This window comes from Chiloscyllium plagiosum, unplaced genomic scaffold (genome assembly GCF_037043375.1).
Source record: "Chiloscyllium plagiosum isolate Xiang-an unplaced genomic scaffold, Cpla_swu_hap1 HiC_scaffold_4, whole genome shotgun sequence".
Taxonomy (NCBI): Eukaryota; Metazoa; Chordata; class Chondrichthyes; order Orectolobiformes; family Hemiscylliidae; genus Chiloscyllium; species Chiloscyllium plagiosum.
Window position 1 is genome coordinate 38696302 of NW_028270142.1, and position 144179 is coordinate 38840480.

Here is a 144179-nt window from a genome sequence, read left to right on the forward strand (position 1 = left end):
TTACAGCTGTGCTGAGGGAGGATATTCCCGAAAGTACATCCAGGGAAGTTATTTGGGTGGAATTGAGAAATAAGAAAGGGATGATCACCTTATTGGGATTGTATTATAGACCCCCTAATAGTCAGAGGGAAATTGAGAAACAAATTTACAAGGAGATCTCAGCTATTTGTAAGAATAATAAGGTGGTTATGGTAGGGGATTTTAATTTTGTAAACGTAGACTGGGACTGCCATAGTGTTAAGGGTTTAGATGGAGAGTAATGTACCGACTAGAGAAAGTGCAAAACATGACCTACTCTTGGGAAATAAGGCAGGGCAGGTGACAGTGGGGGAGCACTTTGGAGCCAGTGACCATAATTCTATTAGATTTAAAATAATGATAGAAAGGGATAGACCAGATGTGAAAGTTGAAGTTCTAAATTGGAGGAAGGCCAATTTTGATGGTATTAGGCAAGAACTTTCGAAAGCTGATTGGGAGCAGATGTTCGCAGGTAAAGGGACGGCTGGAAAATTCGAAGCCTTCAGAAATGATATAACGAGAATCCAGAGGCAGTATATTTCTGTTAAGGTGAAAAGAAAAGCGGGTAGGTATAGGGAATGCTGGATGACTAAATAAATTGAGGGTTTGATTAAGAAAAAGAAGGAAGCACATGTAAGGTATAGACAGGATAGATCGAGTGAATCCTTAGAAGAATATAAACGAAGTAGAAGTATACTTAAGAGGGAAATCAGGAGGGCAAAAAGGGGGCATGAGATAGATTTGGCAAATAGAGTTAAGGAGAATCCAAAGGATTTTTACAAATAGGTTAGTGACAAAAGGGTAACTAGGGAGAGAATAGGACCCCTCAAAGATCAGCAAGACGGCTTTGTGTGGAGCCGCGGAAGATGGGGGAAGATACTAAATTAGTATTTTGCATCCGTATTTACTGTGGAAAAGGACATGGAAGATAGACTGTAGGGAAATAGATGGTGACACCTTGCAAAATGTCCATATTACAGAGAAGGAAGTGCTGGATGTCTTGAAACGGGTAAAGATGGATAAAACCCCAGGACCTGATCAGGTGTACCCTAGAACTCTGTGGGAAGCTAGAGAAGTGATTGTTGGGCCTCTTGCTGAGATATTTGTATCATTGATAGTCACAGGTGAGATGCCAGCAGACTAGAGGTTGACTAACATGGTGCCACTGTTTAAGAGGAGTGGTAAGGACAAGCCAGGGAACTATAGACCAGTGAGCCTGACGTTGGTGGTGGGCAGGTTGTTGAAGGGAATCCTGAGGGACAGGATGTACGTGTATTTGGAAAGGCAAGGACTGATTAGGGATAGTCAACATGGCTTTGTGCGTGGGAAATCATGTCTCACAAACTTGATTGAGTTTTTTGAGGAAGTAACAAAGAGGATTGATGAGGGCAGAGCGACTTAAGTAAGGCGTTCGACAAGGTTTCCCATGGGAGACTGATTAGCAAGGTTAGATCTCACGGAATACAAGGAGGACTCGCCATTTGGATACAGAACTGGCTCAAAGGTAGAAGACAGAGGGTGGTGATGGAGGGTTATTTTTCAGACTGGAGGCCTGTGACCAGTGGAGTGCCACACGTATTGGTGTTGCGTCCTCTACTTTTTGTCATTTACATAAATGATTTGGATGTGAGCATAAGAGGTCCGGTTGGTAAGCTTGCAGATGACACTAAAATTGGAGGTGTAGTGGACAGCGAAGAGGGTTACCTCAGATTACAACAGCTTCTTGACCAGATGGGCCAATGGGCTGACAAGTGGCAGATGGAGTTTAATTCAGAGAAACGTGAGGTGCTGCATTTTAGGAAAACAAATCGTAGCAGGACTTATACATTTAATGGTAAGGTCCTAGGGAGTGTTGCTGAACAAAGAGACCTTGGAGTGCAGGTTCATAGCTCCTTGAAAGTGGAGTCGCAGGCAGGTAGGATAGTGAAGAAGGCGTTTGGTATGCTTTCCTTTATTGGTCAGAGTATTGAGTACAGGAGTTGGGAGGTCACGTTGCAGCTGTACAGGACATTGGCTAGGCCACTGTTGGAATATTGTGTGCAATTCTGGTCTCCTTCCTATTGGAAAGATGTTGTGAAACTTGAAAGGGTCCAGACAAGATTTACAAGGATGTTGCCAGGGTTGGAGGATTTGAGCTATAGGGAGAGGCTGAATGTGCTGGGGCTGTTTTCCCTGGAGTGTCGGAGGCTGAGGCGTGACCTTATAGAGGTTTACAAAATTGAGGAGCATGGATAGGGTAAATAGGCAAAGTCTTTTCCCTAGGATCGGCGAGTCCAGAACCAGACGGCATTGGTTCAGGGTGAGAGGGGAAAGATATAAAAGAGTCCTAAGATGCAACGTTTTCACACAGAGGGTGGTACGTGTATGGAATGAGCTGCCAGAGGAAGTGGTGGAAACTGGTACAATTGCAACATTTAAGCGGCATTTGGATGTGTATACGAATAAGAAGGGTTTGGAGGGATATGGGCCGGGTGCTGGCAGATGGGATTAGATTGGGTTGGGATATCTGGGCGGCATGGATGGGTTGGACTGAAGGGTCTGTTTCCATGCTGTACATCTCTATGACTCTATAAGTTAACAATTTGAATTTGTTAAAAAATGTTCATACTACTTTTATTTGGAAACTTCATTTCTAAAGTGGATGTATAATTTTAAGTTTAATCTGTATTTTTATATTATGTGGGTGAATAAGAGAAGGTTTTGGCTTCATTTTTGAGTTCTTTGAGTGATATTGAGATATCTGGAGACTTGTTTACATGCATTTAGATGAGCAATTTTTAAAAAAAGGAAAGTTCCGTGAGGTGATTAGTTCAGTGCATTAGAAAAATAAGAGTAGAAAATAGGGGGGATAAAACTGGACTGTTGCCTAGCAATAAATTCCTAGGACATGAGGTGATGGAAATAGTTTTGCTTTTGGAAATGCAGAACTATCCAGAAGTACAGTAAGGGTGCAAGTTTCTGTTAGAGCAATCAGATGTTTGAAAGCAAGGGGGCTATTATAATTTTTAAAGTAATTTCATAGAAAAAATGTCCTGATTAATGTTGGTAAGGGAAAGCTCAAGAAACAGAAGGCTGTAAAAGAGGAATTTTAAAAACTTGTGTTAAGAAATATGTGTGATGCATTAGTTTGTTGAAGGGTCTCCTGAAGAGACATTTGCCAGACAGAAACCAACTACAGACATGTTCTCTGAATAATAATCTTTAAAATGCAAGCAGTGACACTTCAATGCAGTTTCAGTACCTGTAATGTTGAGGGCAAAAGAATTGAGCCTTTATTCTTGATATTTGTAACAAAACTTTTTTTCAATTAAATTCTTGTGTAGTGAAAAAAATAAGTGTTTTGTTCTTTGGTTAAATGTATATTAACAACCCCATTGTGAATATGTTCAGTGACTGACCATCACAGTAAGTAAATTGAAAACATAAATATATACAGCAGTATCTTCCCAGCCTTTGAAGGACATGGCAATGTCAAGTCAGTTCAGAAAATATGGTAAGATTCACAACGTCAAAGGAAAAATAATCTAATCTGTGACTGGGGGAGGCATCGTGGCTCAGTGGTTAGCACTGTTGCCTCACAGCGCCAGGGACCCAGGTTCAATTCTGGCCTTGGGCAACTGTCTGTGTGGAGTTTGCACATTCTCCCCGTGTCTGTGTGAGTTTCCTCGGGGTGCTCTGGTTTCCTCCCACAGTCCAAAGATGTGCAGGTCAGGTGTATTGGTCGTTCAAAATTGTCCAGAGTATTAGGTACATTAGTCAGAGGAAAATTGGCCTGGATGGATTACTCTTTGAAGGGTTGGTGTGGATGTTTTGGGCCAAAAGGCCTGTTTCCACACTGTAGGGAATCTAAGTTTTGATTGACATGATGAAAATTTGCTCATAAGCAGTAAGAGGCCTATTTGCATGCCATTAGTAATCTTGCCTCATTGATTACACTTTCCTATTCTTCCACTTGTCAGAAGCTAGACAGCAAGAATTCCTGGCATGAAAGAGCAGGTTCTTAGAGGATCCAATTCACTGCTTACCCTTCTGAGCCTCCATCTTGCTAGAAGGTACCTACAACACAGGTTAAAATCCATGGGCATTAAGTGCCCATACTTGCCCCCTTGCCATGAAGATTGGCATTAGAACAGACCAACCTCATTATATTATCGTGGCAAGCCTCTGATCCACCTATAATGCAATTCTCCACTTCAGTGTAGTGCTTTGGAGTGCACTGACACCTTTCATTTTATTGGTGCTAAGGCCAGGTTTTGCAGCTACCAGGACAATGGCAATCCTCTGATTTCCAGTAATATGGAGTGTTTCTTTCTTGATCAGCTGCAGAGATAATGCAATGATGTTTGTTCACCAGCATGTGCTCCTGTTTCCAATATAGCTTTAATCACCACCAAGGTATCAGTCTGAACTGCTGAAGGATGCAGAGGGCTATGCCAATGCATCCTCTGGGGCATCTGTGACTTCTTCCTCAAAGGCAGAGAAGGAGATAATGCTTTGTGGAGCTGTTTTCTTGAGGGCAGAGATTGTACAGATGACACTGGAACCTGCAGGAGATAAAAGAGGAAATCAGTTGCAGATAAGGATTGGGATTCAGGCACATTAAGAGTATATGGGATGAATACAATAGGAGAACAGCATAGCAGTTGACAGCGAATCTCATTTATTTGCTGGAACATGGAGATTTCAGCATCACCACAAGAGTCGTCTCTTGCAAAGGCTGGGATTCTCTCCTCTTGGGGTGAAGAGATGGAAGTCAGGCATCCCATCACCTGTAAAAAGAAAACAACTGCAGATGCTGGAAAAACATTGAACAGGCCAGAGAATGAAGTGGAACTGAAGAAGGGTCACTGGACCTGAAACATTGACTCTGCTTGCTCTCCGCAGATGCTATCTGATCTGCTGAGTTTCTCTAATAATTTTGTTTTGTACTCCATCACTTCTCTTGGCTCTTTCTGTCTGTTTCTGAGTCATTTTTGCCGAGAATGAGGCAAAAGGAGGGATTGTGTGAGTTGAAAGTAGCTTGCACTGGTTTGCGGGGGAAAGTAGTGAGGTATCCTGAGTGAATTAGTAGGCAGTATGGAGGTCATCTAAAATCGAGAGTGCATGTATGTGTATAGCAGGTGAGGGGGACGGAGGATGTGGGGGGACACGGGAAGATGATGGAGGTAGTTAAGAGTGAATGAAGGAAGATATTGAATGCAATATGAGAGGACCAGGAGTGGATGCAGTAGCAGGGTTAGATTGAATGGAAGGTAGCAGAGAGAAGATGGAGCCCAGAATGTCATAGAGTTATTGAGATGTTCAGCACAGAAACAGACCCTTCAGTCCAACTCGTCAATGCCAACCAGATGTCCTAACCTAGTCTCGTGCAATTTGCCAGCACTTGACCCATATCTCTCTAAACCCATCCTATTCATATACCCAACTACAGAGGAACCTCGATTATTCGAATACTAATTATCCGAATATGGGATTATCCGAAGGGGATCTCAAGGTCATGATAGAATCATGTCAAAGAGCTGTGGGTGTGGGTAGACGGGGGAAGCGCGGTGTTGGGGGCAGGCAGGGGGTGGGTGTGGGCACGGAGAGGGTTTGGGGGCAGGTTGGGGATGGGGGCGGATGAGGTTGTGGGCGGGCAGGGGCAGGGTTGGGGGGGCGGGCAGGGGGCAGGGGCTCACGCGCGATGTGCTGCTGCCCAGTCTCCCAAATGGAGAACAGACTTCACAGAAAACTCCAGGCCCCAGAGGAAATCAATTAACTGAATAATCAACTATCCAAACGCAATAGTGCCCATCCATCTGTTTGGAATAATCGCGCTTTCTCTGTAAATGCCTTTTAAATGCTGTAATTGTACCAGCCTCTACCACTTCCTCTGGCAACTCATGACATACATGCACCACCATCTCAGTGAAAAGGTTGCCCCTTTGGATTTAACATATATGAGATGGACCATAAAGTCTGGTTCCATGCTGTACATATCTATGATTCTGTGAATCTAAGTGATGAAGAAGACTAATGAAGGCAGAGTGGTGGATGTTGTCGATATGGACTTCAGTAATACGTTCAACATAGTTCTGCATAGTAGACTGATTAGTAAAGTTAGAACATATGGAACACAGGGAGAACTAGCCATGTTATTACAAACTTGGTTCGATGGTAGGGGACAGAGCATGTTTGTTTAGGGTTGTTTTTCAGACTGTAGGCCTGTGACTAGCAGGCTGCCAAGGATTGGTGCTGGGTCCAACACTTTTTATCATTTATAAAAATGATTTTAATGTGAATATAACATGTATGGTTAGGAAGTTTGCACATGACACCAAAATTGGAGATGTAGTGAACAGCAAAGAAGGTTACCTCAGAGTACAATGGGACCTTGATCAGATTGGCAAATGGATCAAGGAGTGGCAGATGGAGTTGAATTTAGATAAATGTGAGACACTGCATTTTGGTAAGGCAAATCAGGGCTGGACTTATATATTTAATGGTAATGTCCTGAGGAATGTTGCTGAGCAAAGAAACTTTGGAGTGCAGGTTTGCAGTACCTTGAAAGTGGATTTGCACATAGACAGGGTGGAGAAGAAGACATTTGAATACTTGTCTTATTGGTCAGTGCATTGAGTATAGGAGTTGGGCAGTCATGCTGCAGCTTTGCAGATTGTTGGTTAGGCCACTTTTGAAATACTGCATTCAGTTCTGGTCTTCCTGCTACTGGAAAGATGTTATGAAACTTAGAAGGGTACAGAAAATATTACAAGAAATTTGACAGGGTTGGAGATTTTGAGCTATAGGGAGAGGATGAAGGCTATCTGGTCGACATGGAGTAGTTGGACCGAAGGGTCTGATTCTGTTCTGTACATCTCTATGACTATATGACTCTGCGATGGAAAAGGAAGCGATCATTTTGTAGAATCTGATGATATTGAGTATGTCACTCCAAAACCACAGCAAGCAATGAATCGCTCCCTCTGGTGATGAACCATTGACAGTACATATTGAGTTTCTCACCAACAAAATGGGTGGTACATTAAATCTGATAAACACTGCCACACAATTCCATGCAACAATAAAATCATCTCAAAAACATTTGGAAACTTTAACGAAATAGGAGTTCCAAGGCAGTCACAGGAGTTTATAAAAAAATGAAAACATAGCCTTTGTGTGGAGCCACAGAAAATGGGGGAGATACTAAATGAATATTTTGCATCAGTATTTACTGTGGAAAAGGAAATGGAAGATGTAGGGAAATAGATGGTGACATCTTGCAAAATGTCCAGATTACAGAGGAGGAAGTGCTGGATGTCTTGAAATGGTTATGGGTGGATAAATCCCCAGGACCTGATCAGGTATACCCGAGAACTCTGTGGGAAGCTAGAGAAGTGATTGCTGGGCCTCTTGCTAAGATATTTGTATCATCGATAGTCACAGGTGAGGTGCCGGAAGACTGGAGGTTGGCAAACGTGGTGCCATTGTTTAATAAGGGCAGTAAAGACAAGCCAGGGAACTATAGACCGGTGAGCCTGACCTCGGTGGTGGGCAAGTTGTTGGAGGGAATCCTGAGGAACAGGATGTACATGTATTTGGAAAGGCAAGGACTGATTGGGATAGTCAACATGGCTTTGTGCATGGGAAATCATGTCTCACAAACTTGATTGAGTTTCTTGAAGAAGTAACAAAGAAGATTGATGAGGGCAGAGCAGTAGATGTGATCTATATGGCCTTCAGTACGGCGTTCGACAAGGTTCCCCATGGGAGACTGATTAGCAAGGTTAGATCTCATGGAATACAGGGAGAACTAGCCATTTGGATACAGAACTGGAAGACAGAGGGTGATGGTGGAGGGTTGTTTTTCAGACTGGAGGCCTGTGACCAGTGGAGTGCCACAAGGATCAGTGCTGGGCCCTCTACTTTTTGTCATTTACATAAATGATTTGGATGCGAGCATAAGAGGTATAGTTAGTAAGTTTGCAGATGACACCAAAATTGGAGGTGTAGTGGACAGCGAAGAGGGTTACCTCAGATTACAACAGGATCTGGACCAGATGGGCCAATGAGCTGAGAAGTGGAAGATGGAGTTTAATTCAGATAAATGCGAGGCGCAGCATTTTGAGAAAGCAAATCGTAGCAGGACTTAAACACTTAATGGAAAGGTCCTAGGGAGTGTTGCTGAACGAAGAGACCTTGGAGTGCAGGTTCATAGCTCCTTAAAAGTGGAGTCACAGGTAGCTAGGATAGTGAAGAAGGCATTTGGTATGCTTTCCTTTATTGGTCAGAGTATTGAGTACAGGAGTTAGGAGGTCACGTTGCAGCTGTAAAGGACATTGGCTAGGCCACTGTTGGAATATTGCGTGCAATTCTGGTCTCCTTCCTATCGGAAAGATGTTGTGAAACTTGAAAGGGTTCAGACAAGATTTACAAGGATGTTGCCAGGGTTGGAGGATTTAAGCTACAGGGAGAGGCTGAACAGGCTGGGGCTGAGGGGTGTCCTTATAGAGGTTTACAAAATTATGAGGGGCATGGATAGGATAAATAGACAAAGTATTTTCCCTGGAGTCGGGGATTCCAGAACTAGAGGGCATAGTTTTAGGGTGAGAGGGGAAAGATATAAAAGAGACCTTCGGGGCAACGTTTTCACACAGAGGGTGGTACGTGTATGGAATGAGCTGCCAGAGGATGTGGTGGAGGCTTGTACAATTGCAACATTTAAAAGACATTTGGATGGGTACATGAATAGGAAGGGTTTGGTGGGATATGGGCTGGGTGCTGGTAGGTGGGAACAGATTGGGTTGGGATATCTGGTTGGCATGGATGGGTTGGACATGCTGTACATCTCTATGATTCTATGACATAACATTAAAAGATATTCAACACAAATTATCAAAAGCTTTAAAGGTTTTTGATAACAAGACTTAAAGTAATGTGGCATCTTTCAGAACAAGTCAAAATGTCAAAGTACTTTAGAGCAACCACAGAGCAATATAGCAGAGAAGAATCACATTCAGCTCATCATATATCAAAGTCAACAAAATACTTTCTGAAACATAGTAATTCAGCATATGTGACAGCTAACTTGATAAATCAAACAAATTGCTCAAATAGCAATATCTGAATGACCAGATAATCCTATAGTTTTGGGTAAGGAATAAATATTGTCCAGGAAAAGACTTCTGTTAAAATTATGCCATGGATCCCATACATCCATTGGAATAGGCAGACAGATCTTCATCTTCACAAGACCGCACCTCCAACAGTGCAGGATTTCCTTAGTACTACATTGGAAATATCAATCTAGTCTTTTGTGCTCAACTCCTGAATCTCACAATCTACAAAGGCAAGATTGCTACCAACTGAACCACAACTGAGCCACATCTGACATTAGATTTATGGAGAATCTTGAAATGTCTGGGGACACTTAGAAAAATTAAGATTCAAGAAGCTAAAGGCACAACTGCTGATAATGAAGCAAGGAGAATAAACTTGAGAAAATAGACGCCAAAATTAAAAGAGTGCAAATAATTTTGGAGGGTTATAGGACATTCCACAGTCACAGATGGATATGCGAATAGAGGAATTTTGAAACAGGGTGAGAATTTGAATTGAAGTATTGCCTAATCAAGAATTAATGCAAGCCAGTAAGCACTGGGCGAATGGGAGAATGGAAGTGGCTGCTGGTTAGGACATGGGCTGCAGACATTGATTGATTGATTGACTGAATGATTGTCATGTGTAACAAAGTACAGTGAAAAACTTTGTTTATGAGCAGTACAGGCAGGTTATAGTAAGCAAGAATGTACAGAGGGCACACCACCTTCTGTAGTTTCTTAAAGTCCTGAGCAGAGCAGTTGCCATACCGGGCCATTATGCACCTGGACAGAATGCTTTCAATAGTGCATCTGTAGATGTTGTTGAGGGTCCTTATGGACATGCCAAAATTTCCTGATATAGCTGAAGAAGAAGAGATGTTATTGTGCCTTCTTGACCATCACATCTACTTCAAGCTTACAGAGAGTAAACCACTGAAGTGGCTATGAATGCAATAAAAAATCGTATCTGGAGGTAACAAAAGAATGGTGAAGGTTTCAGTAACAAATGAGCTAATGCAGGGGCAGAGTTGGACAACTCAACAGTGGAGGTTTCGATTTGCGTGATGCTGTGAATATGAAGAGCTCAGGTCAGGATAAAGGTGTGAGACATGTGCAGCCTCAGATATTTGCCAAGGGGAGGCATGGAAATGAAAGAGCAGAGATAGTTTGTTATAGGGACTAATGACAATGGGCTCAGTCTGTTCAAAACTAAATTGGAGGAAGTTTTACTTAATCCAATATTGCATGTTGGAGAAGCAGTGTGGCAATTTAGTGACAGTGGAGGGATCACAAGATGTGATGATGTACTAGAGTACGGAGTTGTAGCTGAAACAAACTGATATTATAACCAGGGAAATAGTGAGGAAAGAGATCAATCTGAGATTGGGAAAAGGAGCAAGTCAACTGGTACAGTTGGAAAAAGGAGCAAGTCAAACACTCAGGGCAGGCAGGAGCAAAGCAGAAAGCAAGGTAGGACTGATAAATTAAACTGTATTTATTTCCGTGCAAGAGGTGTAACAGAGGTGGCAGATAAACTCAGGGCATGATTAGGAACATGGGATTGGGATATCATAACAATTACAGAAATATGGCTCATGGATGGACAGGACTGGCAGCTCAATTTTCCAGTATACAAATACTACAGGAAGGATAGAAAGGGAGACAAGAGAGGAGGAGGTGTGGCGTTTTTGATAAGGGATAACATTACTGCTGTACTGAGGGAGGATATTCCCAGAAATACATCCAAGGAAGTTATTTAGGTGGAACTGAGAAATAAGAAAGGGATGATCACCTTACTGGGATTGTATTATAGACCTCCTAATAGTCAGCAGGAAATTGAGAAACATAGTTGTAAGGAGATTCAGCTATCTGGAAGAATAATGCGGTGGTTATAATAGGGGATTTTCATTTTCTAAACATAGACTGGGACTGCCATAGTATTAAGGGTTTAGATGGAGAGGAATTTGTTAAGTTTGTACAAGAAAATTTTCTGACTCAGGATGTAGATGTACCTACTAGAGAACCAGTAGGTACTACTTCTTGACCTACTTTTGGGAAATAAGGCAGAGCCGGTGACTGGGGTGTCTTTTGGGGAGTATTTTGTGGCGAATGATCGTAATTCTAATTGTTTTAAAGTAGTCATGGAAAAGGATCAAAACGTTAAAGGAAGGCTAATCTTGACAGTATTGAGCAAGGACTTTCAAAAGCTGATTGGCGGCAGATGTTCGCAGGTAAAGGGATGGTTGGAAAATGGGAAGCCTTCAAAAATGAGATAACAAGAGTTCTAAGACACAATATTACTTGTGAAAGAAAAGGTTGGTAGGTGTAGGGAATGCTGGATGACTAGAGAAATTGAGGTTTTAGTTAAGAAAAAGAAGGAAGCATATGTCAGGTATAGCCAGGATAGATCGAATGAATCCTTAGAAGAGTATAAAGGCAGTAGGAGTATACTTAAGTGGGAAATCTGGAGGCCAAAAAAGGGGGCAGAGATAGCTTTGGCAATTAGAGTTAAGGAGAATCCAAAGGGATCCAAACACATACAGTCATGTTGACCATCCCTAATCAGTCCTTGCCTTTCCAAACGCATGTAAATTCTGTCCATCAGAATCCCCTCCAACAACTTACTCACCATTGATATCAGATTCACCAATCTACAGTTCGTTGACTTTTCCTTATCAACTTTCTTAAGTAATGGCACCACATTAACGAATCTACAGTCTTCTGGTGCCTTGCCCATGGCTATCGATGATACAAATATCTCAGCAAGGAGCCCAACAATCTTTACCTAGCTTCCCACAAAGTTCTGGTGTATACCGGATCAGGTCCCAGGAATGTACCCACCATTATGTGTTTTAAGATGTGCTGCACCTCCTGCTCTGCAAAATAAACATTTTTCAAGATATCACTATTTATTTCCCCAAGTTCTCTAGCTTCCATATCCTTCTCCATGTAAACATGGATGCGAAATACTCATTTAGTATCTCACCTAACTCCTGCACTTCCACACATAGGCGGCCTTATTGATCTTTAAGGGACTCTATTCGCTCCCTAGTTACTCCTTAATGTATTTGTAGAATATATTAAGAATCTTTTTCAATTCTTCATGACTATCGCACGTCACCTTTTTGCCCTCTTGATTTCCATCTTGAATATGCTCCATTTACCTTATACTTGTCAGGGATTCACTCAATCACTGTTATCTATACTTGACATATACCTCCTTCTTTTCCTTGACGATAGCCTCAATTTCTTTCATCGTCCAATATTCCCTACATCCACTAGCCTTGCCTTTTGCACTAACAGGAACATACTGTCTCTAGATTGTCATTATCACTTTTTTAAGGCCTCCCACTTTCTACTGGTCCCATTACCTGCGAAACAATAATAGTTCATCAATTTGGGAGATATTCTTATCTGAAGATAATCTTGAAAGCAACCCCTCTGTAGCATCTCTCTTAACAAAATTGCACAATAATCACTACAAAGAAAGTTATTTGGTGCATTTTAATGTAACCATTTTAAATCCTCTTTATTGTAGTATCAAACAGCAGGTTTAGAGAATGCCAGTAATGATAATTAGAATTAGATAGATTGGGTTGAAAAGCAGCCAGAAAGACGGTATGATGCCACATGGAGAAGCAATAATTAGTTCTGCTCAATAGCAATGTAATTTCGCAAATTAAGTTCTGAAATTAGAAATCTATACCAAACATCTCTCTGTTACTATGTGGAAAGTACATGGAAAACCCCCTCCATCCTTAACCGAGAGTTTCAGTTCAATTACTGATTAGCTTACTTATCTTTATGCTGGTGACAGTGAAAAACATGATACAAAGAGAGAAGTTAATATTCTAGAGGAGAAAATGAAGGAGTTAGAGTTTGTGTTCATGGTAGAACCTTGGAATCATTTGTTAGATCACTTCTACAAATCTAACAATGCCCTACAGGATAGCAGGGATAACTCTCAGTGCATGTGCAAAGCTTTACATATCACTGTCTCACTCTTTGAAAGAAACTCCCAAATGTTTTGAAGAATTTTAACTCAAAACAAAAGAAGATCTTTTTTCTATGTAAACTACATGCATGACTAAAAGGGAAAGAATGTGAAAAAATAAGGTGATGGTGATGCACTTAATGTTGATGAAACGCTTTCACCAAGAGTCAAGTTTTGAATTAAATCCTTTATGTTTAGGGATGGACTTACCAGAAACTAACTTGAACAAAACAGCAATCGCATGAAAATATTGCAAACAGTTTTTCAGAAGTGCGAAATGTCTGATGAAAAATATCTTGGTGATATTAATGTTAATTTTCTTGGAGAACAAAAAAAAACACAAGCTTCCTTCAAAGAAAGCTTTTCAGGGCCTGTAGAAGTCATCTTCTGAGATAGAATTCAGTTGGTTATCCCTGATAGAGAAGCAATTCTGTGGCTCTTTTTTTCAGGAGAGATACTGAGGAGAAAGGTGATCATCTCAGCTGAGAAACATCAAGCATGAGTTGCAGCCAACAATGGTATAAGGAAAGCTGTCTGCACAAAGCATTATGTGCATAAGAAGAGATAAATGTCATAGCTTATCAGTTGAAGACATCATCAGGTAAATTTCTAAACGAAAATATGAAAGGAGAGTATTTTAACACTTTTGCAGGTTGTTTTGTTGCATCCATTTTGTAAGTGCTAATCTGTGTTATTGTTCTTGTGTTGCTGCAGGTTAATGATGTCAGACATGCTAATTAAGAAAACATAAAGTACTTTCATTTGAAAGTATTTCATAATGCCAATTGGCTTATTGCAAGATGCACATTTTAGTTAGATTTTAGTTGTTATTGCATCTTCACCTATGCATATATGCAAAAAGCTTTGATGTTTGTATTTTCATTGTCCTTTCAATGAGAATGATACACTTTTTTGGTAATGTTATAAGCCTCTTAAGTTAGGCATTGCTGAGGGCCTCAGCATGTCTTAATCCAACCCTATCAAGGACAGGCAGCTAGATTTCAACACATGTATGAACAGATTCAAGAACAGCTTCTTCCCCACTATTTTTTGAATGGAGTTCTTAAATGATAATGTTAACCTCTCACTCTCTGTATCTTCTCTGCAGTTGTAACCTTATATTCTGCGCTCTGTTCTGTTACCCTGATGCACTTTGTATAGTATGATCTACCTGTAGAGCACGCAAAACAACAGTTTTCACTGAATTTTGGTACATATGATAACAATAAAACAACAAACAACCAATAAGTTTGGAGATGACCATTGCCTGGTAAGTGTGCAGGCAGCAACCTAAATTTGTTGGGTTGGCCAAATGAGAAAAGGTCAATCAGTCAGATGGTGACTTCATGCTTTTTGTGTTCTCTGAATGAATAATATCCACTTATGAGTTTATTTACATGATTTATTGCATTTTTTATTTTAAAAATACTTATTCCATTATGATATAATTATAAATGATTAATAGCATTTAAATATTTACTGACTTTGTTAATGCCCACTTGTTATTTCCTCCTGGTAAATACTGAAGCAACATAATTACTTAATATTTCTGCCTTTGTTTCAGAAACATATTTGCTGGCAGCCATTCTATTTCCCAATGTTATTATATTAATAGATTATTTTAAAAGATATTACTGCTTCCACCTGTATTTGCATAGTTTTTGAAAGATGATGTAAGAGAGTACTGGAGGCAGCAAAGGAGACTGCATTAACTGAGGTACTGACGTAAAACATGTTACAGTTCTGGAGCCGACTCAACAGAATAAAGATGACCAGAACTTCATTGGTTGCTCGAATTACTAGACTCAATGCTAGAAACTTCACTGATTCAACAGTTAGTTAATATAATTTCCGGTTTTCTCAACTGCAGGAAGTTTGTCTGAGAACAGGAAGTTGGGAGAATGCTCTGAACAGAACACAACCGTGAAATAAAATTATTCTGTAGAATATTTAAGAGAACGGTGTAAAATGTGTTCATATTTTTGCTTACAACTCTGAACATTGTGTCAAATGTTCTATTTTATCCCATCTCTCTTTTAAAATGTTTTTATCCAATTTATTTTTTTGGAAATTTACTGTTGAATCTGTTTCTACCACCTTTTCAGACGGCGTTTACCACAGCATAACTCATTATGTAAAAATTGGTATTTTACCAATTGCTTTAAATTTGTTTTCTGGCCATCTGACACCAAGTAGTTTCTCCTGATTACTGTATCAAAACTCATCATTGTTTGCACTTTTGAAATAAATCTCCCCTTTAAACTGTACTGCTGTAAGGAGTTGCTGCCTGACCTGCTGTGCTTTTCCAGCACCACTCTAATCTAGACTCTGATTTCCAGCATCTGCAGTCCTCACTTTTGCCTGCTGTACGGAGAACAATCCCAACGCTTCCGAGCTTTCGTAAGGGCATAAATAAAAGCTGTCATCCCCCCACCTCCCCACCCCCATTGTCATCTAATACAGCAAATCTTATCTATGTCCTCTCCATAGTCTTGTCTATTTCCTAAACGTTGGTGCCCAAAATCGAACATAACACACGAGCTGAAATCAACTGATACTGTATAAATGTTCCTCTCGAATTCTATAATGTTATACTCGATGTTTATATTTATGTGGGGGACATAACCTAGAACCTTCAATGTACAGTATATACTTTGCTTCAGTGCTCTAGGGTGCTTTAAACATCAGTTTTGCACCTCATTGCCCGTGGCGCAATGAAGAAATAATCACATTTTCCGTGACAGCTGTCTCTGTGGAAACAACTGTCGCCGGTAGTCGTGGGGTAACTCGGCATTCAGTCAAGTCTATTAAAACAGTTATTTAACTTGTATTAGAAATTGCGTAAAACTCATGCACAAAACGTGTGTTATTTTGGAGCAGTGTTTTTTGGCCTTAAAACGAATAGTTTGACGGCTTTGAGCAGCATTCTAATTGGGCCTTTTATCTCAACAGTTTAGAAAATACGATCATTTTTCTTAAGATTCCGATTGTTTAAAAAGCAAACTGTATTTATAGAAGGAAAAAAAATAGACTAAATAGTAGAGAACATAAGGGAGGTGGGGAGAGGGTAATCCGCCCTGGCTTTACATAAAACTTCCAGAATTACAGCGTGGGAGCTGACGAGGTTAAAAACAAAACCCCCAAAACTCCAGATGTTGAGACTCGTTCACTCTCTTTAACAGATGTGGTTAGTGTGACCGAGACTCCGTCCGTTAGTTATGCGGAGAAGGAGCTTAGCTTCTTTCTATAGTTTGAACAAATCAGCCGTTCAAATCCGTTCCTTAACTGCCAGGGTGAGGTTTCAGGAACAACGAACCATTTCTGACATTGGTGAAGTTAGAACTGTTTTTATTTTAAAGTCTCGCAGGACGCCATTGTGGGGGGGGGGGGGGGGAGAGTGACTGTGAACTTTGAAAAGTAAAGTTTGACGTTTTTTTCACTGAGTTCGTTGAAAAGTCCCGTAACCAGTCATTCGTGAATAATACAGACAACTGGAGACAGGAGCCAGTAATATTGTCGGGGATACAATACCGATGTCACATCCGAACTGGGAGGGGGTATTCCAGTCATTAAAGTTTTTAATTCATTTGGAATTTTACTGAGCGGTGTGAACATGCAACTTGGGAGGAGTGGCCATTTGCCCTTCAAGTCTGCTCTGCCATTGTAACAGATCATGGCTGGTGTGGTTGTGGTCTCGGATCCACTCTCCCATCTGCTCCTTCCTTACCTTCGACTCCCCGGTCCAACAAAAATCTAACAGTTTTTCACTAATAGATGAGAACTCCGTGGACTCACAACTCTCTGAGAGACAAAAAGAAATTGCTCGGTATCTCTGTCTTAAAAGGAAGCTCTCTTATTAAACTGTGCTCCCTCGTTCTAGTTACTCCAACTAGAGGAATCCTACTATCCAATTTCTCTCCCGAACTTAATTCGTTTCAGTAAGATATTCATTATTCTAATTCCAAGTGGTAAGAAGCTGATTTATCTTCAGCTTTTCTTAACTAAATATGCTCTTCATCCCAGGTATAAATCGAGTGAACCTTCTCCGAACTGCTGCGAGTGTGTATATATACAAATTAAAGTAAGATCAAAACTTAGCACAGTAGGCCAGATTTTTTTTTAGATTAGATTAGATTACTTACAGTGTGGAAACAGGCCCTTCGGCCCAACAAGTCCACACCGACCCGCTGAAGCGCAACCCACCCATACCCCTACATTTACCCCTTTAACCTAACACTACGGGCAATTTAGCATGGCCAATTCACCTGACCCGCACATCTTTGGACTGTGGGAGGAAACCGGAGCACCCGGAGGAAACCCACGCAGACACGGGGAGAACGTGCAAACTCCACACAGTCAGTCGCCTGAGTCGGGAATTGAACCCGGGTCTCTGGCGCTGTGAGGCAGCAGTGCTAACCACTGTGCCACCGTGCCGCCCACAAAGATCTGTACAGCTATAGGAAACCTCTCCAGGTTATATTCCAATTTGCTTTCCAAAAAAAAATCACTTTGTTTTCCTAATCACTTATTGTACCCGCATGCTAACATTTACTGAGGCATCGGTCAGGATTCTGATCTCTCTGCACTGCAGTAATCCTGCAATCACTTTCCATGTGAACAATTTGCCACTTTTCTCCGTTTCCTGCCAAAGTGAACAAGATCACAATTTCCCACTTTTTTTTGCTTCATCTGTAAATTGTTTTAGCAAATCACGTAATGAATGTAAATGAATTTGCAGACTCTTTATCTCCTCAATAATTTAGTTTTCTATTAACATTAGTGCCATCAAATAATTTATCTTCCACATATTTGATTCATTCATCCAAGTTATTAATATAGATTGGAAATAGTTGAAGCCTCAGCTCTGATCCTGTCTATACACTAAATGCAGCTTGCCAACCCCCCAAAAAAGACCCATTTGTCCCTACTCTCCGTTTTCAATCTTTTATCCAACGCCTTGTTTCTCCCGAGATTTGACTAGATACTTGTTAAATAGTGACTTTAATCTAATCTCCATTCTACTTATATAGAATTTGAGGGCAAAAAGAACGACAAAAGTTCAGAGAAGTGAAGTCTGTTGAAACTCGAGGCTTCATGTACGAAAAGCAGTCTCTGCTTGAATCAGCTGTCAATATTTACACTGGTATGGTACAAGACATTCTAAGAGTTCTACATGTTTTATATCAGCAATTTTGTAAGTTGCAATTTAAGTGCAAATTAACGGAGTTTTATTTCTAGATCTTTTGCTACAGGTTATAGAAAAGAAAATGTTTGTTTAATCTTTAATTCAACACCTTAACTGTTTAAATATGATACATGATAAATGCGCCCTTAGTTGTACCTGAATGTGGGGAAATTAAAGTATATCGCCCTGATAGGTTGCTGGGTTAATGCGGTGTCCAAATTTGAACAATTTTGTTTTTAAAAATATAAAAACTGCAAGGTACAAAACGCGAATAACTCGCGAGCATTGCTGGCTGATATTTCTGATGAAAGTCTGCGAAGTTCAGTGAATTAAGTTCGCGTTAAAACGCAAGATGTAATTTACAGGAAAAAAAATCGGCAAGAAATTGAGCCAGGAACGATTCGACTCACCTCAGTCGGTGTCTCTTTCATTCACGTGAATTTTTGTGTATCGGTAATTTACTCCTTCTTATTTGTACGAATGAATTGCATTTGCCACAAAATAATGGTCATATTTGACAAGTGTTCATTTACAAAGAGATCTCAATTAAAAGCTGCGCCCACAGTGAACAGTGAATGGGTTTAAGTGATTAATCAATTTTGACAGTCAATGAAGACCAACTTGGCTGTTACTGAACTGGCATTAAACCCGCTAACACAAAATCGCTAAATATAAAAAAAAAGTCCAACTTGTCTGAAGTTTGTAAAATAAATGCAGTTGCATTGATCATCAACTCCAAGCGCTTGTTCTAACTTAGTGTGATTAATGCTTCTTTGCGTTTCAACATAAGGCGATTTTGGAACTGCCTCAGCATGACCAGACAAAGAGAAGTGATCGGACTGTTATTTTCCTTGACGATCACACAGTCCGAGGCCCCTGTCCACTTATCACAGAATCCCTACAGTGTTAAAAGAAGTCATTCGGCCCGTCTTGTCTGCATTTGCCATGGCTAATCCACCTAACCTGCACGCTAGGGACAATTTAGCACGGCCAATCCACTGTAACCCGCACATCTTTGGATTGCGGGAGGAAATTGGAGCACACGGCGGAAACCCACACATCAAACCTGGCGTTGTGAGCCAGCGTTGTTAACTACCGAGCCACGGTGCCTCCTAAAGTTTAGGGCAGAGGAAGGATTCTGGATAAAACCGTAGAGGGAGGCAGCCAGAGTGAACATTTCTACCGGTCGTTGAGAAATGGCTTTTGTCGAGCATGGATCTGGAATGTTACTGTCATGTTCACGATAGTTGGTAAAGGGACTGAGTTTACATGAACAGTGCAAGTTACCGACTTACAAATAGTTGGTGTTCCGACCGCTTAATCCTTTATTCCCCTTGAGGAGAGTACACCTCTCGAGCAATATACATAACATTCCCGTTAGTTTGCTGTCCTTTCCACTTGTAACGGTTCTGAGTATATGATGCGGAGGAGCTGGTGTTGGACTGGGGTGGACAAAGTTAAAAAGTTACAGTGTCATGCAACTGAAATGATACATTGAACAAACCTCGATTGCTGTTAAGTCTTTCATCTTTTAGAATGGTTTCCAAGTTTGCTTAATTAATATGTAAATCTGAGTTTGTTCAATATATCATTTCAGTTGCATGACATTGTAATCTTTTGTTTTAAATTCTGTATCTTATGGTCTGCTCCACAGCCAACTGATGAAGGAGTAGCGCTCAGAAAGCTAGTATTTCCTAATAAACCTGCTGGACTATAACCTGGTGTTGTGTGATTTTTAGCTTCGTTCTGAATATATGCAGTAGAGGGAATATTTTTGTCAACAAAATTCATTGCATTACAAGTTTCAGAAAAATGTATGAACTGACAAAATCAACAACTTTTAAGATATATATTGCATATGGATTCACAGGATTGTCTGTGAAGTAAAGTTGAACATAAGCAAGCTAAGATGTCATAGAATCATGGAGTCATTGAGATGTACAGCATGGAAACAGGTCCTTCTGTCCAGCTGGTCCATGCCGACCAGATATCCCAACCTAATCTAGTCCCACCTGCCAGCACGCAGCCCATATCCCGCCAAATCCTTCCTATTCATATAATCATACAGATGCCTTTTAAATGTTGCAATTGTACAAGCCTCTACCACTTCCTCTAGCAGCTCATTCCATACACGTACCACTCTCGGCTTGAAAAAGTTGCCCCTTAGGACTCTTTTATATCTTACCCCTCCCACCCTAAATCTATGCCCTCTAGTTTTGGACTCGCCCATCCCAGGGAAAAGACTTTTTCTATTTATCCTAGCCATATCCCTCATGATTTTATAAACCTCTGTATTTTGTAATTAGCCATAGTCATCTCTCACAAGTGAAGAGAAAAATCTATTACGTATAGCTTGAGGACATTACTCAACAAAAGTGACAGGCAGGCAGACCTCCACGTTCTGCTACAGCCAGGAAGGAGATCAACAATTCACTGTCGGGGTCATTCTGCGTCACATTCTCCAACACAACACACTGACCACCCTGCTCTGTTGTCAATAGGTTGTACTGCTGAGACCGTAAAACTGACGCCATGTTACATCTGGAATATGGTCATTACTGGCTTCAAAAAAAACTTCCCAGATTCTTTTTCCTTCACGGGCATTTATTAGCCAACCTTAATTGCCCTTGCGAATATTCTGTTTTCATTGTAGTATTAGTAGACGGCGTCAGTGCTACTGAATCTTGTCAGCAATTTCATTACCAAAATGCACCTATAATCCTTGACTATAGAGAGAGCTAAAGAGATCTTAGCCGTTCAAAATGATCGTTGATTATTGTAATTGTAGATATTTGATGCGTTTGTCTTAATTTTCGAAAACTCATTAGATTTTGGGAAGATTCCTTTAAATTGGAAAATAACAATTACAACTCTTTTATTCGAAAGGGGACAGAGAAAGGAAACAAGAAGCTAAAGGCCAATTAACTTAACATCTGTAATAGGGAAAACATTAGAAGTTATTATTAAAGATTTGGATAAGTTCAAATAATCAGACAGAACCACATGGTTTTGCCGAAGAGATCAAATTTAAATAATTTATTGGAGTTCTTTGAAGAAGTAACACGTGCTGTAGATAAAGGTGCTCTCGTGGATATATTACACTTAGTTTTTCAGAAGGCATTCAGTGCCGATTAATCATGTCGTCATACAGATGTACAGCACGAAGCAGACCCTTCAGTCCAACTCATCCATGCCGACCAGATATCCTAAATAATTCTAGTTTGTTTGCCAGCATTTGGCCCATATCCCTCTAAACTCCTCCTATTCATATACCCATCCAGATGCCTTTTAAATGCTGTAATTGCACCAGCCTCCGCCACTTCCTCTGGCAGCTCATTCTATATACACCACTTTATGAAATGTTGCCCTTGGGTCTCTTTTAGATCTTTCCCTCTCACCTTAAACTTATGCCCTTTAGTTTTTGACTCTCACACTCAGGGAAAGGACCTTGTCTATTTACCCTCATGGTTTTATAAACCTCTATAAGGTCACCTCTCAGCCTCCGACGCTCCAGGGAAAATAGCTCCAGCCCATTCAGCCTGTCCCAGTAGCTCAAACCCTCCAACCCCGGCAACAGCCTTGCGAATCTTTTCTGAGCCCTTTCAAGTTTCACAACTACCTTCCTATAGTAGGAGACCAAAATTGCGTGCAGTTTTCCAAAAGTGGCCTTACACTTTAAAAAGCCACTTAGCCGTGAGCTCTCCCACACCGGTTCCTCCAAGGTTAGCTGTGAATTTAGGTATTCTTGAAAATAAAAACTCATGGTGATGGGATTACGATACTGGCATGGTATAACATTCGTTAGCTAACAGGAGGCAGAAAATAGGAATGAATAGATCTTTTTCAGGCTGGCAGGTTGTCACCACAGGAGTCGGTGTTGGGGTCTCAATTCTTTTAATCTATATAAATGATTCAGATAAGGAATCAAAGGAATGGTAGCTAAATTTGCTGATGACATGGCTTAAAGTTAGGTTTGGAAGTGAGTTGTATAAAGAAGACATATGGAGCCTACAAAAAGATGTAGGTAGGTTAATGAGTGGGCAAGGATCTAGCAAATAGTATATAATGTGAGAAAGTATAAACTTGTCCATTTTGACACAAATAAGGCAAAGTTATTACATTACCTAAACAGTGAGAGTTTGAAGAGCTCTGATATGCAGAGACATCTGGGTCTTCTAGTGTATGAATTACCGAAGGTTAGTGTGCAGATGCAGCAATTAATCAGGAAAGCTAACAAATTATGATTTATTGCGAGGCAAATAGATTGCAAGAGTAGTAAGGTTAAGCTTCAATTTTACAGGGCATTAGTGAACCACGCTGTTTTTTTAACAATGAACTCAGCTTCATGATCTCTGTTTCTGATTTTATTGCCAATTATCATCTTAAATTAAACTTCCCTAAATTTTTAGTCTAGGTTTCTGCATTACTGTACGCTGAATTAATATCCATAACGAATTAAGACACTAATGTTGTTTCCTTAACATCAGATGTTAATGGTATAAGTTAAGACTTTGCATGAGTCAACTGGGTACTTTGAGTAGTATTTGGCATTTTTGCTGCATTTTCAGGTGATACTCTTTAGAACATATATTACTAAATTGGTGATTACTGCCTCGTTGAGAGCAAAACAGGGGAAATAATCAAATGAGTTTGAAATATACTTTATTGTCAAATTTGCAAAATTGTGAAGTAAAATTACAAAATGAACTTATAACTGAAGACAACAATTTTGTTGTAGCGAAAGATTCGCAAAGTGCAGCATTTGAAACATCAAGCAATACTTCTGGAAACCATCACATTAACTTGATTAACAAGAATGCGTCATCCACACAGAAGGCTTTGCTCATTATTCACACACACAAGATTGAAAATAACCACCCACCCCACACCCCCACCCCCTCCCCCGCCCCGGATATATTTACATGACAGTTGTAAGCTGTTCATACACTGACAGTTAAAAAGTACAATTTCTGCGTGTAAACAGGAAATCGGAGCATAAGCCAAATAGAGATCTGTTATCAAATTTTGAAATGGGAGGTGGTCGATACCGGATTAAAGTGGCTTCTTCACGTCACGGTACTCCACTTTGTACAAGATGAACGAGATAATCCCACAATAGACCACGCTCTTCAACAGAAGCAGTGTATATGTAAAAGACGCCAACTGCAGTGAACTCAAAGGCCATTCTGAAAAATGAAGAAACACAAAATACGGCATTTATGCACAATGCGGTTCTGTAATATCGGAGACCATGCTAAATTGAAGTGTAATCATTTGAGAAAAACGAATAATGGGCAGTGAACTCCGCTTGTAAACTACAGCGGGTGAAAAACATTTATCTGCTAGATTTGGCAAAGTACTTTAATGATTAAGTGAGATATCCGTTGCTCGTAATTCGGTTGAGTAATTATTTGTCAAAACTCCATATTTAAAATGGATTGTCAGATCCAGTCTTAAGCATTTCACTCACGAAACCATGGAAAAAGCTACTTCCGGTGGATTTAGAATTGATAAATGAATTGTCCTTTCCAGTTTTGTTAGATTGCTTTAAACCAGAGAACAATCACACTTAAACAGGGACAAAACATTACATTGTGCAGCAGAAGGTTCTCACCAGTAAAGACGAAAAGCTGTTCAATGTTGGGAGACAGCCAAATAGAACCTCAAACACTTGCAATAGGTAGAAAAATCCCGAGCTCCGCGAAGGTGGTACTGGCGTTTCTAAATCTAAACTCAGAGGCGGGCCATTTGGCCCAACTGCTCCACATCTGTCTTTATGGTCCCAAACCCTAGCTTTGACTCAGCTCAAAATATCCCTCTTTTTTCGTTCACATGGTTTATCTGTATCGATACCAGTCCCCTAGTCGGTACCCTTCACTCCCTTTACCTTTTAACTATCCTCTCGATAATCTAGTTTTTTTTAACTGACTTTAGAATCCCAACAGTGTTCGGCCCAACACGTCCACACCGACCCTCCGAAGGGAAACTCACTCAGATTCATTCGCCTACACTATATTTGCCGGGACTAATGCACCTAACCTACACATTTCTGAATACAATGGGCAATTTAGCATGGAACCTAACCTGCACATCTTTGGATTGTAGGAGGAAACAGACGCAGACACGGGAAGAATGTCGCCCAAGGCTGGAACCGAACTGTGAGGCAGCCGTGCTAACCACTGAGCCAATAGTGACTCAATATAGCACTTTCTAGTTTTGTTCCTATCTAGTTTTGTTTCATCTATCTATAAAGTAATTTTATAATCTTAATGACATATTTGTTTGTGCTCTAACTCTCCCTTACAGAAAAGTTAATCAGGCTGTTTATTTTTCTCGGTTAGGTGTAACTTCTCTGTTCTGGTAGCCTAAAAAATCAGTTTTGCTTCTTTTCTAGTGCGTCTTTATAATTTAGAGAACAGCACCGTTTATTATCAGTCCAAATGGAGTCAAATGAGGCTTCTCCACGTATACATGAAACTTTTCTCCTATCCAATCGTATTCTTCTGGAAGAAAATTTCAGTTTTTCTGTATAAACTTACTAATCCCCACCATCACGTTTAGTGACTTGTGTATCTGCATTCCAGCTCACCCTGTTTCTCTGGACTATTTACAAATGTACTTTCAGGGGTTATGTTGTCTCATTATTCTTCCTCCCAAATCGAGTATCCGAATACTTATAGAGATGAAAGCACAATTCTTAAAAGCATGCTCATTCTACGGATTCGTGAATGTCTTCCTGTAATTTATCACTACGTTCCTGTCTTTTAACTACCCTCACCATCAAGTTGACATCTTAAAATGTTGAAATTATTTTTCCAATTCGTGAGTCCAAATCATCTGTGTCAATGCTGAACAAAAATGTCCCTAGCACAAGCCCTATTCCAACATTTTCCCAGCATTTCTTTTCCAGTCTGATTAGCCACTTCTAAGGCTTCCTTTTTGGAGGCACCTAGCTCTCTGATCCCACACATTCAATATACATGAGTCAGAAATCTAAATGTACGGTATTACCCTCGTCTGCTGGTCCTGCTACTTCAAGTCGATCACAACCTCCTTTACTGAAATCTGTACCGGCTAATTGTTTTCATTATCTAGGCTTTTGAATGAAATTTTTCTGGTAAAGATATCTGGATATCTATTTGAAAGGTTGTAACCAACAGAACTATGGACCTAAACTGGAATTAAGTGGAAGTAAATGGGAGTGAGCTGATGCAAACACAATGGACTATAAACTTTCTATTTCCAGGTTTCTACATTTCCATTATTTTTATTATGAGCGACATTGATCTTATATTTCCCAAAGGCTTGTTTGATTTCCATTTTTTATATTTTCGAAAGAGCATTAATTGTCGATCTCTCTTTCATAGTAATGTCGCTATTTTCTAAAAATCTGTAAGACGCCCTCCTAGTTCTTCCCTGACTTTTTATAAAAGGCGCAGACGCAACCTATCTGGATCCGAAACCATTTGAATTTAGAGTCTTAGAGTCCTACAGCACGTAGACAGGCCATTTGGCCCAAACTGGTCCATGTCGATCAAAATGTCGATCTGCGCTGACCCCATTTCCCTGCACTTGGCCCATATCCTTCTAATCCTTTCCTATTCAAGTATTTATTCAAATGCCTTTTAAAAATTGTTAATAATTTGTATCTTTTTTATCTCAAGATGCTTCAACTAATCATTCGAAATATGACACCGTATTTCTTAGCTAATGAGCAAAATCTTGGACATATGTTTTAACGAACGAACTGTAGGAGACGGGAATGGCAGATGTGTATGTTCTCAAAGTTTGATTAGTCAATCAATTACCGCTCCTTTTCCATTTGTAAATGCTTGCACATTTTTTCGAACTCTAATCTTAATGGCATGTACAGCATGTTAATTTTCCTGGGAGAAGGACTTATTTAATATTTCTGCCATATATTTAGTGTCATTCCTGAAATATCTCTGCATCTCTTAGTGGTCCTGCAACTATCCCGATTGTTTCCCTTTTCTATTTTATCGCTATAGAATGTTAATCTATCTATCCATCTATATATATAAAATACGTACATACATATAGTTAAAAATCACACACCAGGTTATAGTCCAACGGGTTTAATTGGAAGCACACTAGCTTTCGGAGCTGTACGCATTAGCATTCCTTGATCAGTTAATCTCATATTGTCTCTTTTTGATATGCATTTGAATACAGTTTTCATTAATTTGATTTCTCTCTATCTTCGTGGTCTGTTATTATTGTCTAATCTGATTTTGAGTTTTCAATGGAATCTATTTGTCTTAGGGTCTATTCATCATTCTTTTGAATGTTTCCCATTACTGTTCTAGCTCTTCCTTAGTCAGTATTGTTTTCCCCCAGTTTATTTTCCTTAGTTCCATTCTCATCCTTCTGAGACCACCTTTACCAATGTATTACTTTGCTCACTTTGTTTGTTTCTCTAAACCCTTTTCTGGCCGAGCAATCCGACAGTGAGATTGGGCTGGATTTGGTATGGGTGAGACCCCAGTAAGGACAGCTGACTGCCTTCCTTGAAGAACAATACTGGATTAGTTGTGATTTTCTAACAAGGTAAGAGCGTTTCTGCACGTTGTGCGGGTGTCGACCCACCGACCAACTGATACACGGCCTGGCCTCCGAGTTAATTGCCTGAACACTGGAAGCCTCGCCTAGACTTGGCAAACCGGTTCGTCCTCCCACAGGAATTACCTTTAGTCTCGATTGTTGTTAGGTTCTGAACACTAGGCGAACACGTCTGGGTTGCAGCATTACTTTGTGCATTAGCTACGGGTGGGGAAAGAAAGACGACAGATTAGAAGCAATTCGAGAATTCAGCGATGCAGTGGCTGGCGAGAGGGGGTGGAAACATGAATTAGTCTGTCCATTTGGAGATAATCTGTTGTGGCACTGAGTAAGCGAAGCATACTTGCGGGAGTTCGTAATCTCTGAGCCAAAGGAGTTCGGTTTGGCAAGGAATTAAAACGTGTTAAAGTAATAATTTTCTGCCGTTAAAACAGTGGGTGTAACACATTAGCTTTTTCTTTCAATGAACGTTTCACTTCTCAGTCCCCACTGGAGGATCAGCATTTCACTGTAACCTGGACTGATACTGTGAATTCAATACTGATCATGTTGCTCTGGTTTCTTACACTTTTTTTTAGGTTTGAGGCACAGACCTTTATTCGTCTTTCGGTGTTGTATTGAAAAATGCCACTTATGCTCCACTCCCTCCGGAATTGCAGCGGATCTCCCGACGAAGTTCCGCGGGCGCTCGGGACAACCACGCTGGCTTTGAAAAGTTTACTTCCCCCCCCCCCCCCCCCCCCCATTCTAGTGACAATTTATCAAATTTACAGATTCCAGAACTGATCGTTCAGAATCCGGAGTACTTCGCAAGCGGGGAGTTGGGCAGAAATAGAATATTATATTGAAATAAAAGTTACGTTTCCAACATAAATGCTGGGAAGATTTTTCATCCCATGTCAGAAGCTGTGCTAAATCGGCCCTTGCTAGAACAACATGGTACTTACCGACCTCAAGTACAGAACCTGATCTCTAACAGATATTGAACAGAAAATCGCAAGATTCCATTTGTAATCACTACTGTTAAGTTATTTAATGAACACCAAAACTGCATTGGAGTTAATAAGCTTCTGAGAAAGCTTGTCTAAAGGGCATGGGGAATTTAATCTGATTGAACCTTCGGTAAAGCTTTTCTATGTGATTAAAAGATGGACTATGACTCTACTGAACGTTATATTTAAAATAAAATGCACTAATTTAAAATGAAAGTGTAAAATCGAACATTTCAGTCAGATGAGAGTTGATGCAAAATAATTCCTGAACCCGCTTGTACTAAGAAGTAGAAGCTAAGAGGAGACAATGGAAACAGTACCGGGAATGGAGGCCTTGTTAATCGTGGCTTTGTTTGGAGGTAGTTCATGCTCCGCACTGCAATGAACGCTGCTCGTGTCCCATTCAAACTTAGTGATTTTCAGGCGACTGATCACTGAGTAAGTGCCGTTTGCTTGTGTTTCCACTGAGTCAGTTGACACTTTGTCTTCGGATGCGCTCGTTCCCCCGATAGTCCATTGAACCCGAATGACTTCGGGAAAGAAGTCAGTCAGGAGACAGACGATGGTCGCTTTTTTATCTCTATCCAGTTCCGTGTTGTTCGGAGGGAACATTTGTATTTTTGGTGACCGAACAATTGCATCTGATTCAAACAAAAAAAAAAGACAAATGTCTGTAAACTTCTCAGTTAAGGACAAACATAAGTTTACAACACACACATGTCTGTAGGTGGAGTGAAAAGGAGAAATAGCTTCCACTATGAGGCAGCGCTGAAAATGTGTTGCTGGAAAAGCGCAGCAGGTCAGGCAGCATCCAAGGAGCAGGAGAATCGACGTTTCGGGCATGATTCCTGAAGAAGGGCTCATGCCCGAAACGACGATTCTCCTGCTCCTTGGATGCTGCCTGACCTGCTGCGCTTTTCCAGCAACACATTTTCAGCTCTGATCTCCAGCATCTGCAGTCCTCACTTTTTCCAGTATGAGGCAATCATGGGAGCATTCGTAAACCAATTGTGCAAAGAACCAGCGGCCATAAGTGTGCAACTATAAGGCCATACGATTTAAGAATAGGAGTAGACAATTCGAGCCCTCCAGCCTGCTGATCCGACATTTCTCACGTCCATTTTCCTGCCCATTACCTGTAGCCCTTGATTCCCCTACTGATGAAGAATCTGTCTATCTTATGTATCCGCAAGGAATCTGCCCAACACAGCTCTTCGCGGCAAACAGTTGGAAAAACTCACAACATTTTGAGAGAAGAAATTCCCCCTCATCCCAGCCTTAAATTGGGGCAATGCCCTCTGATCCAAAACTCTCCCATGAGGGAAAACGTCCCCTCAGCATTTATCCTGCCAAGACCCTAAAGAATCCTAAGTGCTTCAATGAGATCACCTCTCATTGTTTTAAACTCCAATGAGGAGAGTCCCAACATGTTTAGCCTTTGTTCAAAGTTAAACGGTCAGCTGTGATTTGGAATGCACTGACTGTAACATCTGTGGAAACTAATTCCATTTTTGAAAAGTAGGAATAGATAAAGTTATGACGAGTGAGCAAAGGAGAACCGCCAACTGGATAGAAGTGGTGCATGTATGATAGACCTAATACCTTCCTTCTCTAATCCATCATCCTATAATTTTACCCGCGCCCCTTCCCAATTCTCTTAACACTTATGCTTCCCTGGCCGCTTTCTTTGTTTCTTTGTTGAAAGATACGAAGTCGCCCCTTTCCTTTCTTTAAGAATTTCCTCAAACCAACGGTAATTAAGTTAAAGTGATCAATGCACGATAAGCAACTTTTAAAAGTGCGTCGACTCCCCGTAATATTGAAGCTGAACATGAATTAAATGCAGGTCTTTCCTCATTCTGACTGATCGGCAATGAACGGCCCACCTTCCCGGCCTTTTGAGGCTCGGGTCCCCCATGTCGCCTCTCCGTCCCTCTCACCTGCGCGGACAGACCTACACCGGACAGCTCGCCTCCCCTTCCCACAGTCGTCCCCCGTCCTGACCTACCAAGTTACCCTCGCTTTATTCCTGCATCAATTACTGCTACGATGTCATAGACATCCACTAGCTCCTAAAGTGCAGATTTATGTACATTCTAAACAGTTTGGGACCTTAGTCATGTTCGTAACGCTGCTCCAAAATAACGTACTTTCAATCTGAATTTTGTAAGGAGTATATATAAATTCATATATGGTGCATGTTCGAATCTCAAACAAACACAGAGAATGTCGGAGAAACTCAGCGTGCTTTGTGTATCATAAATTCACTGCTTATTCCTTTATGTTGGACTTTGCCCATAGAGGCGACACTTGTGTGAGAGCAGTGAACGATTCGAACGAGAAACTAAGTTCCTCGTTCATTTTCGGGTCCCACTGTAACTCCCCGGTTTCTAGACGTTCCATTCGCAACAAATTAAAGCAACCTATCGCCACTAAGACGATGCTAAACGTTCCTTTTCGTGCCTCCCTGAAGCAGAGTGTGAACTGTTCCCGTGTATTATTAAATTGCTAGATTTGAAAGACTCACAGGGACTCACAGCTCAGTCCCAGCACCGAAAACTGAAGATTTTTAAAAATCAGTTTGCACAAATTGCAGGTTATTATAGCTGCAAGGGAACATGATCCCGGGATGAGCAACAAAATCAAACTCACCCGTTACAATGAGCCTGGTCCCACTGCCAAACTGCAAACGTGTACCGGCCACAGCGACAGAGTACCGTACAAAATCTGCAGCGGTGAATATTACTGCCGCTTTTAAGGACTACTGTCTCAGTTCACTTACTGTAACTCTTGTGCTATTACCCATCTGCATTAGTATCATTGGATCTATGAATTGTTACTGTTTCCACGGCTTTATTTAATTGACCGTTAGATATTTCCCTCATTAAACATGACAGGGTTTTCAGAGTTACTGTAGCAATCGGAAAATTCTGCAAACACAATTTAAGTGGTAGATCCAGATTAGCGCGGAGTTCCTATAACAGACAGGCAGGGATCTTGTTGGTGTCATCTTGGCCACAATACTACATTATACATTTCGCGGTGTTACTGAATGATCAATTTTAATATTGGCAACGTTAGGTGCCCGGGGCCATGCACTCAGCACCCCCGAATCCGTTATAAAGCTGGAGTCCAGAAACCTTTGACCCAAGTGACCCAGACCTTCTCGGTATCAACCTGGAGCGAGTTTCGCGGCGCTATCACTCCTTAACCATTGTCCACTCACCTGTAACTATCAGTTTAGTCCCAGTTCCGAAGACCTTTACCCCTCACCACTGTGATATGCTACTATACAAAAACCCGGCCACCGCCTATATCCTGAGGCTGACTTATTCGGGGAAACACTGAACGGGAGATAGGGCTTTGGTGCCAATCTCCTCCAACAACCACGAGAAACTGGCACCGTGGCCAGCCACACCCCCAACAAATATTGTACAGACTGACCGCCACACCAGACGTTATTTTTGTGAATAAATCTCTCCGAACCCTATTGAACACTTCACCGCACTCACACCTCTTACCAGTTACAATGAGCCGAGTCCCAGAGCCGAATATTTTTCTCCATGCTCCAGAGGTGGCACTGTGTTATATTATATTACAATAACCAACTCAGACGCATAGACTCTCTCCCAAAGGAACTAAACCTGCAGAGATCAGAAAATATCGCCCGCTCTTCTAAAAGCCATAATCCGGTTACTCAGCACATCTCCACTGTTACTGCAATACATCGAAGTCTCACCTGTGACAAAGAGTTTCGTTCCAGCGCCGAAAATTTTCACGTAAGCACTGCTGTAGCACTATGTTACACCCCCTGACAATAACCTATCACTCGCTCTGATTATTCACCAGCAGCGTCTCCAACCCTTTAACAGTAACCACACTGGCCAAAGTGGGTACACCCAATATCAAACAGTTTGTCTACCTTAACTGGTCTAGCTTCAGTGATACAGAGACTGAATCCGACCTACAATCCCCCAGACACAGCTGTCACTGAATGCATTTTGAGGGCTTATGTCTCCCCAGTCTCACACTTGCATCAGTTCCAATGTCACTCATGGTAAACTAATGGAGAAAGTGAAGTCACATGGTGTGCAGGGTGTTCTAGCGAGGCGGATAAAGAACTGGAGACAGAGAGTACTAGTTGAAAGGAGTTTCTCGAAATGGAGAAAGTGAGCAGTGGTTTTCCACAGGGGTCAGTGCTGGCGCCACTGTTGTTTGTGATATACATAAATGATCTGGAAGAAGGCATTGCTAGTCTGATCAGTAAGTTTGCAGATGACATGAAGGTTGATGGAGAAGCAGAAAACATAGGGGACTATCAAAGAATACAGGAGAATATAGACTGGAGAGTTGGGTGGAGAAATGGCAGATGGAGTTCCATCCAGGCAAATGTGAGGTGATGCATTTTGGGAAGTCTAATTCTAGAGCAAACTATACTGTAAACGGAAGAGCCTTGGGAAAAGTTGATGACAGAGAGACCTGGGAGTTCAGGTCCATTGTATCCTGAAGGTGGCTGCACAGGTTGATAGAGTGGTCAAGAAGGCATATGGTATGCTTGCCTCATCGGATGGGGTATTGAGTATAAGAGCTGGAAGATCATGTTGAAATTGTTCAAGACATTAGTTCGGCAGCATTTAGAATACTGTGTACAGTCTTGGTCACCACGTTACCAAAAGGATGTGAAAGCTTTGGAGAGAGTGCAGAGAAGGTTTACAAGGATGTTGCCTTGTATGAAAGGTGCTAGCTATGAAGAGAGGTTCAGTAGGTTAGGACTGTTTTCATTAGAAAAAAAAAAGGAGATTGAGGGGGGACCTGACTGAGGTCTACAAAATCATGAAGGGTATAAACAGGATAGATAGAGATAAGCTTTTCTTCCAGGGTGAGGGATTCAATAATGAGAGGTCATGTTTTCAAGGTGGAGATGAAAAGTTTAAGGAGAATATATGCAGAAAGTATTTTACACAGAGGGTGGTAGGTGCCTGGAAGTGGGGAATGAAGATTTGTATTTGAATCAAGTTGAGAATCAACTTTAGAGATAGGTTTCTTTCTTCATTGCAAAAATATACTTTAATCATAAAAGAAACTTTTCCCTATCAGTACATATACATCTCAATCCTTTCCATGCAGTCTTTGAGACAGAAAACAAAACAGAGGACATATTGGAATTTGACTGCCCAAAGAGCAAGGCATTTTTAACTCATGTAGGAAAATATTTCCATGTATTTTGTTTAGATGGTTAGATTACCTAAAGTGCAGAAACAGGCCCTTTGGCCCAACAGGTCCACACTGACCCGCCGAAGAGTAACCCACCTAGTCCCATTCTCCTCTGACTAATGCAGCTAACACTATGGGCAATTTAGCCTAGCCAATTCACCTGACCTGCACATCTTTGAATTGTGGGAGGAAACCAGAGCACCCAGAAGAAACCCATGCAAACACGGGGGGGATGTGCAAACTCCACACAGACAGTTTCCCTAGGCTGGAATTGAATCTAGGAATCTGGTGTTGTGAGACAGCAGTGCTAACGACTGAGTTTGAGGCAATGGGAGTCTGAGAACTGAACAGATCCCTGTTATACTTTGGCAGAACAATCTGAAACAGAGATATATTTTCACTGTGCATTGGTGACTAAGCTTTAGCATGTAGTTGTGGACCTTGAAATATTCAGTCTACAACATATTTATCCTAGGATTCTCTGGGAAGCAAGGGAGGAGATTGCAGAGCCATTGGCCTTGATTTTTATGTCCTCTTTGTCTACAGGAGTAGTGCCAGAAGACTGGAGGATAGCAAATGTGGTTCCCTTGTTCAAAAAGGGGAGTAGGGATAACCCTAGTAACTATAGGCCGGTGAGTCTCACTTCTGTTGTGGGCAAAGTCTTAGAGAGAATTGTAAGGGATAGGATTTATGCACATCTGGATAGGAATAATGTGATCAAGGATAGTCAGCATGGTTTTGTGAAGGGCAGGTCGTGCCTCACAAACCTTATTGAATTCTTTGAAAAGGTGACGAAGGAGGTTGATGAGGGGAAAGCGGTAGATGTGGTATATATGGATTTTAGTAAGGCGTTTGATAAGGTTCCCCATGGTAGGCTACTGCAGAAAATACGGAGATATGGTATTGAGGGTGAGTTGGAGGTTTGGATTAGGAATTGGCTGGATGGAAGAAGACAGAGGGTAGTAGTTGATGGCAAAGTTTCTTCATGGAGTGCCGTCACTAGCGGTATTCTGCAAGGATCTGTTTTGGGACCATTGCTGTTTGTCATTTTTATAAATGACCTGGAAGAGGGGTTAGAAGGTTGGGTGAGCAAGTTTGCGGATGATACGAAAGTCGGAGGAGTTGTTGACAGTGAGGAAGGATGTGGCAGGTTACAGCAGGATATAGATAAGCTGCAGAGCTGGGCAGAAAGGTGGCAAATGGAATTCAATGTAGCTAAGTGTGAGGTGATTCACTTTGGGAAGAATAACAAAAAAATGGGGTACTGGGCTAATGGTTGGATACTTGGTAGTGTGGATGAGCAGAGGGATCTTGGTGTCCATGTACACAGATCTCTGAAAGTTGCCACCCAGGTAAATAGTGCGGTGAGGAAGGCATATGGCGTACTGGCTTTTATTGGTAGAGGAATTGAGTTCCGGAGTCCTGAGGTCATGATGCAGTTGTATAAGACTCTGGTGCGGCCGCATCTGGAATATTGTGTGCAGATTTGGTCGCCATACTATAGGAAGGATGTGGAGGCACTGGAACGGGTGCAGAGGAGGTTTACCAGGATGTTGCCTGGTATGGAAGGAAGATCGTATGAGGAAAGACTGAGACACTTGGGGCTGTTTTCATTAGAGAAAAGAAGGTTTAGGGGTGACTTGATTGAGGTGTACAAGATGATTAGGGGGTTAGATAGGGTTGACAGTGTGAGCCTTTTCCCGCGTATGGAGTCGGGTATTACAAGGGGGCATAGCTTTAAATTAAGGGGGGGTAGATATAGGACTGAAGTTAGGGGTAGGTTCTTCACTCAGCGAGTCGTAAGTTCATGGAATGCCCTGCCAGTAGCAGTGGTGGACTCTCCCTCTTTATGGGCATTTAAGCGGGCATTGGATAGGTATATGGAGGATAGTGGGTTAGTATAGGTTAGGTGGGCTTGGATCGGCGCAACATCGAGGGCCAAAGGGCCTGTACTGGGCTGTATTCTTCTATGTTCTATGTTCTAACACTCAGTCAAAACCAACAAGTTTCAGGTTGACCAAAGAGCGTCTTTCATGGAGTTGATGGTCCTCCAAGAGCAGTTGATGTTTGTCTCTGTGTGCATCCTGGGAAACAGCTGGTAGAGCACAGAGTTCTGCATCATGGAGCTGTTCAGGACCTATCTCAGCAAAATAAACCATTGCATGTCTCTCTCGCCCTTCTTTGCAAATGGACATTCCTGAAACAGATGTGTGACAGTCTCCAATTGCTTCCCACTTCCCCAGTTGCTTTAAGGACAGTGTGTGGTGGTGGCCAGAGTCATGAAGGTTTTGAGGGGCAATGCCCTTCTCACCACCAGCCAAACAACACTTTGGAAAGTTTACACAATGAGTCATTCTGCCAAACAATTTTGGCAGTCTGCTCAGGTAACCATCCAACAGAATCAACCTTCTCCTTTACCCTACGGGTGTCAAGGACACTACATGCTGAACACTGCCTGATAGACTTTTAGTCAAAGCTTTAGTCAAACTTTTCTATGAGGGACAGGTGATGCAGAACAGTTCAACTACCGCCATAGACGTATGTAACATGGAAACAGACCCTTCAGTCTAACTCATTCATGTCTACCAGACATCATAAATTAATCCAAACCCATCTGCTAGCATTTTGCACATATCCTTCTAAACCTCTCATATTCATACACCATTCAGACGCCTTTTAATCTTTGTGATTATACCAGCCCTCACTACTTCCTCTGGCAGCTCATTGCATGCACAAACTACTCTCTGCATGAAAAAGTTATCTCTTAGGTCCCTTTTAAATCTTCACCCTCTCACTTTAAATCTATGTCTTCCAGTTCTGGACTCCCCCACCCCAGGAAAAGTCCTTGTCTATTATCCTATCTATGCCCCTCATGATTTTATAAACCTCTATAAGTTCACCCTTCAGCCTATAACCCTGCAGGGAAAATAACCCCAGCCTATTCAGCCTCTCCCTGTAGCTCAAAACTTCCAACCCTGGCAACATCTTTGTAAATCTATTCTGGTCCCTTTCAAGCTTCATAACATCCTTCTTATAGCAGGGAGACCAGAATTGCACACAGTATTCCAAAAGTGGCCTAACCAATGTTTTGTACAGCCGCAACATGACCTTCCAAATCCTATACTCAATACACTGACCAATAAAGGCAAGCAAACCAAACACCTTCTTCACTATCCTATCTACATGAGACTCCACTTTCAAAGAACTATATTTCTGCCCTCCAAAATGCAGCACCTCACATTTATCGAAACAAAACTCCATCTCAGTCTATTGGCCCATCTGATTCAGTTGTACTCTGAGTTAACCTTCTTTGCTGTCTCCCATGCCTCCAATTTTGGTGTCGTCTGCAAACTTACCAACCATATCTCCTATGTTCACATCGAAATCATTTATACAAATGACAAAAAGCAGTGGATAGTTTGTGATTCAAACTACTTAGGGTGTTTCATGGCAACGAGGCCAGGCCCACCCTCCAGCACTGGGAATAGATAGAACCTCAGTATGTAATAACACTTGGTTATGCAGGACCAGGTCCACATGCAACTTTATGCAGCCACACACAAAGTTGGCTGTCAGGATGAAGTTTGTATTAGGTACATCCTTCCCCTCCTTACCTAGACCTTAGTGTCCAGATGAAGTGGAAGATGGCTCGGGTGACTGCAGTGGTGCAGGCTCAGGGAATAGGCTAGACCTACATATATTAACATGTATCACATGCAACAATACGAAGAGTACTTCATTCCTGATGACTAGGTTTTAATTCACAGTGATGAGGGAATAGTGCTCTCATCTGCCCAGTTTCTGCCTCATCTTGGTGGTTCACTTCTCACAAATATTTTCACATGTTACAGCCTCTCTAAACCATATTCCGAGCACATTCAGGTAATCTATCCTCACAGTGACGGGTAAAAGGATCGGTCGACCCAGCTTACAAAGAACATGGACTTGCTCTTGCCTTAATTTATCCTAGTTCCCAAGGCCAGTTGAACTCATCACAGATGCTCATGAGTCTGTGCACTAATACTGGATCTGTGCAGAAAATGGCAACATCAACCATGTACGGGGAGGCTCTGATTTACAGGCCTTCATTGCTTGGGATAGACACGCCTCTCAAGCTTGCATCTTTCCTTATGGACTCAGCAAAGCTCTATACAATATACAAACAAGGAACCAGAGAGTGGGCTGCCCAGCCTCTCTCCAGATCTGATCAGGAAGCTTTCTGATTCCCACCCATGGATTAAGACTGCACTAAAAATGGTGTGTAGAGCAGTCAGATGAATTGCAGATTCCCTCTACAAAGCCTATTTGGAGATCACATTCCTCATGTAGGTGTGTAATATCCAGTTAAAGGCCTTCTCCTGGTCCAGAGCAATGAAGCAAATGCTTGTGTCCTGTATGTAGCTGATTGTATCTCTGAGGAGCACAATGCTCTCAGAGATCTTCTTGTCTGGTATAGCACAGGTTCAGTTAGGATGAATCACTCATCCCTGAGCAGATCTGACCTGATTGGCGATGACCTTAAACAGGATTTTATCATCCACATTCAACAGAGAAATTGGTTACCAACTTCTAATTTCCTTCCTTTCCCCTTCTGCTTGTAGATGATCGTGATGATACCTTTCCTTATGGATTAGCAAAACCCATGTCCCATGAGTGCCATAATCATCTTCTCGTATACCTCCAGCAGGTCCTGATCAAAGTCCCACAGAGCTGAATCCATCTCATCTGTTAAGCTACCACTTCTGGAACATTTATTCTTTTCAAAGGATTTGAGGGCCATGGTCAGCTCTTTAGGAGATGATGGCTGGTCCAACCTCTCTCATGTGCTGTTGGTTAAAACTTCTGTGATCAAGGGCAGGAATGCCTGGGGAGCTGTGCTGTTTGTGGGCTTTGTGTCATACAGTCTGGCATAACCTTCACTACTCTTCAGAGGCCACAACATTATGTTCGTGGATTATGACTGTCAATCTAATATTCATTTAAGTTCCATGAAAGGACCTGATGGTTCAGTGGCTCCAAATTTACTGCATCATAATAAATGAGAAGGCAAGTGGTGAGGATGACATAAAGCATCTGCATAGACAAGTTAAACAAGTGGGCAAAGACTTAAGAGATGAAATATGATTTCAGAAAATGAGATTATATATGTTGGCAAGAATAGAGGAGTTGAATATTATTTAAACATAGAAAGACTGCAGAAAGCTATGGAACAGATGGATTTGGGAATCCTTGCCCATAAATCACAAAAAAAAGCAGCCAAGTTTTTTTATTTCTTCACTCATGGGACATGGGTTTTGCTGGCTGGCCAATGTTTGTTGCCCATCCTTAGTTTGCTTGAGAAGGTAGTGGTGAGCTGTCTTCTAGAACTGCTCTAGTCCAAATGCTGTAAGTTGACCCATAATGCACTTATAGGAAGGGAATTCCAGAATTTTGACCCAGTGACAGTGAAGGAGCAGTGATATACTTCCAAATCAGGCTGGTGAGTAGGCTGGATGGGAACATGCATCTGCTGCCCTTGTCCTTCTAGATGGAAGAAGTCTAGTTTAGAAGGTGCTGTCTTAGATTCTTTGGTGAATTTCTGCAGTGTATTTTGTATATAATACACTGCTAATACTGAGTGTTGGTAGTGGAGGGAGTAGATGCTTGTGGAGTGGTGCCTAACAAGTGGGCTCTTTTGATCTGGATGGTGTCAAACTTCTTGAATGCTGGCCATGTTAGATTTGTGTTCAGGACAAACCCGTGTAATTTTCCACATTGTCGGGTAGATGCCAGTGTTGTAACTGTATTGGAAGAGCTTGGCTAGGACAGCAGCAAGTTCTGGAGCACAGGTCTTTAATAATATTGCTGGAATGTTGTCAGCGGCAATAGCCTTTGCCTTATCCAATCTCTTCAATTGTTTTTTGATAGCATGTGGAGTGAGTGCTGAAAGCTGGTATCTGTGATACTGGGGACTACTAGAGGAGGCCAAGATGGATCATCCATTCAATACTTCTGGCTAAAAGTTGCTGCATATTCTTCAGCTTTATCTGTTGCACTTGAGTGTTGGGCTTTTCCATCATTGAGGCTGGGGAAATTTGTGGAGCCTCCTCCAGTGAGTTTAATTGTCCATGACCATGCATGATTGGATGTGGCAAGACTGCAGAACTTAGATCTGATCCTGTGAGAACTTAGATCTGACCCTGTGCATATGGGATCATTTAGCTCTGGCTATCACTTAATGCTTATGCTGTTTTGTATGCAAGAAATCCTGTTGGTAGCTTCACCAGACTGGCATCTCAATTTTAGGTATGCCTGATGTTGCTCCTGACATGCCCTCCTGCACTCTCCATTAAACAACGATTCATCCCCTGACTTGGTCATAATGATTGAGTGGGGAACATGCCAGGCCATTAGCTTGCAGATTATGCTGGGGTACAATTCTGCTGCTATTGATGCACCACAGCACCTCATAAATGCCCAGTCTTGAGTTGCCAGATCTGTTTGGTGTCTGTCCCATTTAGCATGGTGATAGAGCCACACAATATGATGGATGGTATTCTCAATATGAAGGCAGGACGTCATCTCCATAAGTACTGAATATTGATCACCTTTACCAAAAATGTCATGGTTGTTTTTTAACAATCTGGCAATTTGAAAATTTAAGGGATGATGAAACACTTAATTTATATTCCATTCATTTTTGACTGGGTTTTGAATTGACTGGGCTTAAAACAAAATTTTTACTTTTTTCAGTAGATTTTTTATTCTACGAGTTTGGTTAAAATTACTCATCAGCTACAAAGCCAAATCAGAACATAACACCACACCACATAAAGAGATGTAGGGATGTATTGATTATCACAGAATTTTATTTCAAATTACTCCTTCATCAGGTGAGGATGACACTTGCAAAGCAAGTACCTATTGCCATTCCTGATTTCCCTTGAGAAAAGGGAGATGGTCCACCTTTTCCTACCACTAAATATTATATGGTAATGATGGATAGTGTTGTTAGGCAGTGCCAATGAAGGAATGGTGACACATTTCCAAGTAATAGTGTTATGCGACTTGGAGGAAAACTTGCAGGTTGTGATGCTTCCATGTGCCTGCTGGCTATGTCTTTCTAGGCAATTTTCAACACTGTCAGGTAGATGCCAAGGTTAGGAGTTGGACTAGTTTTGGATAGAAGTTGAGACTCACAGCCTTTGCTGTATGTATTGAGGTCAGCCATTTTGTAATGCTGTGTGAAGTGACTAACACTTTTGATATGAAGGACATAAAAAAGGGAATAGAAATGAACAGTTGGTTCATTTTTCAGATATTCCTCAATTCCACTTTCCTGTCTTTCCCCACAACCTTTGATTCCTTCACTGATTTAAATTTTATCATCTCAGCTTTGAACATACTTAATGATCACTACATTGCTTTGATGTGACCAAGACTCTTCTGCAATGAAAATATCCATGGTTGTATTGGTCAGCACTACCAATAGACAATAGACAATAGACAATAGGTGCAGGAGTAGGCCATTCTGCCCTTCGAGCCAGCACCGCCATTCATTATGATCATGGCTGATCAGCCTGGGCCAGATGGGATTTATCCGAGGATCCTCTGGGAAGCTAGGGAGGAGATAGCAGAGCCCGTGGCTTTGATATTTGAGTTGTCATTGTCTACAGGTTTACTACTAGAGGACTGGAGGATTGGAAATGTTGCGCCCTTATTCAAGAAGGGCAGTAGAGATGACCCAGGTTATTATAGACCAGTGAGCCTTACTTATAGACAATAGACAATAGGTGCAGGAGTAGGCCATTCTGCCCTTCGAGCCAGCACCGCCATTCATTATGATCATGGCTGATCATCCTCAATCAGTATCCTGTTCCTGCCTTATCCCCATAACCCGTGATTCCACTATCCTTAAGAGCTCTATCCAACTCTTTCTTGAAAGTATCCAGAGACTTGGCCTCCACAGCCTTCTGGGGCAGAGCATTCCATAAACCCACCACTCTCTGGGTGAAAAGTTTCTCCTCTGTTCTAAGTGGCCTACCCTTTATTTTTAAACAGTGTCCTCTGGTTCGGGACTCGCCCATCAGTGGAAACATGCTTCCTGCCTCCAGAGTGTCCAATCCTTTAATAATCTTATATGTCTCAATCAGATCCCTTCTCAGCCTTCTAAACTCAAGCGTATACAAACCTAGTCACTCAAATCTTTCAGCGTAAGATAGTCCCGCCATTCCGGGAATTGACCTCGTGAACCTATGCTGCACTGCCTCAATAGCCAGAATGTCTTTCCTCAAATTTGGAGACCAAATCTGCGCACAAATTCCATGTGCGGTCTCACCAGGAACCTGTACAGCTGCAGAAGGACCTCTTTGCTTCTATACTCAATTCCTCTTGTTATGAAGACCAGCATGCTATTAGCTTTCTTCACTGCCTGCTGTACCTGCATGCTTGCTTTCATTGACTGATGTACAAGAACACCTAGATCTCATTGTACTGCCCCTTTACCTAACTTGTCTTCATTTAGCTAGTAATCTGCCTTCCTGTTCTTGCCACCAAAGTGGATAACCACACATTTATCCACATTAAACTGCATCTGCCATGCATCCGTCCACTCACCTAGCCTGTCCAGGCCACCCTGTATTCTCCTAACAGCCTCCTCAGATTTCACCCTGCCACCCAGCTTTGTGTCATCAGCAAATTTGCTAATATTACTTTTAATACCTTCATCTATATCATTAATGTACATTGTAAAAAGCTGCAGTCCCAGCGCTGATCCCTGCGGCATACCACTGGTCACCACCCGCCATTCTGAAAGGGAGCTGTTTATCACTACTCTTTGTTTCCTGTCAGCCAATCAATTTTCAATCCATGTCAGTATTTTGCCCCTAATACCATGTGCCCTAATTTTGCTCACTAACCTCCTATGTGGGACTTTATCAAAGGCTTTCTGAAAGTCCAGGTATACTACATCCACTGGATCTCCCTTGTCCATCTTCAGAATTACATCCTCAAAAAATTCCAGAAGATTAGTCAAGCATGACTTCCCCTTCATAATTCCATGCTGACTCTGACCTATCCTGTTACTGCTATCCAGATGTGTCGTAATCTCATCCTTTATAATTGACTCCAGCATTTTTCCCACCACTGAGGTCAGACTAACTGGTCTATAATTCTCTGTTTTCTCTCTCCCTCCTTTCTTAAAAAGTGGGACAACATTAGCCACCCTCCAATCTGCATGAACTGATCCTGAATCTATAGAACATTGGAAAATGATCACCAATGCATCCACGATTTCTAGAGCCACCTCCTTCAGTACCCTGGGATGCAGACCATCAGGTCCCGGGGACTTATCAGCCTTCAGACTAACAGTCTCTTCAATGCCATTTCCTGCCTAATATAAATTCTCTTCAGTTCAGGTCCTTCAGCCACATTTATGTCTAGGAGATTGCTCGTGTCTTCCCCAGTGAAGACAGATCTAAAGTACCAATTTAATTCTTCTGCAATTTCTTTGTTCCCCATAATAAATTCACCCGTTTCTGTCTTCAAGGGCCCAATTTTAGTCTTAACCATTTTTTTCTTTTCACATACCTAAAAAAGTCTTTACTATCCTCCTTTATATTTTTGTCCAGTTTCCCTTCGTACCTTATTTTTTTTCTTTGCATATTTCCTTTTTAGTTGTCCTCTGTTGTTAACCACTGTGTTAACTGATATAAATTTGGAATAGGCCAATATTTGGGCTTTCAGTAGCAGCAGAATTACATTTCACTTTAATATATAATCTGATGTTTTGGCATTTTTCTCAATCTGTAATTACCATGAAGCTGATAGATCAAAACCAGTTCAATGAGGATTGTGCTACAGCATGCAAGGAAGAGAACTAAGTGCACCTAAAAGGGCAGTACCAACCTGGTGAATCTACAAATCAAGACTCTTTTTTTCTACAAGGTACAGTCCTATCACTCCTTATATTGATAAGGTTAGATTTGATTCCCTATAGTATGGTAAAAGACCCTTTGGCCCAACAAATCCACACCAACCCTCTGAAGAGTAACCCACCCTGATGCAGGGAACTGGTGCAGGAAGCAAGGATTTAAGTTCTTGGATCACTGGGGTATATTTTGTGGTAAGCATAAATTCTACAAGAGAGACGGCTTGCACCTTAATAGGTTAGGGACCAGCATTCTGGCAGGCAGGTTTTCTACTGCAACACCGCTACATTTAAACTAAGTAGCGGGGGGGAGGGGACAAGCTGGATGTTTAAAAAGGAAATTGAAGAGAAAGTTAGAACAAGAGAAGTCAAGAAAGACAACTGTATCAATGAGGCAGAAAACTCGGAAAGGCATCATGCTGTAAGGTTGAGTGAAATAAGGGTTGATGGGAAGGGTGAGAGCAGTAACAAATTAAAAATACTATACATGAATGCACGAAGCAATAGACATAAGATGGATGAGCTTGAGGCTCTTTTGGAAATTGGCAGATACGGTATTGTGGGGATAACTGAGACGTGGCTTCAAGTGGACAGGGCCTGAGAAATGAATATTCAAGGATACACGTGCTATTGTAAGGACAGACTGATGGGCAGAGGGGGTGGGGTGGCCTTGTTGGTAAGGGACGATATTCAGTCCCTTGCGCGGGGGGACCTAGAGTCAGGGGATGTAGAGTCAGTGTGGATAGAGCTTCGAAATACTAAGAGTAAAAAGACCCTCTTGGGAGTCATCTACAGGCCCCCAAACAGTAGTCTGGATGTCGGATGTAAGTTAAGTCAGGAGCTGAAATTGGCCTGTCGCAAAGATGTCACTACAGTTGTTATGGGGGATTTTAACATGCTGGTAGACTGGGAGAATCAGGATGGTATTGGGCCTCAAGAAAGAGACTTTGTGGAGTGCCTCGGAGATGGATTCTTAGAGCAGCTGGTGCTGGAGCCGACCAGGGAGAAGGCAATTCTGGATCTGGTATTGTGTAACGAACCAGAATTGGTCAGAGACCTCGAAGTGAAGGTGCCATTGGGAAGTAGTGACCATAATACAATAAGCTTCAATCTGCAATTTGAGAGGGAGAGGGTACAGTCGGAAGTGACAGTACTTCTGTTGAATAAAGGGAACCATGGAGCTATGAGGGAGAAGCTGGCTAAAGTTCAATGGTGCAATACCTTAGCAGGGATGACCGTGGAGGAAACAATGGCGGATATTTCTGTGTATAATGCAGACGTTGCAGGATCAGTTCATTCCTAAAAGGAAGAAAGATCCCAGGAGGAGGCATGGGCGACCATGGCTGACGAGGGAAGTAAAGAAACATATAAAGTTAAAAGAGAAAAAGTATAACATAGCTAAGATAAGTGGGAAAACTGAGGACTGGGAAGCTTTTAAAGAGCAACAGAGGATTACTAAGAAGGAAATACGCAGAGGAAAAATGAGGTACGAAGGTAAATTGGCCAAGAATATTAAGGAGGATAGTAAAAGCTTTTTTAGGTATGTGCAAGGCAAAAAAATGGTTAGGACAAACATTGGGCCCTTGAAGACAGAAACAGGGGAATATATTACTAGGAACAAAGAAATGGCAAAGGAATTAAATGGGTACTTCAGATCTGTGTTCACTGGGGAAGACACAAGCAATCTCCCTGAGGTAACAGTGGCTGAAGGACCTGAACTTAAGGGAATTTATATTTGCCAGGATTTGATGTTGGAGAGACTGTTAGGTCTGAAGGTTGATAAGTCTCCGGGGCCTGATGGTCTGCATCCCAGGGTACTGAAGGAGGTGGCTCAGGAAATCGTGGATGCGTTGGTAATTATTTTCCAGAGTTCAATAGATTCAGGGTCGGTTCCTGAGGATTGGAGGGTGGCTAATGTTATACCACTTTTTAAGAAAGGTTGGCGAGAGAAAGCAGGAAATTATAGACCAGTTAGTCTGACCTCAGTGGTGGGAAAAATGCTGGAGTCTATTATAAAGGATGAAATTACTGCACATCTGGATAGTAGTAACAGGATAGAACAGAGTCAGCATGGATTTATGAAGGGGAAGTCATGCTTGACTAATCTTCTTGAATGTAACTCAGGATGTTCAGGATGTAACTCTGAAGTTGGACGAGGGAAATCCAGTAGATGTAGTGTACCTGGACTTTCAGAAAGCTTTTGATAAATTCCCACACAGGAGGTTAGTGAGTAAAATTAGGGCGCATGGTATTGGGGACAAAGTACTAGATTGGATTGAAAATTGGTTGGCTAATAGGAATCAAAGGGTAGTGATAAACGGCTCCATTTCGGAATGGCAGGCAGTGACCAGTGGGGTACCGCAGGGATCCGTGCTGGGACCGCAGCTTTTTACAATATATGTTAATGATATAGAAGATGGTATCAGCAATAACATTAGCAAATTTGCTGATGATACAAAGCTGGGTGGCAGGGTGAAATGTGATGAGGATGTTAGGAGATTACAGGGTGACCTGGACAAGTTAGGTGAGTGGGCAGATGCATGGCAGATGCAGTTTAATGTGGATAAATGTATGGTTATCCACTTTGGTGGCAAGAACAGGAAGGCAGACTACTACCTCAATGGAATCAATTTATGTAAAGGGGCAGTACAGAGAGATCTGGGTGTTCTTGTAGACCAGTCAATGAAGGCAAGCATGCAGGTACAGCAGGTAGTGAAGAAGGCTAATAGCATGCTGGCCTTCATAACAAGAGGAATTGAGTATAGAAGCAAAGAGGTGCTTCTGCAGCTGTACAGGGCCCTGGTGAGACCACACCTGGAGTACTGTGTGCAGTTCTGGTCTCCAAATTTGAGGAAAGACATTCTGGCTATTGAGAGAGTGCAGCGTAGGTTCATGAGGTCAATTTCTGGAATGGCGGGACTATCTTATGTTGAAAGATTGGAGCGACTGGGTTTATATACGCTTGAGTTTCGAAGACTGAGAGGGGATCTGATTGAGATGTATAAGATTATGCAAGGATTGGACACTCTGGCAGTAGGAAACATATTTCCACTGATGGGTGAGTGCCGAACCAGAGGACACAGCTTAAAAATAAGGGGTAGACCATTTAGGACAGAGCTCAGGAGAAACTTCTTCACCTAGAGAGTGGTGGCTGTGTGGAATGCTCTGCCCCAGAGGGCAGTGGAGGCCCACTCTCTGGATTCATTTAAGAAAGAGTTGGATAGAGCTCTCAAAGATAGTGGAATCAAGGGTTATGGAGATAAGGTAGGAACAGGATACTGATTAGGAATGATCAGCCATGATTATATTGAATGGCTGTGCAGGCTCGAAGGGCTGAATGGCCTACTCCTGCACCTATTGTCTATTGTCTATTGTCCACCCAGACACATTCCCCTACATTTAATGCTGACCAATGCACCTAACACTATGGACAATTTAGCATGGCCAATTCACCTGACCTGCACATCTTTGGATTATGAGAGGAAACTGGAGCACCCGGAGGAAACCACACAGACACAGGGAGAACACACAAACTCCACACAGACAGTTACCTGAGGTGGGAATCAAACTCAGGTCCCTGGCCCTGTGAGGTAGCAGTGCTAACCACTGAGCCACTGTGCCACCCCTAACTCTTAAAGTTAGAAATAACTAACTCTTTAATCGGGCAGCATCTGAGGAGCAGGAGAGTTGATGTTTCTGATGAAGAGCTCATGTTTGAAATGTCAACTCTCCTCCTTCTCAGATTCTGCCTGACTGGCTGTGCTTCTCCAGCATGACACTGTTTTTTCTCTGATCTCCAGCATCTGCAGTCCTACTTTCTCCTAACTCTTTAATTAGCAAGTGCAAAGTGAAAAAAGAGATTTTCTTTGTATTCATTCTTTTACTATGTGCTGCAGCCCCAGTCTGTCAACTGTCAGTAGTGGTTTTAATGAGTCAGACAGTCATCAAATCATTATGAGATTAAGACACAGAAAGAAGTCATTCAGCCTTTTAAACCATTGGCTGTCTGTGAACTGTGGTCTCCAACACATAGATTACATTTGATTGATCAATCACTGAGTCTATGACAGTCAATTTCACTACCTGCGCACTTTCCTTCAGTGAGTATGTCTCTGACAGTTGATAACATCCTCTGCCACATTTCTTACCATCTGCATGTTGATCACCATGCCACTTCATGACTTCCATTTCCAGAAACTACACAACTAGAGAAAAGTGTGTACTTTTCACAGGTTTTGTCAACTTGTTGCATTGTGTTTCTTTTTTGGTCCGGATAGATGACCATTGCAAGGTAAAGTAAGTGTTGAGATGGCAATGCAAACAAATGAATAAGAAATATATTAGGATCAATGTGTGTATAATCACATCATGTCCATGTGAATTGTCTATGAGAGATGTTCAGCTAATCCTGTCCCTCTGCTCAATCTCTATAGACCTGCAATGACCTTCTTCTGCTGCTTATCTAATTGGTCCGTGAAGGGTGAAGAAAAATTATGAGGAACACTGCTATACCTCACATCCAATATCTGCACATTGCAAGCCAATTTAGGGTCCTGAAATAAACCACAACCACAAAAGTGACCCTGCATGCTTTACACTTTAAAGTATCAAGCAAAATTCTGAATGATCCAGAAGCACAGATCGAGAGGTTGACCTGCAGTGTGACCAGTGGTAAAGTGGTATCATGAACTAGACGTGAAGATATAATGATGTGTGCTTAACATGGACCATGTAAAAAGAAATCAAAATATATTTCCAGCTGGAATGGGAAGATGAATTTTTATTCAACGGATAAAAAAAAGGAAAATTTGCTTTCTCGATCACCAAGTATATTGCTAAATAAAAAGGAAAATTTGGAATGGGAAGCAGAATTCTAGTTCACAATTACTAACATAAAAGGAAAATTTGCTTTCTATGTCACTAAAGTATATTGCTAAGTAAAAGGGAACATATGGAATGACATGCAATAATGGTACATGTGACTCAAGGATAGATTTCTATTAAGTAATATGCTTGAGACAAAGAAAGTTGATGAACTGAAAGTGCTTTTGTACGGTGAACTGTTTTTTTTTTCTAAATCAGCAGCAAAGGATAAGGCTTGCACTGAAGCATTATTTTTCACTCCCCATTTTCTGGAGAAACAGAGGAAATCATTGCAGATGGCAGAGTAATCAAAGAAGCAATGACTGTGGGCATTGACTCTTTATTTAAAGGCTTTAAGAACAAAGAAGAAATAATAATGTCTCCAGATCTTGTCACCTGATGATTTCACAGTAGCAAGAGAGAAGAATCTTTGTCTTAACACAGCTTTCAGCAACTTCAGCAGGATCTGTGAACACTTCTCACTGTAATTTGGTGAATCTATCAACATGACCGAAACAGCCCAGCTAATTCTTCTCATATGCATAGTTTTTAAGGATATGACAACAAAAGAGGATCATCTCACTCCTTTGACCCTTAAAGAGAGGTCCAGGGTTGGGTAGATTAGATTACTTACAGTGTGGAAACAGGCCCTTCTGCCCACACCTAACACTACAGGCAATTTAGCATGGCTAATTCACCTAACTTGCACATTTTAGATTGTGGGAGGAAACCAGAGCACCCGCAGGAAACCCATGCAGAGACGGGGAGAATGTGCAAACTCCACACAGTCAGTCGCCTGAGGTGGGAATTGAACCCGGGTCTCTGGTGCTGTGAGGCAGCAGTGCTAACTGCACTGTGCTACCGTGCCGCACATGGCATCTACGCTGAATTCAAAAGGCGCACTCTTGAAAAAAAAGTTCCAATCAAGAAATTGGTTTCTTTCACAACAGATGGTGCACCAGCCATACTTGACATGAATTTGAATTTTGTTGCATTTTGCAGAAATGGTCATGATTAGCCCTCTTTTGTTATTTAGATCACATTACATTACATTACATTACATTACAGTGTGGAAACAGGCCCTTTGGCCCAACAAGTCCACACTGCCCCGCCGAAGCGAAACCCACTCATACCCCTACATTTACCCCTTACCTAACACTGCGGGCAATTTAGCATGGCCAATTCACCTGACCTGCACATCTTTGGACTGTGGGAGGAAACCGGAGCACCCAGAGGAAACCCACGCAGACACGGGGAGAATGTGCAAACTCCACACAGTCAGTCGCCTGAGGCGGGACCCGGGTCTCCGGTGCTGTGAGGCAGCAGTGCTAACCACTGTGCCACCGTGCCGCCCACAAAATTTACTACAGTATAATTCATCACAAATACTAAAAAGTAAAATGTTGGACTTTTTGTGTATAACGAAAGATGCCATTAAGATTGTAAACTGGATTTGAGCAAGACCCCTGCAGCACCATTTGTTGAAATTCTTACAACAAACTCAATGCTGCCCATTGTTAATCAATATTCCTTGCTGATGAGTGCTGCTTAAGTTGAACAAAGGTCCTACAAAGATTTTTAGGTCTGAAATCATCACTTTTCTTAAAAGAAGGAATGAAAAGCACAATGAGCTGTGAGACAGTGCACAGTTGTTCAACATTGGATTCCTGACAAGCAAAAATTGGCCATGCGAAATTGCCCATAGTGTTAGGTGCATTATTTAGGGGTAAACATAGGGTAGGGGAAGGGTCTGGGTGGGTTACTGTTCAGAGGGTCAGTGTGGGCTTGTGGGGCCAAAGGGCCTGTTTCCATACTGTAAAGAATCTAATCTAATCTAATCATATCAAGCTGACCTGTGAATGGAAGGGAAAGAGTAGAAACCTAGCACATATGACCAGTGCTGCAAATTCATTCACATTTAAACTGGGTCTGTGGTCCTCCCAATTAAAAAGAAATAAAGTGCTGCAACACTTCCTGAGTCTGGGAAAAATACTAGAAAAAAAAATCAAAGATCAAGAAATTGCATCAATTGTGACAGCATAAAGGAGGTTTTGAGGCTTGAATTAAAATTAACAATGTAAAAATGTATCAACTAAATTCTAAAAGAGGGAATTGTGATTTATTACATCATGACTATGCCATTGAATCCAGTTGCTCACAAATCTGTGATTGTGGCAACACCCAACTTGAGAATAGTTGACAGTCAGAGCTGGTATAACCGTCTTTTTGATACCTATATGATATAGGAATACATAGTAACTTTGCAAAATTTGCTAATGATGCTATCTTTGAATGTATGATAGAAACAAGGTGGAATATGCTGAATGTTGTGAAATGGAATTTAGTACAGTTTATAAAGAGAAGTGTGAATTTTTGGCACAAGGGTTAGCAAGAGGTCATCGAGACATAAAGGCACCAATTTAAAGGGTTCACTGAAACAGAGGGACTTGGATTTTATCTACATAAATCTTTGAAGATTTCAGGACAGACTGAGAGAATAATTATCAAAGCAACTGTGGGCTGGTTGAGAATGGCTGGTACCATGCGTGTTGTGAACAGCCAAAGGTATATTTTGATTGATATGATCCTCTAGTCTTTGGGATATCTAGCATATATACTTTGAATCACACACTAATAGCTGTTTGCTTAGGTGATTGTAAAAAAACTTGGAGCCACAGATTTAAGGTTTTAGGCAATAAATGCAGGTTAACTATAAAGAAGAGCCTTTTTAAATAACATATAATAAAACTAAGAACACGTCATGCAACTCTAGATGATTAATAATGTCAAAAGGGAATTGTTGTGGACCAGACCAGACTGCCTCAAAATATTTTAAGTAGTTAGCCTAGACTCTAACTTTTTTTATTCTAAAGGCAAATGTAACCCTGGAATGCCCTCCCTAACTAAATTGTGAATTCTCAAAATGGAATACAATGATTCAAGAAGGCAGCTCATCTCTACCTTCTGAAGGATACTTAGATAAGGGCAAAAGAATATTGGTCCAACCAACAAAAGGCCAATGCAAAGTGTCTGTTCTACATGGGCATTCCGGCCTCTTGACCCAGTGAAAAATGAAGACAAAACAATATATTACAAAGTCAGGATGGTGAGTGTTTTGGAGAGGACTTTGCAGGTGTGGTATTCCCAATTATGTACTGCTTTTGCCCTTTTAGATGGTAGCAATCATGAGTTTGGAAGGTATTGTCTAAGGAAATTTGATGATGTCTACAGTGCATCTTGTAGATGGTTCAGAATGCTGTGATTGTGGATCAGAGGTGGAGAATGAATGTTTGTAAATGTGGTGCCAATCAAGTCAATTTTGCCTTTCGGAGGTGGTCATTGATTGGCATGGGGGCTGGGTGCAAAAGTGACTTGCCCAGGGGCTGCTTCAGTATCTGAAGATTTGCAAATGGTCCTCAGCACTTTGCAGTCATCAGCAATCATCACCACTTCAGACTTATGATGGAGGGAAGGTAATTGATGAAATACCTGAAGATGATTAGTTCAAGGACTCTACACTGAAGAGCTTCTGCAGAGATATCCAGTAGCTGAGATGACTGACCTCCAACAACCACTACCATTATCCTTTATATGACTCCAACCAGTGGAGAGTTTTCCCTCTCATTCCTTTGGATTCCAGTTTTGCGAGACTGTTTTTAGTATAGCCTTTAACCTGATCACTTCTTGATTAATGATAAGCCCCACAAAATGGCGGATTCATTGATGGCAATGCCATTGAATGTCAAGGCTCGATGGTTAAATTCTCTCTCCTGCTGGAAATGGTCATTGCCATTTGCTGTATGTGGATGCTCCTTGCTCAAGCGTTGCGAAGGAGGAGGATGGTGGGTGGAGGGAAACCAACAACTTGTCACAATGCACAAGGTATCTGTAGCGTGAACTCATGTGTCCCAGGTATTATGCTGAACAAACTATGGCTTATCCGGCCACTGGATGGAGGAATTGGCTCTGTGGTTTGGGAATGGAAAGGAGGAAATCCCTTTCAGAACTACCATTATTCCACATCTGCGTTTTGGGGATGGGGGTAGGGTGATTGCTGATAGATCAATAAACTGTAGGAACGTCTTTCTTCAGCTTGAGAAAACAAAAGGTTTTTGTACGAAGTTTTAACACAACCAAAGCACTGTGACAGCGCAGTAGTAGATAGCTGTGTCGCTCAGTACAATGTCATTGATGATAAGAAGGGTGGAACTTTCCACAACTTCGAGATTGAATCGGGAGTTGAAGTCGGTGTGAAGCCAGGTGAGTTGCTGGGACCGGAGAACGCCTATCCCGCGAATGACTGTGTTTTTCTGCTGGTACCAGTAGATGGGTTGGGATGCTATGTTATCCAACCCTTCAATCTGACAGATGAATCGTGCCGTCATCCCCGTGGCCCGGGTGAGCGATAAAACCTGCTTCAAGGTGACGAGGGCTTCACCAGCAGCTGAAAACACAAACACAGAATTATTTTCATCAGAGAGACCCATGCCGTTGGTGTTAGTGTTTACAATTCATCATACTGCAGTTCATAAGAGAACCAACATGGATAAAATGGAGTACACATTCAACGATGCCGTGTCAGAGTGAATAGTCAAAACGGTTTAATTTTCTTGTAGCAAACTTACAAGATATCAGGGTGACCGCCAGGACGAAATAAAGTGACATACTGTCCCAATCCGGAGCTTTTTGCATAGAACGTCTTGCGCCTAGTCCCACTGGAGGGCACTGACAGTCTGAAGGAAGTGACTCCGACCCGGTCGGCCAGTGTGATCTGCCTCTAGTTGGAACCTGGATCATCACAACAGTGGGAGGAGTCATGGAATTACTGACCTCACAGGAGGAGACCATATTCTTCAACAGTTTCAGGTTATGACTTCAGTCCTCCATTATATTTTTTTTCCTCTTGCCACGGCATGATCCATGAATTAAATAAAAGCGCACTTTGTCTTACTGTTTTTTAGCATATGATTTCCGTTACTAATATACACACCGGAGTATGGTGATTTAAACACTGAGGGATACGATTTACATGTATTTAGATAGGCAAAGGCTGATTAGGGATAGTCAACATGGTTTTGTGTGTGGGAAATCATGTCTCACAAACTTGATTGAGTTTTTTTGAAGAAGTAAGGAAGAGGGCAGAGCAGTGAAAATGATCTATATGGACTTCCGTAAGGCTTTCAACAAGGTTCCTCATGGTAGACTGGTTATCAAGGTTAACTCACATGCAGTGAAGGGAGAACTGGCCATTTGCATACAGAACTGGCTCAAAGGTAGAAGACAGAGGGTGGTGGTGGATGGTTGCTTTTCAGACTGAAAGCCTGTGATCAGTGGTGTGCCACTAGGATTGGTGCTGGGTCCACTGCTTTTTGTCATTTGTATAAATGATTTGGATGTGAACGTAGGAGATATAGTTAATAAGTTTCCAGATTACAGTAAAATTGGAGGTGTAGTGGACAGCAAAGAAGGTTACTTCAGAGTACAACAGGATCTTGGTCAGATGGGCCAATGGGTTGAGGAGTGGCAGATGAGTTTAGTTTAGATAAATGTGAGGTGCTGCAGTTTGGAAAGGTAAATCAGGCCTGGACTCATACATTTAATGGTAACATCCTGGGGAATGTTGCTGAACAAGGAGACCTTGGAGTGCAGGTTCAAATTTACTTGAAAGTGGAGTCACAGGTAGATAGGATAGTGAAGATGGTGTTTGATATGCTTTCCTTTATTGGTCAGAGCATTGAGTATAGGAGTTGGAAGGTCATGTTGCAGCTGTACAGGACATTGGTTAGGCCACTTTTGAAATATTATGTGCAATTCTGGTCTCCCTTTTATCAGAAGGATGCTGTGAAATTTGAAAGGATTCAGAAAAGATTTACAAGGATGTTGCCAGAGTTGCAGGATTTGAACATGTTATGATGCGGGGTAAACCCTTTTGCTAATTAAACCAAGCTCACCTCACCTCATAATCTGTTAAAATATGAGTGACAGAGAACTACCCCAAATTTCACTATTTAAGAAAAATAGCAATTTTATTCTTTAACTCCAAATGTGAACATTAAACAACAAATATTCACAACCCTAATCCTCCTTCCTCTTAAAAATTTGTTATCTGCCTCCCACTCTGTAACAATATACTGATCCGATAAAGCCCCAGTTAAATTTACAGCAAATCAATTTTCAAAGCCAGACAGCAGTGTCGATCTCCCTGGGCCATCTTTGGTCTTCTGCTGCAGAGATGTTTCATATGAAAAAGTGACCTTTTGGAGAGAGTGTTTGGAATAGCAGTCATTAGATTGCAAAAGGTACTCTTTTTCTCTGACTAATTGTCGAAAATGCCTGCTTTTTATACCTCAAAACATTGTATCATCGCATTTGTTCAATATTGTCAAAATCATGATATTCAAATTCGATTGGGTTTTAGTATCTTGAGGCATAATTTAAATTGATTAGCTAAATTCGAATTGTTGTGAAAATAACTCAATATCTGAGTTACAGCTTAAATGTTACAACTTCAAGTTGTCCAGTACGCTTTCTACCTGCAGTCACATGACAGATATTTACCAGCTTTTTCAGCTTTCACTCTCTCTTAAAGGTACAGTATAAGTAATAGGGAGAGGTTGAAAAGGCTGTTTTCCCTGGAGTGTTGGAGGGGTGACCTTATAGAAGTTTATAAAATCATGAAGGCAGAGATAGGGTAAATGAACAATGCCATTTCCCTGGGGTGGGGGATTCCAGAACAATAGGACATAGATTTAGGGTGAGAGGGGAAAAATTTAAAAGGGACCTAATGAGGCAACCTTTTCACCCAGATGGTGGTGTGTTTGTAGAATGAGCGGCCTGAGGAAATGGTGGAGGCTGGTACAGCATTTAAAGGCCTTTTGGATGGTATATGAACAGGAAGGGTTTAGAAGGATATGGGCCAAGTGATAGCAAATGGGACTAGGTTAGGTTGGGTTGTCTGATTGGCATGGATGAATTGGACAGAAGGGTCTACTTCCATGCTATGCATCTCCATGGCTCTGACTCTATTTTATTAACTTCTATCAGGTTGTTTCTCAACCTTGCAAGCTCCAGCGAAAACGTCTCAGCCCATTGAGCCTTTCCTTATAATTCAAACCTTCCATACCTGGCAACATCCTGCTAAATCTCTTCTGAACCCTCTCCAGATTGATAATATCTCTCCCATAATTACACGACCAGAATTTGGTGCAATATTCCAAAGAGGCCTCACTAATATCCTGTTCGGCCTCAGTGTGATTTCCTAACTCCTTTACTCAAAAGATTGAGCACTGAAGGCAAGTGTGCCACACACATTTTGACCATCCTGTTTATATTTGATGCAAACTTCAAAGAATTATGTACCTGCACCCTGAGGATCCTCTGTTCTATACCACTCAAGGCCCTACCATGATTTGTATATTCCTTTCATATTTTTGCTTTGAGACAGAACTATTCATTATTCTGCCATTATCACTCCCTCTCACCATTACCATTCATTTTGTAAGATAAAACTGTAAGATGTAAGAGCAGAATTAGTCTATTGGGGCCATGGACTCTGCTCCACAATTCAGTAATAGCTGATATGTTCTCAACTCCATTGTCCTGCCTTCTCCCCATTACCCTCGATCCCCTTACTAAACAAGAACCTGTCTACTTCTATCTTAAATACACTCAATGAGTTTTGTTCCATTACATCTTTGTTAGTTTATCTCTCCCACTCTTTGTCTAATCCTAGACATCCTTTTCAGTTTTCCTGAACCTCACCAGGCCAACATAAAAGTTAACATATTTCTATTTGGTTTTAGTTCCAAAGAAGAGACATATTCGACTCGAGATGTTAACTCTGATTCTCTCTCCACAGACGCTATCAAATCTGCCAAGTGTTTTTCCCCCCAATTTTATCATGTTTTAGTACTGCCGGAGACCAGTGGTGGTAATATTAGTTTAATAATATATTTAGTTTGTCGTCTTTATTTAATTCTGCTCAGTGGAAGTCAACAGGAAGACATCAGTCAGTTTGGAATTATAGGCCCATTAAACGCACATGCAGGTGAGACTATAAGTGCTAATTTGTTTTTCAATTTTCACAGTCGAGGAGAAAAAAAACACGAATAAATGAATGGGTACCAGGAAACCTAAAAGTATGTCAGGGCGAAGGGCTTAGTTTAAAAATAAGGATAATTGTGGAAATAATGGGAATTCAGAAAAATGAATCTCCACGATTTGGTATATTCCAACCTGGACTGTAAAAGAAGAGTAAGGACATTATAAATGTGTTTACCATTAATTCCTGAGAGATCTCTGTCTTCGTGAGTAAGCATTGACCGCGCACTTCAAGGAATATGAACTCAGAGAATCTGCATATCTCTGTAAAAAAAGGTCATATCTGTCCGATTTAGTTGACTTTTTTTCTGGTGATGACTAGTATAGCGGACAGAGGATTTTTTAAAATGTGATTTACATTGATTTTCTGACGGGATTTTATGAGGTTCTGCACAAGCTTATTAGTAAAATTCAAAACTCAAGGTGACAAGGGATGCTAATTATTTTGGAATTAGAAAGCAAAACATAGTGAGGAATTTGCCATGAGGGTGTGTTCTGTTTGATGGGAATTTACAGCTTTTGTTTTACTTGGGTATCTGGTGCTGGACTTTCTGAGTCATATTTTGACCATGTGTATTAGTGGAGAGCTGTGTATCCAAATTTGCAAATTAAACGCAGCCGACTGTCTAGATGAGAGCAGCAAATTACAAAGGAAAAATAATTGCTTAAGTGAATGGATAAAACTAAGGCAAATGCAGTTCGATGCGAATAATTGACTTTGAATCTGAAAAAGATAAACTGGAATATTTACACTGCTTAATGATGAGAATCTAGGCAATGTGAAAGAAAAATAGAATTTTGGTGATCGTGTGGCTACAAGATAGGCCTCAGGAACAAAGTGTAATCAAGTAGAATACTCCGATCTTGCTCGCTTGGACAACAAAACCACGAAACTCTGGTGTAATGACTGTGGTAAGGTAATAAAAACGGCGGCAAAGCATTGCCCAACAAACGGCAATGAGACCAGCGGAAGGAGATGTAGTTTTGGTTGAGGAATAAAGATTGGCCAGGGCACCCAAGGAGAATTTTCCTGCTCTGGCACGAGTCTTGTCTTCTCAAAGCGCAAGCAAGGCCTCAGTTTCATGTACCATCTGGCAGGAAGCGCCTCAATAATGTAGCACTGCCTCGGTACTACACAGGAAAGTCAGCCTAAATTATATGTGCTGTTCCATGATCTCCAACTCAGTATTGAAAGATTTGCCAATGAATCACATTGTCAAAAAATTGGAATACGAAGTGAAAAGGTTCTAGTTCAGATGTGTATAATCTTGACCAGATCCAATTTGAAAGTATTGCAATTTCTGACGCTTTAACTCCAGAAGGTAACTTTGTGCTGGAAGATTTGCAGAGTAGGTTCACCAGAACAAGAATAAATTGCAGAAATCTCGTTTTGCTCTTTTGATTACAGTAAATTGAAGTGCAGTCGAATTAGTGTATTTTAGAATATTAGAATAATGTCATTAGGTAGATACAGGGGAACAAGTTCTTCCGGGGGGAACACAGAGCAATGATGACATGTGGACTGTTGGGGACGATGTAAGGAATCACTTCTTCACATAAAGGGGAGTGGAAGCTGGAATTCCAACCCTCCACCACCTCCACACCCTCTCAAAAACAACTGTGGCTGCTAGGAGTCAATTCACATTTTCCAGGTCAATTTCGAATCTTTCAGATTGAGAAATATCGAGTAGATGATAATAAATTGAGTTGAGCTTCGAATTCACCATAATCTCATTGAATGGCATAAGTTCACATGGGTAAGTGCTTGTACGTACTTTTTTTTTAATTATCCAGAATGAAGTTATTAATAAAGGAGACGTGGCTGCGAAAAAGAGGGAGAATGAGCAGAGGAAGCTGCGATGTATTTGTAGACTCAACGTTGGGTTTGGGGTTAGCGCTCTGGAGGTCAAGAGAAAAGTTGAAAGGGAGAGAGTGTCACCAAAAGCGTTACTCGTGTAACCTTAGGAACTGAATAATGGTGGGGTAGCGAAACACAAGATAAGGATGTGAGTAAACCGTAAAATGTGGGCTAAGACAGAAAGAATGGAAGATTGCGGAAGGAAACGCGTATCAATGAGGATAAAGATTTACAGGTGGTTAAATGTTGAATGACGAAAACAAATGGCAAACAATCACGATTGGCAAACAATGGGGTGAAGGAGGGAGAACAAGACTTAGTCGGTGTTAGTGCCGTCCTGAGCACACCTTTACTCCCATCAATGGAAGAATCAACGGGATATTTCACACAATTGCTTTGCCTGTTTTTGTTCTCCTGTGATATTCCGGGATCTGTAACAGAATGGAGAATGAATGGCGAGGATGTAATCATAGCAGAAAGTGCCAGAGAAACTCAACCGGCCTAAGAGTATTGTGGCAAGCGAAACAGAGTTAACGTTTCGAGTCCATTATAATCGCAAATGCGACCAAACCAGCACTTCACGATTTTACTTCGAGTCTACAACGTCTGCAGTTTCTTACTTTCATTGGGAGATGTGGGTAGCTATTTACTTCATATTGTAATATTCTAGAGTGTACGTTTTATTTAAAGGAATGTTGTGACTGTTCTCAGTCATGAGTCGGGTCTGGTTTTGGCACGATATTTGAATTGCAAGATTGAGGGTTTTTTGTAAGCGGACTGAATTGCCGCTTCACGCTGTGACTCTCCAATAGGCACAGTAATAGGTGGCGGTATCCTCTGGCTGCACATTTGCAATACGCAGTAAGTGTTGCCTGAGTCCGGATTTCACAGCTTTAAATTTTTCATTGAGTGTATTATCCTTCCCATCGTTAAGGAGCAACCAGACAGGTTGTTGCCCTGATGCCTGTTTGTACCAGTGGATGGGGACAGAACCGATTGATTCACTCAGCTCACACGTAATTAAAATAGTATTCCCCATTTTCCTGGTGAACGAAAGTTGATTCTGCTTTAAATCTTGTGCAAAACACTTGCCTGTGGGAAAATAAATACCAAATTAGAGATAGCTTTACAGACTGAAGTAAACAAAAAACAAAATAAAATCAACTTACACAGAAAAAGTGGTATTAAAGCGACCCAACAGAGCAACATGGTTCCAGACTGTGATGCTCTTGTACTAATCTACACCAAATATAAAGGGCAATGAATATGACAAAATATTGTGTAGCTGACAACTTCCTCTCGGTATATAGCGAGGCACTGCTCCTTATGGTTGTGACCTAGTTTCTATCCGACATCTGTCACAAGCCACGCATTTCAGTCAGATTTCTACCATATTATATCTTCAATCTGTAAAACGATTGAATTACACAAGCACTTTTCAACCTGACCGTTTCAACGCTGTGATACAAGATACAAATCAACAGCACGTCCCAACGAACGGCCGCCACTCACAAAGACTGGAGCTGCAAACATGCGGCAGTGGGTTCGCCTGTCACACAATAACGACCAGGACATCTCTCGCCATTTCTTCTTTGTTAATGAGTCAAAGTCTTAGAACAACTTCCCTAAAAGATCTTCTTAGTTGTAAAGTCTCTGACAAAGTTGAGAGATTTTGCTGCTATGTGCCACGGACAAGGATGATTTCCAAGCATGGTTTAAGCCACTGCTTTATGAACCTCCACATTCTTTTGCCTTTCCCCCCACCTTTAATTATCAAAGTCCAATACAGTGAAAATATTTCCCAAGTCACGCCAGTTCTCCCTCCACACCCAGTAAGACTGTTCTGAAAACACACCTCCTTAGTCAAACGTTTGCTCCTCTCATCTAATATTTTCTTCCATTTTGCTGGATCTACTGCTACAAAGGAGCCCTGAGGTACTTTTGTACGTTAAACAGGCTGAGTAAAGGTATCCTTTCCTTTGCCACTTAACATCAATTATAGAGTCATAGATGTATAGCATGGTCCTTCGGTCCAACTCGTCCACGCCAACCAGATATCCCAACCCAATCAAGTCCCACTTGCTAGCACCTGGCCCATATCTCGCTAAACCATTCCTATACATATCAAGATGCCTTTTAAATGTTGCAATTGTACTAGCCTCCACCACTTCCTATGACAGCTCATTCCACACACGAACCACCCTCTGCATGGAACAGTTGCTCCTTAGGTCTCTTTTATATCTTTCCCCTCTCATCCTAAACGTATGCCCTCTAGTTCTGGGCTCCCCCACCCCAGGGAAAAGACTTTGTCTATTTATCTTATCCATGCCCCTCATGATTTTATAAACCTCTATAAGGTCACCCCCCAGCCTATTCAACCTCTTCCTGTAGCTCAAATCCTCCAACCCTGGCAACATCTTTGTAAATATTTTCTGAAACCTTTCAAGTTTCACAACATCCTTCCGATAGGAAAGAGTCCAGGATTGCACGCAATATTCCAACAGTGGCCTAACCAATGTCCTGTACAGCCGCAACATGACCTCCCAACTCTTGTACTCAATACACTGACCAGTAAAGGAAAACATACCAAATGCATTATTCTCTATCCTATATGCCTGCGAATCCACTTTCAAGGAGCTATGAACCTGCACTCTAAGGTCTCTTTGTTCAGCAACACACCCTAGGACCTTACTATAAAGTGTATAAGTCCTGCTAAGATTTGCTTTCCCAAAATGCAGCACCTCACATTTATCTAAATTAAACTCTACCTGCCACTTCTCAGCCAATTTGCCCATCTGATCAAAATCTAATTGTAATCTGCCACCAATCCTTGTGGCACTCCACTGGTCATAGACCTCCAGTCTGAAAACAACTCTCCACCACCACCTACTGCCTTCTATCTTTGAGCAGTTCTGCATCCAAATGGCTAGTTCTCCCTGTATTCTATGAGATCCAACCTTGCTAATAAGTCTCCCATGGGGAACCTCATCGAATGCTTTACTGAAGTTCGTATAGATCATGTCTACCACTCTGCCATCATCAATCCTCTATGTTACATCCTCAAAAAACTCAATCAGGTTTGTGAGACATGATTTCCCATGCACAAAACCATGTTGACTATCCCTCATCTGTCCTTGCCTATCCAAATACGTGTACATCCAAATACATCCAAATCCTGCCCCTCAGGATTCCCTCCAACAACTTGCCTACCACCGACATCAGGCTCGCCGGTGTAAAGTTCCCTGAATTGTCCTTACCACCTTTCTTAAACAGTAGCACCATGTTAGCTAGCCTCTAGTCTTCCGGCATCTCACCTGTGACTATCAGATTTCTACCATATTATATCTTCAATCTGTAATATTTCAGTAAGAGGCACAGCAATCACTTCCCTAGCTTCCCACATGGTTATAGTGGACACCTGATCAAGTCATCTCTTTCCTAATGCCCATTCCATGTTGGAAAAATACTTCCAGCTGCCAAGAAGCCCTGCGCATATTCTCAACCAGATGTTCAGAGGACTGAAAATGAACAAGATGCTGGTCAGGAATGTTACATTTGCTATCTGCTACGTTGTTACTTTGGGAAAGAAGGAAATCCTGAGGATGCTGGAAATCTAACACACCAAAGTGTCCAGTACTTGCAATTCTTAGGAGACAACCAACATCAATGGGAAAAGCTTCAAACTGGTGAGTTTTAATCAGAATTAGTTCAAGCAGCAATTTACAGACCGAACATGGATGATGAAAATCTGGTCGATACAGATAGGGCAAAGTAAACTGATCCATGTTCTTCTGCGACTGATACCCCAGAGTATGTTTTAGGGAGAATTTGATATTCTGGGGTACTTTGCATTGAAAATTGTTGCTTGCAGATTGGTTTAGTATTCAAGGATTAGTTAGGATCCATATGGTACTAGATGTGCAATCATATCAACAAATTGTAAATTAACAGCATCTTATGTATGATACAATATCCCTCGACAACAATGAAATTTTTACTAGACTAAGTTTGACACATAACTAGATGGTAGTACAAGTGAGCTAAAACTTGGCAAAAGAATTAAATTTGAAGGAATAGGAGGCAGAGAAGGTTAGGGAAGAAATTCCAACATTCAGTTCCAAGATATTTGAAAGACACAAAACAGATGGAGCAAATGAAATTGGAACTGCACAAGAATCCATCAAGGGAAGAATGCAGAAATTTCAGGGTTCAAAAGACTGGAGAATATTACATAAATGGAAATGTTTGTAGAGCATGATGAGGTTATAGAGGTGTAGGTAGGTAATCAGCAGAACCTTACAGAAGAAAAGTGGCAACTATTCTATTCATTTAAAATTTTAATCGATAATTCATTGGTCATTAAACATTGAGGTTAAAATTCAGGTAGAGGAAAAGTACGATCCTGAAATATCATACCTCTTGTTCCTGGGTTTGCATCATGCATTCAAATGGGAATTGGGGTGGCGCAGGGGTTGGAGGTCACCAAAGTGACCACAGCTGTGGCTCAGCTCATAACATGCTTCCCTGTGAGTCAGCAGATTGTGGGTTTCAGTCTAACTCTCGGGTTTAAACTCTAGCAATCAAGGTTGACAAGCCAGTACAGCATTGACAGATGATGCGAGCAGCCATTTTTTGGATGAGATGTTAATCCAAGGCCTTGACAGGTGTGTGTAAAAGATCCAATCACACAATTTTGAAGCAAGTCAGGAATTTATCCCCTATGTTCTGGCCAATGTTCGTCCTATAATTGAATGCGCAAAATAATCTCTTTGTTATCATATTGATATTTGTGGCATTTGCTGTACACAATTGACTGCCACGTTTTTCCTTTCAACACTGTAGGAAGTTTACAAAAGCAAGTTGAAATAGAAAATAGAAAAGTGAGAACTTCATGGCTGCAAAGTACTTTATGATAGCCTCTCATCTTTAAAGGTATTATATAGATGCAAATGTTTGCTTTGCTTTGCGGTATATGCTTTGCTCTCATGTCCTTAGGGTCTGTGTTATACCCTGAGAGGATCAGAGAATCATGCAACACAAAATGGAACCATTTGCCCCATCATGTATGTGCAAGTTCCTTGAAAGAACGATCCAACTAATTCTTATTCCTATGGGGCTGTGCTCCTTGGGTATGCAAATGTAATTACCTAAAGTTGTAATGAAGTAGTTCCATCACTGACTGACAGGTATCACCTTTGAAGGATATCGCAACACTCACTAGAATGCAAAATATTACAACCTTTTTGTATGAAAATTGAGGATTAGATACGAACATTTCATTCCTCTTCTGATTAAAGATCATGATCTGAAAATTTAACTCTGGCCAGCTTCGTCTGAGGAATGGCAATCACCACAGGATTGCTGGTCTGTTTCTGTGTTTCTGTGCCATGAGCAATCCCCACATTCTGACTTCTTAAGAAATTAGAAGCACATCTTAAATTTAAGCAAATTGAACCTATTGCTGGATCATCAGGGGAGAACTACTTGCACTCCATTTTCAGACATTAGCTGCTGTATTTTTGTAAATGTTCACTAACTCGCTGAACAGTTTTGTGTCATTTAAACAACCTCAGCATGTTAATGAATGAATGTGTGACTGAATGCATAAACAGTGATTGTGTAGATGTGTAAGTGGGTGCGATAAGTGAATAGGTAACAGGTTGGAGGATTCGAACTTTGGTTGGGTGGTAGGTGGCTTGAGTGGCAGATGGGTATCATAGCAGCTGACAAGGATAGAAACTGAGAAAATGGCTAGGGTAGGCAAAAGGTGAGGTCAGTAGTTGAGCTGAGTTGAGAGAGGTTGTCAAGTTGGGAATTACTCGGGTAAAATGAGAGTTGGTGAGACAGGTACATAATTCTTCATGCTGAGGATATCCTCCATTGTATCATAGAAACCCTATTGTGTACAAGGAGGCCACTCAACACACTGACCCTCCAAAGAGCATCCCACCTAGTATTTCCCATGGCTAACTCACCTAGCCTGCACATCCTTGGACTGTGAGAGGAAACGAGAGGAGGCCCACATAGACATAGGGAGAATGTGCAAACTCCACATAGACACAGACACAGCCTGATGCTGGATTTGAACCCAAGTTTCTGGTGCTGTGAAGCAGCAGTGCTAACCACTGAGCCACCATGATTGATTGCACATTGCTACCACTATGCTGAATGTGATAGATTTAGAAAAATCTAGCAACTCAAGACTGAGGGCCCATGAGATGCTGAGGGCATCAATAACAGCAGAATTGTACTCAAACATAGTCTGTAATTTCATAGTATAACGTATTCACCACTGACTATCAGATTAGGGGAGAAACGCTGGTTCAGTGAAGAGTACAGGAGGCTCTGCCAGAAGAAACACCAGGCATATCTCAAAATGAGATATTAACTTTATGAAGCTAGAACACAGGCTTTGTTTACAACAAATAGCATTTGCATTGAGTTATAAATAGACCTAAGTAGTTCCACAACTAATGGATCAGAGCTTATCTGTACAATCCTAACATATCTGGTTATGAATGGTGGTGGACAATTAAACAATTATCTGGATGAGAAGGTTCCACAGATATCTCCACCTTCAATGAAAGGGAGGATGAGTGCATTGGTGCAAAAGATATGGCTCAGGCATTTGTAAGAATCTGTTTTCCTTCAACCCACACAATTCACTCCCTAGAGTATCAAACAATGGCTGAAGGCACTGGTTATGCAAAGGCTATGGGCCCTGACAATCTTATGGCAATATCAATGAAGGTCTGCTGCACCTGTCATCAAACTGCTCCAGTACAGCTACAAGACTGGCATCAACCCAAAAATATGGAAAATTTCTGATTTATGTCAAGTACAAAGAAAAGGACAAATGCAATTCAGCCAATTCCCACCTAATCTGTCTGCTCTTGATTATTAGTAAAATTTTGGAAAATATGATCAATAATGCTATAAAGAAGCATATGGTTAGAAATAGTCTGATCACTGATACTCAAACACGGTTCCACCAGAGCCAGTCCTATGAATTCTTGACCTCATTATAGCCTTGGTCCAAACTCAAACACTAAATCTGAATACTGGAGGGAAGATGACATCAAGTGTGGCATGAAGGAGCCCTAATAAAATTTCAGTCAATGAAAATTGGGAAAACCACTCTTCCAATCATTGGAATTTGGATGAAAATTAAATGAGGGTGGTTGGAAATGGGTGAGTCCAGTTGGCTTGAATAGAGTGTAAAAAGGAGTTTAGCAACAAAGGCAGTTGAGAAACAATGACAGATATTTAAGAAAACAGTTCATAGCTAGCAGCTTTAAAATATCTCAGTGACCAAAAAGGATTTGAGGACAGAGATAAACCAACTATGGCTAACCAGGCAAATTAAGGATAGCATCAGATTGAAAGAGGAAACATACAATGTAGCAAGTATTAGGTGTAAGCCAGAGGATTGGGAACATTTTAGAAACCAACAAAAGATAGCCAACAACAAAAAGAAATAAAGAGGGAGAAGAGGGTAAACTTGGAAGTAATATTAAGATAGGAATTCAGAGCTTCTTTCAATATATGAAAAGGAAGCGAAAAGCTAAAGTGAACACAGGGCCTTGGAGAATAATGCTGGGAAATGACAACTGGGAACCAAGAAATGGCAGATGAGTTAATTCAATAAATTGCATCAGTCTTCATAATAGAAGACACAATAGCATTCGAAAGTAACTAAATATTAAGGAGCAGTGGGAGGAGAGGAAATAAATGCAATAACTGTCACTAGAAAAAAAAGATGCTTGGGAAACTAACAGAACTAAAGAAACTAAAAGGCCCCCTGGACCTGATGGGATGCATTCTAGGATATTAATGGAAGTAACTGATGAGATAGTAATCTCATAGCAATCTTCCACATATCTTGGATTCTGAATGGTTCTGGAGGATTGGAAAATTGCTACTGTAATGCTTTTCTTAAAAAAAGAAAACAAAAAAGCAGGTAGCTGTAGGCCAGTTAGCTTAATGACTGATATTGGGGAAATGCAAGTCTTTTGTAAAGGATGTAATCGCAGAGCATTCAGAAATACAGAATATGATCATGCAGAATCAGCATGGTATCAAGAAGGGGAAGTTATGCCTGGCAAATTTACTAGAATCTTTTGAGGATGTAACAAGCAAGATAGATAAAGGGAAGCAATGCATGTAAGATATTTGGATTTTCGGAAGGTGCTTGATAAGATACCATACATTAAGATAATTAATTAGAGACCACTGTATTGGAAGAAATAATTAGCATGGTTTATAGATTAGCTAGTGAAAAGAAGGCTTGCAAACAATTTGGCAGACATTTGGTATAAGGGGCGGGTGGGGGGGCATATTCAGAATAACAACCTATAATAAATAGTGTGCATCAAGGGTCAGTGTTGGATCACAATTATTTATGACCCGAGAACTCTGTGGGAAGCTAGAGAAATGATTGCTGGGCCTCTTGTGGAGATATTTGTATCATTGATAGTCACAGATGAGGTGCCGGAAGATTGGATGCTAGCTAACGTGGTGCCACTGTTTAAGAAGGGTGGTAAGGGAGAACTAGCCATTTGGATACAGAACTGGCTCAAAGGTAGAAGACAGAGGGTGGTGGTGAAGGGTTGTTTTTCAGACTGGAAGCCTGCGACCAGTGAAATGCCACAAAGATCGGTGCTGGGTCCTCTACTTTTTGTCATTTACATAAATGATTTGGATGCAAGCATAAGAGGTACAGTTAGTAAGTTTGCAGATGACACCAAAATTGGAGGTGTAGTGGACAGCAAAGAGGGTTACCTCAGATACAACAGGATCTTGACCAGATGGGCCAATGGGCTGAGAAATGGCAGATGAAGTTTAATTCAGATAAATGTGAGGTGCTGCATTTTGGGAAAGCAAATCTTAGCAGGACTTATACATTTAATAGTAAGGTCCAAAGGAGTGTTGCTGAATGAAGAGACCTTGGAGAGCAGGTTCGTAGCTCCTTGAAAGTGGAGTCACAGGTAGATAGGATAGTGAAGAAGGCGTTTGGTATGCTTTCCTTTATTGCTCAGAGTATTGAGTACAGGAGTTGGGAAGTCATGTTGCGGCTGTACAGGACATTTGCTAGGCCACTGTTGGAATATTGCATGCAATTCTGGTCTCCCTCTAATTGGAAAGAAGTTGTGAAACTTGAAAGGGTTCAGAAAAGATTTACAAGGATGTTGCCAGGGTTGGAGGATTTGAGCTACAGGGAGAGGCTGAACAGGCTGGGTCTGTTTTCCCTGGAGCATCGGAGGCTGAGGGGTGACCTTATAGAGGTTTACAAAATTATGAGGGGCATGGATAGGGTAAATAGGCAAAATCTTTTCCCGGGGGTGGGGGAGAACTAGAGGGCATAGATTTAAGGTGAGAGGGGAAAGATATAAAAGAGACCTAAGGGGCAATTTTTCACGCAGAGGGTGGAACATATATGGACTGAGCTGCCAGAGGAAGTGGTGGAGGCTGGTACAATTGCAACATTTAAGAGGCATTTGAATGGGTATATGAATAGGAAGGGTTTAGAGGGATATGGGCCGGGTGCTGGCAGGTGGGACTAGATGAGGTTGGGATATCTGGGTGGCATGGACGGGTTGGACCGAAGAGTCTGTTTCCATGTTGCACATCTCTATGACTCTATGATGACTTGGATAAGGAAAGTAAATGTACTATTGCCAAGTTTGTAGATAACGAATATATGTTTGGAAACACAAGTGTTGACAATGTCACAAAGATACTGCAAATGAATATACACATTAACTAAGTTGGAAACAACATAGAATATAATGTGGGTCAACACTTGTAATTTTTGGTTTTAATCTTTGTGAAAGTTTATATAGTCTAGTTTCCCTATCCAGTGCGATCATAAAAGACAATGAAAATGAAGCTTAGTTAAGCTTGAAAACAGGAAAACCCAGGCATTTTTTAAATAAGCAACACACGCTAATTCATTTGAGAAATCTAAATCTGGGCCTAAACATATTTTGTTATTAAAGGTTATTCATATTTTGTGGGATGTGCACTCCTGAACTACAGAAATCACTGCAGTGCACGTGCACTCAGCACAGTTAAGGTGGGAGTATGAACATTTTGATCTCGTGACAGAGAAAATCAGTAATATGATTCCAGGCAGTTCAGTGTGGGGTTTGCAGGAAATCTTATAGGGATAGTGGTTTCCCATGAACCTACTATCTTTTCTCTTTGAAGATGAGACTTTGCTGTGGAACATCTTGCAGAACACATTGCTGCTATTGTAAACTATTGATGGAAAGTGTGTTGAATGGAGTTCCAGTTAAGTGAGCAGCTTTTCTCTGGATGGTGTTCAGCATCTTGATTGTTGTTATAGCCACTGTCATCCAGCAAATTGGTGATAATTTCACCATTCTGCTGATGTGTAGGTGGTCGACAGGATTTAGGGAGTGAGGAATTGAGTTTTTTCACAACAAAACCAGCCTCCGACTTGGTCTTTTAACCACAGATAGTACATAGTTGACTATTTTGTTTCCTGGTCAATGATAGCCCCAGGAGCTTGGTCTTAGTGGTGGTAATGCAGTTGAAAATCACAGGGACGCATTTAAATTCCATTATGTTGCAGGTGGTCATTGCTTAGTACTTGTGAGAACTTCTGAGTTCAACCATGAATGTTGTCTAGATTCTGCTATGGATAGGCTGAGATTCAATACTTGATCAATCATGAATGATTATGACTACTGCAATCTTCAGCAGATATTATTATTTCTGATCATTCTTATTTCTGGTTTTATGATGAAGGGAGTTGAAGTAACTGAAGATATTTGAATATAGGTCACCACCCTGATGTCACAGAACTGGAATGATTGGCTTTCAATGACCTTAGGTATCTCCCTTTTGCTATGTATGATTCCAACTATCGGACAGACCTCTGGTCAATCATGCTCATTGATATCAATCTTACTGAGTCTCCTTAATGCCATTCTTGTTCAAAAGCTTCCTTGCTGTTAAGGTCAGTAATACTGAGCTCTGGTTTTATACATTTCTTAGAGTAGAGTAGAGAGTACAGTAGCTTTTATTTGTCATTTCTACCATATACAACTGATACAGTAAAAACGAGACAACATTTCTCCAGTACCAAGGGTGCTACATGGACAGCACAAACTATACAATCAGACGCAGCATAAAATGCATAAGAAGTGCAAAACACACAAATTACAGTGTAATAAAAGAATGGTGAATACTAGACATTTTGCTAGCTGCAATACAAAAGAATTTCAGATGGGAAATAGCCTGATTATACTGTGTTAAGGAGCCTGATGGCTTGGGGGATGAAACTGTTGCATAGTCTGGCCATGAGAGACAGTATGCTCCAGTATCTTCTGCCAGATGGCAGGAGGGAGAAGTGTTTGAGTGAGAACTGTGTGGGGTCTTCCACAATCCTCTTTAGCCTTTTGGATGCAGAGTGTGGAGCAAATGCCTGTAATGGAGGGAAGAGAGACCCTGATGATCTTCTCAGCTGCCCTCACTATCCATTGTAATGTCTTATGATCCAAGACAGTGCAATTCCTGAACCAGGCAGTGATGCAATAGCCAGGGTACTATCAATGGATACTCTGTAGAATATGGTGAGGATAGGGGATGGGAGGTTGGCTTTCCTCAGCCTACGCAGAAAGTAGAGACACTATTGGGTTTTCTTGACTATGGAGCTGGTGTTGATGGTCCAAGTGAAATTCCCCACCATGTGTATGCCAAGAATTTTAGTGCTCTTCACGACCTCCACGGGGGAGCCATTGATCCCCAGTGGAGAGTGGTTGCTCAGTGCCCTTCTAAAGTCAACAACCATTTCTTTTGTCTTGTCCACATTCAGAGACAGGTTCTTGGCTCTGCACCAGTCCATTAGCCACTGCACCTCCTCTCTGTATGCTAACTATTTGTTCCTGCCTATGAGACCCACTACAGTCATATCATCAGCGAACTTGATGATGTGATTCGACCTGTGCACCACTGCACAGCCATGTGTCAGCAGGGTGAGCAGCAGTGGACTGTGCACACAGCCCTGGGGGGCATGTTCATTGTGATAGTGTTAGAGATGCTCTTCCCAATCCAGACTGACTGAAGTCTCCCAGTCAGGAAGTTCAGGATCCAGTTACAAAGGGAGGTACTTAGGCCTTGCCAACTCAGGTTTCCAATCAGATGCTGTGGAATGATGGTGCTAAGTGCAGAACTGAAATCCATGAACAGTAGTCCTTCTTCTCCAGGTGGGTGAGGGCCAGATGGAGGGTGGTGGAAGTGGCACCATATGTTGAGCAGTTGGGTCCATACGCTAACTTCAGAGCGTCCAGTCGGTGGGGGGGGGGGGGGGGGGTAGCAGGACACTCTCAAAGCACTTCATGATGATGAAAATCTCTGGAGATGAGTGGCCCTGGCAGATTCAAAACTGAAATCTGTGAACATATTGCTGTATAGATAATTGTAAATAAGCTGTTCAGAGGTATTATGACACTTCTCTGTAGATGGTTGGACTTGGTCTCAGGCCTCTGACACAAAGTATTGCTTGATAGCAATATCAATTACACCTCCCGTCACTTTACAGAAGAATGTTTGGAGAAGGGATTAGCCAATTTGATTTGTCACAATTTTCACGTAGAGGACTTGAGCAATGCTTCGCACAGTCAGTTAGTTGCCAGGATTTTAGTTGGAGTTTTATGGAAACATTTGACCATGGATTCAATGTGGAGGAGCACTGTTTCTTCAGTCGAGGAAGGCAGATCATCATCGGCTGAAGTTTCCCAACCATCTTTGATCTGATTACATGAAAATTCCTATCGGAGAAGGAATTTCTAAGGGGTGCGGTGGTCAAATCATAACCTTTGTATCAGGAGCTCCGGGTTCAAAGGTATGCCATGCTTCAGAGATATGTCATAATCTGACTGAACAAGATGGTTTTAAAATATCCATATGCAATTTCATGGGTTTTAAAGTTAACGTTAAAACCAAAGTTAACTACTGTAGTGCTATGTGAACTTATACACAGACCCTTATTCCAGGAATCTGGATGAATATTATCCCCGCAGCAACCTTCCAATTTAAGGATGCGGACTCACAGTAGGTATATGGAATCAGATCATACACCCGTCATGATCACACTGTATGTTATTTGCAAAATAATTTTATTCTCCCCAATTTGACAATACAATGTAAAGAACACCTGAAAATAACGAATTGCATGTGTAGCGCAACGCGGAATTTAAATATGGTTGAAATCTCCAAAGGCTACACCTGTTGTTTGTCTGTTGGCAGCTTGCAAAGAATCAGCAGGATGGCGATCGCTTTTTGTGCGGGTTTCCCCTGCCTTTCAGTTACTGTGCTATCCCAGAAAGCACAATAATAGACCCCAGAGTCATCCTCCTTGATCGTCCTCATGAGCAAGCTGCACGTTTTGGTCTCCGAATTTTTTTCAGCGTGTAGTACTTTGTCGGTCACATCTTGCTGAGTGTCGGACGGATTCTTGAAATATAGCAGGCGCTGTAGCCTTTGACCCGGGGTCTGCCGGTACCAATGGATAATCGCATTGTTGAAATCGCTCCCTTCAAACTTACATTCAAACCGTACAGTCTTCCCCGGAGCTCTCGTTACTGAGATTGGAGACTGAGTCAACGTTTGAGCAACCGATTTTCCTGCCAGTGAAAGATGCAAATCAGAATATTTGTGAATACAGAGATCACAGAATGTTAAACAATGGCAATAATCAGTTAGAACCTGTTGTACTGACCGAGGAGAGCGGTTAGTAAAATCGTAAGGATGTGACCCTTCATGTTGGTGGAGTCAACAAGGAACTGATTCGAATTTACTAATATCCGCGGAGGACTCAAGCAGTACCGGAAAAGATGTCAATCTCTTTAAACGAATGCTGGATCTTCCCGTAGCATCAAAGGTGACGTTTACATTGAGTAGCTGAGCATTCACAGCTTCATTTAAATCTGCCCGTACCTCAACCACCCTTTGCAAGTTTTGATCACTCGCTGCGCACTTACTTTCTACTGTTGCCCCTTTTCAGCAATTGAATTGAAAATAGCATTGCAAATCTACGCTTTTGGTATTTTCCTCATCAACTTCATCAGAGCTGGCATCACACACCTCTGGAATAGATGGGACTCGAACCCAGGCCTCCTGGTACAGATGTCGAGGCACTACCACTGCACAGCAAGAACTCTCAGCTCTACCGTTTCTATTCAGTAACAATTTCAGACAGAATTTGGAGACGCCGGTGTTGGAACTGGGGTGTACAAAGTTTTTAAAAAGCACACAACATCAGGTTATAGTCCAACAGGCTTATTTGGAAGCACTAGCTTTCGGAGCGCTGCTCCTTCATCAGGTGATTGTAGAGAATAAGGTTGTAAGATACTTTATATCTTATTCTCCACAACCACCTGACTAAGGAGCATCGCTCCGAAAGCTAGTGCTTCCAAATAAACCTGCTGGACTATAACTCGGTGTTGTGTGATTTTTAATTTTAGACAGGTGGAAGAAGATTTCTCTGCCCCACTCCAAACCCTGCTAGAACTTCGAGGCGAAAATACCCTCAAAGTTTGTGTGTAGCTCAAACTACGAACCACGAAAATTATCCTATGACATCTCTGTCACTGGTCCCAGTAAATTTTATGTAGGCGACCAGAGATGGTAATATTACTGGATCAGGTCTGACCAGGCGCCCTTACAACTTCCTCTCTTTAACACTCGCCACTGAAAATAACATACAGGGAAGTTTGGCTGTACTCTTACAAGGAATGCAGAAATTTAGCACTTGGGTGTCACAAGCGATTAGGAAGGTAAATCATATGTTTGTCTTTCATACAGTGGTATCAGGTTTGAGGCTAAAGACGCCTTGCTGCAAGTATGTGTGCTTTTGATGAAAGTGCAATTAGAACACTGTGTCACAGTTTTAGTTTAAGGAAGGAGACATCATCATAGGAGGTGGTGCTGCAAATATTCACTCGATCGGTTCCGGGAAGGGAAGGGTTGTCCGAAAGTGAAAGGTTGACCAATATTCTTTAATATTCTTTAGAAGAAAGAGGTCATCGGATTGAAATACGAAATACTCTGAAAGGTTTTGTACAAATGTTGTTTTCCCTGGTTGGATGATCTATAACGGCGGTGGAAGGGGTCACAACTTTAGATTAAGGAGTTGATTGCTCTGGACTATGACGAGGAGAAATGTCTTCACTGAAGGTTGTGAACCATTGGGTTGAGGTTGGCTCTGGGATTGAATATATTCAAAGTCCATACAACACGAATTTTCTTCTTTCAGAGAATCAGGTGACATGGAGAGCTGAGGCAAATCATCGGTCATACTTGTACTAAATGACGGAGCAGGCTCCAGAAATCACGTTTAGTTCCAATTCCTGTTTCTTATTTTGTCACTTGCTATTTTTCTCTCTGCTCCACATGGCCATTTGAAGTGAATGCAGATGAATCCACGGAGCTCGAAGAAAGCGACGGATTTCTTTTGGTGCCATGACCGATATTTGTCTTCAACTACCATCACTGAACTAGGTCTTTCATGTTTACCTTACTGCTCTTGGAGGGATCTTTTGTGCAACTTGGCCGCTTCATATCTGTGATTTACAACAGCTTTAATAACGTGAAATGTTTTTGGGAAGTCTCCTGTTCATGAAACATAAGATAGAAACTAAGAGCAGGGCAGTCTATTAGGCTCTTCGTGTCTGTTCCGCCATGCAACATGATCATGCCTTCGTCTCTGAGTGCCATGCTCCCCCTTTTACCCCATACCCCTTAATGCCTTCAAAATAAAAGAAAAACTAACTCTTGCAAGAGGCAATGCAAATACTAATCCTTTCTAACCAATTCCATCTAGGCTCACATTTGAAACGGGAGATAATTCATGTGCTTCGAAGTCAGGTGAATCCGCCTCACAGCTGTGAAATGTATCCGTCATCTGACCACGAGACTAATCTTTTTTAAAAAATCATATGCATCCCACTCTGTTATGGACCCTATTCATTAAATCGTGTGCTGAGGAAAGATTTTACTAAGTTTCACTCTTCTATCCAAAGTTAAATAATAGTGTTAGAACCTCATGTCCTATATTGTTGGTTGCCTTTCTTGGTATAACAACCGGCGTCATTCTAACAATTGGGAAACCACCTGTTCCAAACAGCTGGTCCCCTCTGTCTGTCTCTGTACTCTAAATGTTTATCCTTGCTTGGGTTCACTATACAAATAAAGTCACCGTAGTCCCAGAGGACTATAGAAACCGTTCTCTCATTTAGGTTATGGTAGGCCTCAGGGTCTATGAGAAGTTGGGAAGTAGAGCCCTTCATGGTAACCTCATCTAGTGCAGGAATTGAATCCAAGCTGGGGCCATCACTCTGCATAGTAAACCAGCTGTCCAGCCAATGGAGGTAACAGAACCCTCACAGGGAATAAACGGGAACATGTAAACATTGCGTACAATTTCAAATACTGTGCACAGTGGCATAGTTGTTTTACTGATGGTTCCATGAGAAGAACCACTGAGACCACGTAAGGAAGAGTTATCATTCCTTTTATTTGATATTGGAATTTTTTTTTCCTGTTTGTTTGATCCAAGTCCTGCAATTGCACCAATAGATGACATTCCAAAAATGCTTGGATTCTGGAAAGGCTCCAGTTGGTTAGAAAAATGACAATATACTGCCCTTGTTCGAATAGGGAGTCGGGCAGGGGAAGGCGGAATGCAAAATTATAGACAAGTTCGTTTAATGTCTGGCTTTGGGATATTGTGGGAATCCATTCTTAAAGAATGAGTAGAAGAACATTTGGAAAGTCAAAACAGAATCCTTCAGTGTCGGGATGGTTTAATGAAGCGTAAGTCGTGTTTAATTCATTTGCTAGAGTAGTTTGAAGAAGTAATATGGAAGTGCATAATGGAAGCCCTCTGAAATATTATGAGGGGCATGGATACGGTAAATAGACAAAGTCTGTTCCCTGGGGTCGGGGAGTCCAGAACTAGAGGGCATAGGTTTAGGGTGAGAGGGGAAAGATATAAAAGAGACCTAAGGGTCAACTTTTTCACACAGAGGGTGGAACGTATATGGAATGAGCTGCCAGAGGAAGTGGTGGAGATTGGTACAATTGCAATATTTAAGAGGCATTTGGATGGGTATATGAATAGGGAGGGTTTAGAGGGATATGGGCCGGGTGCTGGCAAGTAGGACTAGATTAGGTTGGGATATCTGGGCGGCATGGACGGGGGGTTGGACCGAAGGGTCTAATTCCATGTTGCACATCTCTACGACTCTATGACTCTACGACTGTAGTATGTATAGGTTTCTAGAAGCATTTGATGAGGTGCCACACAAAAGATTAATATACAAGGTACGATCACACAGAGTTAGGGGTAAAATGTGAGCTTGAGAGCGCAGAGTCTGAAGAAATGGGTTCCATCCTACCAACCTTCGCATACGACCCCTGGTGCTCACCTTCCACCCTACCAACCTTCGCATAAACCAAATCATCCGTCGACATTTCCGCCACCTCCAAAAAGACTCCACCACCAGGGATATATTTCCCTCCCCACCCCTTTCCGCCTTCCGCAAAGACCGTTCCCTCCGTGACTACCTGGTCAGGTCCATGCCCCCCTACAAACCACCCTCCCATCCTGGCACCTTCCCCTGCCACCGCAGGAACTGTAAAACCTGCGCCCACACCTCTTCCCTCACCTCTATCCAAGTCCCTAAAGGAGCCTTCCACATCCATCAAAGCTTTACCTGCACATCCACTAATATCATTTATTGTATCCGTTGCTCCCGATGCGGTCTCCTCTACATTGGGGAGACTGGGCGCCTCCTAGCAGAGCGCTTTAGGGAACATCTCTGGGTCACCCACACCAATCAACCACACCACCCCATGGCCCAACATTTCAACTCCCCCTCCCACTCTGCCGAGGACATGGAGGTCCTGGGCCTCCTTCACCGCCGCTCCCTCACCACCAGACGCCTGGAGGAAGAACGCCTCATCTTCAGCCTCGGAACACTTCAACCCCAGGGCATCAATGTGGACTTCAACAGTTTCCTCATTTCCCCTTTCCCCCACCTCACCCTAGTTCCAAACTTCCAGCTCAGCACTGTCCCCATGACTTGTCCGGACTTGTCCTACCTGCCTATCTCCTTTTCCACCTATCCACTCCACCCTCTCCTCCCTGACCTATCATCTTCATCCCCTCCCCCACTCACCTATTGTACTCTATGCTACTTTCTCCCCACCCCCACCCTCCTCTAGCTTATCTCTCCACGCTTCAGGCTCTCTGCCTTTATTCCTGATGAAGGGCTTTTGCCCGAAACATTGATTTTGCTGCTCCTTGGATGCTGTCTGAACTGTTGTGCTCTTCCAGCACCACTAATCCAGAATCTGGTTTCCAGCATCTGCAGTCATTGTTTTTACCTTTTACTGGTTGGCAAGTTGTAAATAGTTGGGTGCTGCAGGAATCGTCCTTGGGCCCCAACTATTTATAATCTATCTTAAAGACCTGGGTGAATGGATAGAATGTACTATAATCACATTTACAGATGATACTAGAACAAGTGGGAAAATAAGTTTCAACTATGAAATAAGAAATTTGCAAAAGGATATAGGTAGCTGAAGGAAGTCAACCAAAGTTCGGCATATTGATCTAAACATGAATAAACATGAGGTTATTCATTTTGGTCAGAAGAATAAAAAGGCAACTTATTATTAAAGTGCACAGTAATGTCAATATGTGTAAGTGGATCTGAGTGTCCTAATGCATGTGTAATAGGGAAGATAAGCAGAATTTGTTATTTATATCTTTCACAGTTTTGCTCCCTTTACTTCAAGAAGGATGTAATTGGATTGGAGGCATCAGAGAAAGTTCACAAGATTAATTCCAGAGTTGAAAGGTTTGTTTTATTAGGACAGATTGAGCAGTTGAGGCCTATTCTCTGAAGAATTTAGAAGGATGAAAAGGGTTCTCATTGAGTCATAGATGGATGGTTGGCAAATTTTAAACAAAAATGAGGATGAGTTGCTTCTTTCAAAGGCTTATGAATCTCTTGAGAATCACTAACTCAGAGTCCGTGGATACCAGGACACTAAATAAATCAGAGACAGAGTTTTAATTAGTAATGTGTTAAAGGGTCATGGGGAGCGCGCAGGTCAGTGGAGCTGAGGTCGAGGCGAGATCAGTCATGATCGTATTAAATTGTAGAGCAGACTCGAGGGGTTGAATTGCCTACTCCTGCTCCTGGTTGTTCTGTTATCATGTTCAAATGGGTAGCTTGTCTGTCGCTGATTCCCAGATGACAATAACGCAGTAACCGGTGCAATACACTTAACATCACACCAGGCACTCACAAACCCATAACCACCCGACTCTACCCGCTGGAAGATTGAGTGAACAGCCTGAGCAAACTTAAATGCAGACCAAAATGAGATGTTCGGCTTACCCCTGAAACGGTGTAAGGTGTGTCTGAGATCCAGGACTGAAGGGAACCTCGGCTTCTCGTCGCTCCTCTCCGCCACTAACCCCCGCATGGTGACTGTTACCACAGTTTCCGGTGGCACGACTACAATTCTGACTAAACTCCAGAAACCAAATCTCAACAATTTGTCTCAAGCCCTGAAAGAGCATTGCTGGGCAATGTGAAACATTCGAATTTGTTCTGAATTCAGGAAGAGCACATGGGAATGTAACTCGCGGGAGATTTTACATGTGAAGTGTTTCTAATGAGTCTGTAAGTTGCTGCTTCTAAACTATACACGTGAGCAATCACAAAAAAGAGCATAACATTGACCAACCGTTGGCCATGTTTTCCTTTCAATACAGGACTCTACAAAAATAAAATGAGATTAAGATCTAATATCAATTGTTTCGCGGTGCCTGTTTATTTGAGTGCAAACTATTTGAAATTAAGACTCTGGAAGTTTGCCCTACTGACAATTGGGGGGAAACAATGGGAATAACGTACTTTTCAAAATGAAGGAAATCAAGAGTTGTTCATGATGTGCGCGCATTGCTTTATAAAAATACATTTTAAGGTCGAGTGGGAAATTCAGACCAATGCATAGAATCGTCCTCTTGTGTGGAGATGGGTTGGAATTGATCCATACAGAAAACTTGCCACAGAAAATGCATTGTTAAAACAAGCAGGGAAGATGGGTTTACTGGTTTATTGAGTAATTATTAAATGGCTATGAACATCAACTATATTCAATATTCCTCGAATTTACACAAACTGATTCAGAACCATTTATTACCTCACGTTAACACGTTGAGAAGTTAAAAAAAAAAGCTAAAAAGAACCACCAAAAGGCATATGCCGCAAAGTTTCTCAAATTCATCTACCACGGGAGAAAAGTCAAACGAACCAAGTGAGCTTCAATAGATTAGATTTTTTTTAGATTACTTACAGTGTGGAAACACGCTCTTCGGCTCAACAAGCCCACACCGACCCGTCGAAGCGCAACCCACCCAGACCATTTACCCTATCACCTAACACTATGGGCAATTTAGCATGGCCAATCCACCTAACCTGCACATCTTTGGACTGTGGGAGGAAACCGGAGCACCCGGAGGTAAACCCACGCAGACACGGGGAAAATGTGCAAATTGAACCCGGGTCTCTGGCGCTGTGAGGCAGCAATGCTAACCACTGGGCCACCGTGCCGCCCATAGCGTGTAAAGCAGACGTGATAACCACCACACGATGGAACCAACGCTTGAATCCCTGCACCAGATCGCTCTTATCCCTTTTTCCACGTCAATCCTTGAATTCAAAGCAGCAAATCCATTTGCCTCTGAAATGTTGAAATGTTGACATTGAAGTTAATTCTGACTTCGATTTTGCGATTTGGAATTTCAGTAACAAGAACTCCATCTGTGGCCTGGAAACTTGTGCGACTGCGCTGGGGTTTTTGCAATGGGCTTCTTTCCGTTGTTTCTCACTGTGGGGATCCAATAGGCACAGTGATAGATGGCAGCATCAGACCGTTCAATGTTATCAATTACAAGGAAGAATGAAGAAACACTTTTCTCAATTGAGAACTTAGAGGGGATTCCCGGATCCAGCAGAACGCCGCTTTTGCTGAAATAAATTATCCTTCGAGGCGCCTGGTTGGGCTGTTGTTGGTACCAGTGGATAGTTGCTGCGTGTTGTGTGACACATCGTATTTTGACTGTTGATGTCTTGGGCCTAGTGATCGATATTGGTGACTGTCTCAAGACATCGGCAAAATGTTCACCTGCAAATAGAAAATACAGAAAAGTCACATAGCTGAGGAGACAGACAGAAATCACAAAGAAAGCGGAAAGGGAGGAACAGTTTCCACTGATGCAACAAAATGCAGAAGACGCAGATTTACGATTATCGATCGGTAAGAGAAGCTTCATGAGGGGAAAACGTTCACACAGCAAATGTTTAGGATGTGGATGGCACTGGCTGAGAGAGCGGTGGAGGCAGATTCATCCCTGGCTTTCTGAAGAGAGTTGTAGAAACTCGAGAAAAGAAAAGAAATGCATTGCCAATGGAAAAGACAGGGCACTGGGACAAGGTGAGGGTTTCTGGAAAGAGCCAAAAAGTATACGACAGGCCAAATGGTCTCTGGTTGGTGGTTCCAACGGCTCCGTGTCGCATTCACTGTGGGAAAGCATCAATAGTACAACCAGACAATGGAACGACATGGTGCAACAATGACGATTAGGTTGCATTCATTGTGTTAAACCGGATAATTAAACAGGAAATGATTCGCATCCCGAATATAGACAGTTTAAATCAATGCTGCTGGGGGTCCCTGCTCTGATCCTAGAGGCCACCTACTCCTGAGTTTTGTTACAATACCTCTGAACCGCTTGATTAGAAATTATCTAAAATGTTTCCCCTCTCCTACTAGTTACATGATCTGCTTCGTCATCTAGATTATAGCCTGACCGCTCTTTACATAAAGCTCGTGTACGCATTTAGTTCTAATTGATGTATTGTTGTGATTCCGGGACTTAACTGCCATTTCACTCGTTTCCTATGCACTTCATTATTTCCTCAAGCCCGATGGTCCATTTCAGTTCCTGGAGGTTTCAGCTACAAGAAGTCAGAGTTTAAGGCCGTTTCAATATATAATCCAAAGTGACATTCCAGGAAGCACAGGGCTGCCAGAGTACCGTTTTCAGATAAGGCGTTAAAGTGAGTCTGTACCAACCCTCCCAGATGAGCAGACAATATTCTGTGCCACGACTTGAAAGACACATGTGGAACTCTCTACAATACAGGGGATTATAAAATCATGAGGGGTATAGATTAGTTAATGGTGAGTGTGTGTTCCCAAGGATGTTGCATCTCAAAGCTATGAGGCACATTTTTAGGGTGAGAGGGGAGAAATTTTAAAGAAAAGACATGAGGGGCAATTGTTTTGCACAGAGAATGGTTCACGTGCAATGAACTTCTTGAGGAAGTGATGGATGCAGGCACAGTTGCGACGTTTAAAAGACACCTGGGTTCGTACATGAATAGGAAAGGTATAGAGAAATGTGGGCCAGGAGCCGGTTGGAAGGATTAGTTTCATTTGAGATTATGTTCGGCATGGAGTGGTTGGACCGAAGTGTCAATTTCCGGGGTGTATGACTCTGTGACTTTATGTGGTGGGTCCTTTCGACTTGGGTGGGGAATTGGTGCAATACCAAATCCCTAACCAACATCACTAAACAGATTGTCTGGATATTTCTCATATTACTCTTTTTAGGTACTATTTGAAAGCAACTAGGACGTCAGTTGTTCTAATTCCAACAGTGACCAATTTTTTAAATGTTTTTATTCATCCACTGAACTGGACAATGCTGACCAGTCCAGTATTTATTGGCCAACCCTAAGTACCCAGAGTGAGAAGGTCTACAACCTTAAACTTTGTCTTTAAACATTTAGATAAAATGTAATGCTGAATTATTGCACTAGAAAATAGACAGGCAGGAAGGCTCAGAAAAAGGGGGAACTCAAGGAATGCAGAAGATAGGGACATCTGGGCTCACTAAGTGATAACAGGATGCTGTAAGGCAATTAAGAACATTTGCCTTAGCATCGGTGAATCCGTGTGAACAGGACACCAAGTGATAATATTCATGGCCATTCCCTTGTGAAATTAATGCCAGTGTTTGATTCTGACCCTAAAACAAAACTCAGCACTATCAAAAACTTTGTAATTAATGTCAGATCCTGTCAATTACAATAGATTCTTACTTCCCCCTTGCAAGCGGGGCAGACACAAAGAAAAAAACATCTTTGCTGTTACAAGACCCTGACTTGAGGGTTCAAAAGGACACTAGAGAGAGAGAGACCATTTCAGTGCTGAGTCTGTTGAAGCCAGTAGAAAATTAACTCTTAGTGCTTACCTGCTAAGGATTCAATTTAATTGCCATTTTGGGACTTTATGATGATATTGAGTAGCCATTACTGGTTATTAAATACAAACTCTGTAAAAGGTAATATTGATGGAGTGTTAACTTACTTGCTGTCCTTGCAGACCACTCTACAGACCTTACAGACTGCCCACTGTCAATTCTAACTAATCAGATCCTTTGTCTTATTTGAATTTGAATCACAACCCTGAAAAGAAAGCATGTTTAATTTGTACACTAATGAATCAGTTTAAATGCAAACTTATGGTGACATCTCAGCCTCAGGTATGGAATGATTCAGTGCTTAAAAAGCAGGAGTCTGCTCCTAGCTTCAAAAAAAGTTATTCTCAGCCTAACATTGAAGCAATTCTGGCACAATGTGTCAGGATGCCATTTTATGGTCAAAAGTTTGCCCTCCTTGCAAAGAAGCCATTTTGTAAAGTAATTGTATCAGACATGTGAGCTGAGCAAGGCTACCTTGTGAACTCCTCAATTAGCTCAGACTCAAAGTTCTAAATTGAAGAAAGGCCAATTTTGACAGTATTAGGCAAAAACTTTCAAAAGATGATTCGGGGCAGATGTTTGCAGGGAAAGGGGCAGATTGAAAAAGTGAAGCCTTCAGAAATGAGATAACAAGAATCCAGAGACAGTATATTCCTGTTAGGATGAAACGAAAGGCTGGTAGGTATAAGGAATGCTGGATGACTAAAGAAATTGAGGGTTTGGTTAAGAAAAAGAAGGAAGCATATGTCAGGTATAGACAGGATAGATTGAGTGAATCCTTAGAAGAGTATAAAGGCAGTAGAGTCATAGTCATAGAGATGTACAGCATGGAAACAGACCCTTCAGTCCAACCTGTCCATGCCAACCAGATATCCCAACCTGATCTCGTTCATCTGCCAGCCCATATCCCTCCAAACCCTTCCTATTCTTATACCCATCCAAATGCCTTTTAAATATTGCAATTTTACCAGCCTCCACCTCATCCTCTGGCAGGTCATTCCATACACGTCCCATCCTCTGTGTGAAAAAGTTGCCCCTTAGATCTCTTTTATATCTTTCCCCTCTCACCCTAAACCTATGCCCTCTGGACTCCCTGACCCCAGGGAAATGACTTTGTCTATTTATCCTGTCCATGCCCCTCATAATTTTGTAAACCTCTATAAGGTCACCGCTCAGCCTCCAACACTCTAGGGAAAACAGACTCAGCCTGTTCAGCATCTCCCTATAGCTCAAATCCTCCAACCCCAGCAGCATGCTTTTAAATCTTTTCTGAACCGTTTCACATTTCACAACATCGTTCTGATAAGGAGACCAGAATTGCATGCAATATTCCAACAGTGGGTAACCAATGTCCTGTACAGTCACAACATTACCTTCCAACTCCTGTACCCAATACTCTGACTGATAAAGGAAAGCATACCAAATGCCTTCTTCACTATCCTATCAACCTGCGACTCCACTTTCAAGGAGCAATGAACCTGCACGCCAAGGTCTCTTTGTTCAGCAACACTTCCTAGGACCTTACCATTAAGTGTATGAGTCCTGCCATGATTTGCGTTCCCAAAATGCAGCACCTCGCATTTATCTGAATTAAACTTCATCTGCCACTTCTCAGCCCATTGGCCATCTGATCAAGATCCTGTTGTAATCTGAGATAACCTTCTTCGCTGTCCACTACATCTCCGATTTTGGTGTCATCTGCAAACTTACAAACTATACCTCTTATGCTCACAACCAAATCATTTATATAAATGACAGAAAGTAGAGGACCCACCACTGATCCTTGTGGCACTCCACTGGTCACAGGCCTCCAGTCTGAAAAACAACACATATACCTAAGAGGGAAATCAGGAGGGCAAAAAGGGGACATGAGATAGCTTTGGCAAATAGAATTAAGGAGAATCCAAAGGTTTTTATAAATACATTAAAGACAAAAGGGTAACTACAGAAAGAATGGGGCCCCTCAAAGATCAGCAAGGTGGCCTTTGTGTGGTGCCGCAGAAAATGAGGGAGATACTAAATTAGTATTTCGCATCAGTATTTACTGTGGAAAAGGACATGGAAGATATAGAATGTAGGGAAATAGATGGTGACATCTTGAAAAATGTCCATATTACAGAGGAGGAAGTGCTGGATTACTTGAAATGCTTAAAAGTGGATAAATCTCCAGGACTTGATCAGGTGTACCCTAAAACTCTGTGGGAAGCTAGGGAAGTGATTGATGGGCTTCTTGCTGAAATATTTGTATCATCAATAGTCACAGATGAGGTGCCAGAAGACTGGATGTTGGCTAACGTGGTGCCACCTTTTAAGAAGGGCAGTAAGGACAAGCCAGGGAACTATAGACCATTGAGCCTGATGTTGATGGTGGGCAAGTTGTTGGAGGGAATCCTGAGGGACAGGATGTAAAAGTATTTGGGAAGGCAAGGACTGATTAGGAATAGTCAACATGGCTTTGTGTGTGGGAAATCATGTCTCACAAACTTGATTGAGTTTTTTGAAGCAGTGACAAAGAGGATTGATGAGGGCAGAGCGGTAGATGAAATCTATATGGACTTCAGTAAGGCGTTCAACAAGGTTCCCCATGGGAGACTGGTGAGCAAGGTTAGATCTCACGGAATACAGGGAGAACTAGCCACTTGCTACTGCTAGTTGGCTCAAAGGTAGAAGACAGAGGTTGGTGGTGGAGGGTTGTTTTTCAGAATAGAGACCTGTGACCAGTCTGGATTAATAATCTGGTGCCAATATCACTGAGCTATCGTCTCTCTTCGGTATTCTGAGATTTGTAAAATGCTTGGGCATTCCTAAATTCGAACTGTGCTAAAGAATTGATTTTGCTTTTCAATGTCATCAGAGGGTGGGTCTTTAACTTTTCTGCTTCGGGGGATCCAAGATGGCGGCAGTCTGAGTGGTCTGCTGTGCTGAGCTCTCTGCCATACCCCTGGGCAAAATGGACCTTTACCCCATTTTTTTAACCACCCCAAGGAGGAAAAAGTATTAATTTAAACTTACTGATGATTTCACCTGAGACACCTTCAGGCCAGGATGAAGACCGGTAAAGGAAAGGGGCCTAAAGGAGGTTAGCAGACAGGGCACTCCCCTACTGCATCGGGGGTGCCTGCAGCCAGTACTCAGTCTCCCCGGATGGCCCCTTTGGATCCAGCAGGACAGCAGTACTTACTCTCAGAGTTTGCTTGGATTCAAGCAGCAGTGGAGCCACTGTCTGCCATGCTAAAAAAGCATGAGAAGGAAATGCAACTCCTGGAACGAAGATTGGAGGCAGTGAAGGAAAGGACCACGACATTGGAGACCCTGGTTGAAGTCTCAGGAGGAAGGACCCGAACACTGGAAGACCAGGTTCGGGTCCTTCAGGATCAAGTCAATAATCTAGAAAATAAAAATAGAAGTAAAAACTTACGGATCCTGGGCCTCCCGGAATGTGATGAAGGCAAGGATCTCACTGGCTTCCTAGAGGGATGGCTCCCAAGGTTTCTGCAGCTATAGTTGGAGTCGGGCCTGGTAAGTGTGATTTGGAGATGCCGTCTTTCATGTGTAAATCACAAAACCCTTTTTTGTAAAGTTGCATTCTCGGGTTAGCTGTTAACAATGGTGATAGCTAGACAATATGTTGACAATTAAACCAATTAAACCTGTTGGACTATAACCTGGTGTTGTGTGATTTTTAACCTGGTAAGTGTGGAGCAGGCCGACTGGATCACAACACGCAGGTCCGGGCTGGAACAGCACCCCTGTGTGGTCGTAGTGCAGCTCATGTATTAAAAAGAAAAACAGTAAATAGTGGAAGCAGTAAGAAGATTGGGAAAGAATTCACAAGTCTTAATGTATAAACGTTCAAAGATAATGTTTTTTCAAGATTTCTCAGGAGCCCTGATGATGATAAAAAAGAATTACGGAACTTAAATATCCAATACTCCATGAGGTACCTGGCCATGTTGCGTAAAACACATGGGGGATCAGTATATGACTTTGACTCTGCTGAAAAGGCAAGGACCTGAATTGGGATGAGAGGGGAGGGGGCATTATTGGGAACATTGGTTTGCATTTTTTTTCCAAATTACCCCCCCCCCCACTTTCCCTCGTCCCCTTTTTTGTGATTATTGGTTGTACATGTATGCTTTTGTTTTAAATTTGTTAAATTGGAACTATTTTATATATCGGTTGGCTGGGTAATAGCTAGGATCCTTCTTTTTAATGCCATTTCTTTGATTTTGCATTTGGGGTGACTATATTTCTGACTAAGATATGGGGCAGGGGTGGGGGTGGGGTGGGGGAGAGGTATCCACTGTTTCAGAATGTAAATAACAAGTCTTTATTATTTGTGAATTGCCTGGGGCTAGGGCACAGCCTCAGCTAGAGGGAGTTAAGATGGTAATAGGGATTGGGAAGGGTGCCTCCTATGGGCAGAGGGAAGATCCTGAGTGAATGGGGGATTATTTGGGTATTTGCTTCAGTTAAATGTAGTGTTATTTTCTTAGATCTATAGGAATAGTTCTTAGATTTCATCGAGTTAGTATCTTTGTAACTCATCACGCCTCAGATAAGTTACTTCTTCCTGGGAAACCACGGGCTGTTCTAGTTGACCATGGCTAGTGATTTGTTCAGGTCGTGCACCTGGAATATAAAAGGGAGACATTCTCCTGTTAAAAGAAAGAAGGTCATGTCGAGCCTCAGGAAGGAAAGGGTGGATATTGCCCTGCTGCAAGAGACGCACCTAACTGACAAGGAGCATTTGAAACTACAACATTGGGGGTGAGGGAGGTGGTGTGGGGTGGGGTGGTTGTGACAAGGTATTTTTCTCATCCTTCAGTTCTAAGAATAGATGGGTAGCTATACTGATAAGAAGGAACCTACCCTTCCAAGTAATGAAGCAGATTAAGGATGATCATGGAAGGTTTATTATTTTGAAAGCCCTAATACATGGAGAAGAATATGGTGTTCTGAATGTATATTGTCCCCCGGCGCACCCTCTTAAATTTCTAATTGATGCAGGGGCTAAATTATTGAATCTTCGGGTTCATTGTATGATTATTGGAGAAGATTTATAGATTCAGAGATTGACAAGGTGCCAAAGGCCTGGCAGTCTAAATGGTTCGTGGACATGTGTGATGAGTTGGGAAAAGTGGATGTGTAGTGGTAACCCCACCCTAATGGAAGGGATTTCACATTGTATTCCAACCCACACAAATGTCATAAGCAAATTGATATGTTTTTTATGCCATCTGATGGTCTGGACAGAATATTTGTGTGTAAAATAGGGAATATAGCTGCTTCGGATCATGCATCAGTATACTTAAATATTAAAGCCAAGGGCAGTGGAACAAATGCACGTGACTGGAGCATGGATTCATTTTTGTTAGGGGATTGTAAATTTATTGAATATATTACAAGGGAATTCAGGACCTTTTGGGATATTAATTCAGGTACAGCTAGTAATCCAGCAATACTTTGGGAGACCACTAAGGCATATTTATAAGGTCTGATTATTTCATATTCAATGACTAGAAAAAGGCAGAGGGAGGAGCAGCAGGAGTTTGCTGGAGGCCTGACTGAAGGTAGCTGAAACATAATTATAAAAAACCGTCATTGGTTAAACTTCAGCGGGTCACAGCTCTCCGGGTTGCCCTCGATTCAATACACACACAAGTGGCTAAAAAAAGAGGTCTCCTTTACCAAACAAAGACTGTTTGAATTCAGAGATAAGCCTGGTAAACATCTGGATTATTTATCAAGGAGAAAAACAAGCCTCCCAATCTATTATCTCTGTCAGGGAGAAGACTGGTACAATTACCCGTGATTCAAAAAAGATCAATGCTAGGTTTAGGGAATATTTTGATGTGTTATATCGGTTGGAGGAAAGCGAACATAGTACAATGGGAATGCAGTCCTTCTTTGAAAATCTGGACCTCCCCAATGTGAGTAAGGAGCAGGCTTCCCTTTTGAATGCGCCCCTAACAGTACAGGAAGTGCAGGAAGCAATAAGACATCTCCAAAGTGGCAAAGCAACAAGGTCAGATGGATTCCCAACTGAATTTTATAAGGAATTCATAAACATATTAGTGGAATCACTTCTGGGGATGTATAAATACTCTTATAAACAGGATTGTCTGCTGTCTACTCTTACAGAAGCTAAAATATCCTTTATTTTAAAGGAAGAGACAGACCCCGAAGAATGTACTTCAATGAGACCAATCTCACTACTGAATGAAGTTGTCAAAATTTTATCGAAGATGTTGGCTCTGAGGTTGGAGAAGGTTTTGTCCCGTATTATAAAAGAAGACCAGATAGATATTATTAAGGGCCGCAGTCTCTCTAACAATATTAGGAGAGTACTGAATACCGTACAGGTATGTCAGCAAAGATTGATTCCAGGGTAGGTGGTCTCCTTAGATGCAGAAAAAGCCTTTGATCAGATAGAATGGCCATCTCTATTTGAGGTTCTAGAGCGTCTTGGTTTGAGGGGATCCTTTGCCAGATGGGTAGCAGTATGGTATTCAGTCAAATAATTTTAATATTAGAAGAGGTAGTCAACAGGGGTGCCCTTTATCACTTGGCAATTGAACCATTAGCCGAAACTATTAGAAGAGACTTTGAAATAGTAGCGCCAAACGTGGGAATGGGGGAACATCAGAGTACCCCATATGCTGATGATGTCCCTTTATTCTTGGCCGAACTGGAGAAGTCTATTCTCCGACTGATCCAAACAATTAATTCATATGATAGTTTTTCAGGTTATAGGATAGTGGGGTTAGTGGAGATGCCTAACTTGAAGAATAAAAAGCAATTCCTGTTTAGGTGGTCACCAAAAGATACCCTGTATTTGGGAATTTTTATTACCCCTTCCTCCCACCTGCTATATAAGGCTAACTTTGTACAATTACTAGAGAGGATAAAACAGGATTTGCAGCAATGGGAGTGATTACCATTATCATGGCTGGGCCGAATAGCTCTGATTAAGATGAATGTCCTTTCCCGATTGCTATATCCCACAAGAATGCTCCCATTACTGTTATCTAGACAAGTATTACAGAGGATTAATAGTTGGCTAGGGTCCTTTATTTGGTGCCATAGACGTCCTCTAATTAAATTCACTAAATTTCAGCTTTTGCAAGCTGGAAGGAGGGGTGGATCTTCTGGATTTGAAGAAATATCAAATAAATGCTTTGTTAACGTATGTTGATGACTGGGTACCGAGGGAATTCAGAATTGATATGGCTTGATATTGAAGCCTCACAGTCGAAATGTCCTCTAATTAATTTATTATTTATGGACAAGATGAAATCAATGACCCAGTAATGCAATAGTCCAAATATCTCGATTACGGTGAAAGCTTGGAGGATAATGTGGCAAGATGAGGGCAATTGGTTTAAGACTTTGCCATTTACCTCGTTGGTAGGAGCCCAAGGATTTCAACCTGGGGCAATGGACTCTGGCTTTAAGACATGGGAGAACAAAGGAATTCTATGTCTGGGAGATTTGTTGGAGGGAAGAGGTCCTTTTGTCATTCAGTCAGTTAAGTCAGAAATATGGATTATCCAATAAGGACCTTTTCCGATACTTCCAGATAAGGGACTATATACAGAGGAAGACCACACTCCTGGCCCAATGTTATAAATCAGGTGTAGAGAAAAGGGACTCCAGCATATGAGTACTCTTTCACTTGGTACATTTTATTATTTACAGAAAGGCCATGCTCTGGGGGATATGGAGCTACTCCATAAGACGTGGAACCGGGAGTTAGGACAGGACATTTCACTGGAGATATGGGAAGATATCTGGGGAAATGTAAGGAAAATTTCAGTATGTAACAGAGCACAGGCTATGCAATTGAAGATCTTATATAGGGCTCATATGGCACCAGAAACGCTTGCTAGTCATTGTGGACTCAATAGTTAGAGGCTCAGATAGAAGGTTTGTTGGGAGCGAATGAGACTCACGGTTGGTGTGTTGCCTCACAGGTGCCAAGGTCTGTGATGTCTCGGATTGTATCTTTGGGGTCCTGAAGGGAGAGGGTGACCAGCCTCAAGTTGTTGTCCATGTAGGTACCAATGGACTCTGGTAGAAAGAGGAATAGGGATGTAAGGCAGGGAGCTAGGGTGGAAGCTGAGAGCTAGAACAAACAGAGTTGTTAACTCTGGTTTGTTACCCGTGCCACGTGATAGCAAGGCAAGGAATAAGGAGAGATATCAGCTGAACATGTGGCTGCAAGGATGGTACAGGAGGGAGGGTTTCAGGTTTTTGGATAATTGGGGCTCATTCTGGGGAAGGTGGGACTTGTACTGGGTGGGAAATTTGCTGGTCTATGCAGGTGGGTTTAAACTAGCTCAGCGGGGGGATGGGAACTGGAGGTGTAGTTGCAGTGCACAGGAGGATGAGAGTAGGAAGGACAGGGACAGGATTTCAGGGCCACAGGAATGTGCTGGCAGACAGCAAACTGGTTTGAAGTGTGTCTACTTCAACGCCAGAAGTTTCCGAAATAAGGTAGATGAGCTTGCAGCATGGATAGATACCTGGGACTTCGATGTTGTGGCCATTTCGGAGACATGAATAGAGCAGGATGAAGAATGGATGTTGCAGGTTCCAGGGTTTAGATCTTTCATTAAGAACAGGCGAGGCGGTAAAAGAAGAGGACGTATGGCCTTGTTAGTCAAGGATAGCGTAACAGTGGCTGAGAGAACTTTAGATGACGTCTCGTCTACTGAGGTAGTGTGGGCTGAGGTTAGAAACAGGACAGGAGAGGTCACATTGCTTGGAGTTTTTTATAGGCCTCTGCAGAGTTCCAGGGAGGTGGAAGAGAGGATTAGCAAAATTATTCTGGGTAGGAGTGAAAGAACAGGGTGGTCATTATGGGGGATCTTTAACTTCTCCAACATTGACTGGAAATGCTATAACTCTAGTACGTTGGATGGATCAGTTTTTGTCCAATGTGTACAGGAGGGTTTCCTGACACAGTATGTCAAAGGGCCGACAAGAAGGGAGGCCACACTGCACCTGGTGCTTGGTAATGAACCAGGCCAGGTGTTTGATTTAGCTGTAAGTAAGCACTTTGGAGAGAGTGACCTTAATTCAGTTACGTTTAGTTTAGCAATGGAAAGGGATAGGTACATGCCACAGGTCAAGAATTATCAATGGGGCAAGGTCAATTATAATGCGGTTAGGCAAGAATTAGGATGCATAGAATGGGGTAGCAAAATGCAGGGAATGCAGACAATGGAAATGTGGAGCTGGTTTAAGGGACAGATATTGCGTGACTTGATAGGTATGTCCCTGTCAGGCAGGGAGGAAGTGATAAGGTAAGGGAACCGTGGTTTACTACAGAAATTGCATCTCTTGATAATAAGAAGAAGGAGGCTTATGAGTTGATGAGGCAAGATGGTTCAGATGAGGCGATAGAGAGTTACAGATCAGCTAGGAAGCATTTAAAGAGAGCGTTAAGAAGAGCAAAGAGAGGACACGAGCAGTCTTTAACAAATAGAATAAAGGAGAACCCTAAAGCTTTCTATAGGTATGTGAGGAATAAAAGGATGATTAGGGTAGGAATAGGGCCAGTCAAAGACAGAAGTGGGAAGTTGAGTGTGGACCCTACGGAGATTGGAGAGGTGCTAAATGAATATTTCTCATCGGTTTTCACTCAGGAAAATGAGAATATTGTAGAGGAGAAGAATGAGCTACGCGATATTAGACTAGAAAGGATTGAGGTTAATTACGAACAGGTGTTATCAATTCTAGAAGGACTGAAAGTAGACAAGTCCCCTGGGCCAGATGGGATTTATCCGAGGATCCTCTGGGAAGCTAGGGAGAAGATAGCAGAGCCCGTGGCTTTGATATTTGAGTCGTCATTGTCTACAGGTTTACTACCAGACAACTGGAGGATTGGAAATTTTGCGCCCTTATTCAAGAAGGGCAGTAGAGATGACCCAAGTTATTATAGACCGGTGAGCCTTACTTATAGATAATAGGTGCAGGAGTAGGCCATTCTGCCCTTCGAGCCAGCACCGCCATTCATTATGATCATGGCTGATCATCCTCAATCAGTATCCTGTTCCTGCCTTATCCCCATAGCCCTTGATTCCACTATCCTTAAGAGCTCTATCCAACTATTTCTTGAAAGTATCCAGACACTTGGCCTCCACAGCCTTCTGGGGCAGAGCATTCCATAAACCCACCACTCTCTGGGTGAAGAAGTTTCTCCTCAACTCTGTTCTAAGTGGCCTACCCCATATTTTTAAACTGTATCCTCTGGTTCGGGACTCACCCATCAGCAGAAACATGCTTCCTTCTTCCAGAGTATCCAATCCTTTCATAATCTTATACGTCTCAACCAGATCCCCTCTCAGCCTTCTAAACTCAAGTGTATACAAGCCCAGTCATTCCAATCTTTCAGCGTAAGATAGTCCCGCCATTCCAGGAATTGACCTCGTGAACCTACACTGCACTCCCTCAATAGCCAGAATGCCTTTCCTCAAATTTGGAGACCAAAACTGCGCACAATATTCCAGGTGCAGTCTCACCATGGCCCTGTTCAGCTGCAGAAGGACTTCTTTGCTTCTATACCCAATTCCTCTTATTATGAAGGTTAGCATGCTATTAGCTTTCTTCACTGCCTGCTGTACCTGCATGCTTGCTTTTATTGACTGATGTACAAGAACACCTAGATCTCGTTGTACTGCCCTTTTACCTAACTTGACTCAATTTAGGTAGTAATTTGCCTTCCTGTTCTTGCCACCAAAGTGGATAGCCACACATTTATCCACATTAAACTGCATCTGCCATGCATCTGTCCACTCACCTAGCCTGTCCAGGTCACCCTGTATTATCCTAACATCCTCCTCACATTTCACTCTACTACCCAGCTTTGTGTCATCAGCAAATTTGCTAATATTACTTTTAATACCTTCATCTATATCATTAATGTACATTGTAAAAAGCTGCGGTCCCAGCACTAATCCCTGCGGCACACCACTGGTCACTGCCTGCCATTCTGAAAGGGAGCCATTTATCATACTCTTTGTTTCCTGTCAGCCAACCAATTTTCAATCCATGTCAGTATTTTGCCCCTAATACCATGTGCCCTAATTTTGCTCACTAACCTCCTATGTGGGACTTTATCAAAGGCTTTCTGAAAGTCCAAGTATACTACATCCACTGGATCTCTCTTGTCCATCTTCAGAGTTACATCCTCAAAAAATTCCAGAAGATTAGTCAAGCATGATTTCACCTTCATAAATCCATGCTGACTCTGACCTATCCTGTTACTGCTATCCAGATGTGTTGTAATTTTGTCCTTTATAATTGACTCCAGCATTTTCCCACCACTGAGGTCAGACTAACTGGTCTATAATTCTCTGTTTTCTCTCTCCCTCCTTTCTTAAAAAGTGGGACAACATTAGCCACCCCCCAATCCGCACGAACTGATCCTGAATCTATAGAACATTGGAAAATGATCACCAATGCATCCACGATTTCTAGAGCCATGTCCTTCAGTACCCTGGGATGCAGACCATCAGTTCCCAGGGACTTACCAGTCTTCAGACCTAACAGTCTCTCCAACACCATTTCCTGCCTAATATAAATTCCCTTCAGTTCAGGTCCTTCAGCCACTATTACATCTGGGAGATTGCTTGTGTCTTCCCCAGTGAAGAAAGATCTAAAGTATCAATTCAACTCTTCTGCCAATTCTTGGTTCCCTGTAATATATTCATCTGTTTCTGTCTTCAAGGGTCCAATTTTAGTCTTAACCATTTTTTTTCTTTTTACATACCTAAAAAAGCCTTTACCATCCTCCTTTATATTTTTGGCCAGTATCCCTTCGTACCTTATTTTTTCTTTGCGTATTTGCTTTTTAGTTATCCTCTGTTGTTCTTTGAAAGCTTCCCGGTACTCCAATTTCCCACTCATCTTTGCTATGATATACTTTTTCCCTTTTGTCTTTATATGGTCCTTAACTTCCCTCGTCAGCCACGGCCACCCCTACCTCCCCTTAGGATCTTTCTTCCTTTTTGGAATGAACTGACCCTGCATCTTCTGCATTATACCCAGAAATAGCTACCATTGTTGTTCCACTGCCATCCCTGCTAGAGTATTGCACTATTGAACTTTGGCCAGCTCCTCCCTCATAGCTCCATAGTTCCCCTTATTCAATTGAAACATTGTCACTTCCGATTCTACCTCTCCCTTTCAAACTGCAGATTAAAGCTTATTGTATTGTGGTCACTACCTCCTAATGGCTCCTTTACTTCGAGGTCCCTGATCAAATCCGGTTCGTTGCACAACACCAGATCCAGAATTGCTTTCTCCCTGGTAGGCTCCAGCACAAGCTGTTCTAAGAATCGGAGACATTCCACAAATTCCCTTTCTTGGGGTCCAGTACCATCCTGATTCTCCCAGACTATCTGTATGTTGAAATCCCCCATAACAACTGTAGTAATATATTTGCGACAGGCCAATTTCAGCTCCTTATTCTGACTCTACATCCCCTGATTCTAGGTCCCCCCGCGCAAGGGACTGAATATCATTCCTTACCAACAGGGCCACCCCACCCCCTCTGCCAGTCAGTCTGTCCTTACGAAAGCACATATAGCCTTGAATATTCATTTCTCAAGCCCTGTCCACTTGAAGCCATGTCTCAGTTATCCCCACAACATCGTAACTGCCAATTTCCAAATGAGCCTCAAGCTCATCCACATTATTTCTAATGCTTCGTGCATTCATATATAATATTTTTAATTTATAAATCTATCAATCCCTTCTGTTATAGGAAAGGTTTTGGAAAGAATTATAAGAGATAAGATTTATAATCATCTAGCAAGCAACAATTTGATTTCAGATAGTCAACATGGTTTGTCAAGAGCAGGTCATGTCTCACAAACCTCATTGAGTTTTTTGAGAAGGAGACCAAGCATGTAGATGAGGGGAGGGCAGTTAATGTGGTATACATGGACTTCAGTAAAGCCTTTGATAAGGTTCCACGTGGTAGGCTGTTGGAGAAAGTGCAGAGGCATGGAATTGCGGGTGATTTAGCAATTTGGATTATAAACTGGCTTTCTGAAAGAAGTCAGCGAGTGGTGGTTGATGGAAAATATTCAGCCTGGAGTCTGGTTACTAGAGATGTGCCACAAGGATCTGTTTTGGGACGACTGTTGTTTGTCATTTTTATAAATGACTTAGATGCAGGCATAGGTGGATGGATTAGTAAATTTGCAGATGACACTAAAGTCGGTGGAGTAGTGGGCAGTTTGGAAGAATGTTACAGATTGCAGGGGGACTTGGATAAACTGCAGAATTGGGCTGAGGGGTGGCAAATGGAGTTCAATGCAGCTAAATGTGAGGTGATGCACTTTGGGAAGAATAACAGGAAGGCAGAGTACTGGGTCAACAGAAAGATTCTTGGTGGTGTGGATGTGCAGAGGGATCTTGGATTCCATGTACATAGATCCCTGAAAGGTGCCACCCAGGTGGATAGTGTTAAGAAGGCATATGGTGTGTTAGGTTTCACTCGTAGAGGGACTTCCAGAACCGCAATATCATGCTGCAACAATACAAAATGCTGGTGTGACCAAACTTGGAATATTGTGTACAGTTCTGGTCCCCACATTTTGGAAAGCATGTGGAAGCATTGGATAAGATGCAGAGGAGATTTACCAGGATGTTGCCTGGTCTGCAGGGAAGGTCTTATGAGGAAAGTCTGAACTTGTTCTCATTGGCAAGAAGAAGGCTAAGAGGGGATTTGATAGAGATATACAAGATGATCAGAGGATTAGATAGAGTAGACAGTGAAAGTCTTTTTCATAGGATGATGGCGCCAGCATGTACGAGGAGATATAACTACAAATTGAGGGGTGATAGATTTAAGACAGATGTCAGAAGCAGATTCTTTATGCAGAGAGTGATAAGTGCGTGGAATGCCCTACCTGCTAATGTAGTCAACTCAGCCACGTTAGGGAGATCTAAACAATCCTTAAATAAGCACATGGATGATTTTGGGATATTGTAGGGGGACCAGCTGAGAATAGTTCACAGGTCGGCGCAACATCGAGGACTGAAGGGCCTGTTATGCGCTGTATTGTTCTATGTTCTAAGTTTAAGAGAGGAGTGCCATCAGAATGTCTCAAAAGTAAAATTAATATAGGTACTCTCATACATTGTTATTGGTCATGTTGCAAGATACAAAGATATTGGAGTACTATAGAAAGGGAGTTAAAGGACATTCTGAGGACTGAAATTAACATGGATCCAGTCATTCTTCTTTTGCGGCTGCCAAACTTCCCCTCTCTGGGGGAACATGGGAAAAGACTGTGTAATATCCTTGCCCATTGCGCGAGGAAGAACATCTTATTAAACTGAACATCAGAAAAACCACCAGGTCTTATGGGGTGGCGTAAGCTGGTGAAGGAGGATCTCCCCCAAGATTACTTCACAAATATGGTGCACCACAAAACGGAACAGTTTTATAGGATGTGATGGCCCTTTTTAAAAAATATTGAAACTGACTTGTCGGCAATATTAATCAGGGCCATGGTATAGCCGTGGGAATCTTTATGGGTGCCTGTGGGGTCACAGAAGGAGGAGATTGGAAAGAAAAGAATATGGGTACTGCAAGGGATATTCCTAGGATGGGAGCCTCAGTGGAGGTGTGATGGAATAAAGTACAAAGACATTATCTAATTTAAGTAACTTGAATGTAATTTAAGCTAGTATTTATTCAATAAGTTTGTAGTTTAGTTTTAATTAAATAGATAGGTTTGTTTTGGTAGAATAGTGGGTTGTTTAGTAACAATGGTACAGTGTTATGGCCTTGTTCTTTGTAGTTTTGTTTTTTCTGTTTTGATGATTTTTTTTCTTTATATATAAATGTTTTGTAAAAGATTTTAAAAAGCTTTTCAATAAAAATATTTATTAAAAAAAACTTTTTTGCTTCAACACTCCCGACAGCAAGTTAGTGTTTCAGGACATCATCTGAAAATAGTAGCGGATATGACTTCATGATCGGGAGAGACGCCAGGTGATATTAACACTGGCAGCTATTTTAACCTCCTGCCTTGTCCATCCGGAGAGCCAGTTATCGGGGTCTTTTGAAGTTACAATTTGCAGCAAATTCACTAAACGTAATATTTTGGATCGGAAAAAAAATGCTAGCCTCTGCGTATCGTTCTGTCAGTTCTGCTTCTTTGGAAAAGCTTTCTAAACAATTGCATTGTCTTTTCCTTGTAGCCCTGAAACACAGAATCAATGAAAATAGGAACAGGAATATGCCATTCCACTCGTCGACCCTGTTCCACCACGTGATGATGGCTGATCATGGATTTTAATAGGTAAAAACAAGGACTGCAGATGCTGGAAACCAGAGTCTAGATCAGAGTGATTCCTGAAGAAGGGCTTATGCCCGAAACGTCGATTCTCCTGCTCCTCGGATGCTGCCTGGCATTCTGTGTTTTTCCAGCACCACATTTTTCAACTCTGGTCTTCAGCATCTGCAGTCCTCACTTTCTCCTCTAGATTAGAATGGTGCTGGAAAAGCACAGCAGGTCAGGCAGCATCCGAGGAGCAGGAAAATCGACGTTTCAGGCAAAAGCCCTTCATCAGGAATAGAGCTCTATTCCTGCTGTGCTTTTCCAGCACCATTCTAATCTAGACCATGGAGTTTAATACTCTTATCCTGCCTTCCCTACCACCCTCTTCCTCCCCCATCCCAACTTACCTTGTTCCCTTTCACATCAAGAACTATATCTGCCTCCTTCTTGAAAACATTCAATATTTGTGGCCTGGAACATTTTCTGTAGTAATGATTTCCATCTCTCTGGGCTGAAGATACTTCTCCACATCTCAGTCCTAAAAGGCCCTTATCTGTTTCCTTAAACTGTGACTCCTAGTTCTGGATTCTTCCGCCATCGGGAGCATCTTTCCTGCATGGAACCAGTCTAGTGGTGTTAGAATTATATTGGTTTCTATGAGATTCCCACTCGTTCTCTTAACTTCCACTCAATACAATCCTAACCGACTCAATCTCTGTTGATAAATTAGTCTTGCCATGCCAGGAGTGTATCTGGTAAACCTTCACTGCACATTCCTCAAATAAGGAGACCAAAACTGCGCACAATATTCCAGGTGCGTCCTCACCAATGTCCTGTATAATTTCAAATCGTTGCCTCGTTTGCTTTCGGAAGTGACTCCAGGATCTGTTTCCACCATCTTTTCAGTACTGTTCCAGATCACAACTAACTCCAAGTAAAACAGAAGCATGGTTTTGTACAGTATCTCCGTTTACTCGGCTCAAGACGCCGTATGTGAAATAACGGGAAATTACATGTTGACGTGTCCTTTCTTGCTGCAATGGGACCAGAGCTAACTAACACCCAGGCTTCCCTGATCCATCCCCGTCCACCAGCGACATTGGGCGGGTTGACACTGCTCCAGCGGTGGCTGTGGATGCCCAACACCCTGACTAAAGAAACATCTCCGCAAATAAATAACTCCACCCTCCCGCACAGGGAGAACATCACCGCAACATCGGCAGCGCGCATCCTGCTCTCCCCAAAGCCGCGAACGCCACAGTGAGTCGGCTCTCGGTGCGTTCCCTCTAAGATCAGAAGAGGTAAGGTGATCAACGCGGCTGAGACTTGGCTGGCGTCACATCACTCGCCAATTCACGGATTCAGGCGGAAAAAGCTCAGACCCAGCTCCAGCTGTGGTGTTGTTGCTACTTTACCCAGGGAGGAGTGTGTGGGTTTCTCGGATAGCTGAGCTTCAAATGGGTTGTGTTTTTGTACAAACATTGCACTGATGCCTCGCAGTGTGTATCTATCCAGCACGCACAGTAATAGGTGGCCGTGTCCTCTTTCTGTAATTTTTCGATTCTGAGGGAGAATTCGTTATTTTTAGATTTCTCAGCTTTGAACCGATCACCAAATCCCGAATCCCTCGATATGCCTGATCCATAATAAAGGATTCGGGTGAGTGCCTGACCGGGTTTTTGCTGATACCAGTGAAGGGGATCATTGCTACTGATAGTTAATCCTTCGACTTCGCATTTGAATCGAGCGATTTTACCCACATTTTTGGTAATGGATGGGACAGTCTGTTTCAATGTTTGTGCAAAATATCCGCCTAAGGAAAGAATATACAGGGTTACAAATAAACGACGTGGTGGAGGCGAATGAACAACAAGAACGGAAAATAGCGTCAGGAACACATACAGGGCAAAGTGGTTACCACCATGAGCCAGTAATACAGCGACATGTTCAATCGATCTTCAACTGTTCTCTCAAGCAGCTGGATAGAAACTAAAAAGACATGAATCGCTTCTTTCAAACCAATCAGTGAGACATTGGTCAGGGTTGAACCCCGCCCCCTGCCCTCCAGGTCGGTTATTTGCAATATAAACAGAAAATGTTGGAAATACTCCAGCAGCAGCTGTGGAGAGAGAAACCGAGCTAACGTTTCAGAAACCTGAGCTGGAAAACGCTGAGATGTCGACAGGGTTTTTAACCCAGAGCGAAGGCAGGGAAATAGGGAAAGGGGGAGGTATCAACACAAGGGAAATCTGCGACCGAGTGGAGGATGGGAGAGTTAGATATCTCAAGGGATGTGAGGTGCAAAGGAAACTGATAGTAATGGGAAGTGAACAGAAACAAAAGGTGGGTCCAGAGAATGTGGCACAAGTAACAGCAGAATCATGAAGTTTAATTTGATCCTGAACATCTGAGCATTTTAGGGGGTGGGGACTCCACTCCTCGGCGCTTTCTGAAATCATCCCTGAGTGACCCGGGAATAATTTTAACATTTTGTCCAATCTTTCTGGACTCTTTCCCCACCAGAGAACTTTATTGCTCCTTATCTACGCACTCCGAAATCTTTATCATTTCAAGTAGCTCAAATAAACCGGTTCTTAATCAAGGGAATGCGAACCAAGATTATTGAATTTGTCATCACAGTTTAACATTTTAATGGAATCCATTGTGAATGGATGGGACATTGCCAAAATGTTTTTTTTTGCTATTGTGGTAGATTATGATACGAAATAATATCAGGAGCCTTCCAGTATAGGTCAACGATCCTTCATTGAGCTAACATTGGGCGAGTCGTCCACAACGAAAAAAAAACCGAGGATTCAACATTTATATAGCCTGTCTCATGGACAGTGCTTTACCCAAATTCAGAAATTGCCTGTTTTAGCCAAGCACATTCTTTTTTTACAAATTGGAAAGGTGACAGCACCCATTCTGCACCACTCCCGATCTTCCGAGGTGCCATCCCAACTCCTCTCCGAAAGATGTGCTTCATTCCCATCCTTGGCTAAATTCAATGACGAGAAAGTGAGGTCTGCAGATGCTGGAGATCAGAGCTGGAAATGTGTTGCTGGAAAAGCGCAGCAGGTCAGGCAGCATCCAGGGAACAGGAGAATCGACGTTTCGGGCATAAGCCCTTCTTCAGGAATGGACTCTTTCCCCCCCCAGAGAACTTTATTGCTCCTTCCTGAAGAAGGACTTATGCCCGAAACGTCGATTCTCCAGTTCCCTGGATGCTGCCTGACCTGCTGCGCTTTTCCAGCAACACATTTCCAGCTAAATTCAATGACGGCCTTTTTCGGATCATCCGGATCATCCTAACATTCCATTTCCGAATAAGGCCCCCGGGTTAAGGCTGGTTCAGCCACTTCGCAATTTCACAGAAACTGTGCTGCGTCTGAGCGTGTTATGCAGTTTATACACAGCTTGAGTAAAAATATACGTAAATTGATCATAAGTGATTTCATGAAATTCACTAAAACATTCTATCTAATTCAAATCCAACTCGGCACTTACATGCTAACTCATATCATACCCAAAGTGGCCCCACACAATTAAAAAATTAGAGCCCGCCTCAAATACACATCCACCGACACACACCTAGCCTTATATTAAATTTTCTTTTATGATGTGTCTACGTTAGTGGCGCTTTATAAATATAAGTTGTTATTTTTATGCTAGCTGTGGGAGGAGCGAGCTAAGAGACGCGTTTTTGTTAAGCATTTCTGTCTCTGTTGAACACTGTGCTGTCCCAATAGGCGCAGTAATAAGTGGCAGAGTCTTCCTTCACGATGTCATTGATGATCAAAGTGCACACAGTGTTCTGCTTATCCGCTTTAAACCTGCTGCCGAATTCCGAATCCCGATTGACCTTGCTGTCATAATAAAGTATTCTGGAGGGCGCCTGACCCTCTCGGTGCTGGTACCAATGGACTACAGTGCTCCCGCTGTCTAGGTTACACTTAAATCTGACACTTTTACCGAGCTTGCTCACATATGACATCGGTGTCTGTGAGAAACATTCAGCCAAACGCCCATCTGGAAAAAAAAGAACAAAATTCGATTGAAAACGATGATGAATGGTGGACTAACATGACGTCTAAATAAATATAAGTGCGTACATGATAAAACTAGCGCCACAATCACCCGGAACATCGTGCAATGACTGGCTACGAGGTTAGTGCTGCTCAAGGTTATATCTATAAAGGAGGCAAGGTGTCTTCCGCCTCTCTCCCCCAAAGGCGGGAATTTCCTTGCTCTGCATAAATTGAACCCGCCCACTTAAAACAAAACTGCTGCAGATTAGATTACTTAGGCCCAACAAGTCCACACCGACCCGCAACCCACCCATACATTTACCCCTTCACCTAACACTACGGGCAATTTAGCGTGGCCAATTCACCTGACCTGCACATCTTTAGACTGTGGGAGAAAACCGGAGCAAGCCCACGCAGAGAACGTGCAAACTCCACACAGTCAGTCGCCTGAGGCGGGAATTGAACCCGGGTCTCTAGCACTGTGAGGCAGCAGTGCTAACCACTGTGTCACCGTGCCGCCCAGAACGGATCTCAACGGGTCAGGCGGCATCCATTGTGAGAAAGCAAGCAAACGCTTCAAGTCGAGACGATTCTTCATCAGAGCGGTCACCACGTTGACTTGCTTTCCCTCCATGGACGCTGTGATCTCCAGCATTTCTTAGTTTCAGTACAGATTCCAGCATCTGCCGTAAATTGCTCCCGCCGAGTTTAATGCCTCTTTATAAAATGTGAGAATACTTACTCTCTGTCTTTAATTGTTCCTTGTTTACTTCTTTTGGTATCACAGACACGGAAAGTGTTAATTCAAAATTCCGTTTAGGATTGTAACTTTTAAACAAGCTGTTCCGAATTCATCTGCTCGCTCAGTCCAATCCAGTCTGGGAGATGTGTACAGGTAGACTGAAGTCAGCAGTGAGTGGTGAGGGTGTGGAGTGAAGCAGACATAACTGTGGCAATAGCATTAGCAAATTCGCTGCACTTCCTCGATGGTTAGATTCCCGAAATATTGGCAAAATAGGTGCTCTGAACGAATTACTTTAATTATTGTTTACTATCCTGCTGATTCCAAAGATCTACAATCGGGATACAGGTTGTCATTCACTGATGGGCGAAGTTTGTCGGCCACCAGTAATAACATCACGGCGGGGTGGGCAAAAAAAAAACAAAGAAATAACTAATGCATGTAAAAGTAGTACGGCAATTATCATGGGAGGATTTTAATCTGGATGTTCATCAGTCAAACCAACTCGGTCAAGGCAGTCTTCAGGAGGCGTTCATGGTATGTATCCACGATAATTTCCTGAACAGTACCTACGAGGGAGAAAGCTCCTAGATTGGGTCATAGAGCCGTAGAGATGTACAGCACTGAAACAGACCCTTCGATCCAACCCGTCCATGCAGACCAAATATCCCAACCCAATCTAGTCCCACCTGCCAGCACGCAGCCCATATCCCTCCAAACCCTTCCTATTCATATACCTATCCAGATGCCTTTTACATGTTCTACTAGCCTCCACCACTTCGTCTGGCAGCTCATTCCATAAAGGTACCACCCTCGGCTTGAAAAGGTTGCCTCTTAGGTCTCTTTTATACCTTTCCGCTCTCACCCTAAACCTATGCCTCTAGTTGTGGACTCCCCCACCCCAGAGAAAAGACTTTGTCTATTTATCCTATCCATGCCCCTCATGATTTTATAAACTTCTGTAAGTTCACCCCTCAGCCTCCAACACTCCAGGGAAAACAGCCCTAGCCTATTCAACCTCTCCCTATAGGTCAAATCCTTCAACCCTGGCAACATCCTTGTAAATATTTTCTGAACCCTTTCAAGTCTCACAACATCTTTCCGATAAGAAGGAGACCAGAATTGTATGCAATATTCCAATGGTGGCCTAACCACTGTCCTGTATAGCCGCAACATGACCTCCCAACTCCTATACTCAATACTCTGACCAATAAAGGAAAGCATACCAAATGCCTTCTTCATTATGCTATCTACCTGTGACTCCATATTCAAGGAGCTATGAACCTGCACTCTTTGTTCAGTAACACTCCCTAGGACCTTACCAGATCATTAAGTGTATGAGTCCTGCTAAGATTTGCTTTCCCAAAATGCAGCACCTCATTTATCTAAATTAAACTCCGTCTGCCACTTCTCAGCCCATTGGTCCATGTGATCCAGATCCTGTTGTAATCTGAGATAACCTTCTTCGCTGTCCACTGCACCTCCAATTTTGGTATCATCTGCAAAGTTACTAACTGTACCTCTTATGCTCGCATCCAAATCATTTTATGTAAATGGCAAAAAGTAGAGAACCCAGCACCGATCGTTGTGGCACTCCATTGGTCACAGGCCTCCAGTCTGAAAAAACAACCCTCCACCACCCTCTGTCTTCTGCCATTGAGCCATTCTGCATCCAAATGGTGTTTTCTCCCTGTATTCCATGAGATCTAACCTTGTTCACCAGTCTCCAATGGGGAACCTTGTCAAACGCCTTACTGGTCCATATACATCACATCTACTGCTCTGCGCTCATCAATCCTCTTTATTACTTTTTCAAAAAAACTCAATGAAGTTTATGAGACATGATTTCCCACACATAAAGCCATGTTGACTATCCCTAATCAGTCCTTGCCTTTCCAAATATATGTACATCCTGTCCCTCAGGATTCACTCCAACAACTTGTCCACCACCGACATCAGGCTCACTGGTTTATAGTTCCATTTTGATCCATAAAACCATGTCATACATATTCCTGGAATTAATCCTTTATAGCATAATTACTGATTTGATTTGCTCAACCTATATGCAGATTAAAGTTGCCTGTAATTACAGCTGTATCTTTATGTCTTGTATCTTTAAATTTCTTGATAAAGTCTTTCCCACCATTAACACTGCAGTTTGGGAGCCCATATCCTTCCTTGCTGTTGTGTTAATGTCCTCTTTAAATCAACAATGCCATCCCGAGCCACCCCCCCCCCTTTCCTTTTTATCTGCCCTTTCTAAAAACTGAATGCCCCTAAATATTCAGGTCCCATCCCCACAGCCAAGTCTCTGTAAACCCAACAACCCGTCACCCGCTTACACGTATTTGCATGACTAATCATCCACTTTATTGCAAATGCTCTGCAAACTAAGATTTATCTTAGTAACGTTCTTAGTCCCGCTCACATTATTTTACACTGGCTCTATTTGAAGCTCCCATAATGCATTAAGGTTTTCAGTTCACCTATAGTATAACATTGATACTGGATATTTCAGAAAGGAAAACCAAATCATCCAGTGTAACTTTCCTGTCACCTTGGAGATAGTGAGGACTGCACATGCTGGAGGTCAGAGTCCAAAAGCCTGTGTAATGAGACAAATAATTAAAGAACTCACTTTGGGATCATCTCGGAAGGAGCGATCACAGTCTGATTGAATTTTTAAAATGGATGGAGGGTGAGAGGGTAAAATCCAAGACCAGTGTCTCATGTGTAAGCAAAGGAGACTCCAACTGTATCAGGGAGGAGTTGGTTAAGGTAGGTTGCAGCAAAGACTATATGGTGGGACAATTGAGGAACAGTAGAGAACTTTCAAAGCCATTTTTCACAGTGCTCAGCAAAAGTATATACAAGTGAAAAGGAAGGTCTGTAGGAAAGGGATAATCAGCCACGGATAACTAAGGAAATAAAAGAAGGTATCAAATCGAAATGTAATACATACAAAGTGGCAAAGAATAGTGGAAACTAAAGGATTGGGACATATTTAAAAGTCAACTAAAAGCCAAGAAAAAAAAGAACTATAAATCAAGGTAAGATAGATTATGAGAATAAACTAGCTCAGAATATAAAAATGGGTAGCAAATATATAAAATGAAAAAGAGTGGCTAAGATAAGCATTGGTCCTTTAGAGGATGAGAAGGGGGATTTAATAATGGGAAATGATGAAATAGCCGAGGCATTGAACAGGTATTTTGTGTCGGTCTTCACAGTAGAAGAAATGAAAAACATGCTAATACTTGTTGACAAGGAGGCTATGAGCCGTGAGGACCTAGAAATGATCATTATCGCTAAAGAGCTAGTGTTAGGCAAGCTAATGGGGCTAAAGGTAGACAGGCTTCCTGGCCACTGGCTCGTGGTAATTTATGAAACTTTGCTGGACTCTGAGGTGGTTCCAGCAGATTGGGACACAGCAAACATAATGCCACTGTTTTAGAAGGGAGGTAAACAAAAGGCAAGTAGCTATAGGCCCGTCACCTCAATTTCTGTAGTGGGAACATTCCTTGAATGTATAATCAAAGAAGAAATAGCATGACACCTGGATAGAAATTATCTCATAGGACTGAAACAGCATGGATTTATGTAAAGCAGGTCATTTTAACTAAAACTGTGAAATTCTATGGGGACATTATGACTGCGGCGGGCCACTAGGAACCAGTGGATATGGTGTATCTGGATTTGCAGAAGGCATTCAACAAGGTGCCTCACAAAATACAGCATTACAGGTAATGTTTTAGCATTGATAGAAGACTGGATAAGTAACAGAAAGGAAATAGTGGGATAAATAGGTGTTTTTCTGGTTGGCAATCAGTGGCTAATGATGTGCCTCAGGAACCAGTGTTGGGACTGTACTTGTTCACAATTTATATATGATTTAGAGTTGGGGACCAGGTGTAGTGTGTCATAATTCGCAGATGACACTAACAGCAAAGTGTGCAGAGGACACTGAAAGTTTGCATAAAAAAAGAGATATGTTAAGTGAGTGGGCAAGGGTCTGGTAGTTGGAGTACAATGTTGGTGGATGTGATATTATCCATTTTGGTAGGAATAACAGCAAAATGAACTATTATTTAAATAGTGAAAAGTTGTGTTATGCTGCTATGCAGAGGGTCCTTGTGTATGAATCACAAAAAGCTGGTTTTCAGGTGCAACAGGTAATTAAGAAGGCAAATGGAATATTGCCCTTCATTGCTAGAGTGGTGGAGTTTAAAAATCGGGAGGTTGTGGTGCATCTGTATAGGGTTCTGCTGAGGCCACACCTGGAGTACTGTGTACATTTTCGTTATCTTATTTGTGAAAGGATGTACTGGCACTGGAGGGGGTGCACAAGAGGGTCAATAGATTGATTCTGGAGTTGAGATGGGTTGGCTTGTGATGTGAGATTGAGTAAACCAGGACTATACTCATTGGAACTTAGATCAATGAGAGCGGATGTTACAAAAACATATAAAATTATGGAGAGAATAGATAAGATAGAAGCAGAGAGGTTGTTTCCATTGGCAGGTGACACAAGAATCGGGGACATGTCCTCAACATAAGGCTAAGAAGATTTAGGACTGGTTGTGGAGGAACTTCTTCACCCAAAGGGTTGTGAATCTATTGAACTCCCTACCAAGAGAAGCAATTGAGGCTACCTCCTTAAGTGGCTTTATAGCAATGTTAGGTATATTTTCAAACATGAAAGAAATTAAGTGTTATGGTGAGTGAGCAGGTAAATGGAGCTGAGTCCACGAAAAGATCAGTCATGATCTTATTGAATGGGGGAACAGGCTCGGTGGGCCAGATGACCTACTACTGCTCCAATTTCTTATGTTCGTATGTTATGTTGCTGGACTTACTGAACTCATGGTATAATGGATCAATTATCTGGAGGTACGTTTGAAATTCCAACACCGTATCTGGAATTCTAAATTCAGACAATTAAATCATTTTCTTTTAAAAAGGTGTCAGCAACACTGTCCAATAAATGACGACATTGTTAAAACAAATGAGGAAATCTGCTGTTACTACTGAGTCTGCACTATGTGTGATTTTGGATCCACAGCAAACACTGGGAGAAAGTGAGGTATTCCTGGTGAAGGGCTTATGCCTGAAACGTTGATTCTCCTGTTCCTCAGATGTTGCCTGACCTGCTGTGCTTTTCCAGCACCACACTCTCGACTCCACAGCAAACACTGTCATATAACAACCCCACAGCTATTCAAAATGAAACACTACAACACCACATTGAGAATACCTGCACCACACATCGCCCCCTTCAAGGATCATCAAGACAATTTTGTGCTGAACAATACAAAGCAGCATCATTAGTGTGACTGAATTAGAAAAAAATGACTGCATATCTGAGTTCTGGAAAGTGAACAAATGAGAGGATCTGATAAATCTATGCACACTTTGGAACTGCCAATCCATCTTTTAATCTTTGTGCCTGTCACATAAATTTGTGAGAGATCTATGGTAATCTACTTGCTGATGAAGTATTGCATTTAGATTTGACTGGGATCCAAAGCTACTCACTGGCTTAAAAGTAGACTAACTACTGGGCGTAATGATTCCTAGAGACTGAATGGACCCTGTGTGTTATGGTTACTCCTCAAGAGATTTGGAAACTATTGATTGAAATGTACCAGGTGCATCTAATCCCACTCTTGAAAATTTAATGAATCATGGATTCTTTCTTTGTAAACGAAGGCCATTCAGTCTATGCTGTTCAGCCACAGCCATTTGAAAGAACCATCAGACTAGACACATCCTCCATTGTTCTATCATGTCTCTACAAACCTATTTTGTCTTGAACCATTTATCTAACCCAATTGAATTAACACCCATTCCCTCTCTGACTGCATTCTACAGCATAAAAATCTTGCTGTGCAAACTATTTATGTCTCATCGTCTTCTTTACCAATTATTTACATTCTGTTTCTTTTGGTTAAAAAATAAACTCAACTGCCAGTGGAAACATTGCCTTTGTATTTACTCTAGTAAAACTATGCACGACCACCAAACACCTGCATTACATTTTTCTTTAACTTCTCCAATTGAAAGAAGAAAACATTACAACTCAACTTCACCCTAGAACTGAAAATCTCTATCCAATCTCCATCACACCACTGGTATAAAGATGTGGCATTTTCCTAAAAGCTTGTACCTTGATATGGCTATAATAATCTTGGTTGAGGCCTATTCAATAATCTATGTAATTCTAGCACACCATTTCTGCTTTTCATTCTGTGCATCTTAATTAATCCCATTATTCTCAATGCTACTTGATGGGAAATTTGTTGGTGATGCTTGTTTATGGTCCACTGTTTAGACAGCTGACCTTGTCACTTAACAGATGTCTGCAATCTAGCAAATGTACCCTAAAATGTCCCCTGGTGTTGCATGTCATGACCTTGGGTTTAAGTTGTTATTTTTAAAGATTTTGCACAAATCTTTTGCTGTTGGATTCTGTGACCCTTAAACAAAACAATCTTCTCAACTTATCCTACCAACCCCTTGTGTAAATTACACCTATTAAATGATGAATCCTGGTGGAAAACTTGCACACTTTCTTCCAGTCTCATAATTTGAAAATACATACTTCTGGTTGCTTGCTCTTTTAAGTCTGTACCTTGCTTTCTTGCTTGCAATTCTGAACTTGACCTGTTGTGTGCTCAATTGAAATTCAATACAAGCTCAAAGTCTAACACCCCATTTTTCTATTAGGCACTTTACAACCTTCTGGACTCAATATAAACTTGAACAATTTCAGAGCTGTTCCCAGTTTTGGTTCAGATTTAATTGCAAGTATCAGTCTGATAAAGGTTTTTCCTGTGTTTATCTTTGGAGAGAGCTGTGCATTATTCTACTTTCCATGCTAAGTGTGGATGAATGTTTTGTTTCATTATGAAAACCATGACCCATCTTTTTGCCTCTTGTTCAGTGACACCATTGGCATTTAGTCTCTTCTGACATCGACCCAATCCCAGACCTTCCTTTTCTTTTTCCTTTGTTCCCTCTCTTCCCTCTTTTCAGTGGCATTAAACATGAAGTTGAGAAGAAGCAAAAGGTTTAAATTAAAACAATAGTTCTGTTTCTGTATCCACAGGTGATGCCAGACCCATTGAGTATTACAAGCATTTGTTGTTTTTATTTCTCATGATTGGATAATTTTCTGAAGTTGAAAAACTGCAGGGGAAAAGACAAAATGTGTTATAGTTGCTCTAAATAAATTTTTCTTCCAGATTACTAGCAGGTTGAATAGCTCCTTGCTATACCATAGTCATTCTATAATTCAGTGGACTGAGGAAAATAACATATATTCACCGTTATTTCCTGCTTTCTGACATATAGACAATTTATTGTCAATACAGCCACTGTCAGTTTAATTCCATGGTTTCCAATGCTGACAACAAATCTGTTGTGATTCCTTATCAAATGACTTTTGGAAATCCATAGAGAGAATACTAACACCATTTGTCATGTCAAGCTGCTCCAATAAGTCAAAGACACCACTTGATTAGATACACACACTTACAAAGATGACCAAGTCTGCTACACCATTCAATAAGATCATGGATGATCTAGTTACTCCATATTCCAGTCTACCATCAATAACCTTTCACCCAGAATATTTAATGAAGATGATTATGCTAGCCAGAGAAGCAGTCATTTACATTTTATTGGTATATCTATACAATAGCATTATTGGAATTGACAAATTGACATGATAATTCTAAACATTATCTGTTTAGTCACTTGGTTAGTTGGAGATAAAATTATGCTGTAAATGACATTTTATTCAGTTCTGAGTTTGTCCTATTTTTGTGAATGTAAAAACAGGCATGATAAATTGATTATCTCTATGGTTCTAAACTGGCATGTTTATGCTCATAGACATGAAAGTATTAATTTCCTATATGGGCTTGACCATATTAATTTGTATTTCTGGGTTTGGTGCATTTTAAAATCTGTGGAATTAATGAAGGTTAAATTGGAGTGCCGGTAGTTTAAATCAGACCTGCAGCAGTTCAGAATGCAAGCAGAACATGTAATTTAATAGCTGAGTGGAATTTGATTTATTTTAACAAAGATTAAATGTTGGTTAGTATGCACATAATAGGACAATCCTGATACAATTTTCTGTATACAACCCTAGGCAGATTTGAATCATTTTGTGACATTAAAATCTGTTTGTTCTTATTAATTAACAGTGAAATGCCTTAGCCACTTGTTCAGTTTCAATCTCTCAATTAGAGAATATGGTTATGTTAGTCAATATATTTTAAACCATTTGTATTAGTCCTGAATGATCAAATCAGAATTAATTGGCAAGATCAGTTGGCTTTTATACCTTTATACATTGTCAGTGATCTGTGTCATTGCCTCATGGTTAATTTGAAGCATGGTTGTAATGATTAATTTTCACCTGGAACATCTCTTAAAACAAATTGAGTAATGCAAGTGTAATTGGCAATAGAAACAAAGGTAAATTGAGGGAAAGTGTAGGAAGCAGAGCAAGAGAAGAAATATTAAGGGAGAGCAAGACTTGCTGTGCTCCTCATGCAAAGAACTGGCACTGAAACAATTGGTTCAATAACCTTCTGTGCTGTAGCCATTCTGATTTTGTGTTATATGTTACTCTTAACCTTGCTTAAGAGTATAAAAGTCTAATTGTTGGAGTTTTTAATGAAGTTCTCTTGATTACTCAGCTATTTCCGGATAGTAAGGACGCATGAATTCTCTTGAATATTTACATTAAATGCATTAATGACAGGGCAAAAAAGGAAATTTTAAAGAATTGAAAGCAAAGTTTGCAAAAGAAAGGTCACTCTTGGGGAAATTGCAACACTGGGCATGAACAAAACGGATCAGCAGCTAAAACAGTAGATGCAGTGGGTGCACTGAAAATTTTAGGACAGAACGATAATTTTTGAAAATTTAGAAAATTAAAATGGAAATGCTAGAGATGTTACTAATGACTGTAAAGTTATTATTTAAACACTTTATTAAATTATGTATATAACATTGAAGTCTTGATTCTGTACCCTCTGATTTCGTCAGGAAACTAGGGGCCTGGGAGTGATCTCTTGTGAACAGGCGGTAAACCTAATTTGAAAGAAAATTGTGAGAAATTGGGTAAATTATTAATTAAAGAATGGAAGGATAAAACCAATATTAAATGGGAAGGTACCTTTCTGGCCAGTGGAGGAATAATGCATGTGATAGGGGGATAGAGTTATATTCGACAGATGGAACTCCCAAAGCTGAGAGATGTTAAAACTGAATGTGAATGGATAGATGGGAGGCAAAAAAGGGAACAGGAAATACACTGTAAGAACACTAAGGCTGAGGAAGATAAAACAAAAAAGGTTGACGCAACAGCACTGTAAAATGAACCTAAGCTCTACTCGGGATCCTGATCCTACGTCTGGCATACCAACACTATTTGAGGATGGGGATGACAGTGATAGGGATGAGGAATGGGGATTTTATCCCAGGATACCTGCTGAGCCCTGAACATCTCCTGATTCTAAACCTACCCCTTACTTTGAAGATGAAAGGTCCAGTGTCGATCACTGGCTTAAACAGCCAACATCATGTGATGAGCAGCCTGGACCATCCTCAAACAAGGACCTTCCTGGAAAACAATACTGTTAATGAACCAAGTCCCTGACCGCAAGGGGAAACCAGACCAAAATGCTCAATCTGTCCGAAGGACAATACAGATATATAATGCCACTCTTTGAGACTTGCTTGCTCTTTGCTATATGATCTTGTGCCCTGAAGAAGTCACCAAGTGGCAAGGATAGATGGGCCAGGGTGGTTGCAGGGCCTGTCTGCAGTTACAAGGACTTGAAGAAGAGATTCCCCAACAATGATGCCCAGGCAGACTACTTAATCCAGTCATTAGAACGAGCCTTACAACAGCCTGTAAACATTAGTGATGTACTGGAATTCAAACCCAAACCTGGGAAGTCAGGAGGTGATTAGTGGAAGCAGTTTGTTGCCTGTTATGGAACATGTGTAGGTGATCAAGCCTTTAATCGAGAAGCTAACTCACCTTTGTTTAACTCTATGCTTTTGCAATGTATTCCTTCTGGTGTCACTGACATAATCCGGACAAACAATATAAACTGATCCAAAAACAATTCCCAGTTGGCAATGAGGGGAGTGCTGGGTTCTAATGGGAAGGCCTGAATGAACCCAAACCATGATCCATCCATGTTACAGGTAAAGACCAAATATGTCCAGCGACTTTGCAATCCATCTACCCCATGTGTCAACCCTGATGAGGTTGATTGGGAGCAGGATACCCAGTGGGGATGGAACCACACTCAGATGCCCACCCACTGACCACTGCTGAGTAACCCTTTTCTGAAGAGACCTTAGAAATGGGGACAGGCAGGCCCTGTACTTTGGGACTCGGAACAAGACAATGAAATCTCAGGGACACACTGCAGACCCTCATTTTTACCGTGGATGATATGGCCACTGTAGAGCGAAGAGTCCTTTTTGTTACCTTGGAACTACTGCAGGCGTCGACATGATTGCATAAGGAAAAATCAGTAAATATATATACTGACTCTCAGTATGCTTTTGGCATATCCACAATTAAGGAGCTTTGTGCTAACACAGGGGATTTTTTAACTTCCAAGTGACAGCCTATTAGTCATGCTGTTTTTGTCCAACCAGTCTGGCAGTTATCAAATATTTGGCTCACACTGGCGCAACTGACATAGTCTCCAAAGGAATGAGAGGGTAAACGCTGCTGCCAAGCAGGTAGCCTTACCCCCTCCACAAACTTCTAGTCTCATTGGGTTCCCATCAAAATTCCGTTAGACACAGTATAAGGACGGGTATGGGAGACTTGGGGGAGATACAGAAATTACACGGGAAAAGCCCCTGCTGAAGAGCACAAACTATGGACTCAAATGGGGTGCTCCCTCAATACTCAAACCAAGCTGTAGGTTAGGCAGCATCCAGGGAACAGGAGAATCGACGTTTCGGGCATAAGCCCTTCTTCAGGAAGGGAGAAGAAGGGCTGAAGAAGCCCTGAAGAAGGGCTTATGCCCGAAACGTCGATTCTCCTGTTCCCTGGATGCTGCCTGACCTGCTGCGCTTTTCCAGCAACACATTTCCAGCTCTGATCTCCAGCATCTGCAGACCTCACTTTCTCCTCAAGCTGTAGGTTAGCCCTGCATGACAAGTTTTTGTTCCTTCTTTGCTCTGACCTATCTTAATTTATTATGTGCATAATTGTATACACTTGGGCAAGGAGGGAATGGTTAATACTTTATTACAAACCTGATGGGACCCGGATTTCCAGAAAGCAGCTAAGAAAAGAGCTGAAGCATGTTTGATATGTAAAAAGTCAAATGCTGTAAAACGGATGTCCTATGTTCTGGAACCATCCCTTTGCGTGGTCGGCCTTTTGCTGGTCTTCAGCTTGATTTTACTGAATTACCTTAAGCACATTATTATAAATATTGTCTAGTAATAGTAGATGTATTTAGTAGATGGATCAAAGCCATACCAATGACTGATTATACTGTTACAGTAGTGGTGAAAAAGTGGGAAAATAGCTGCAGGACTGGGGAAAGTTGGGGTCAAGGTGGAAAGGACCATTTCAGGTGTTGCTGACCACCTCTGCCATTGTAAAAGTGCAAGGACAACTTCATTGGATTCATAGAACTGACTGTAAATGAGTCAATGAAGGGACAGACAAGGATTAAGGGGGAAAAATGCAGTGGATACTGGTGACTTTGGGGGGGTTTCACTTCGAGGATGGAAGAATTTCAGGCTGACACCTCTTTGTCCCTGGGAAGGCGACTAAAACGATCTACACATCATAATGCCTTTTTGAATTTGGCTTATCAGAGTGGCCAAATGACGGGGAAAGAAACTGATTGTTGGGTTTGTGCTCAAGTGCCATCTTATTCATAGGGGGTTAATCCTTTATGGCCTGACTCCTTTTGCTGGCCCGAGGTGGTCAAATGGCTATAACGCTGGAATTCTTCCGGTGATCGTGATAAAAACTGAGGACGTGCGAGAATGGCGGTCAGCTGCACATTTTTGTCTCCAAATTTTCTACAGCGAATACTATTTTGTCAGCGATATCTTGTTGAATGTCAGACGGATTCTTGAAACATAACATCTTTGACCCAAGATCTGCCAGTACAATGGAAAATCGCATTGTCGAAATCGCTCCCGTCAAACTTACATTCAAACCGTACATCCTTCCTTGGAGCTCTGGTCATTTAGATCGGAGATTGAGTCAAGGTTTGAGCAACAGATCTCCCTGTCGGTGAAAAAGATTACAGATCAGGTTATTTGCGAATGCAAAATATTGAACAGTGGAAATGATCAGTTGGAGCCTGCTGTACTGACAGAAAGTGGTTAGTAAAATTGCAATTTATGATGATGTAGTCAACATGGAATTGTTTTAGATATGCTCAAGGGGCCAATAGAAATCCGGAAATTATGTCAATCAGTTTTACCCAATGCTGAATCTTCCTGTGGCCTCAAGGATGACCTTCCATTGAATGGGTGAGTGTTTTCATCCGTTTGTTGATAGTTTCACTTCAGTCCGCTCGTCACCTAAACTACATTGCCCTGTCTCCATTGGAAGTGTTAATCAATCATTGTGTAAGTGCTTTCTACTTTTGCTCGAGACGTTTCTGTTTTATGTTTTGCTATGTTTCCTTGTCTCCTTCCAACGGATCAATTGAAAATAGCATTGCAGATCTACGTTTTCTTATTTTCTCATCCACTTGTTCTGAGATGTTATCATCCACCTCTGGAGCAAACAGGATTGAACCCAGATCTCCTGGTGCAGATGTAGGGGCACTGCCATTGCAACACAAGGACCCTCAAACCTACCTTTCCTATTTAAGTGACTATTGGACAGGTGGAAAAAGATTTCTCTGCTTTGTCCCAAATTCTGCCAGAACTTCGAGCTGAAAATACCCTCAATCTTTGTGTGTACCTCAAACTGCAAACACTGAAAGCCATCATACAGAACATAGAACAATACAGCACAGAACAGGCCCTTTGACCCTCAATGCTGTGCTGACCTGTGAACTGATCTAAGCCCATCTCCCTACACTTTCCCATCATTATCCATATGCTTATCCAAGGACTGCTTAAATGCCCTAATGTGGCTGAGTTAACTACATTGGCAGACAGGACATTCCACACCATTACCATGCTCTGAGTAAAGAACCGACCTCTGACATCTGTCTTAAATCTATTACCCCTCAATTTGCAGCTATGCCCCCTTGTACAAGCCAACATCATCATCCTAGGAAAAAGAGTCTCATTGTCCACCCGATCTAATCCTCTGATCAACTTATATGTCTCTATTAAACACCCTCCAGCCTTCTTCTCTCCAATGAGAACAGACTCAAGTCCCTCAGCCATTCCTCATAAGACCTTCCCTCCAGACCAAGCAACATCCTGGTAAATCTCCTCTGCACCTTTTCCAATGCTTCCACATCCTTCCTGTAATGGGGCAACCAGAACTGTATACAATATTCCAAGTGAGGTTGCACTAGTGTTTTGTGTAGTTTCACCATGACATCATGGCTCCAGAATTCAATCCCTCTATCAATAAAACCTAACACGTGGTATGCCTTCTTAACAGCACTATCAATCTGGTGGGAACTTTTAGAGATCTATGTACATGGACACCAAAATCCCTCTACACATCCACACTACCAAGAATATTTCCATTGACTCAGTATTCTCCCTTCCTATTATTATTACCATGGGGAATCACCTCACATTTAGCTGCATTGAACTCCATTTGCCACCTCTCAGCCCAGTTCTGAAGTTTATCCAAGTCCCCCTGCAATCTGCAACATTCTTCCACACTGTCCACCACTCCATCGACTTTAGTGTCATCTGCAAACTAACAAACACATCCATCTATGCCTGCGTCCAAGTTATTTATAAAAAGGACAAACAGCAGTGGTCCCAAAACAGATCCTTGTGGCACACTACTAGCAACTAGACTCCAGGCTGAATATTTTCCATCAACCATGACTCGCTGCCTTCTTACAGAAAGCTAGTTTCTAATTCAAACTGCTAAATCACCCTCAATCCCATGCCTCCACATTTTCTCCAAATGCTTACCATATGGAATCTTATCAAAGGCTTTACTGAAGTCTATGTATACCACGTCAACTGCCCTACCTTCATCCACATGCTTAGTCACCTTCTCAAAAAACTCAATGAGGTCTGTGAGACATGATTTGCCCTTGGCAAAGCCATGTTGACTGTCTCCAATCAAATTGTTGCTTGCTAGATGATTATAAAGCCTATCTCTTATAAGCCTTTCCAAAACCTTTCCTACAACAGACGCAAAGCTCACTGGTCTATAACTGCCTCAGAATTTGAAAATACATAGTCCTGGCTGCTCGCCATTTTAGTTCAGCAATTTGCTCACAATTCTGAGCTTCACCTGTTGCATATTTATTTGAAATTCAATGCAAGTTCAAACACCAACACTTTATTTTACTATTGGGCACTTTACAGCCTTCTGGACTCAGTATTGATTTCAACAATTTCAGAACTCCATTTCCAGTTTTGGTTCAGATTTAATTCCATGTGTCAGTCTGATAATTGTTTTTCCTGTGTTCATTTTAGAGACAGCTGTTCATTGTTCTATTATTCATGTTAACTGTGGACAAATGTGTTGTTTCATTACTACAACCATGACCAATTATTTTTGTTCTGTGACATATTTAGCATTTAGTCTCATCTGGTTGCTACTCATTATCCAACAACCTTTCACCACTGTGCTTATGAAAAATCCATCAATCTCTACGTTCAAAATATTCAAAGACTCTAGTTTCACCAACATTTGAGGAAAAGTGTACCAAAGACTAATGATCCCATGTGAGAAAAAAGGTCACCTCACTTCTATCCCAAATTACTGACCCATTATGTTTAAGCATTCCCTATTTCTGGATTTTCTTACAATGGGGAAGTTATGGACCAGACCAGACACCCTCGAAATATAGTATGAAGGTAGCCGAGAACGAAACCAAGTGTTGGACTGGGGTGGACAAATGAAAAATCATATAACACCAGGTTATAGTCCAACAGGTCAATTTCAAAGTACAAGCTTTTGGAGTGCTGCTCCTTCGTCAGGTAGCTAGTCACCTGATGAACTCGCTAGCTGACAAAGGAACAGCGCTCCAAAAGCTTGTATTTTGAAATAAACCTGTTGGACTATTATCTGGTCTTGTGTGATTTTTAACTTCCTTTATAAAAAGACTTCAAAGACTTAATGTCCCTTGTTTTCCATTAAGTGTATATGAATATGTTGGTCTAGATTAATGATAACTCTTATCCTAAGATAATGATGTAACTTTGAACTCCTTTTCTTAGGAATGCTGCTGAGTACATTTTAGTCCATGAAATGATTTGTGCTCACTTCAGAGCATGATGCAGGCTTTTCTCACAAATGACTTCGCAGTTCACGCTAAAATTAAAAGTCCAAGTCTCAAACGTTCTTCCTCCAAGCCCCCTGTTTGGTTCCCCATTGAGCCTGAGTAACTTACTCTCACTTGGAACTGTGTCTATTTAGTTTTACAGTTAATTGCTAACTCCAAAATACAAATAAACCCACATTTTTCAAGTTAGAATTCCAAGAACCCAAACTTGGAGTATGTAATATTTAAATACAGATATAGGTCTGTTTCATCACCTGCCAACATGAACGAATTCATACTTTTCCACATTGTACTCCATTCCTCAGATCTCTGCTCACTTGCATATGCCATTTTATCCTGCTAATGCCCTTATAATAATTTACTTTCTTTTCCATATTTTAAAAACAACTGCACTACACAATTTATATTTATTACTTGCCTATAGATTTTAAGAGTTAAATTAATTTGTTGTCAGATTAATGGCTTTAAAAATGTTTACCACTTCTGGTTGACTGACTATCCTGTGACTGCAAATTTATCCTTCTCCACTTTATTAAATGCAAATACAACTGTCATATTTGTCTGGCACTACTCCCATATCAAGGAGGTTTTGGAAAGTTAGTTCAACAGATTCACCACTGCATCTTTACCATCAGATTAGGAAAAACTACAGTTCAGTGAAGTGTGCAGGAGGGTACGCCAGAAAAAAAAGCACAATGAATACCAAAAAAAGAGGTATCAACTCTGTCAAGCTACAATGTAAGGTTTGTTTCCTGACAAAAAGCATATTCTTAAGTGATCAACAGACATAAGTACTTTAATAACCAATAGATCAGAGCTAAGCTGTGCAATCCCGATGTATCTAGTCATGAATTGTAGTGGACAGTTAAACAATTCTCTGGAGCAGTAGGTTCCACAAATATTTCCATCTTCAGTGGTGGGATAGAAGCACATCAGTGCAAAAGATATGGCTCAGGCATTTGTAAAAATTTGCTTTGCTTCACTCCATTTAATCCACAACATGTATTGTCAAGAAATGTTTGAACACAAGAGCTATAGCCCCTGACAATACTCTGTAAACAGTGCTGAAGATCACTGCTCCAAAACCTTGCTGCAAACTTTGTTGAACTGCTCCAGTACAGCTATAATACTGGCATCTACCCAAAGATATGGAAAATTGCCCAGATATGTCATAAATCTAAAAAGCAGGACAAATCCAATTCAATCAATTATCATCCCCACTAATTTTGTTGTTGATCATGTATAAAATGAAGCAAAATGTGATTGACAGTGCTATCAACTACCATATTCTTAGAAATAGTCTGATCATTGACCCTCAGATAATGTTGCACCAGAACCACTCAGCTATGAGCTCATCGTAGCTTTGTCCAAACAGTAAATCTGAATGCTGGAGGTGAGATGACAATGACTGCTCTGACATCAAAAATATTTTTGACCAAGTATGGCATGAAGTAACACTAATAAAATTTCTGTCAGTGAAAATTTGGAAAAACTCTCAGGTATTTGTTGAAAATCAGGTCAGGGTTAAATGGATGTCATTGGAAATGAGTGAGAGCAGAGCTGACTGCAGTGGACTGGAAAAAGCAGTTTGGCAACAAAGATAGTTGAGAAACAATAGTTGATGTTCAAGAAAATTCTTCATGTCTTATAATAAAGATATATCCCAATGATGAAAAAGGGTTGTGGAAGGAATCCTTCCATCAACCATCGTTAACAAGGGCAATTGAGGATATCATCATATCAAAAGAGAAAGCATACAGTATGGCAAAAGTTAGTTGCTAGCCAGAGGATTGCAAACATTTTAGAAACCAACAAAAGATGACCAGAAGGTAATAAAGAAGAGGATAAACTTTCAGAATAAACTGTCATAATATCAAGATGAACAGGAATATATGTAAAGGAACACAATGTTTAGGAAGTGAGGAGTTGAGGTTTTTTTCCCATAATATATCTAACCTTAACTTTTAACCACAGCATTTATATAGTTGTCTGGTCAGTTTTCTGGTCAATGGTAGTCCACAGAATGTCGATGGTGTTGGTCTTCATGATGGTAATGTAGTTGAATGTCACGGGAATGAGATAAATTCTCTTATGTCGTAGACGGTCTTTGCTTAGCCCTGTGTGAACTTCTCAGCTCAAGCCTGAAGCTTGTCCATATTCTGCTATAGTAACACATAGACAGATTCAAAATCTGATGAATCATGAATAGTCATGTACATGGCAATCCAGAAAATATCCTTATTTCTGATCTCATAATGGTGGGAATTGTTGGAGCAACTGAAGATGTTTGAACCTAGGTCACCACTCTGATGATCTCCCATGGTGATGTTTCAGAGCTGGAATGATTGGCTTCAAACAACATCAGGTCTCTTCCTTTGTGCTATGTATGATTTTGGCTGTTGCAGAGACCATGGTCCACTCTTCTCATTGACCTCAATTCTACTGAGGATCTGTGATGCCATATTTGGTTAAATGCTTCCTTACTTTTAAGGTAAGTGATGTTGTGCTCTAATTTAATACATTTGGACCAAGATTGTGATATGGACTGGAGGTGAGCGGTCCAGGTAGAACCAAGTTGAAATCCCTGAACATGTTGTTGCTGTATGGACAATGTTAATTAAGCTGTTCAGAGATATTATGACTCACCTCTGGACCATGTGAGAATTGACCATGTGAGGGCTCCTGTCTCAGAAGTAGACACAAAATATTGCTTGATAACACTGTCAATTTGGACTTTCCAATGTTTTTCAGAAAACTGCAATCAGACTGTTAGGGGAAGTAATTGGCTAATTTGATTTGTCACAATTTTAATGCAGAAGACCTGTTTGAGCAATTGTACACACAGTCACGTAGATGCCAGTATTGCATTTAGAGCTTTATGGAACCATTTGATTATGGGCGCAACAGTGTCCAGTATTTTCTCATGTGGAGGAACACTGATTAATTAGTTGAGGATGGCATATCATCATCAGCTGGAAGTTTCCCACCCATCTTATCTTTGCCTGTTTACATGAACGTTCATATCAGAGATGGAGTTTCTAAAGGCTGAAGTTGTTCAGTGGTAGTGCCCCTATCACTGGACCAGGAGTTTCGGCTTTAAGTCTCACCTGCTTTAGAGGTGTGTCAAAACGTGTCTGAACTTGTTGATTTAAAAATATCTACATGAAATTTCATTGGTTTCAGAGTTAATGTTAAAAACCCCTCGCTGGTCTCTCCATCTGTATATGGAGGCACTGCCTGCATTTTTGGTACAGGCTTACTAGGTGATAGTCAAACTTGGGACATTGATTTAAGGTATGACTCTGTCATTTCATTATTTGAACAGTCTATAGATACAAGAATGCAGGTCTGAGTGAGAAGTATTAAGCAATATCTAATGCCAAAGGTTATCGATTCTCCTATTTTATTCTTAGTTGAATTTGTTTTGCAGCACTTCATACATTCCATTGACTTGTTCAGACTGGCCAGGGGCAATGCTCCTGCTGTGTGATAGGTTCACATATAGGTGACAGGTTTCATTGATTAATAGTTATAAGGAAACTCAATTAGTATTCAAGACAATCCAGTAGTTTCATTGTATTACTGAGTCTACTTTATTAAAATGAAATCACTCAACCACCAGAGTGGTATGTGAATTTGCCAGGACTCTGATGACTAGTCTTGCAACATTTTCTTATAGATAGGAATCCACAGTTGTTATATGGAATTACATCACAAACCCACCATGAACTCACTGTATGTCAGAACAGACTCTAAGAGCTGAATGGCCACCCTATTCCTTTTTTTTGGATGCAACTGCAACACATATTGGATGTGATGCGTTAGTTTACGTGACATATTCATTGATGGTCGTTTGACAATGGGAGGCTTTGAACCCCATTGCTGGGTTTACTCAAAAATGATTGTGGTGAAAAAGATTTGCCACCCTGCTCACACACAGCAAGACAACATAAAAAACACAGAAGCTGGCCTGTAAAACACAGAAATCAAGCCGGCCAACATATACAGAAACTACCCAGAGTGCTCCAGTCTTGACCAAACAGGCTAATGTAAAAACCAGACATGGCCAAGCTCCTAGACCAGAGAATGCACGCTGTAAATTTATCTTCCGTGATATTGTTTTGTGTAATAAACCACTTGTCAATTTCACTACAATCCTTGTTTGTGGTCTCAGATCCATTGGGCTCAATTCTCCAACAATGATTAAGGAATGGAACTGTTCATCTAAACAGTAAGTGGATTGTTATGTCCATTTATAGAACAGTAACACTTGTCATAATTAAATCTCACGGGATTAGCAAAATAGCTCTGTTCTCCTCAGTTTAACAATATAATGCACAGAACACCTTAAAAGCAATGAATTGCTTGTGCAGCACACCATGGAATTTAAAGTTGGTGGAAATCTCAAAACACTACTCCTGTCATTTGTATGATAACAGCTTGTAAAGAATCAGCAGGACAGCGTTAATATTTTGTTTTCCTTGGCTTTCTGTCACTGTGCTAGCCCAGAAGGCAAGAAATAAACCCCAGAGTCATCCTCCTTGATATTCCTCATGAGCAAGTTGCAGGTTTTGGCCGCAGAATTTTTTTAAGCAAGTTTTTTTAGTCGGCGATATCTTGCTGAATATTAGACAGATTGCACAGAACAAATGAAATCACAGCACAGAAACAGGTCCTTCCACCCTCCAAGACTGTGTTGGTCCAGATCCTATATCTAAACCAGTTGCCTATTCTCTAAGGATCTGTATCCCTCTGCTCCCTGCCCATTCATGTATCTGTCTAGATACATCTGAAATGGTAGCCACCTCTAACACCTCCACTGGTAATGCGTTCCAGGCTCCCACCACCCTCTGCATAAAGAACTTCCCACACATATCTCCCTTAAACTTTTCCCCTCTCACCTTGAACTCATAACCCCTATTAATAGAGACCCCCAATCTGGGATAAAGCTTCTTGCTATCCACCTTGTCTATACCTCTCATGATTTTGTAGACCACAATCAGGTCCCCCCTCAATCTTTGTCTTTCTGATGACAATAATCCTAATCTACTCAACCTCTCTTCATAGCAAGCACCCTCTATACCAGGCAACATCTTGGTGAACCTCCTCTGCACCATCTCCAAAACATCGACATCCTTTTGATAATGTGGTGACCAAAACTGTATGCAGTATTCTAAATATGGTGAACCAAAGTCTTATACAACTGTAACATGACCTGCCAACTCTTCTACTCAATACCCCATTCGATGAAGTAAAGCATGCAGTGTGCCTTTTTGACCTCTCCATCGACCTGCGCTGCCACCATCAGGGTACAATGGACCTGAACTCCCAGATCTCTGTACAATTTTCCCCAGGGCTTTTCCATTGACCATATAGTTCGCTCTTGAACTAGACCTTCCAAAATGCATCACCTTGCATTTGCCCAGATTGAATTCCATCTGCCATTTCTCTGCCCAACTCTCCAATCTGTTTATATTCTGCTGCACTCTCTGACAGTCCCCTTCACTATCTGCTACTCCACCAATCTTAGTGTCATCTGCAAACTTGCTAGATTGGACCACCTATACCTTCCTCCAGATCATTTATAATTCAGATTCTTAAAGTATGACACGCGCTGCAGCCTTTGACCTGGGATCTGCCGATACCAGTAGATAATCGCATTGTCAAAATTGATTCCTTCAAACCTACATTCAAACTGTGCAGTATTCCCTGGAGCTCTGGTCATTGAGAATGGAGACTGAGTCAAGGTTTGAGCAACAGATTTCTCTGCAGGTGAAAATATATAAGTTATTTGGAGGATCTGGAACAAGGGTGGAAGGGGCCATATCTTCAGGTTAATGAGTTGATTGTTCTGGACTAGAGTGAGAGAATTTTCTTCATTTCAGGTTGTGAACCTTTGGAACTCTCTACCCCAAAGCGTTGAGGTCAGCTCTGAATATATTCAAAGCCCAGTCAACAAGAATTTTGTTCTTTCAGTGAATCGGGGAGGTGGGGTATTGAGACAAAGCATCAATCATAATTGTTTTAAATGATGGAGCAGGCTCTGGGAAACATGCTTTATTCCTGTTCCTGTTTCATTTTGTCACTTGCAATTTTTGTCTTTTTTCTTCTTCCAGTGGCCGTTTGAAGTAAATGCAGATGAATTCACGGGGCACGAAGAAAGCAACTGATAGCTTTTGGAGCCCTGACCAATACTTATATTCAATTACCATCACTAAATTAGATCTTTTACATTTATTTTACTATTCTTTGAGGGATCTTGTGTGCAACTTGGCTGCTTTGGGTCTGTGATTTACAGCAGCTTTAACAATATGAATATTTTTGGGAGGTCTCCTGTTTATGAAATATAAAATGGAAACTGAGAGGAGGCTGGTCCATTCAGCTCTTTGAGCCTGTTCCACCATGCAATATGATCATGCCTGATCCATTATCTCAGTGTCATATTTCCCCATTCACCCCATACCCCTTGATGCCTTCAAAAGAAGACGACACTATCTCTTGCAAGATGCAAAGCAAATATCAATCCTTTCTAACAAATTCCACTCAGGTCCACATTTGAAGCAGTAGATAATTCATGTGATTGAAAGTCAAATTAATCCGCCTCACATCTGTGAAATGTATCTGTCATCTGACCCAGGAGTACAATTCTTCTTTAAGAATATAGACATCCTGTTCTGCAATGGATCCTATTCATTCAATCATGTGCTGAGGACAAGTTTTCAAAAGTTTCACTTTGTTGGCCAAAATAAGATAAAAATGTGTCAGAACCTCATATGCTGTGTTGTGAGTTGCCTTTCTTGGTATAACCAGCATTATTCTGACAGTGCAGAAACCACCTGTTCCAAACAGCTGGTCTCCTCTACCAGTGTCTATATTCCAAATGTTTACCTTTGCTCGGATTCACTATGTAAATAAAGTCACCATAGTCTGAGAAGACAATAGGTCTGCTCTCTCGTTTAGAGAGAGCTGACTGGTGGTAATTTAACCCAAGGCTCACCGTGCCTCAGGCTAGGTGAGAAGTTGAAAAATACACCCCTTCAAGGCAACTTCATCCAGTTCTGGAATTGAATCCAAGTTGAGGGCACCATTCTGCATCACTAAGTAGTTGTCCAGTTAACAGCGCTAATAGAAATAGTGATCAAGGGAAAAGTTTGAACACTGGTTGCAATTGCAATCAGCACACAACAACTCAGCTGTTTCGTTATTGGTTCCATGAGAAGAACTGTGTAGGCCACATGGGAAAAGAGTTATCTCCCTCAATTTTCTTTTTGATAAGGGAATACAATCCTGCAATTGCACTGATAGAGTCATAGCGATGTACAGCATGGAAACAGACGCTTTGTTCCATCTTGTCCATGCTGATCAGTTATCCTCAACTAATCTAGTCCCATTGCTAGCATATGGCCTGTATTTCTCTGAAAAATTCCTATTCATGTACCCACCCAGATACCTTTGAAATGTTGTAATTGTACCAGCCTCCACCACTTCGTCTAGCGATTTATTCCATACATTCACCACCTTCTGCATGAAAATGTTAAATCATTTTCCTCTCACTTTAAACCTATGCATCCTGGTTTTGAACTCCCCTACCCTGGGAAAAAAAGACTTTGGTTATTCACCTTATCCATGCCCCTCATGATTTACAAAACTTCTATAAGGTCACCCCTCAGCTTTCAACATTCCAGGGAAAACAGGCCCAGCCGATTCAACCTCTCCCTGTCGCTCAAACACTCCAACCCAGCAACATCCTTGTAAATATTTTCTGAACCTTTTCAAGTTTCATGTCTTTCCTACAGGAGGGAGAACAGAATTGAACACAGTATTCCAAAATTGTCCTGTACAATATTCCAATGGAGGAGAAAGTGAGGTCTGCAGATGCTGGAGTATCAGAGCTGAAAATGTGTTGCTGGAACAGCGCAGCAGGTCAGGCAGCATCCAGGGAACAGGTGAATCGACATTTCGGGCATAAGCCCTTCTTCAGGAATATTCCAATGTCCTGTACAGCCACAACATAATATCCCAATGCCTATACTCAATGCACTGACCAATAAAGGCAAGCACACCGAATGAATTATCATTCCCTGTCTACCTGTGACTCTAATTTCAAGTAAATGTGAACCTGCACCCCCAAAATGCACTACCTAGGTCCCTACCATTAAGTTTGCGAGTCCTGCTCTGATTTGCCTTACCAAAATATACCTCACATTTATCTAAATTAAACTTCATCTGCCTCTCCTTGAACCATTTGATCAAGGTCCTGTTATACTCTGAAATAATCTTCTTCACTGACAACTATTCCACCAATTTTGGTTTTATCTGCACAGTTATTTATTATAAATCCTCCATTCACATTCAAATCATTTATATAAATCACAGAAAGCAATGGACACAGCACCAACGCTTGCTGTACATCACTGGTCAGAGGCCTCCAGTCTGAAAAGCAACCCTCCAACACCTCCCTCTGTCATTTATCTTCTTTTGTATCTAAATAGCTGGCTCTCCCTGAATTCCATGCGATCTAACCTTGCCAACCACTCTACATTGTTGAATGCCTTGCTGAAGTCCACACAGGCAACATCTACTGCTCTGCTTTTATCAATCTTCTCTGTCACTTCTTCAATACACTCAATCAAATTATTGAGATGCAATTTCCCATGCATAAAGTCAAGTTGACTATCCCCAATCAGTCCTTGCCTTTTCAAATGCATGTAAATCCTAGACATCAGAGCACCCTCCAAAAAAAACTTACCAACCACTGACGTCAGGCTCCCAAGTTTTTATTTCCCTGACTTTCTTACCAATTTTATTAAATAATGGCATCACATTAGACAATCTCCATTCTTCCGGCACCTCCCCTGTGGCTATTGATGAAACAAATATCTCGGCAAAGGGTGCAGCAATCACTTCTTTAGCTTCCCACAATGTTCTGGGAGATATCTGATCAGGTCCTGGGGTATATCCACCTTCATGCATCTTAGGCCATCCAGAACCTCCTCCTCTGTAAAATAGACAAATTTCAAGATATCACTGTTTATTTCTCCAAGTTGCCTAGCTTCTATAGCCTTCTCCACAGTAGAAAATGCTGCAAAATATTTGGTTAGTATCTCACATCTTCTGAGGTTTCTCACATAGACGTTAATTTTTGTTGATTTTTAAGGAGCCTAATTCTCTCTCTAGTTATTCTTTTGTCCTTAATGTATTTGTAGAATTTCTTTGGATTCTCCTGAGCCCTATTTGCCAAAGCTACCTCATATCCCCTTTTTGCCCTCCTAATTTCCCTCATGAATATACTCCTACTGCCCTTATATTCCTTGAGGGATTCACTTGATCCCCGTTGTCTGTACCTGACATATGCTTCCTTCTTACTCTTGACAAAACCTTCAATTCCTCTAGTCATCTAGCATTCCCTATGCCAACTTTGTCCTTCGCATTGACATGAACATATTGTCTCGTTATCTCATTTTTAAAGGTCTCCCATTTTCCAACCATTCCTTTACCTGCAAATAGTCTCTCCCAATCAATTTTTGCCAAACACTGTAAAAATTGGCCATACTCCAATTTAGAACTTTAACTTTTAGAACTTTTCCACAATTATTTTAAAACTAATAGAATTATGATCACTGGCCCCAAAATACTCCCCCACTGATACCTCAGTCACTTGCCCTGCTTACTTTCTAAGAGAAGGTAATGTTTTGTTCCTTGTCTAGTTGGCACATTCACATACTAAAATTAAAAAAACTTATACACACTTAAATTCCTCTCCATCCAAGTCATTAACACTATGACAGTCCTATGTTTTTAAAGTTAAAATCCTCTTTCATTACAATTCTTATTATTCTTACAGATATCGGAGATCTCTTTACAAATTTGCTTCTCAATTTCCCACTGACAATTGGGGGTGGGGGGTTTGGAGGGGCTATATTACAATGCCAGTAAGATGATCATCTCTTTCTTATTTTGCAGTTCCACCCAAATAATTTCACTGGATAAACTCCGAGGAATATCTTCCCTAAGTAGAATCATAATGTTATCTCTAATCAATAATGTGACTCCCCCTCCTCGCTTGCCCACTTTCTATCTTTCCTCCAGCATATAAAGCCTGGAACATTATGCTGCTAGTCATAGAGTCATACAGATTGGAAATAGATCCTTTGGCCCAACCATAATCCCAAACTAAACTACTCCCACCTGCTGTGCTCGGCTAATATCCCTCCAAACTTTTTTTATTCATGTACTTATCCAAATGTCTTTTTTAACATTATAATTTTACCCACATCCATCAGTTCCTCTGGAAGGTCATTCCACACATGAACCACTCTGTGTGAAAAAAAAGTTGCCTGTCACGTCCCTTCAAAATATACCACCTAGTTTTGAAGTCCCTCACCATAGCGAAAAGACAGCTGCTATTCTCCTTGTGTATACCCCAGAATAAGCTGAGCTTTTCTGTTGACAGCTAACACAAATAGAACGGTCCGAATGGTCTCTTACTATAACTTGATGGTTCGAATGGCTGAGTGTCATACTTACTGTGGGAAAGCATTAACAGAACAACCAGACATGGGGCAGCAATGACAATTAGGCTGCATTCGCTTTGTTAAGCTGGATGTTTAAATGGGACTTGATTCACATTCCAAATAGAGACAGTGAGCTCGCGGCTGTTGTGGCACAGTGATACTGACCCTACTTCTGAGTTAGGAGTTAAAAGCCACACAACACCAGGTTATAGTCCAACAGGTTTAATTGGAAGCACACTAGCTTTCGGAGCAACACTCCTTCATCAGGTGATCGTGGAGGGCTCAATCCTAACACAGAATTTATAGCAAAACTTTACAGTGTGATGTAACTGAAATTATACATTGAAAACTTGATTGTTAAGCCTTTCAGCTGTTAGAATACAGTGATAATTTACACATGAAAAAAGTGAAACTATCACTGTATTCTAACAGATGAAAGGCTTAACAATCAATTTTTCAATGTATAATTTCAGTTACATCACACTGTAAATTTTTTGCTATAAATTCTGTGTTAGGATTGAGCCCTCCACTATCACCTGATGAAGGAGCGATGCTCCGAAAGCTAGTGTGCTTCCAATTAAACCTGTTGGACTATAACCTGGTGTTGTGTGACTTTTAACTTTGTACACCCCAGTCCAACACCAGCAACTCCAAATCTGAGTTAGGAGGCCACTTACTCCAGAATTTCATACAATACCTCTGAACAGCTTGATTAGAAAATATCTAAAACCATTCCGCCATTTACATGATGTGATTCGTCAGCTGGATCATTGCCCCACCACTACCAACACAATGTTATGTGTACGTGAATTTTAAAATTTATGTGCTGTCAATTCCGGTAGTTTACCTGTATCTCCCCTATTTCCGAGGTCCTTCATATTTCCTCAACGCCCAACGATTATTTTCAATTTCTAGCAGAAATCTCGCGGGTTTAAGCCCCATTTCAGTACATTATCCAAAGATGCATAGGGAGGGCTGCGCTGTAGGAGGTGTCCCACTTTCGGTCGAGGCGTAAAAGGGAGCTGTATCTGTCTTCTCAGATCAATTCAACCGATTCTGTGGGATTAATTAAAAGACAGTTAAACTCCATATAAGGTGGTGGATCCTCTCGGCCTGGGTGGGGAAGGGGTGCAATACTTAATCCCTTAATCAACATCACGAGACAGATTGGACATTTATCACATTGTTCTTTTTAGGTGCTTGTTGAACGCAAATTGGCTGCCAGTTTTCTTAATTCCAGCAGGGACTAAGTTTTTTTGTTTTCGTTTTTATTCAATTAGAAAGGACGTGGACCAGGCCAGAATTTAATGGCCAACCCTAATTGCCCAGAATGCAGCTAAGAATCAGCTGCAACATTTTTATGAAATAGTTATTGAAAGTTATAAACATTTAAAATAAATGAGAAGAAAACTGTTTAAAAAAAATCAGCTGAAACAGAGCCCCGGTGTCCCTGGAGAAGGCACACACGGTCTCCACCAATATCGTCGTGATTTTCAGAGAGAAGTGGGCGCCGCAGGGAGTGGAGTGTATTATTTCCCCCTCCAACTCTATTTTGATTTAGTCCCTACCCTCCCCTTCACTGTTTTGATCACACAGCACTGCCCTTTGATGTGAAGGGCAGTGTTTGTCACTGGCCACCCGGGTGTTTTCCTATCTTCCTGGTGGTGGAAATTGAATAAAGATTCGTGCACTTTGTGTCTCTCACTGTGTCTCCCACCTGCACACACACACACCATGGGTGCTGGGGATAAAATAAGCACTACCGCATTTAGGTGGTAGTGTGGGGGTTTAAAAAAAAAGAAAGGGGAAAGAGAAAAAAAAAGAAAAGAAAAAAAAATAAAAAAGAAGAAAAAAAAAAGAATCAGCTGCAACATTTTTATGAAATAGTTATTGAAAGTTATAAACATTTAAAATAAATGAGAAGAAAACTGTTTAAAAAAAATCAGCTGCACAGAGCCCCGGTGTCCCTGGAGAAGGCACACACGGTCTCCACCAATATCGTCGTGATTTTCAGAGAGAAGTGGGCGCCGCAGGGAGTGGAGTGTATTATTTCCCCCTCCAACTTTATTTTGATTTAGTCCCTACCCTCCCCTTCACTGTTTTGATCACACAGCACTGCCCTTTGATGTGAAGGGCAGTGTTTGTCACTGGCCACCCGGGTGTTTTCCTATCTTCCTGGTAGTGGAAATTGAATAAAGATTTGCGCACCTTGTGTCTTTCACTGTGTCTCACACCTGCACACACACACCATGGGTGCTGGGGATAAAATAAGCACTACCGCACTTAGGTGGTAGTGTGAAAAAAAAGAATCAGCTGCAACATTTTTATGAAATAGTTATTGAAAGTTATAAACATTTAAAATAAATGAGAAGAAAACTGTTTAAAAAAAATCAGCTGCACAGAGCCCCGGTGTCCCTGGAGAAGGCACACACGGTCTCCACCAATATCGTCGTGATTTTCAGAGAGAAGTGGGCGCCGCAGGGAGTGGAGTGTATTATTTCCCCCTCCAACTCTATTTTGATTTAATCCCTGCATTCCCCTTCACTGTTTGATCACACAGCATTGCCCTTTGATGTGAAGGGCAGTGTTTGTCACTGGCCACTCGGGTGTTTCTTTTCTTCCTGGTAGTGGAAATTGAATAAAGATTTGCGCACCTTGTGTCTTTCACTGTGTATCACACCTGCACACACACACCATGGGTGCGGGGGGTAAAATAAGCACTACCACTGTCCGGCGGTAGTGTGCGGAAAATAAATAGAAAAAGAAAATGAAAGAACTGGAGGGTCAGACATCCTGTCACTCTGACAGCTGCCCTTGAGGGAGCTGGATCGGCGTAATTTTTTTTTTAAAAATCAGCTGTATTACTGTGGGTCTGAAGTTACAATTAGGCCAGATCTAATAACGATATCCTTCCTAAAGGGCCTACAGTGAACCAGATGCATTTCCCCCCGACAATCGGCGCGGTGGGTGGCACGGTGGCACAGTGGTTAGCACTGCTGCCTCACAGCGCCTGAGACCCGGGTTCAATTCCCGCGGTTTCCTCCGGGTGCTCCGGTTTCCTCCCACAGTCCAACGATGTGCAGGTCAGGTGAATTGGCCATGCTAAATTGCCCGTAGTGTTAGGTAAGGGGTACATGTAGGGGTATGGGTGGGTTGCGCTTCGGCGGGGCGGTGTGGACTTGTTGGGCCGAAGGGCCTGTTTCCACACTGTGAGTAATCTAATCTAATCGGCAACGGTTTCACAGTCATCATTAGATACTTAATCCCAGATCATTTTTGAATTCAATTTCACCATTTGAGCCTGGATCCTCAGGATGTAGCTGTCTGGATTAATAGTCAAGTGGTAATATCACTGGACCATCGTCTGTCTTCACCGAGTATTTCATCGGCTGTACGATGCTTTGGGGGAGTTCCTAGGCTGGGAACTGTGCTAAGGAATTCCATATTCTTTCAATGTCAACAGGAGGGTGAGTCTTTAACATTTCTACTTCATTATCTCTACATCAAGTTGATGTTTTTGGGTGTCATCCGAGAACAGCAGCGGATATGACTGTCGATGGGTAGGAAAGAGCAGGTGATATTAGCCTTGGTGGCTATTTAACCTTCTGGTTTGCCCATCTAGAGAGCCAGCTTCTGGCATCTTTTGCCCTTTCATTGTGAAACATTTGCTGCAAATTCGCTGCACGTGGTATTTTGGATTGGAGGAACTGTTGGCTTCAGCTACAGACGAAAGAATTCCGTAAAGGCGAGACCATTCGGCCGATTAGTTTTGTCCTTTCTGCTTCTCTGAAAGGCTCTCAAATCAATAGCATTGCTTTGTCCCTGTACCCCTAACACACAGAAACATAGAAGATAAGAGCAGGAGTAGGCCCTTCAACCCTCCGAGCCTGCTACATTATTTAATGTGATATTGGCTGATTATGGAGCTTAATGCTCCAATCCCCTCCCCAGTTCCAATATCCCTTGATCCCTTTATCAACAACAGCCACATTGAGCTCCTTCCAGAAAACATTCAATGCTTGGTCTCGACAACTTTCTGTAGTAAGGAATTCTACAGGTTCACAATTCACTGGCTGAAGTAATTTCGCCTCATCTCATTCCTAAAAGATCATTGGCTTATCTTATTCTTTAAGCTGTGCCCCCTGGTTCTGGAGTCCTCCACCACTCGAAAGTCTTTCCTGCATCTAACGAATCTAATTCGGATCGAATTTTATAAGTTTTTATGAGATTCCCACTCCTAATTTTAGAGAACACAACCCAAACAGACACATTCCCTGTTTGTCCGTCAGTCCCGCCATTCCAGGAACTAATGTGGTGAGCCATCGCTACACTCCCTCCATGGCAACAACGTCCTCAGATAAGGAGACCAAAACTACATCCAAAGTTTCAGGTGCGTCCTCACCAATTTCCTGGATAATTTCAAATCTTTGTCCAGCTTGCTTTCAAAAGTGTCTATAGATTCCAATATCCTTTCAAGCATAAGTTCCCAAATTTCAATTTACTCCAAACAAAACAGAAATATTATGTTGTACATCTTTGTTCACTCAGCCCAGATCTCCGCAGTATAACTCCACCCTCCCGCACAGAGAGAACAACACCGCAACATCGGCAGCGCGCATCCTGCTCTCCCCAAAGCCGCGAACTCCACAGTGAGTCGGCTCTCGGTGCTTTCGCTCCAAGATCAGAAGAGGTAAGTTTTTTCAAAACGACTGACAGCTGTCTGGCGAATTCACAGATTCAGGCGGAAAAAGCTCAGACACAGATCCAGCTGTGGTGTCGTTCCTACTTTACCCAATGAGGGGAGGAGTGTGTGAGTTTCTCTGATAGTTTAGCTTCGAATGGTTCAGTGTTTTTGTACAAACACTGTACTGATGTCTCGCAGTGTGTATCTATCCAGTACGCACAGTAATAAGTGGCCGTATCCTCTTTCTGTAATTTTTCGATTCTGAGGGAGAATTCGTTTTTGTTAAAATTCCAAGCATTGAACCGATCACCAAATCCCGGATCCCGCGTTGTGCCTGATCCATAATAGAGGATTCGGGTGGGTGCCTGACCGGATTTTTGCTGGTACCAGTGAAGGGGGTAACTGTCACTGATGGTTAATCCTTCGACTTCGCATTTGAATCGAGCGATTTTACCCCCAGTTTTGGTAATGGATGGGACAGTCTGTTTCAATGTTTGTGCAAAATATCCGCCTAAGGAAAGAATATACAGGGTTACAAATAACCGCTTAATGGTTGCGAATGAACAACGATATCTGAATAATAGCGTCAGAAACACATACAGGGCAAAGCGGTTACCACAACAAGCCAGTAATACAGCGACATGTTCACTCGATCTTCAACTGTTCTCTCAAGCAGCTGGATAGAAACTAAAAAGAAATGAATCACCTCTTTCAAACCAATCAGTGAGACATTGGTCAGGGTTGAACCCCGCCCCCTGCCCTCCAGGTCGGTTATTTGCAATTTAAACAGAAAATGTTGGAAATACTCCAGCAGCAGCTGTGGAGAGAGACACCGAGCTAACGTTTCAGAAACCTGAGCTGGAAAACGCTGAGATGTCGACAGGGTTTTAACCCAGAGAGAAGGCAGGGAAATAGGGAAGGTATCAACACAAGGGAAATCTGTGACCGGGTGGAGGATGGGAGAGTTAGATATCTCAAGAGATAGCGGTGCAAGGGAAACAGTGATAGTAATGGGAAGTGAACAGAAACAAAAGGTGGGTCCAGAGAATGTGGTACCAAGTAACAGCAGAACTATGAGGTTTAATTGGATCCTGAACATCTGAGCTTTTTAGGGGTTGGAACTCCACTGCTCGGCGCTTTCTGAAATCATCCCTGAGTGACCGGCTCTAATTTTAAGATTTTGTCCAATCTTTCCGGACTCCTCCCCACCACAGAAATTTATTATTCTTTATATAACATCTCCCAGATCTTTCTCATTTCAAGTATATTTGACATCGCAAGTTTTGGGAGCGCTGCTCCTTCGTCAGGTAAAAAGTCGTGTGACTTTTGATTTTGTCCAACACCGGCACTTCCGCATCATTTCCAGCAGCTCAATTAGATCGGTTCTTCACCATGTAAGCTGAAGGGCATGTAAGCTAAGCTTGTTGAATCTGTCTTCATTACTTAACTCTCTTGGTTGTGAATGAATGAGACATTCTAGAATGTCTTTTTTTTCAAGCTGTTGTAGTCGAGTATTGGACGAAATAACATCAGGTGCCTCCAGCTCCAGGTCAACGATCCCTTATTGAGGTAAAAACAATGACTGCAGATGCTGGAAACCAGATTCTGGATCAGTGGTGCTGGAAGAGCACAGCAATTCAGGCAGCATCCGAGGACAGGCAAAATCGACGTTTCGGGCAAAAGCCTTTCATCAGGGGGGATAGGACAGTGTCGAGGTAGGTAGAGATGAGTTCAGTGGGGCAGGAGCATGCTGAGACAATGGGTTGGCCAGGGTGGTCAGGCTTGTGGATCTTGGGAAGGAGGTAGAACCGGGCAGTGCGGGGTTCCCGGACTATGAGTTGGAAGCTGTGGGTGGGAGATATCCTGAGGTGATGAGGTTCTGTATGGTCTGGGAGATGATGGTTTGGTGATGGGGGGTGGGGTCATGGTCAAGGGGGCGGTAGGAAGAGGTGTCCTCGAGTTGGCGTTTGGCTTCAGCGATGTAGAGGTCAGTGCGCCAGACTACCACTGCGCCCCCTTTGTCCGCTGGCTTGATGGTGAGGTCAGGATTGGAGCAGAGGGAATGGAGGGCTGCGCGTTGTGAGGATGAGAGGTTGGAGTGGGGGAGGGGGGTCGACAGGTTGAGGCGGTTAATGTCCCGGCGGCAGTTGGAAATGAAGAGGTCGAGGGCAGGTAATAGGCCAGCGCGGGGTGTCCAGGTGGATGCAGTGTGTTGGAGGTGGGCGAAGGGGTCCTTGGAAGGTGGGCGGGAGTCCTGATTGTGAAAGTAAGCTCCCTCCCCTTCCTGGACCTCCCTCCCCTTCCTGGACCTCTCCATCTCCATCAGTGATGACCGACTTGACACTGACATTTTCTACAAACCCACCGACTCCCACAGCTACCTGGATTACACCTCTTCCCACCCTACCTCTTGCAAAAATGCCATCCCGTATTCCCAATTCCTCCGCCTCCGCCGTATCTGCTCCCAGGAGGAGCAATTCCACCATAGAACACACCAGATGGCCTCCTTCTTTAGAGACCACAATTTCCCTTCCCACGTGGTTAAAGATGCCCTCCAATGCATCTCATCCACATCCCGCACCTCCGCCCTCAGACCCAACCCCTCCAACCGCAACAAGGACAGAACGCCCCTGGTGCTCACCTTCCACCCTACCAACCTTCGCATAAACCAAATCATCCGCCGACATTTCCGCCACCTCCAAACAGACCCCACCACCAGGGATATATTTCCCTCCCCACCCCTCTCCGACTTCCGCAAAGACCGTTCCCTCCGTGACTACCTGGTCAGGTCCACGCCCCCCTACGACCCACCCTCCCATCCTGGCACTTTCCCCTGCCACTGCAGGAACTGTAAAACCTGTGCCCACACCTCCTCCCTCACCTCCATCCAAGGCCCTAAAGGAGCCTTCCACATCCATCAAAGTTTTACCTGCACATCCACTAATATCATTTATTGTATCCGTTGCTCCCGATGCGGTCTCCTCTACATTGGGGAGACTGGGCGCCTCCTAGCAGAGCGCTTTAGGGAGCATCTCCGGGACACCCGCACCAATCAACCAAATCATCCCGTGGCTCAACATTTCAACTCCCCCTCCCACTCTGCGGAGGACATGGAGGTGCTGGGCCTCCTCCATCGCCGCTCCCTCACCACCAGACGCCTGGAGGAAGAACACCTCATCTTCAACCCCAGGGCATCAATGTGGATTTCAACAGTTTCCTCATTTCCCCTCCCCCCACCTCATCCTAGTTTCTAACCTCCAGCAACACGATCCCCTGACTTGTCCGGACTTGTCCGACCTGCCCAGCTCCTTTTCCACCTATCCACTCCACCCTCTCCTCCCTGACCTATCACCTTCATCTCCTTCCCCACTGACCTATTGTACTCTATGCTACTCTATCTCCACCCCCACCCTCCTCTAGCTTATCTCTCCACGCTTCAGGCTCTCTGCCTTTATTCCTGATGAAGGGCTTTTGCCCGAAACGTCGATTTTGCCTGTCCTCGGATGCTGCCTGAATTGCTGTGCTCTTCCAGCACCACTGATCCAGGATCCCTTATTGAGCCAACACTGGGTAAGTCTACGCCAGAAAAGACTCCGAGTCGCACTCAAACTCAACGAGAATTAATTGGATATTTATGCATTATGTCACGTGGACAGTACAGTGCTCGAATTCAGAAATAGCCTGTTTTAGAAAAACACATTGTTTCTGTACATTCCAAAAGTGACAGTACCACCCCTCGTCTCACCCCTCCCGATCGTCCCAGGTGCCATCCCACCTCCTCTCCGAAACCTGCGCTACATTCCAATCCTTGACTAAAACGGAAGCAAAACCAAAAATCTCTGGAAAGGCTCAGCAGGGAGCCTCCCTCAAAAATTCAGTTCTCAGCACAGCAAGGGACACTCCACACGAAACGTTAACTCTGATTTCTCTCCGCTGATGCTGCCAGACCTGCTGAGCGTTTCCTGGTCATTTGATTTTGTTTTTGATTTGCAGCATCCGCTGTTCTTTCGGTTTTTATTGTGTCAATTGCCCCATCACAAGTCAAAATAAAAAGGCAGCTTCAAATACACATCCGTCGACATATATTTAGCCTCGCATTTAATTTTTTTTAACAATGTAGCCTTTGAGACACAGTGGGACGATTTAGTATGTTAACGGCGCTTTATAAATAGGAGTTGATGTTTGTGTGGTGGCTGCGGGAGGAGCGATCTGAAGCGCCGCGTTTTTGTTAAGCATTTCTGTCTCTGTTGAACACTGTGCTGTCCCAATAGGCGCAGTAATAAGTGGCAGCGTCTTCCTTCACGATGTCATTGATGATCAAAGTGCACACAGTGTTCTTCTTATCCGCTTTAAACCTGCTGCCGAATCCCGAATCCCGATTGACCTTGCTGTCATAATAAAGTATTCTGGAGGGCGCCTGACCCTCTCGGTGCTGGTACCAATGGACTACAGTGCTCCCGCTGTCTAGGTTACACTTAAATCTGACACTTTTACCGAGCTTGCTCACATATGACATCGGTGTCTGTGAGAAACATTCAGCCAAACGCCCATCTGGGAAAAAAAGAACAAAATTCGATTGAAAACGATGATGAATGGTGGACTAACAATACGCCTCAACAAATATAAGTGCGTACATGATAAAACTAGCGCCACAATCACCCGGAACATTGTGCAGGGACCGGCTCGCTCTGTACTCTGTTCCTGCTGCTCAGGGTTATGTCTATAAATGAGGCAAGGTGTCTTCCGTTCCCCTCCTCAAAGGCGGGAATTTCCTTGCTCAGCATAAATTGAACCCCCCCAGTTGAATCTCTCGTTTATAAAACGTGAGAACACTTATTCTCCGTCTTTTTTACCGTTTCTCGTTTGTTTCTTTTGATTTCACAGTCACGGGAAGTGTTAATTCAAAATTCAGTTTAAGATTGTAACTGAAGCAGCTCCGAGTTAACCTGCTTGCTCAACCCATGCTGAGAGATGTGAGCAGGGAGAATTGGTGGAGGGGCTGAGGGATGTGGGAACAGAGTGAGTGGAGTGGTGGGGGCGAGGGGTGAAACAGACACAACGGGGGCAAAACGATCAAATTTAACAGTGAATTCGCTCCACTCTCTCAAAGGGTAGGTTCCAAATACATTATCAAAGAAATATCTGCTCTGAAGTCCGAATTAGCTGAATTAAAGCTTTTGTTTATGATCCCGTTGATCCCGAAAGAAAGCATTCCCAACAAAGATCTACATTCGGGGTACAAGTGGTTATGTTATTGAATTTACTGAATTCATCATCTAATGGTTCAATGCCCTGGAAGTATGAGATGAAATTCCATCACGGGGCCTGGAATTTTAAATTCTGACAATTATATTCAGTTTTAAAAGCAGCAACAGCAAAAGAAGTGATTGTCGTTAAAAGAAAGACCCTTCCCGGGTGAAGTCTGCCGTCATTACCGAGTCTGGCCTGTATGTGATTCCGGATCCACAATAATTGCTGCCCGAGGAAAAGCCCAACAGCTACTCAAAATGAAACACTGCCACACCACCCTGAGAGTACCGGCATCACAGACCGTCCCTTCAAGGATTATCATCACTACGTTCCGCTGGACAATTCAAAGCAGCCTCGTCAGTTTGGCTGAAATTAACAAAAAAAATTCCAACTGACTGAGTCTGAGTTCTGGAAAGTAGACAATTGAGATGATCTGATAATGCTATGCACACTTTGGAACTGTCTTACCGTCCTTTTTATCTGTTACATACATTTGTGAGAACCATGATAATCTGTTTTGTCATCGAATCATGGAGCTGTACAACATGGAAACAGACGCTCAGGTCCAACCCTTCCATGCCGACCAAATATCCTAAAGAATTCTAGTCTCATTTGGTCCATATCCCTTTAAACCCTTCCTATTCATATACCCATCCAGGTGCCTTGTCGATTTTATAATAATACCAGCGTCCGCACCACCCTGTGTGTGAAAAAGTTACTGCTTACATCCCTTCAAAATATTTCCCCTCGCATCTTAAACCTCAGCCTTCCAGCTTTGGATTCCCCCACCCCGGGAAAAGACCTTGCTTATTCAACCTATCCAGGCATGTCATGATTTTATAAATCTCTGGAAGGTCACCCCTCAACCTCCAATACACTCAAGGGAAATTACTCCCAGTCTATTCAGCCTCTCCCTATAGCTCAAACCCTCCATCCCGGGCAACATCCTTCTAAGTCTTTTCTGAACCTTTTCAAATTTCACAACATTCTTCAGATACCAAAAAGACCGTAATGGCACACATCATTCCAAAACTGGCCTAACCAATCTCCTGTACAGCTGCCACATGACCTCCCAACTCCGAGAGGAGAAAGTGAAGACTGTAGATGCGTCAGAGTTGAAAAATGTGACGCTGGAAAAGCGCAGCCAGTCAGACAGCATCCAAGGAGCAGGAGAGTCGATCTTTTAGGCATAAGACCTTTATCAGGAATGTAGATGGGGGGGGTGGGGGGGGGGAGAGGAAGGGTTTGGGGGAAGGGGCTGAGAAATTAACAGGAGGAGGTGAGGCTGGAGGAAAGTAGCTTGGAAGGTGATAGTTAGGTGCAGGTGGGGTTGGTGGTGATAGGAGCAGAGGGTGGAAGGGATAGGTGAGAAGAAAGATATACAGGCGAGATAGTTCAAGAGAGCAGTGTTGAATTTGGAGGATTGAATATGGGATGAGTTGGGGGGAGGGGAGATGAAGAAACTGGTGAAATTGACATTGATGCCATGTGGTTGGAAGGTCCCAAGGCAGAAGATGAGACATACTTCCTCCAGATGACAGGTGGCTAGGATTTGGTGGTGAAGGAGGCCCAGGACTTGAATATTCTTGGCAGAATGGGAGGGAGTGTTGAAGTGGTTGGCCACAGGATGGTGGGGTTGTTTGATGCTCATGTCCCAGAGATGTTCTCTGAAACCTTTTGTGATTGGCATCCTGTCTCCCCAATGTAGAGGAGAGCATGTTGAGAGCAATGGACACAGTAGATGAGGTGTTGGGATGTGCAGGAAAATCTCTGCCAGATGTGGAAATTTCCTTTGGGTCCTTGAATGGAGGTGGGGGCTGGGCAAGGGAAGGGAAGGTGCTGCGTGTGGCGTATGGGTTGGTGGGAGGCATGGACCTAATGAGGGAGTCAGGGAGGAATGGTCTTTGCAGAATGCTGACAGGGGTAGGGAGGGAAATATATCTCTGTTGGTGGAGTCTCCTACTTTGAGGACAGCAATTTTCCCTCCTATGTGGTCAATGATGCCCTCCAGCACAACTCCTCCACTTCCTGTACCTCCACTCTTGAACCCCACTCTTCCAATCCCTCGGTCTCACCTTCCACCCCACCAATCTCCATATACAATGCATCACCCTGTGCCGTTTCCACAACCTACAGTCAGACCTACACTGGTCACAGGCCTCCAGTCTGAAAAAACCCCCCATCACCACCTTTGAGCCAGTTCTGCATCCAAATGGCTAGTTATCCCTGTATTCCATATGATCTCAACTTGCTAATCAGTCTACCATGAGCAACCTTGTGAATGCCTTACTGAAGTCACCTCCACCACTGTCTCTGCATTAATACTCATCGTTACTACTTCAAAAAACTCAATCAAGTCAGTGAGACATAATTTCCCATGCACAAAGCCATGTTGACTATCCTTAATCAGTCCTTGCCTTTCCAAATACATGTAAATCCTATCACTCAGGATTCTGTCCAGCAACTTGCCCACCACCGATGTTAGGCTCACTGGTCTAAAGTTCCCTGGCCTTTCCTTACCACCTTTCTTAAATTGTGGCACCACATTAGCCAACCTTCAGTTTTCCAGCGCCACACTTGTGGCTATCAATGATACAAATATCTCAGCAAAGGGCCCAGGAGCCATTTCTCTCACTTCCCACAGATTTATGTGGACACATGATCAGCTCGTAAGGATTTATTTACCTTGCTGTGTTTTAAGATTACCAGCATTACCTCCTCTCTAACAGTTTTCAAAATGTTTTTTTTCTATTTCCCCATGTTCTCCAACTTCCATATCCTATTCCACAGTATTAAAAAAAGTGATGCAAAATACTCATTTAGCATTTCCCTGACCTCCTGCAATTCCACACTCTAGCAGTCTTGCTGATCCTTAAAGGGCCCTAGTCTCTCCGTAGTTACTTTTTTGTCCTTAACGTATTTGTCGACTGCCTTTGGATTCTCCTTAACACCATTTGCCACTGCTACCTCATTTCCTTTTTTCACTCTCCTGATTTCCCTCTGAAACATATCCCTACTGCCTTTAAATTATTTGAAGGATTCACTCAATCTCTGCTGTCTATACCTGACATATGCTTCCTTCGTATTCTTGACCAACCTTCAATTTCTCCAGACATCCAGCATTACCTTCAGCTGCCAGCCTTGCCCTGCTGAGGATGTATTAGTTTACATTTGCCTGGGATCTAAGGCAACTCATTCCCTTCAAAATAGACTAACTACTGGGAGGGTAGTTCTGAGGAAGGGCATTGAACCTAAATTTTTAACTCTGATTTCTCTCTTCAGATACTGTCAGACTGCTAAGCCTTACCAGCAATTTCTGGTTTTGTAATGACTGACAACAGTCATTCCTAGAGATTCGGTGAACCCTATATGTTACTGATCCTCCTTATAAGATTTGGAAACTACTAATTGGAATGTAAAGAGTGCATTTACTCCAAGTTTTGATACTTGAATGACTCATAGATTCTTGCATCACAAATGGAGGCTGTTCAGTCTATTCTGCCTGTGGCACATTTTTGAAAAAAAAAACCCATAAGATTAGAGACATCCTCTTCCCTATTTCCTGTTGGCACTGCAAACCTATTTTGCCTTGAACAATTTATCTCATACAGTTTTAAAAATCACAATTGAATTAGCACACATCATCTCGCTAATTGCATTCTCCTGCACATAAACCTTGCTGTGCAAACTGCTCATGTCTCTTCTTCTATGGTCAGTTACATACACTTTGGTTCCTTTAGTTAAAAATATGACTTTCAATGGAAACATTTTCTTTTTATTCTCCTAAGAAAAACTGTGCATGACCCTCACATACCTCTATCAAATCTTTTTTAACTTCTGCTGCTCTAAGGAGAACAACCCACATCTGAGATTCCCCATCCCTGCTTTCATTCTCACCAATCTTCATTGTACTCCTGGCATATGGTTTGGGACATCTTTCTAAAAGGTTGTACCTCGATATTGCCATAATGATCCTAGTTGTGGCCTATTCAGTATTTTATGAAAGGTTGGCATGCCTTTTCTGCTTTTCATTCTGTGCCTCTTCATTCAACCCATTTCTTTCTTTTGTACTTAATGAGAAGTTTGTTGGTGATGCTTGTTTATGATCCATTTTCAACAGAGCTGACCAATGCACGTAGCAGATATCTGCCATCCAGCAGGTGTACCCTGAAATTGCCCCTAGTGAGAACATAGGCAAATGTGAGGACTGCAGATGCTGGAAATCAGAGTCTAGATTCGAATGGTGCTGGAAAAGCACAGCAGGTCAGGCAGCATTTGAGGAGCAGGAAAATTGACATTTCGGCCAAAAGCCCTTCATCAGGAATCTGAATTGTCTGACCTGTTTTCCATCACCACTCTCATCTAGACCAAGTGAAAATATATCATAACTTTAGGTTTATGCTTTATATATGTATGGCTTCTATGCTTGTCCATAAACAAAAGAAGGATCTTGTGATACTTTTGAAAACAACCTTTTCTCCTTATTCTGTCAACTCTTGTGTACCCTGTTTTGTAATTTCCATCTATTATAAAGAGCAGTGATTCACGCTGGTGGAAACCTTTGCACACTCCTCTAATGTCAGAATTTTGAAAATAAGTATTTCCAATGCTTTCCATTTTAATTCATCGCCGTGCCCTCTTCCTCACAATTCTGAGCTTGACCTGTTGCATGTTCAATTGAAATTCAATGCAAGCTCAAAGACTAACACCTCATTTCCAATTAGGCACTTTACAGCCTTATGGACTCAATATTGACATGAGCAGTTTCAGAACTTCATTCCCAGTTTTAATTCTGATTTAATTCCATGTGTCAGTCTGATAAATGTCTTCCTTGTGTTTGTTTTTGGAGCTGTTCATTATTCTATTCTTCATACTAAATGTGGACAAATGCTTTGTTTCATTACAACAACCATAACCAATCCTTTTGCCTTTTGCGCTGTATCATCTTTGGCATTTAGTCTCTTCTTGTCTATCCCAAGCCCAGACCTGTCTTTTGCTCTTCCTCTGTTCTATCTCTTCCCTCTTTTCAGTGGCATAAACAAGTTCTGAAGAAGCATTATGTTTAAATCAAAACAATAATTCTGCTTCTCTATCCACAGGTGATGCCAGACCCATTGAGTATTATATGCATTTTTTACATTTATTTCTCATGATTGGATGATTTTCTGTAGTTGAATAACTGCAGGGGAAGAACGGCAAATGTGAGACAGTTGCACTGTGTGTTTTTCTTCTAAGTTGCCAGCAAACACATATTGAATGGTTTCTTCTTATACCAAGCCAATCTATAATTCAGTGATTTGGAAATGCCGGTGTTGGACTGGGGTATACAAAGGTAAAAATCACACAACACCAGGTTATAGTCCAATAGGTTTAAATGGAAGCTCTAGCTTTTGGAGTGCTGCTCCTTCATCAGGTGGTTGTGGACATGAGGTGAGTTATCTCATGAGCAAGTCTACTTCACCATTCAATAAGATCATGGCTGATTTGATTACTCCACATTCCAGTCTGCAACAACCTTTCACTGCATTCCACCACAGAACCCTCCCCCTGCCCCGACCCTGTCACTAATGAATAATCTATCTGCCTCTGCCTTCAAATCATGCAAACAATCTGTTTCCATCAATATTTGAGGAAAAGCATTCTTAAGACTCATGATCTCATGTGAGAAAGAAAGTTAGTGACCCATAGTTGATTCCTAGTTCTGGACTTCCAACAATGGGGGCGGGGGGGGGGGGGGGGGGGGGGCGGTGGAATATCTTTTCTATATCCACCCTGTCAAGTTCCCTCAGGATCTTGTATATTTCAAATTGTTGCCTTTTACTCCTTTAAACTCTAGCCAGTACAAAGTTAACTTTCTTTCAGGTATCATCCATTCCAGACTTTTGTCTACTTTAAGAATAAAACAAAAGAAATGTTTATTAACAACATTTGTAAATTGAACAGAATCAGCTCTGCATCACAAGGTACACTCTGGAGCAACTCACAAACATGTTGTAAATTCAGAAAAAATTTAGTTGCTGAACTCCTAGCAAGACCAAGTCCAGCTCATTTCCAGCTGATGAACTCTCTTCATTTTCAAAAAATACTTTGGAATTGTACATACCATTTTCTTAATAGTTATTTTTACATTCCAGATTTAGCTTCTTTCAATGCTATACTATCCCTTCAATACCTTTCTTTATAAGGACCTCAAATACTTAAATTCACTTATTTTTGATTAAATGTATACCAATTTGCTGGTCTAGGATTAATAATAGCTTTTATTCTAAGAGGATATCACAGCTTTAAACTCCTTTCTAGGGAATACTGCCTGGCACATTTTACTCCATCAAATGACTTCCGTGCATTTCAGATCTTGAGAAATGTTTCTCCCTCAAATGAGTTCCCAGCAGTAGCTAAAAATAAAAGTCAGTGTCTCAAACATTCTTCCACTAAGCCCTCCGTGTAGTTACCTTCCTCTCACTTGAAATCATGGCCATTTAGTTTTTAAAAGTTTATTGCAAGTTCAACCACACTAACAAACCCACATTTTTAAAATTAGATTTTCAAGAATCCAAATGTACACCATGCAGTGTTAAAATAGATAAATAAATCTATTTTGTCACCTGCAAAAATGAACAGTTTCATATTTAGCCATATTATGTTCCATTTCCCAGATCTTTGCCCACTCTCGTAATTTATACTTTACTCCTTTTATAGCCTGCTTAAACACTCTGCATAATTTAATTTCCTATCTATATTTCAAACATTTGTGTCACGCAATCTCTCTGTACCACATCCACAGTGTCATTTATTATATGTCTATAGATTTTAGCAATTAAATTCATCTGTTCTCAGGTTAATGGCTTTAAAAACCTTTACCACTGCTGTTGAATTGACTGACCTGTGACTACATATTTATCCTTCTCCCTTTTTTTGAATTGAAATTGAAAAGTAGTACTTGACTGGCACTATTCACATATCTGAGAGCTTTTGGAAGATTGTCGCCAGAGCGCTTTAATTTGATGATGTCAGGAATCAC

General features: G+C 41.8%; 1 protein-coding gene across 1 annotated transcript; it reads right to left on the reverse strand.

The window, feature by feature from the left end:
- Positions 1–22922: 22922 nt before the first annotated feature.
- LOC122549505 (immunoglobulin lambda-1 light chain-like) lies at positions 22923–98445 on the reverse strand. The gene is made up of 6 exons (XM_087986175.1): positions 98379–98445; positions 97984–98289; positions 31589–31645; positions 28170–28490; positions 26984–27058; positions 22923–23463 (listed from the first exon to the last, which is right to left on the reverse strand). Exons 1-6 carry the CDS (start codon positions 98419–98421, stop codon positions 23330–23332), a joined length of 936 nt encoding a protein of 311 aa, XP_087842301.1. The 5' UTR covers positions 98422–98445; the 3' UTR covers positions 22923–23329.
- Between the last annotated feature and the right edge of the window lie 45734 nt (positions 98446–144179).

Coding starts and splice junctions, on each gene's coding strand:
- LOC122549505 (XM_087986175.1), bottom strand. CDS start 98,421: ATGTCGCTGTATTACTGGCTCATGGTGGTAACCACTTTGCCCT. Junction 98,290..98,378: donor GGTGGTAACCACTTTGCCCT/GTATGTGTTCCT, acceptor TTCTTTCCTTAG/GCGGATATTTTGCACAAACA. Junction 28,491..31,588: donor AACGAAACTCTTTGTCACAG/GTGAGACTTCGA, acceptor TGTTTGAATCAG/ATGCAATTGTTCGGTCACCA.